Below are 119,779 nucleotides of genomic sequence, written 5' to 3'. Positions count from 1 at the left end.
ATAATTGCTCCTTAACTAAAATTTAGGCGCTATTTATAAAAATGAATCTTCATGCGTGAACAGCCACCCTTCGAGGTGGATGATTTTCTTCAAAATGAAATGGGACCACTATGGTGGCACCCTCTTTCCAACAAAAAAAGAATCATGAAAATCGGTTCACAAATACCGGAGTTATCGCGTAACATACATACAAAAAAAACATACATTCGAATTGAGAACCTCCTCCTTTATTTGAAGTCGGTTAAAAATATAATTGATTTTAGTAATCATTTCTAAATTTACTCACTTGGAATCTCGGCGTTTGGAGGCCAGTTTTCTGTAATGAGACATTGTGCACTAGCGAAAAATTGTAGAGCATTTGCAAAAATTTGAGAAGCCGTACCGGTTGTAGGTGATGGACATACTCCATCCATTTTATTAAAATGAAATTGCTTATATTTTGGTTGTAAGCGTGTCACTTAACGCGTTGGTTTCAGAGGAATGATGTAAAATTACTTATTAATTACCATAAGAATTGTTGTTCGTCAAGCAAAACGAAATTCCTTAAACATTTATATAAACAAACTCGTCTTTAGATCAACGTCATCTTTTATGCCGGCTGTACACACTCGCCGAGACACACCAAGACAGGCCGAGAACGAGTTTGCGGCCTTAGAATATGCGTTATTATTTTAAGTTTAAATAAAGATTTGCTACGCATTGCTGTGGCGGTACAAGAGTAATTATGTATTGTCACTAGTGGCGTCAAAAACAGGTACTCAGAACTCGGCGGAATTTAAACGTGAATAGAGTTACAAACGAACGAAAAAAGAGAGCAGACAAACATAAAATAGATACTAACATCACATTCCACAAGGAAGTAACGCGTTTCAACTTGTATTTTTATATAAATGTTCACTAAAACCGAAAATTAACCTACTACTAAAACTAACCTACATGAATTTGATTTTTGCCTCACTTGTGACAGTTCGTTTGATATGAAACTATCATTTATGCGTTATTATTCTAAGCGTAGAACTAGTAAAAGTGATATTGCAACGTTCAATAATGACTTCTATAAAAAAATTTTAAACAATATTTTTGCTGACTGTTATCCATATGGCTGACATGTATATACTTAAAACGATTTAGAGCTAATTTTAATTGAACCATTCGTTCGAAAGTCAACAAACATTGTTTCTCAATTAAGAAGACGCTTGAATAAATATTAGTAAATCTAAAGATACTGAAAAGTCTGAGTTTATGTCCCCGAGTCTACAGATTATAAATAAAACTCTTCAAAAATGGTTTTATACTTATATTTCATCGGTTTTAGAAAGTTCAAGGGTGGGTACAACGGAGATGGTTCCGCGTACGTATAAGATACTTGGCTTGAGCACTAGGTCACACGCGTAGGACGTCCCGTACGGTAGTCACGGACGCCTAGAGTTGTACGGAATCGCGGAGAACTCAAGAGCGCGGAGCAAGTAGCGCGGTATGCCCAGGTGGCAAACACCAGGTGCGCGAAGAACTCAAGGGCGGTGGACCCGCTCTAGCCCGGCGACAGGCCATCAAATCTGGCCCGGCTATAGGACCCCAAGTCTAGCCTATAGAACCTCATATATGTATATAGAACCTCATGTCTGGCCCGGCGATAGAAAAACGTAACTGATAAACTGAAATTATAGTTCATGTAGTTATTATATATCATTTATTTTTATTTGTCGTATTCCGTTACTATAACTTTTTATTTCATTTTCTTGAATGAAATTTAAGTGCGTACTGACTGAAAAGAAGTAAGTATTTACTACTTAATTTGAGTACTCTGTTCGTTTTAGCTGCATGTCATTCGAGCAAACAATACAGACAAACAGACTGCGGCGCACCGGTTCCCCGGAATATTAATGAGCTACCTTTAGAATTGAAAAAAGTATTACGACAATTAATATGAAACCGTTGTTAAGGACCATTGCGAAATAGTGTTGTTTGCTGATGACACATCCAAAACAGACAGACGTGACATTAACTATTACCGTATTAATGATACCCTCTCTAAGGTAGTTTATTGGTTTAATGCTAACAATTTATTGTTTAATGCCAAGAAGACAAAATGTGTTAAATTTGAATTACCTAACGTAAAATCGACTAGTCCAAGCATAGAAATAAACGGAGAAAAGTTAGACCTTGTTAATAAAGCAGTCTTCTTGGGAGTGACCTTAGATAGTAAACTTCAGTGGTTTCCACATATATCGTCTCTGGCCAGCAGATTAAGCTCCGCTGCATACGCAGTCCGCAGAATACGTGAGCTTACCGATGTTAGTACTGCTAGACTAGTTTACTTTAGTTACTTCCATAGTATAATGTCCTACGGGATTCTCATGTGGGGTAAAGCAGCAGATATTCAAACCATATTTGTATTGCAAAAACGAGCGATTCGTTCTGTGTACCGTCTAGGCTCTCGGGTATCTCTCAGAGAAAAGTTTAAGGAGACTGGTATCATGACTGTGGCATCACAGTACATTTACTCAAATATTTTATATGCCCGTAAAAATATACATAATTTCAATAAGAAAGAAGATATCCATAATATTAACCTTAGAGCTAAGTCCAAACTCATGGTACCACGATTTCGTTTAACCAAGGTAAACAACTCTTTTATGGGGAACTGTATACGTTTTTACAATAAGATTCCGGAGCATATATTAAGTTTATCATTTCCTAAGTTTAAAAACTACATTAAAAATATTTTGATCGAAAAATCATATTACAAAATTGAAGACTACGTGTTAGATAAAGATGTATAGAAAGACGACATGGCTCCAGAATCCACACAAATTTGATTCAAAGTGTATTCCATAGCATTTAAGTTTATTTGAAAAGAGCAATCCCTAGAGTTTCTTGCTCGTTCTTCTCAGGGAGGTCAGCGTAGTGAACGAGCAGTAGCTTAAATGTGACGTTTTAGCGGAGTTTGACGCTCTGTATACGATTTTAACGCCTTACTCGTACAAGTGCGGACACTTTTTAGCGCGGACCCGACGTCCATATAATTGTAAGTCAATGTTTTCAAGTGTAAATTTATTTTACCTATGCAATAAATAATCTTTGACTTTGACTTTGACTTTGACTTCGAAACTTATGGCTCACTTTTTAAACAATTTAAATATTGCTGAAACGTAACCCATTAGTTGCTTTTGTTTTTTTTTTGTATATTCATAAAAATACTTTATTACAATGTAGTTGAAAGTATAACTGCATGTTAATATATCTTTCCAATTTGTGATGTTAATGTATTTACTATACGATTTCTTAATTTTTTTTTTATTGGTTTTGGCAACAATGTAATCAACCTAATTACATAAATTAAAAGGCAAAAAATTATTTATGGACTATATAACTAAAAAGTGCTTCCAAACCAAAAAATATAAAATTAGTAATTGAACTTAAAAACTTAATATTTTTAAAACTATGAATTATACAATATTATTTTTAAATTATGTATTTATTTCAATAGCGCCATCTAGCTAAAGAAAAATATATTAGTTAACTAAGAGTAGTGCCCAGTGCCCAATTGGCGCTAGGTGGCAGAAGTTACTTTATGGTATTTCTATTCTACACTAGATGGCTATAGTTTATTAGATGAGCATTGCATAACTAAATAACAGAATTTAAGAAGCTCTAAATACTAAAAATTAAACTCCTAGAATTACGCACATCAACATATAAAATATATAAAAAGATATTTAAAAAGTACGAAAGAAACAAAGTTATGTCAATTTACTTCGTAGACGGATTATTGTTACTTCAACTTCTTTATTTGCAGCGCACAAACTGTTCAAGAAAATAGCGCATTATATAATTGCAAGTACGTTCTAATTGAGCATGTCGAAAAATGACATTTAAATGCTCGACACTGATTGGTGAACGACGTTTCTTAAATACGTTTATCCAATGAAAATTGTTACTTGTGTACATAGAAAACGAATTCATGCCATTACTAGATAAAACGAGAACATTCCACCGGGCGCGCCATTTCTCATCTGGCAAGAAAATATTACCGAAGTGTGCTAGAAAAAAAAGAAAAAATCGTTCTTTCATGAAGTTGCGTCACCCACATGTTCTGTTTGAAGTGAAATAAATCTGAAAATAAATTAAATAGTTGATATTATTGTGATAAAAATGTTGTGCGCTACGCGGGCGATCGGCCGAAAGGTTTTAGAGCACTCTGGGATAGGCTCAGATTATACACACAGAAATTTTACCACAATTCTGAGAAGTGTAAGTGATACTGCATTTTTGAAAACGAATGAAAATCGCATGTCATAACAATAATGTCACTAAATTCAATCGCTTCTTTATTATCACCATTGTATGGACCTTATTATCAAATTTCCTATATATTCTCGACCGGTATGAAGGCGGCCGATGTTCCACATGTGACTTATCTGAATTCAGTTTTCCGTTAAAGTTCATTACATTTCTCGGTATTGCAGGCTGCAGCGCCCACAGTTCCTATTTACCAGCGAAATGGAGTGCAGTTCAGAAATAAGTGAGTAGAATGAATTGCTTTTACAACATAATTTCGTCATAACCTCAAATCGTGTTGTTAGGCAACCTTTGGATATATTATAAACCTATATCTTCTGACGTATTCTTTTCTTAATTCAAACTAGTTGTATTATGTATATATATTATGTACCTTTGGCCGTATAAGCGTTTTCTTTTTACGCGTAAGTTGCGAAATTGTAACAAGATGGAGGTTAGACGAAAATGAGATGCAACTAGGAAACTGCTTATGAAAATAAGTACTAGGAGCAGCAGAGCTCCTTGTGAACGTTCAGGGAAGTACTGCCATCTTAAATATTTCTGCCGCCAAGCAGTAATGAGCACGGTACTGTGATCTGGTTTTGGAGGGTAAGGCTGCTGGTGAAATTACAAGCACACAGACTTGTCAATTTATGTCTCAGGATGACGGGCGCGGTGGCAGTGCCCCTCAGATCTTTGTGATATAAAGCTCTAAGTGGCTCTGCAACTGTTATGGACAGGTGTGTAGCTTACCATCAGGCGCACAACTTGTTCATCCTGTCACTTGATATTATACAAAAAAGACTAATTAGTACTAGTGGTACCATCAAAAAGGTACAAGTGGTACATATACCTGCGATTCAGAAGACCAGTCGAGAGACACGTTTCTCCCATAGGAGTACCCAGGTATGATCCGCTCTAAGTGCTGTGCCCCTGAATTGAAATTATGTGCATTTCAGATGTCGAAACTGCTAGATTGGTTTACTTCAGCTACTTTCACCGTAATGCCGCCAATATCAATAGAATCTTTATCCTGCAGAAACATGCAGTTAGGGCAATTATAATCTGGGCCCCAAAGTATCTTTGAGAGATAAGTTCAAGGAAATTAACATTCTTACACTAGCCTCACATTAGTACATTTATGAAAATGTAATTTATGTTAAAAGAAATAGTAATTTCTTTATGAAAAATAGTGACATTAATACGAGGAATAAAAATAAACTAGCTTTTCTTGATAGTCGTCTTTACAAAGTAAAAAAGTCATTTAAGGGGCAATGTATACGCTTCTATAACAAGATTCCGGTTGATATACAAAATTTGCCTTTCATGAGGTTTAAAGCTATAGTCAAACAAAAACTTTATACTAAAGGTTATTATACAACTTCTGCATACTTGGATGACAAAAATCCGTGGTAGTAACCCGTCTAGCTCATGGAGGTAGTCTCGATCTCTGATGTTTCAAATTAAAAAAAAAAAGTATTTAATAATATATATAAATGTTGAATGTTTACAAATGTTATTTACAAAGAGCAACCCCTAGAGTTTCTTGCTCATTCTTTGAGAATACTTAAAGTTAAAGTTAAACTCTACCGCTCATTCATAAGGCAGATTGAGATCTGCTTTATGAATGAGTGGTAGAGTTTAACCATTGTGACGATTTCAAGTGTAATAATGATTACCTATAAAATAAAGATTATTTTTAATTTGAATTTGAGTGAATTTATTAAAAATTACTTTTATTTTATTTTATACTACCACATGATGGGCCGAATATGTGGTAAGCGATCCTTCTGCCCATAACTGTTGCAGTGCCACTCAGAGCTTTCAAATGCAAAGACCGGAGGGGCCCTGCCACTGTGCCCGTCACTGAGACAAAAGTTGATACGAGGGTGAATCAAATATAAACGGTAATTTTACTGTTGACTGTACCAAATACGTTCGGACCTGATGTGGCGGTGTTGTTGTTGTTGTTTTGTTTAATAGGAGTGGGGGTAACAGCTTAATTCGCAGCAGTGTTGTGTTCTGCCGTCAGTACAGCCATGACCGAGCAAGAGGTACATCCATCTGTTGCGCAACGCATTGTCATAAAATTTTTAGCAAATGAAGGTGTTAAACCTTCGGAAATTTTTACTCGTTTGCGGGCACAGTTTGGGGACACTACTCTGTCTCAGAATCGAGTGTATACGTGGGCCAGAGAATTTAGGGATGGACGAGAACGTGTGGAAAACGAGATGTCATCCTTCTCCATGACAACGCAAGGCCTCACACCGCATTGTTGACAAGGGATAAATTGGAAGAAATGGGCTGGGAAACTCTCGAACACCCTCCTTACAGTCCAGACTTGTCCCCTTGCGACTACTTTTTGTTTGCGCCCTTGAAAGAATCACTTGGAGGAAAACGATTTGAAAGCAATGACGATGTCGAGAAGCACGTGCGCGATTGGTTGACAACTCGCCCTCAATCTTTTTATGAAGAAGGAATATTCAAGCTTCCAAATCGGTGGCAGAAGTGTGTAGATAATGCAGGAGACTATATTGAAAAATGTTGAAGGTATAGTTTTTGTATAATATTATTCAATAAATATAATTTTAAAAATTACCGTTTATATTTGATTCACCTAATATAATTTAACCAGTATCCCTGCCCTTCAAAACCGGAAAGCAGTAATGCTTGGCGGCAGAAACAGGTAAGAAGGCAGTACTTACTTTACTTGCTTTAGTGATTTATGAAAATATTGTGATGAAACTGCTATGAAAACACTTGGAAGAAGTATCAATTCTTCAACGTTCTAGGTGTTTTCAAATTAGAAGTTTGTAGAGGCGCTGCCTGCAGTGGCGCAACAGCCGCGCATCTGTAGCGCTACATTAGTTTTTTGTTCACAATTTTTTTAAATTATAACGCACACACTCAACATAGCCCCGCACTAGGGAAAGCCCTGTGTCGCGAGTGCCTTGGACACACACATTACACCCTAACTCACGAGGGAAATACATATAGGCCATACGTGATAGTGGCGCTGCAACTGGTTTTACAAATATTTTATAGAGAGAAAGAAAGAAAATAAATTTATTCAGCACAAACACATGTCACAAATACAATATGATTTTGTGCTTATCGTGTATTGCACTGAAAAGGGCCCAACTCAGCAAATACTGCGGCGGAGCTACAACGCTGGTTTTCAGTGGACCCTTTTTGAAATGGCCGATTTAAAAATAAAAATTACAAATAAAGTTAAAACAAATAAAAAATTGTGGACGCACCTTAAAAAAGGTACAACGTATAAATAACTCAATTAGATCAGAAAAATAAAATGGTCACTATTATGTCTTTCTGTATTTTATGTTTCTTTTTGCGTTATACAAATACAGTTTCTTCAGGCGTATTATGACAATTAGTAGTGGCGTGACGGCGGCGCTTCTATAAGCGTTTAGTTTGAAGGCTCAATAAAGATAGATTTATTTGTATATTTGACAATAAATTTGACTCATCCTAAGAACAGAGTCTGATGTGATTATACAGTGAAAAGAGGATAAATACATAATCTCGTTGTTCAAAATAAGGGCTATCTATATGTGTTTTCAGAATTTTTATATATAATTTCATTTCGGAACTCCAGTCAATCTGATATCCATATTAAGAACAGCGAACAAAATGTACAATGTCCTGAGAATAAGCAGTCTTGCACATAGGTCTTTGTTCAACAGTTGAATCAAATTAATTTCAGTTAGGTCTTAATTAATACAATACAGTGCTACTACAACCTGTTTTGTAAAAACATACAAATTTATGATTAGTGGTGGTCGCATAATGTTCAAGTATTATAATTAAAGACAGTCAAAATATAGTACTGAGTATGAGGGTGTAGAGGTACTACTACAACCTGTTTTGTAAAAACATTCAAATTTATGATTAGTGGTGGTCGCATAATGTTCAAGTATTATAATTAAAGACAGTCAAAAAATAGTACTGAGTATGAGGGTGTAGAGGCCATTGATACTTTGATACTTACGATTTTGTTATTTATTATATTTGTGTGTACTCAAGTTTGACTTCTGTAAGTAGCACCCATGAGCGGTCCCTGTGCCCGATGCACTTAAGACCTTTGCGGAGGTGCAAGATCAAAGAACTGACAGTTGAAATTATGAACTGGCATGATAACTTGCCTGTTGCTTCAATTGACAGCTCACAACAAAACTTGCTATAGTCAATCTGAACCTACAATATCATTACCGTATACGTGTATAATATTGGTAATATTATAGATGATAACAATACGGATCTGTTGCTGCAACCTGAACTCCTCAACTACTTAAACTTTTTAGCTCTTAAACCATAGTAGAATAAGAACAAGTAGGGTAACTCTATACAAAATAAGAGCGCGGCTTATATGTGTAAGGACACATACAACGCATAATAATGACGAGTAGTTGGATTACAGATGGTGCCTTTTTGCAGTATACTGATTTGTATAGTTTTTTTTTTAATTTTATTGTAAAGTCGTCTGTTTTCCCAGGTCAGATACAGTTCGCGGCGCCGTCATCGGCATTGACTTGGGCACCACCAACTCCTGCGTCGCAGTCATGGAGGGCAAAACGCCCAAGGTATTTTAATTTACACGTTATTTTACTAGCAGCAGAGTTTCTTGTGTGAGAGGTTAGTTGCCGCCAAGTATTAAGGTACTTTTCCACATGCGAGGCGAGACGAGGATTGAAATTTGTATGGAAAAATTTCAATTCCCTTCTAGCGCATCTTTGAATTGAAATATTTGTTGATGACGTATTGTTGCTTACATAAAGTATTATGCACGGAAACACTATTTCTCGCGCGAGATCGTGATGACTATTAATATCGTCGTGGGGTACGTACGATTAGAGATTTAATAATCTCAGTACAGAGTACTAAAAAAACCGACCTCAAAAGTCGTTTATCCTTTAGTTTGCCGCCCTTAAACGTGGAATATTTTCTTCAATTCAATTTAAATGGGACCACTTCTGAGGTACTCTTTGCAACAACAAAAAAGAATCTTCATAATCGGTTCACAAATTACAAAAGAGTATGTACGTAACATACATAAAAATAAATATCGGGCGAATTGAGAACCTCCTCCTTTTTTGAATTTTTGAAGTCGTTTTGTGAAGAAGTTGAAGGTTAAAAGCTTCAGCCAAACTAAACAGCACTATCCACAACCATTTTTGGGGGAAATAGGACAGCGAAATTTCAATTCTCGTCTCGCCGGTGGAAAACCACCTTTAATGTAGTATAAACACGGCTGTTACTGTCAAAAGTTTGACAGATAATAGAAACAGTGAAACCACTTAAGAAGGTAGTGTGACTCCAAAGAAACATAGCAGCGCATCTTATATTTTGTACGGCCGCATACAGATCAAATTCTGAATTGTTCAGCATTTCATTAGGCTCAATGTATTGCGGCGGAATGGAAGCGAATTTTTTTAACGATATTGTACATTGTATAACGAACTTGATAGTCAATTTTGTAACATACAATCTAGATACGTATGACCATAAACTTCATTATGCTATATACAATATCGTCACAAAAATTCGAATCTGTTCCGCCGCAATAAAGCAGTAGTTAGTAGCAGTAGAGCTCCTTGTGAAAGAGTTCGTCCATTACTGTGTTCCGGTTTTGAAGGATAAGGGTGTTGGTGAAATTACAGGCACATGGAACTTGTCAACTTATGTCTCACCCTGAGGTGACAGGCGCAGTGGCATTGCGCGTCATATCTTTGCGATTTAAAGAGCTGAATGGCACTGCAACTGTTATGGACAGGCGTGTAGCTTACCATCGGGCGCACACTTGTTCGTCCCGTCACTTAATATTATAATATTTGTGAACAGGTAGTTGAAAACAGCGAAGGATCCCGCACAACTCCCTCACACGTAGCATTCACCAAAGATGGCGAACGCCTCGTTGGTATGCCGGCGAAGAGGCAGGCGGTCACCAACAGTGGCAACACTTTCTATGCCACAAAACGTTTGATCGGGCGTCGCTTCGACGACCCTGAGGTCAAGCAGGACATGAAGAATCTGTCGTACAAGGTTGTGAGAGCTTCGAATGGAGATGCTTGGGTACAGGGTAAGTTTCTGAAAAGCCAAAGACAATTAATCTTTTTTTCGTACCCAAACGTCTTTCCCAAAAAGAATCCAGTATTTTTTCAAGTCGGATCAGTTATCTTCCTTTTACGTTTTAGGTCTAATTTAAAAAAATATTTGACTGGTAGTCTTTTCATTCAATTGTTTTAATTTTCTAATACTGTCCATTGGTTCGGTGTTGATTTTGCGTTCTTGTAAATTTTGTGTTCTTGTAAATTTTGTAACTGTTAATTGCAATAGATTATTTATTAAAGTTAGATGTAATCTTTTTTTTTTAACAACATGTGATGGGAATCGCAAATCGTGCGCCTGGTCGCGTTTTTCGCATTTTCGGATCAGCATAGTAGTAATTAGTCGCGGTTAAAACTTGTGCGGCTTTTCTAGAATCATGCTACATTCCTACAGCAGTTGTAATGTAGCATGGTACATTCCAACAGCAGTTGGAAAATGGAATGTAGTATGGTTCTAGGAAAGGGGTTGTATAATCATATAACTCTGATTTCATTTTTTAAATTTCTATTTGAAGTTTTTTAAAGGAACGAATGGCAGTTCTGTTTATTGTTGGGTGAATGAATGAATGAATGACATTGAATTTTTGTAATTACAAGCACATGAGATGTGTCAACTTACTTCTCGGGGTGTAAAATATCAATGTCCCCAGATCTTTGAGATTTAAAGCTTTGAGTGAGCAATTTTTAAAATAGTGCAGTGTTAATTGCTGGTGTTGTAATATACTTTGTCTCTTTCCACTAAAACATCAACCCTGCTTGACTTTCCAGGCAGTGATGGAAAAGTGTATTCTCCGTCACAAATCGGTGCTTTCGTGCTCATGAAGATGAAAGAGACCGCCGAAGCCTATTTGAACCAACCCGTTAAAAACGCCGTTATAACCGTACCAGCTTACTTCAACGATTCGCAGAGACAAGCCACTAAGGATGCCGGTAAGTACAGACACATCTTTCTACTTAAGGTTTGTTTTTACTGCCCTTCCAGATCAACCTCTTGGTTACACGGGCAGTATTACTTGTGCGAGAAAAACCCGCATAGGAACCTCATTCAGTCAGGCCCTGACTTCAAATCAGTCTGTTTACACTGACTTTATTCAGTGCTGCATACTGGATAAAGTCTGTATAAACAGAAACCATAAATTAGAAAGCTGGAATAGCACAGCGCCAACAACTGACCTGGGTGTACGTCTCCGTATATTCCAAACATATTATATATTATTATATATTGTAATAAAAATAATATCTCTATTGGGCCTTGTTCATCCAGGGCCCACAGTATAAACTGTTAGGCCACTTACTTTTTTAACTGGCTTCAACAAAAAGGAGGAGGTTCTTAATAGTCAATATTGTATGTATGTTACGCGATAACTCTCGGCATTTGTAAATCGATTTTGATGATTCTTTTTTTGTTGGAAAGATGTTGTATTGGTCCCATTTAAATTTGAATAAATATTCCACCTCTAAGGATCGCAAACTAGGTGATGAATCGGGTTTCGCGCACTTTTCCGGTAACCGATTTCAATGAAACTTGGCGAATAGATGTAATCCCATGAACTTTTGAAGTCGTTTTTTAAATAAAAAAGTTGCAATTATTGTTCGCCAGGTCAAATTGCGGGACTTAACGTACTACGTGTTATCAACGAGCCGACAGCCGCGGCACTCGCCTACGGTATGGACAAGACCGATGACAAGATGTAAGTGTCTTTGTGACTTTATTTTCTGCAATTTACAAATCTAACAAGATTTATTTTAACTATAATAATTCGACCGCGAGAGATTAGACAATGTTGTTCAAAACTACACAGCTGTCCCATAACAAAACCTAATAAGTTCTTTAGACAACATTTTACAGGAGAGGCTAAAACACAAATCATGGTCGCCCTAAAACAATTTCCCTTTTAACGTAAAAGAAGATGATTAGGAAGATGTATTAGGTAGGGTATTATATATAATTATATATTAGGAAGGGGTCGCTCAGAGTATCTTACTTGTATCACAGATTACAGTTACTACGTAATAGATACATCACTCATGCAAAATAAAAAACACCTACGCTGTAGTAGCCTACTAAATCTGAGTAATGACACCAGGCGCTCACTACAACGAAAAACGAACCTAAGGCCACGCTCAGAGAGGTGAAAATAACGTTGACTGCCGTGTGCAGTCGTGCGGAACCGAATGCTGGGGCTGTACTAGGATTGTAATGTAAATGAAAGATTTGTCTGAGCGCTTGCACCATCGGCGGTACTCTTATCGTAGGCACTTATCGCGTAACCGAGTGACGGGAGCCCTCGTTGTACTTACAGTCTGTTTTTTTATGATGGAGTAAAATGACAGTTCATTGCGCTAAAGTGTTGCCCGCTTGCAAGCAGTTAGTGTTTGCAATCGATAAATATACTATCGACTGAATGTTGGTTACGTTTATGCAAAAAATAGCCGAATATTTCATATAAATCGTCATCGGCACGTTATTCGTCCCTAGTACTGGGCACAGGTCCATTTGAATATTTAATTTTTATAAGTTCGAACTATGTCTATTAAAAATACAAAGACACATTTACATAAACAAATCCACCTGTTGTTATAAAATGAAGTATATGATCAAAAATTGATTTCGATACTAGTAGGTCGACTGTCAAAAACAGAATAAAGAAAATAACGCAGTTACGCAGTCTAATAATTAGAACGTCATAAAATTCACAATTTAAACATTTTTAGCAAAATTTTACCTTTCACAATCTATCGATAAAACTATCGACAACAACTATAACTATGTATTTAAAATTTACTAAAACAAAATAAAATTTTAATAATAGCAGCATAGATTTGTCGATTAAAATAAATATGTCACGGGGAGGTTTATCACGTATCGCATGCGATATACAGCCATGCTACGCATGCTGAATGATTATAATGTAAAAATTGTAAATTAATTTACAACGTTGACCACCCGTGCAATTATTTTATTAACAGTTTTACCGAACATTTGGTTGTAACAATTCTACGCCATCGTGAGTGCGTCCCGACTCGCACTTGGCGAGTTTCTTTTCTAATTTAGCACTAGCAAAGCCGCTTAACTTTATAGTAGTGTGGTGATAAATTAAGTGCCAGAAAAACTTGTGGATATATTCCCCGGGCATGTCGCTATGTGTTCGGGTTATAATCGCACAGACATTTATTGTATAACAACTGCCTCCGTGGCCGAAGGGTCATCATGCTGGACTGCCACACAGAGGTTCTGGGCCGGGAGAAATATTTGTATGGCCTACATTTATTTCTCTCGTAAATTTGGGTGTAATTCACAAAGATTTTAGGGTCATTGCCACTGCGTCCTTCACCCTGTGACATAAGTTGACAAGTCCCGTTTGCCTGTAATTTCACCAGCACCCTTACCCTTCGAAACCGGAATGCAGTAATGCGCACACTACTGCTTGGCGGCAGAAATAGGCATGGTGGCAGTATTTCCCTGGACAAACTCACAGGGAGCTCTACTGTCATTAACAGTGTTACAATCTCATATTTATTATTTACACTACATGCACAAAACAAATCTCTATTTCAGTATTGCGGTATACGACTTGGGCGGTGGTACCTTCGATATCTCAGTGCTGGAGATCCAGAAGGGTGTGTTCGAGGTGAAATCTACCAACGGCGACACCCTCCTGGGCGGAGAAGACTTCGATAACGTTATAGTCAACTTCTTGGTTGACGATTTTAAGAGAGATGTGAGTTTTTTTTTATCACGTTGGAAATTCTGGGCGAAGAAATTAATGATTAATTGGAGTTCAATATGGTTTTTAATCACTTTTACAATGTATATAAATAATTGTAAATGAATATGTGACACGCGCGGTCTGGGCCTTTGCGGGCCACTCGCGTGGCAAACCGGGGGTATAGTACACACGTGAATATTTGTTATGTGACCACCACACATAGGGTATGTAACCAGAAATAGAGATGAAATGTCTTTTTTTTTTAATTATGTAGGCAGCAAACAAGCATACGGCCCACCTGATGGAAAGCGGCTACCGTCGCCTATGAACGCCTGCAACACCAGGGGCGTCACAAGCCCGTTGCTGACCCTTTAGGACCCTTCTCAAACCCCTTTTGAAGGACTCCATGGTGTATTCCTGCGGGAAAACCCCGTCATGGAGTTCATTCTATAACCAAATTGTACGTCGGAGAAAGCTCCTCTGAAACCATACAGCATCGACTCGGTTCCAGAGTGTGAGGGTGGACTCCCTGTCGGTGATGAGCGATCATTTAATTTGTTTGAAAAACTATTCTGCCAAATCATTACGGTGACTACTGCGGTCCGATTAGTCAGCCCAAATTCGAAGTAATTGACGGGTGTCATCAATTGTTTTCAAATCGACCAGTTTAACTTGAGCTTTGCTATAATGGACGAAAATTGGAAAATTACATATATTATTTAATTACCGATGAATTCGTCTCCATTTCTGATTATATACTCGATGAGGTATGCATATGTCTACAGTACTCGTCTATTTTCAGCAAGGCGTTGATCTCCGAAAGGACGCGATGGCAATGCAGCGGTTGAAGGAAGCCGCTGAGAAAGCGAAAATCGAGCTGTCCGGCTCTGCGCAGACAGACATCAACCTTCCATATCTTACCATGGATTCTTCAGGACCCAAGCACATGAACCTCAAGGTATTTATTTCTTCACCTTTACGCCGCAAATTCGGAACAGTGGTGCGTTCAAGGTTTGCACATACATTGCGCGCAAACGTGTGTCTTGTGTTGGATGTATCCTATACACGGTGGAACGGAACGACCGACAAAGCCGAAAATGTCACGTTAAGAACCCTACATACATGAGTTTTATTTACTTTAAATGAAAATCAGAGCAGTTGGAATATGTTCGTCCAGATTTAAACTTTTCGCGGTGCAACAACCCTACGCGAATCAATCGTGTTAGTACATCTACTGCCCCACAGGCGGCGTTCGTGTCATTGGCACTCGCAAAAGAAATAAGTGTACTCACTTGAATAGGTAATTAAAAAACATTGAACTTACTTTAAATTAAAAGGATGTTCGATTAGTCCACGTCCCCTTTACTCTTGCAGACATTCAGACATTTCAGACACATTCCTGGGTGTGCCGGTCACACGCCGATGTGGTTTTCCACACAAACACACTAATACACTTTACTTGCTTAACACAAACACTACTTATAAACAGCACTATTCCAATAAGTTGCTGTCACAACCCAAAAATTAATAAGTAAACGTTGTTTTGTGTTGTAAACACGAGAAAAACATGAGACCACGAGTTACCAAACAACCAGTCATTTTGGACTAATTTATGAATGAAAAAGTGTTACCAATTAGACTAAAGCAAATATCACTAAACAGAATGGTCACAGTACAAGCAAAAGACTCCTGAATACTAAGATAAAAATAATATTAAATTTTAAACGATTAAACCTAATTAAATACGCACCAATAAATACCAAATTTTTTTTTGTCGCTAGAAATAAAAGACGCTTTTGATGTCAAATCGTCACATAAAGGGACAAAGTTGCTTACTTGGCAACTCTGCATAGTGATGCGCGCGGCGCACGGTGATTCACGCTCCATACTAAGGCGGTCATAAATACGTAACTCCGAAATTATTATTATTTTTTTATTTTATTACGTTAAAATATGATTAGGTAAACGTAAATTAATAAAATTATACATTTTAAAAAATATTTGACAATATTTAGGTGTAAAAATGTCTCGCAGTAATTTTGTTTTTAGACGATGTATCTAAAACATTTTATACTGCGACTTTTAATGGTAAAACTGTGTAAATAATGATTATTTGTATTAACAATAACCACAAATGAATAAATTAAAACAATAAAAATACATAAAAAAGTTCATTTTACAAAATACAAACAAAACACAAATTATACCAAAATACATTAAATCTCAACAATATTAACTTTAAATACATAACAAGTCTAATACAGCTTTTGACAGTACACCTTTTTTTTTAACAGGTAACTTTCGTAGACCTGTTATGAAGGGATCTGAATGAAGAAGCAGCCTATTTACTAAATCTGTGTTGGTCACAATGCGACTCATTTTACGCGTATGATTTTTTCTAAAAGACTTGATGTATTTGTTAGTCGCTTCAGCTGCTTCTTCAGACAACTCTCCGATTGACAACAAACCGTAATCTATAACATTAGCACCATGAATTAGAACTTTGTGAACGGAAGCAGGCATGTTATACCACGGATACTCGGCAACTAACTGCCGAGCCGTCTCTAAAGCGAACTCTTCGAAGTTCGTCTTATTAATATTATATCCCGAATTTAAACATTGAAGGATGATCCAGCAACGATCTAGGAGATCCTTCTTGATCCCAGTAATTTCAGCGGAAATTTCTGAATTCGAGAAAAACCGCCTGGCTGTATTACCATCGTTTGATGTTCCGCTTCCGCCACTTTTAGGCTTATCCACTATAAGCCCTAATCTTTCTCTAAATTGAGTCTGAACATAAGATTTTTTTGCAGCAACAAGCATTTTGTCATTAGCGGACCTAGCTTGCCATTTCCTAACATCTAACTTGTACGCGACATGAACAAAATATTCAAAAAAACGTATTAACGCGTGAAGAGGTGATAAACCAAATTCATATTTACTCTCATCGACTTCCTTATTTAAACATTCGTCAATTTTGTTCATTTCACTGGGCAAGGCGTTACAAATAAAACATTTTGATGAAGAAACACCACTAAGTGCATTACACACTTTACCATCTACCATAGTAAGTTGCAAACAATGAGTAATGCGATATTCGCGATCTTCTTCCTTGAAAACAGTAGGCTGCAAGTTCCTTATTTTATCTTTAAAATGAGCTTCTTCCTCAACTGACACTGCAGTCGATTCCTTCAAATATCGGAGGCGTATAGGACGACAGTATCGAGTTGATGAAGGACGAGGATTTTTCCACAAAACTACTGAATTTTCTTTGTTATCTGTTGTCAAAACAAGCTGAAGTGGCACATACGAAGTAACAAACAGGCTACTGTCTTCAAGAGTGGAGTCAGAAAAACACTGTTTATATTCTGAATGCCCTGTACTGCCATCGAAACCCCATTTCCCTATCAAAGATATCTTATCTAGAGACTCATTAGGTACACTATCCAAAACATCTTTTTGAGACTTGAGAATCCGATTGGCAGTATGATCTAATAAACTTTGAAGTTCGACTTCGGCGGATGATTCTGTAACAGTAATATCTGAAGGATAACAGTGTTTTTTAGATTCCACGACACTTTGGTAAGATGGGAAAATGGTTTTTTGAAAACTTATTGTCTATAAATTTCTTTACTAATATATATTGATGTCGAGTTAACTGAGCTTCAACAATGAGCGATAAAACTTCGCTAGAATCGATTTCAGGACAAGACAAGCTATCGGACGCATTGAGCAATGACTGTACAAGAGAAGGGTCTTGGTTAGACAAACTAGCCAATCTTCTCCTTTTTGTACGTTTACTGGTGTCGTCAAAGTTAATTCTCGGACGGCCATGCGATGAAGAAGTTGATGGTTTAACTTCGTCAAAGCTCTGAGATACACGTAACTCAGTTCGCTGTACATCAATATTTTCAACGACATGCAGCCAATCTGAATATTTTTCTAAGAATTTAGATCTAGTACGATTCGACTTTGCCCAGTAGTGGGAAATTCGTTTACAAATATTCTTAATTTTAAGGCTTAAAGTCTCTAAATCAATATTTTCGATGTCGTCAGAAAGGGATGATGTTTCGGTCAAAGTGCTCAGGACGTGTTGCATTTTTTCATTTGGATTACCCACTTTAGAGTGCCAAATATCAAAAATTGTCATCCTCGATACAGAACATTTGAAAAATGTACCTAAAACAATATGAAAGCTGAACTTAAAAAAAAATTAAAAATTCAATACTATGGACATGCATACTTTGACACCCCTTTAAGCCAAGAAGAGGCAGCAAGATGCAAATGAAACTTATAGCTCTTAATAAGGACATACTCCTTATTCAAAAACCATATACCTCAGGTGCAGCTCAGCGCAGCCAAAAGTTGTAGGTCTAAAGGAAATTAAGTTATGCCAAAAATTTTCACCAAAAAACTGCCTTCAATAAAAAAATTATATAAAAAAAAGTATGCATAAAAAAATTAAAAAAAATTGATAATAAAAGTACATACCATGCTCTTGGATCTCCATGCTTTCACAACACGTAAACACTTGATTTGGAATAGTGACACTCAAAAACAAAGTGATTAAGTTTCGATGACTCACACGTGGTGATAATTAGTCTCGCGATGCGCTCACTTCCGATGCACAAAAGTGAATGATAACGTGACCTAATTACATTGATATTTATAGTTTTTGGAAGCTTGTTAACTAGTTACTAACTTAGTGAGTTGATCTAACCGGGATAAGCCAATGATTTTTTTTGATTTATGGCCTATGTGGGAATCACAGTGCGGCGGCGGCGTACGCATCGGATATCATTGATAACTAATATCTAAATGTTAATTTAAAAAAAACAATTATGATAAAGAAATAGGTTTCGCAATAATCGTCTTGTCTGGTATAAGTACCATGAGCAATTCAAAAGTAAAAGTAAGGTAATTGCAGGTCGTTTAATGAATTGTAATAAATAATCAAATTTAACAATGTGATAATCGATACTCAAAAATAAGAAAACGAACCGTGGAGGTGGTCTGCAGACCTCCAAGCACCGATTTATTTATTTTCACATTACATTTATTAAAATTTCAACTACTCATCTCAAGTTAACAGAAATTTTCGTTTTAAATGTTGATCTCATTAAAATGAACTCTTCAATTTATTAAGGGTTACGAGACTATTGTAATTTGAGTATTTGACGCATGTTGTAGAACGTGTTTACTTAATTTAGTTATGTTTATTTAAGTTAGTCTTATCTTATGACGCAGAAAACATGGTTGAACTCCTGCCAGAATCATTTAGAAAACTTTACTTTTCTTAAGTTGTTGTAGGTAGTTTATAACAACGCATAGTTTAGAAACAACATGTCTCCCGAAGATTCTATGAGAGGTGCATTTTTTCGGTAAATGTAAATATTGGGTCGTCAAACACGGAATTTAGGGGTGTTAATTACTCTCAAAATAATACAATAAAATACCCGAATAATTAATCATGATTCACATGATGACCGATCAAACAAAGTGATTGATCAAAGAAAGCGACTGATGGGGTGCTGATCAACGACGGAGGTCAGCGACCTATTAAATTTCAAAGTTTTTTGCCCTGAGTACCTCCCGGTAGTTGCCTCCAAACAGCTGTGTTTTATGATGTAGGGTTGACAATACAGACTTTTCAAGCAAATCTTTATCATTGAATAACTTGGAAACTATTACACTTAGAGCAAAAAGACTTTCAGTACAGTTAAGTACATATTTAAGACTCTTCACGGTTTTCGGCTTTGTCGGTCGTTCTGTTCCACCCGGTATAAGTTGCAATGGGCCGTTCCTCATGCTCCTACTGGTAGGAGCACGAGGATTAATATGTCCTTTGCTCCTATCGTGACGTCGTATCTAATAAGTACAGTGAACTAGAAGAAACTAGAATAAAAATAAAACTTTTGTTTTTTTGCTTATAGAACTGATGAATGAGTGTAACAATTTTGTTCCACCTTCCCTTTTTATAAGTGTAGGCTTTTCCATACTTTCACATATTTTTAATTTAATTATCAAAAAACAAGAAATCTATTCCGTCTTCAGAAAAATCACTGACATGTAAAAATGACAAGTAAAATGACTTTTGTTATAACTATTAATACAAAGATCGAACACAGAAAAAATTCCTACGATCCGGCCGGATTCGAACCGACGTCTTCTAGCATACCGTGGCAGACGACATACCAACTAAGACACGGAACGAACCAGCGAACCTCACGAATTTTTCTATGTTTGTTGTCGTATCTTCGGCTTTTTCAATTACTTTTAGTCGTAGCGCCATCTATGAGAAATTTTAAGCATTTCGTCACCCAGTTAGATACCTTTACAGTTACCAGCCCTGGCTAGAGATGTCGTTATTCATTGTTTTTAAAGTTTTATTGAATTAATATTCAATTCTTTTTTACGTGAAATCCCGGATCGAACGAATTTTTTCTGAGTGTTCGTTTTAATAATTATAACAAACTAGTGGGGTAATTTCACATAAAAAATAATTGAATATCAATTCATCAAAAATTTTAAATGTCTTTTGTTTCATTGTTTATAAATTGTATGTAATTATAAATTATATGTAATATAAATTATATGTAAGTACGTTAATAGCTTTCACTGAAGAGGCTGATAAGCTTAGAGAATCGGTAACATACAATCGAGTACTACAATATTAATTACATATAAATATTACAGTGCATTAGTAGGAGCACGAGGACATTTATCCTTTTGGTCCTACCAGTAAGAGCATAAGGACATATTTAGTTCAGTAGAAGCACCCAGTAGGAGCATAGGGAAACGGCCATACAATGTGCGCGCCAACTTTGAACGCACCACTGTTGCGTATTATCAGAAATTTTTAGTTTTAATGAATGTAGGATAATTAAAAATATGAATTTGCTGGACATGCTAAGTGAGGTAAGGGCAATAATGGTCATCATCCTTTAATTGTAAATGATTAGAACAATTTTTTGTAAAAAAAAAGTTTTATTGAAATCGGATAACGGAAAGTGGATGAAATCCATTGAATCGGACCACTACTGAGGTACCCCCTTTCCATAAAAAAAAGTACCATCGATATCGGTTCACAAATTTCTGAGTAGACACGTAACATACGTACACATAAAAATACATCCTAATTGAAAACCTGTTAACCTGTTGAGAACCTGTTTCAAATCTGTATACACACTTCACTTTTTATTGGTTAAAATAATAATGGCCTTTTATGGCATAGGAGACTGCACGCTGTTATGCGTGGTAAGTACCTACGATGCAGGACGAAACCTGTTTGCTTATAACAAGACGGAGCTGCCGCACTTTATTGGCTCGTAAGCCGGGGCACGCGGCAAGATTTAAATTATGATTTAAATCCTGATTTAATTAAATATGTTTAATTTTATTTTCTTTCACAGAAATCAACATAAAATCAGAAAATTATATTTTAAAGATTAGGGTCTTTTACATCTGCGAAATCAACATCATTATTATAATACTTAAATAAAAATAACTGGCTTGCCGCGATTAATTAATCTTTTACAATTACTACGTCTTAAGCAAAAATGTAGTTAAACTGTATGATGAAATGAAAAAAACAAAAAATCGTGATTAATTATGATTTTTTCAACAATCGTGTCTTTTCGGTTTTTTCAATTTTTTCAAAAAAAATCATGAGTATTTCTAACCCTGACACGGTTCTCCTGCGTGACGTGACACAAATATCGCTATGGGTTTCTTTTTAAACTAAATAAGTTCTATTTTGTTTGTTGTAAATATTGGACACTACATTGTACACGCTTATCATTGTATGTATGTTTCAAATTAATTATTTAAGTATTCTATAAATATAAGAGAACATACCATAAGAACACGACATACTACGTTACAGAAATATATACGCAATTTATTTTAGTTTATACGCCACACACACGTCCGATACTTACTCAGTTTTAGGGTCCACTGAAAATCAGCTTCCTTTTACATACGCCACGTCGCACATGTGACATCTACTTAGTACACAATAATGTTGAGATTTGTGGTCATTTCATTACCTATTACTAAGATTTTAATGAATAAAATCTTAGTAAAAGATTTTAAAGAAATAAATTAATATTATTTAATTTTTTTTTGTTATTCTTATTTATTTTTGTTTTAATTTGTTGGTTTTAATTTTTTTTTTTTTCAATTTCTTACTGTGTGTTATTGTGTTGTGGCGTTATGCAATAAATGGTTTCTATTCTCATGACATGGAACCATCTTCCTAATATACTAGGTGCTTTTATGTTTGATGGCAGATGACCCGCTCGAAGCTGGAGGGGCTGGTGGGCGACCTGATCAAACGCACCGTGGCGCCGTGCCAGCGCGCGCTGCAGGACGCGGAGGTGCAGCGCAGCGACGTCGGCGAGGTGCTGCTTGTCGGCGGCATGACGCGAATGCCCAAGGTCAGTCTCGGCAAAACTACTTTTGATATCGCCAAATTCAGAAGAAGACCGAGTGAGAAACAAGCGTTTATTTAACTTGACAAATTGCATGCCTCCGAAATTCCGTAATTGTTGACATACAACCATAGACAAAAAAGTGTAAAATTAAAAAATAAAAGAGTCCAGGAAGTATCCTGGACTCTTTTATTATTTAATTTTAGTGAGGTGACGTGCTTTTTAGCTCCGATATTTATCGAGCCATCAGATTATGTAACAAAAATCAAGTTGATAAATTTTTTATCATTCAAGTTGATAAATTTTGGTACCTGTCTAATAAATTATAATGAAACGAAATAAATTATAATAAATTCTTGTTGTTTGTTATAACGAATCGTCGGATTCTTCTCCATATAAACGGGAATCATCGCCTGAATCCTTATTAACATTAATTATTAATTCTTGAGTAAACAAATTGTCAAACGCAACATCACGATCCCAATCAGAAAATATATTCTTTTTTTAACCCGCTCGCATCCACGATTAAAACTTCTTCATAAATAAAATATGAGTAAAATGTATTGTTATAAATAAATGGTTGGACGGAATATAAGAACTAAAAATGGAACACGCACTCTGCAGGCCTAAGAAATGTGGGGTTATGGAAAAATACCCTTGTCTATTATATCCAAATTTTGCCTTTTTCGTAACAAATATTTTGAAAAATTTGTTACTGCGGATTTGTCCCCTAATTTGCCACCCCTAGAAGTGAAATATTTTTTCCTCAAAGTTGAATGTAACCACTTCTGAGGTTATCTCCTTTCCATCAAAAAGAGAATCGTCGAAGTAGATACACAAAGGTCTGAATAATCGCGTAAAATACTCACCCCAAAAAAACCTCGAGTTGAGAATCTCATCCTTTTTTAAAGTCGGTTAAAATGCCATTCTCTTTTTTTTTTGCTAATGTATAGATTGAAATACGCTTTGAAATGGAATAAAGTTTAGTTTGTGTTTTAAGCGCCGTCGATCAGTGCCGCGCCCATACGCGTGCACTTTTGCAGCGGCGCCAGATCATAGCGTAGTACCAGCTAGTCGCAAGCTCAATGCCTGCGGCTTTCCTAGAAACCACGCTACATTTATAACTTATTTACCACATCTAGATACTAATATTGTAAATAACTAATTAGAATAGGCATAGCATTTTTACTCTTTATAAATTAATTTCATGGTATTTCTATAGTGTTTTGCCTGCGCTAGTCAGCGACCTGAAGTGGGTCTTGGCCTCCGCTACGAGTTGACGCCAGCAGGCCCTTAGAGCTAGCACGACGATTTTCTCAATTTGAAACTTTTCTGACAATTGCCCAACACAAGGCCATTTTTCTTTGTTATTCTCATGCTTTTAAAAATAGAAATAGCAACGGGATAGCAAGGCATGCGCGGTAACTGCAATTGACCAAAGAGATTTTTTGGCAGTATGTTCTATATGTGTCCAATAAAGTGCTCATTTCCTACTCTCTTCTCCTCCAGGTCCAATCTACAGTGCAAGAGATCTTCGGGCGCGCACCCTCGCGGTCCGTGAACCCTGACGAAGCCGTGGCCGTTGGCGCGGCGGTCCAAGGTGGAGTCCTAGCCGGTGACGTCACGGATATCCTTCTACTGGATGTGACCCCGCTCTCGTTGGGTATCGAGACCCTAGGAGGAGTGTTCACCAAACTCATTACAAGAAATACCACGATCCCCACTAAGAAAAGTCAGGTCTTCTCGACAGGTAAGATTTTTGGTGTTATTAGCGAGTAAACACGATTTCGTGTCGGAACTTAAGTTAAGCAACTTAAAATGAGTAAAAAAGACAACACAGCATGTCACTACATACCAATTTTGTTACATATTTATTATACTTTTGCGGTCTTTATTTGGCGGCTCAATAAATAATTATAACTATTTTATTTTAAAAAAACCGACCTCAAAAGATTATGGAGTTATATTTATTTGCCAAGTTTTATTGAAATCGATTATCAGAAAGTGGGTGAGATCCAATAAACCGCATTCGTCCCCTAATTTGCCACCCCTAGAAGTGAAATATTTTTTCCTCAAAGTTGAATGTAACCACTGCTGAGGTATCTCCTTTCCATCAAAAAGAGAATCGTCGAAGTAGATTCACAAATGTCTGAGTAATCGCGTAAAATACTCACCCCAAAAAAACCTCGAATTGAGTACCTCCTCCTTTTTTGAAGTCGGTTAAAATGCCTTTATCTTTTTTTTTGCTAATGAATAGATTGAAATACGCTTTGTAATTGAATAAAGTTTAGTTTTGTGTTTTAAGCGCCGTCGATCAGTGCCGCGCCCATGCGCGTGCACTTTTGCAGCGGCGCCAGATCATAGCGTAGTACCAGCTAGTCGCAAGCTCAATGCCTGCGGCTTTCCTAGAAACCACGCTACATTTATAAATTATTTGCCACATCTAGATACTTATATTGTAAATAACTAATTAGGCATAGTATTTTTACTCTTTATAAATTCATTTCATGGTATTTCTATTGTGTTCGTATTTACATTCACTGCATTTAGAACTATATCTATAAAAAATAAGTCGAGGAGATATTGCTTAAAGTTTTTCGCTTTAATTCAATATAGATAATCAAATTCGTCCTTATTAAAATGTTTTAAAAAAAATCGTTTTCGGTACTAGCAGGCCAACTGTCAAAATAAGAATAAAGAAGGCAATAATGCAATTAGTATTAGAACGCCGTCAAATTCATAATATAGACATTTTTGGCAAAATTGTATTTTATTTCACGATCTGTCGATAAAACTGTCGACGACAACTACGTGACTATTAAAAATTTTATGAAAACTGGCAACCTTGCAATGTCATTTTACGCCGTCTTCAAAAATGACAGACTACAATGATTATAGAAATGCTTTTGATAGAATTGACCATAATTTAATATTGTCCTGAATAAACTTGCTAAAATAAGTATCGGAGGTGACCTTTTTGTGTAGTTTTCTTCGTACATGAATAATAGATCTCAAGCAGTAGTCGTGAATAATTTATATATTCAGATGGCATGTCATACCTAGTGGAGTGCCCCAAAGTACATTATTAGGGCCTCTCCTTTTTTATATATTTTTTTCTTAGCATATTATGATTCCACTGTTTCCACCGGATATATACTTCTTGGTCCATTGATTTCAAGAAAGACGCTGATGGAGTAATTTCTCAAAAAAAAAAAAAAAATAATAATAATAATATGGTAGTAAAAACATAATATTCCAATTTAAGAAGAACTTCCGTAGCCTATTAAATAATACGTTGAAAATTGCTGCAGCGGCTGATGGACAAACACAGGTGGAAATCAAGGTGCACCAGGGCGAGCGTGAGATGGCGGCCGACAACAAACTGCTGGGACAGTTCTCGCTTGTTGGCATCCCACCCGCGCCAAGAGGAGTGCCTCAGGTCAGTCTGGAACGAGACAGAAGTCTCGGTATGATCCGGGAGTCTACTCCCGTTCTGCATTCGCATCCTTCCAAAACAGTTCCAATTAATGTCCTAATGGGACGTGAACTAAAACTGGACTGTATTACTATAGAGCTGGTATATTCGCCATCTCAATTACACAGCTTGGCTTGCAAATATCATATAATTGTATAAGGTCGAGTAATAGGGTCGACCGTCGCCTGTGGCTGTCGATAAGACAAGTTCGCCGCTGCGCTGCAGGCGCTCGTCGTGACGTCACGCTAGGCCGTGTCGTCTTCCCGCGCGTATCGTCCCGAGCGCATATAGAACCGGTTCGCCACAGTTACTGTGAAATAAGTAATACTCGACTAAATCAAAAGATAATGTCAAGAACACCCGTACACTCCATACAACGATCGAAAGTTATTAACCTACTACTACTACATACAGCAAGGCGTTACCTGCACACGCGCAAATGTGTTCGTGAAGTGGCAGGGTACTCAGAGCTTTCTCGTACTACGTTACGTGGTCAGAGCGGCAACATAGCGAAAATTTCTATCGCGAATTTGTTATCTATAATTCTGTTAATAGATTCCTAATAATTACACATGTTCATTACGTATTTATATCGATATAATATTATATTTTTCATTAATTCACTAATTAGGATTAAATTGAAGATTTATTTAAAAAATATATAAAAAGCCCTTATAATGTTATATTTTGGACAGGTACCTTTAATAAGGCAACCAAAGTAGTTGAAATTGCGTGTCCCAGTTTATCATTACCTAGTTAATAATTAGGTATATTCACTACGCAATATTTATCGGCAACACAAATTGAAAACTCGAGAACTTGTTTACTAGCTCACGAAGTTATGGCATCTTATTATATTGATATAATAAATCTGTATTATATATTACTCCGCACTAAAGAAAACAGTTATTGAATAAGTCTCAGACAATTTCTTTTTTTTTTGCTTTCTTTGTTTCATCTTTCAGAAAACGAAAGAAACCCCTCTCTTTGTCAAGTTTAGATGATTGTAAACAGCCGTACACAGCACAATTCACGACCATTATAATTAGTAGCGTAATGAATAAATGAAAACTATATTGAAATATCAAAGCCGTCTTAGCGCGAAAACCGCTCGCCGACAGCGTTGTTGTCGTTCAGTTAATGTGACCGTCGATGTGCGGGGCGTGTTGCGGTATCTAAAGCTAGGGAGGGGCGAAGAGTGTCCGTTTCTTTTTGTTCTCTGATGTCAAGTATGAAGCTTCATTCACATCATGCGTTTTTTTAATTGGTCGAGTATTATTTGACAGTAGTTGTTTCGGACAAATGTCGAGTGGAGAATGGGAGTAGATGTCTAGGCCCACGCTACTTAAATTTTGTTTATATGGCCCTTCCAACTTCTTGGTTGTACGGGAACGGCACTGTTACCTGAGCAAGCGAGCCCGTAGTCCGAACCCCGCCAAGCAGTAATGTGACCATTGCTGCGTTCCGGTTTTAAAGGTGCCGGTCATCGAGTATATAACTAGAAATAGAGACGAAATAAGGGCCGGCGATCCCTGGCAACTGATCAGGCAAATGGGCCTTGTATCACTTTTAAATATCAAATCGTTTGCACAGAAATTAGAAAGCTGTAATAGTACAGCGTCAACAACTGGCCTGTGAGTACATCTCCGTATATTCCAAAAATATTCTGTATTTATTGTAATAAAGATAGATAGATCTCTTAACTATGGGGCTGTTCCATTCGGTTGTATGGGAACAATAGCAAAACATCTATAATAATAGTATGCCACTTTGGCTTATTGCAGAGATTCCATAAAATTATTATTACCATCTATATCATGTACCTGTAATAACGAATGAATAAATGAATTGAATTGAATTGAATAATAATAGTAACGTACACACTCAACATAGCCCCGCACTAGGGAAACCCTGTGTCGCGGGTGCCATGGACACACACATAGACTACCACAAATTACACCCAAACTCACGAGAGAAATAAATGTAGGCCATATAAATATTTCTCCCGACTCGGGAATCGAACCTGGGACCTCTGCGTGGCAGTCCGGCATGGTAACCGTTCGGACACGGAGGCAGTTCTAATTACAAAACAAACGGCATCACATTTCATCGGTAATTACATATGTAATTTTTCAATTTTCGTACATTATGACTAAGGTCAAGTTCAACTGGTCATTTTGAAGTGAAATTATTGATGACACCCTTCCATTCGGGCTGGCCAATCGGAGCGCAGTTGTCACCGTAATGGTTTGTCAGAATAGTTTCAATAAAATTTAATGACATTTCGTCACTATTTCTAGTTGTATACTCGATGGCATATGGGACATTTCAACTTATGTCTCAGGACGACGCGGCGACGGGCGCTCTAGCAGTTAAAGCTTCAAGTCCCTCTTCGCTTATGTATCTATGTTTTAATAGCGACGAAAGGTTGATTAGTTATGAAATTTGTTAACAGATCGAAGTGACATTTGACATCGACGCGAATGGCATCGTACACGTGTCAGCTCGCGACAAAGGAACGGGCAAAGAACAACAGAGTAAGTTATTTATTAATATTAAACAAATTCTAGTATGTCAGTTTTCTAATAAAAAGCACAGACCGAGTCGATTACTTATCCTTACCAGCTTACTTTAGATCACCTGAATATATTATATTAGTAGCACTGGAGCTCCTTGTGAAAGAGTTCGTCCAATGAAGTACCTTACATATTTCTGCTGCCAAGCAGTAATGTCACCATTGCTGTGTTTCGGAGCTTTTGGAGGGGTTTTGAAGGGTAAGGGTGCTGGTGAAATTACAGGCACATGGGACTTGTCAACTTATGTCTCAGGGTGACGGACGCAGTGGCACTGCCCTTTGAGCGACACTGCGACTGTTGTGGACAGGCGTGACGCTTACCACCAGACACACGACTTGTTCGACCCGTCACTTACTATTATAGATACTTGAGTCTATGAATTTGTGGCTTGAATTTGTTCTGTGGTACTCGTGTTGACCGCTCTAAAAGACTAAAAGCCATATTTCGATCCTCCTTTGGTCGACTCATCGAGTATAAATAACCAGAAACAGACGAAATGTCATTTAATTTGTTTGAAAACTGTTCTGCCATATGGTAACAACTGCGCTCCGATTGGCCAATTCTAATTTACGGGTGTCGTCAATTGTTTCACTTCAAATTGACCAGTTTAACTTGAGTTGAACTTGCTATAATGTACGAAAATTGAAAAATTGCATATTTAATTACCGAAGAAATGTGATTCCGTTTGTTTTGTAATTAGATAGTTTGCTGTTTTCCCCACACAATCGAAGAGTTAGAGATATTGTCTTTATTACAATAAATACAGAATATTTTTGGAATATACGGAGACGTACACACAGGTCAGTTGTTGGCGCTGTACTATTTCACCTTTCTAATTTGTGATTTCAATGCAAACGAGAGTTGATATTAAAAGTGATTAAGTTGAAGGCCGATTTACCTGATGGGTCGACTAGAAGGTCCGGAACAATCCATCCTTATGTCGTTAACATTCCACCCATTCGCACTTAGCGCTTTGCTTCCTCCTTTCTGACGCGTACGGCAAAGGAATGAAATACTAGTATACTTTACCGGCTTCTGTGTTTCCCGAAAGGCACAATTTTGGGTCACATCGGCCACATCACATCAGGTGAGATTGTGGCCAAGCGTGTGTCTATTATATATTAAAAAATGTGTGGCTTTTCTACGGGCCACTACTTCTGTGGCCCAGGACCTTTCCTTGCAGAATGAGTCGCAGTGGACAGTATTTTTCACTCCGCATTATCAGCTATATTCTAGAAAATTTTTGGTGAAATTACAAGCACATGAGACTTGTCACCTGTCTCAGTGTGATAGGCGTAATGGCAGTGTCCCTCGCATCTTTGCCATTTAAAGCTCTGAGTGGCACTGCAATTGTTATGGACAGGCACGTTGTTTAACACCAGGAGCCCGACTTGTTCGTCCCATCGCTTGTATAAAAAAAAAAATTAAATAAAAAAAAAAGTTTTATTTAAACTATCTTTGTTCTTCTCCTGCAGTTATAATCCAGTCCTCGGGCGGTCTTTCAAAGGACGAAATCGAGAATATGGTAAAGGCGGCCCAACAGTTCGCGAGCGCGGACAAACAGAGACGTGAACGTGTTGAAGTATGCAACCAAGCTGAATCCGTGCTGCATGATACCGAAACCAAAATGGACGAGTACAAGAGCCAACTGCCACAGGACGAGGTAAGTTTTGGACATTTTGCCATTTGGACAAGTTACAACTTGGACTTATTGATATATATACTTGACCCGAAAAATAAAGGCTAAATTAATAAATAAATAATACCACCTTAATTAACTGTGACACTCTAGTACACTTCAGTTGTATAATAATATAGTTAAGTGTACTATATTATACTTACCTTTCTGTAAAGACAAACGTCTAAAATAAAATATCCTAACCCTAACTTAATCTACTATTGAATAAAATAATGTCAGTACACTAAAAAAACCGACCTCAAAAGTTCGTGGAATTACATCTATTTGCCAAGTTTTATTGAAATCGGTTTCCGGAAAGTACGCGAAACCAGATTTATCCCCTAGTTTGTCACCCTTAGAGATGGAATATTTTCTTCAAATTTAGATGAGATCGCTACTGAGGTATCCTCTTTCCAACAAAAAAGAATTTAAATGAAGAATTCTGACATTGGAACCTCCTTCTTTTTTGAAGTCGGTTAAAAATTAAAAACAGACAATAGTGAAGTCACTTTTAAAGATTGAAACATTAGATTTTCAATGAACTATGCCGCTATAAGGATTTTTGCACAGTGATATTTAGACATCTGTTGAAGTCTGAATATACAATGTCATTAAAAAAACCTAGAGGAAAAAACTACTAAAACCACATTCTCATTCGCATACACGTTATATGCAAACTTAAAAAAACACAGAAGTTGCAATTTTTTAAAGATACCTGAGCTGCTGTCCACTAACTAAAACGTGACTAAGGGTCGTATTCTAGAACTGTACTCAATGCTCAAGTCAGGACTCGAGTATGATTCAAAGCACTAGAAATCATACTCAAGTCCTTGCCATTAGGGTTGTATTTCCAGTGCTTGAAATCATACTCAAGTCTGCTCAAATCCTGACTTGAGCATTGAGTACAGTTCTGGAATACGACACTAAGTGACTAATGCTCAAATATCCGTTTTAAATAGAAAAAGACACAAAATTCTGTTTTTGGAACTTACCCTAACGATGCATAGCTCAAATATCATTAAACAACAAATTTCGATGTTCTAAAACTGTTGTATATTATTCAGCGCCCCATTTAAGCCAGTCGCGATTGATCGTTCGCTGCGGGCAAAGCCGGGTGCGAGAGCATTGATGTCTAGTTATCACCCGTCGCGTTGTTGTACGCGGGGGGATGATTCCAGATTATCTACATTGTCATTCCTTCATTCACGCCTTTTAGTACCACAATGTAGTCATATTAATGAGTGGCGTCTTTTCCATGAGTTAACACTGACAGGTCTTACTAGGAACATACTCTTCGAAAGTAAAAATGTCACAATTGAAGCATTGGGAACAACAACGGGCACCCGAAACCCGTTCGACACCCAAATTCCGTTTTGACGTTATTGCATCCTATACTTTCGTTTCAAAACAGGTCACTGACCCGACCATAGACGGTTTATTGTAATGCCAACTACAAATCGATTAATGAATTGAATGAATCGATTTGTTTAATTGAGTGGTACTAGCGGTTTTCCCTACATAACCTGTATAAGCATATTTGAAATTTCCGAAATCTTAATTTTAAGCCCACCTTCAAATCCTTACACTTATGTTCTCGTTCGATTGCAATTGAAATATTCGATTTACTAATCGATTACAAAAACTTAAATTGAATGAACCGGATGTTTTTTTTCGTACATCACTATGCAACCATAGACAAGAAATCGATTCAAAATTTTAATAGTTTGTGATTGTTTAGATTATTTTTCGGTTCATTGTTGTTCAGGGGGCCAAAAGGGCGAAATCGTGCAATTCAGTAGCAATTCCTCTTGTTTTCGTAAAATTGTCCCACGTTCCGATGAATTGTATACATTTCTTTTAATTTTGATTTTATACAAGAATTTAGTGTAAATAAGTATGTTCATCGATAAAACAACTTCATAAAAAGTTTACATTACCAAGAAACCTAGGATTTCATTAATTTTCAATTCAAAATGAAAAGGAAATACAAATCTGGCTATGAGTACGGGGCTCTTTTAAATTTGATAAATTATAAATTTAATAAGAGGTGTGGTCAGAGATGTAATATACATAGTTATTTAAAATACTTACACCTATTTTTATACATTATTGTTTTAATATTTAATAAGTCAATATTTTTTTCCGACAAATCGAAGTGACTTGGTGAAATTCGGCGACTAATTGCTTACAACACTATTATTAAAAAAAAAAAAAATATTGAGGACGTAACTGTTTTCGGGACGTTTCGGAGTAACTCAAAATTGCATTTTTTGTTAGAATTCGTGCGAAAATAGTACTTCAAATATGTTTTGTCATATTATATAATGTTTCAATAATATTTATGTATTTGTTTTAAACTTAATTATGCTAATGATTGTTTGTTTATTGTTTCGTTGATCGTATTCAAAGTTACATACTATCGCCTTCGTTAGCTGCCAAATTTGGCCTCTTATTTGGTGACGACTATAGTGATAGTCATTTAGGTATTCCAGAACTCGACTCAATGCTCAAGTCAGGACTAGAGCAGACTTGAGTATGATTTCAAGCACTGGAAATACGACCCTCATGGCAAGGACTTGAGTATGATTTCTAGTGCGTTAACTCATACTCAAGTCCTGACTGGAGCATTGAGTAGAGTTCTGGAATACGGCCCTAAGTGAATAACCACGAAAGCATCTAAATCTCAAGAACTATATTGTGTACTAAAAAAATTTAAAAAAGAAAAAGTTGTGATAGCCTATTAAGACAAGGGTTACTTCTCAAGGTACATTTGTAAACGTTTAATAACAATACGTCGTCATGCATCCAACCCGAGTTGTGCCAATTGAAAATGTTTCAAAAATAAATGTTTTTTTTGTATAGTGTGATAAATTGCGTGGCGAGATAACGAAGCTGCGCGACCTTCTCGCGAAGAAAGATGCCGTCGACGCGGAGGAGATCCGCACTGCCACCTCCACGCTGCAGCAGGCCAGCCTCAAGCTCTTCGAACAAGCCTACAAGAAGGTGAGTAGCCTACAGAGTCACTAGCAATTACATATTGACGGTTTCATATATACTATAACCAGAAATAGAGGCGAAATGTCATTTGATTTGTGTTAAAACTATTCTGCCAAATTACTACAGTGTCAACTGCGCTCGGATTGGCTAGCTCGAATTCGAAACAACTGACGAGTCGATTTGAAGTGAAACAATTAACGACATTGTTTCACTTCAAATCGATCAGTTTAACTTGAGCTTTGCTATATTGGAGGAAAATTGAAAAATTACATATTTAATATTTAGTTACCGATGAAATTTGATACAGTTTGTTTGGTAATTAGATGTTTTGCTGTTTTTCCCCACACCGCCGAATGGAACAGCCTCCAATTGTTTTATTACAATAAATACAGAATATTTTTGGAATATATATTGGAGACGTACACACAGGTCAGTTGTTGGAGCTGTACTATTTCAATTGTAATTAGTGATTTCAGCGCAAACGAGAGTTGATATTTAAAAGTGATATAAGGCCCATTTGCCTGATGAGTTGCCAGGGTTAGATGGCCCTTGTTTCGTCTCTATTTCTGGTTATATACTCGATGGTTTCGTGACTGCATCAAAAGGCAATCCCTTTTTTACGGGCAGTCAAAGCATTAACCTATTTTCAATCCATTTACAGCCAATTTTGAGTAAATTCCGTATCAACGTTAATCAATATAGCTTTCCTCTCGGTAAATATTATCGTTACTGAATATGAAGAAGGTGTTGAGGCCCGATTCTTGCAACAGATAATATATCACATTGTTTATTTATTTATTCACTAGTATTTAGATATTTCTTCAATTTTAATGTCATTAACAAATATCTACGCGATAAGATACAGAATGAAGCAATAGGTTTACGCACCAATGTCTTCGACGTGCGTGTACGTGTTGCCAAACAGAAGTGGCAATGGGCTGGACACGTCTGTCGTAGAGACGACGACCGCTGGCGCCGAAGAATGTTTCTAGACACCCCGTTTAGGAAGACGAAATATGGGCAGACCACCAGCGAGATGGTCGGGCTGAATTAAAACTGACCCGACCTGGAACAGAATCGCCGCATACTGAGGACAAACCCCGCATCTTTTCTACATAAGTTTTGATTATAGTGACCCTCCTTATTAACCACATGGTTATGCGGGAAGTCACTATAACCTGTGGGCGCACAGGAACCTTATGAGTTCAGATTCTGACTCCAGATCAGCCAGTGTCGTCACAGACCGTTGTCACTGACTTAATCTGGTTCTCAAGAGACTAGTGCCTCGGGTGAGCTGCCCCGGGTGCACGTACAGTATCCTCCATATTTTCCAGATATGTACCGGAGCTGTAGGTACGCTCATTTCCCGTTGCGCATTGCACAACTATAGTGCGCGCGGAACTAGCTGGCCGCGCCTTAGGTATGTGAGCGGTGGGACGGGGAGGCGGGGGCACTTGATGTCATTACTCAGAATACTCAGTTCGGTTGACAGTTCTGGCTAGTTTAGACAAAACGCACAAGAGATTGCAATGTCAAGATGAGTCCGCCGATAAAAAGACAATCTAAGGAAATAATATTTAAAGTGCATACGTTTTTTAAAAAACGGAAAGCCGATGTCAATAGTTTAGAATATAAAACTGATGCGAATATTCATAAATTAGTGGCAGAAGCAACCGGGATATCAGAACGAAGTGTAAGGAGAGTGATTGCTCAAAGTAAAACATCCTTGCAAAATACAGGGGAAGCAAAATTTAGTTCTCCACGAAGGCCAAAAGAGATAAAAAAGAAAATACAAGTTGCTGATTTTGATTTAGGAGTGATAAGAAGAAAAATAAATCAGTTTTATACGGTACAGAAAACAAATCCAAGTCTACGAAAACTAAATGCTGTGTTAAAAGAGGATAATATTTTAGATTGCGGATTAACTTATTTAAGAGAACTTTTGCACAAACTGGGATATTCATTTAAAAAATGTAAATCGAAGAGATCCCTTTTATTAGAGAGACCAAACATTGTTGAATGGCGAGTGAAATATTTGAGGGCCATAAGAAAATTCAGAGAAGACAAACGAAATATATTCTTTTTGGACGAAACTTACGTTAACCAAAGTCATAATGTCCAAAAATGTTGGCAATCTTCGTCGGAGCCTGGTGTTTATGCAGATATAGGCAAAGGAAGGCGTTTAATAATAGTTCACGCTGGTAGTCGGAACGGGTTAGTTGACGATGCTCTGCTAATTTTTAAATCAGATTCAAAAACAGGAGACTATCATGGAGACATGAACTCTACAAATTTTTACAACTGGGTTGATCGAAAGTTAATACCTAAACTTCCACCTAACTCAGTCATAGTTATGGACAATGCAGCTTACCACTGTGTGCAAGTTGAGAAGAAACCGACTATGTCCTGTATGAAAATTAATATGCAGAATTGGTTGCAAAATCATAACGTGCCCTTTTCTCCCACGATGGTCAAAGCTGAACTCTTGGGCTTGATTAATACGACCCAATCAGAAAAAATATACACGATTGATGAACTTCTGAAAGGTGCAGGTCATACTGTTCTAAGACTACCTCCATATCATCCAGATCTCAACCCAATCGAGCTTGTGTGGGCAAATATAAAAAATTGCCTGGCCAGAGATCACATTAATGCTACATTGGACGAGAAAATTACAATACTAACAAGACTATTTTCTGAATTTTCTGCCGAACAATGGCAAAAATGCGACGACCACGTACAAAAAAACGAACAAGAATACTGGAATCATGATATGAGATATGATACTGTGATGGACGAATTCATTATAAACTTACAAGATGATTCTGACTCAAGTTCAGACAATTCAGAATCAAGTGATTCAGAGGATAATATGTCAGAGTAATTTCATATCTATAAATACAAAGTCGTGTTAGTTACACTAATTAATTAATAATAATTTCATAAATGATTCAAATATGTCGGAAGAATTTCATTTAATTTGTTTTTGGTTTATTTTACTTTTAATTGCAATGTACGGACAACAGCAAGTCCATCAATACATAAATGTCAAATTTATCCAATCAATTTTATACTCTATTCCCTGGACTTTAAGTTGAAAATCAATTGAGGAAATCTAACAGTTTGTGGCGGCCTGATGTGCTGCCGACTGTACATTGCAATTAATTAGATAGGTATAATATAAACTTGTAAAAGTTCAATTGGCTTTAATTTTTTCTTTTCAATAACTGAACAATTATTGTTCACGATATCTCGAGATTGGTCGTCACTGTCTAATCTCATGTGCGTTGCGAGCAGCAAGCAACCCGCCCCCTCACCCCTGTCCCTACCTAAGGCGCGGCCAGCTAGTTCCGCGCGCACTATAGCGGTTGCCATCCATGTATAATATATAACCCGTCGACTCTAAAGTCCACTAGCAAATCTCCTCATTGGTGTCGGAGTTGTGAGTCACGCTCACTTCCCAACACCGAATGAACGGCGTCTCTCGAGTTTCTTAATTTCTACGCGACTGGAGGGACCGAAAGCTGTATGTGAAAGCTCATCCTCTACTAGCTCTCCAGGCTAGTTGCGGAGATGCCAAGTAGCAGTGTCCTGCGACAATGTCCGGCCATAGCTACCGGATTAAAGGGCAACTCACTTCAGGCCCTCAACTAAACACCACCGGGGCAGATGAACGTGTTCGTTCCTGCAGCTAACCCCGGCGAGTCCATACCCAAGTCCGGTTCTGCCAGAGACGCCTGTGAAGGCGTATAACTGGCGGAGGGTTTGGCCCGGACGCCCGCCCTAATCTGGTCTTGCCGTTGAGCCCGTAGTCTCTCCGGACAACCCTATCTCTCGGGTCGATAGATAGGGAATAAACTGCGGACAATGGAAATCATATCAAGAGGCATATATCCAACAGTGGAATCAATGATATGCTGAGAAGAAAAAATATATTAATAAAGAGACGCCCTAATAATGAACCTTGGGGCACTCCACTAGGTGAGACAACTTATCTGGATATATAAATTATTCACGCCTACTGCTTGAGATCTATTATTCATGTACGAAGAAAACTACATAAAAAGGTCACCTCTGACACCAATTCTAGCAAGTTTATTCAAGAGAATATTATGGTCAATTTTATCAAAAGCACTTCTATAATCAGTATAGATAACATCTACTTTATGACCACGGTATCGAAAATATCTAAATAAACATGATGGACATCGATTACAAACATGTTTATGGTACGCTCAGAATTGCAAAAATAAGTCTACCTTCAGCGTTCGACTTGCAACGAGTGATCGGATGCAATAGAAATCGGATCGCACGCAATTTCGGATGAAAACGATATGACAACGCATTAGCTACATATTCTCAAATTATTGGTATAAATTTGTCATTTAACAATATGACAATATAACGAAATAAAACAACGATGTGTTCCGTTACATTTAGTTAATTTAAATAAAACCGTCTTACATTCCAACTAATAAATTCTTTCATGTGATGGGTTTTAAACCATCCCCATTGTGCAGTACTTGCAATAAAATAGAGGATCTGTTTGTATTGGTGGAATGTAAACGTAACGTAACCCTGACGGGTACAATGTTGGGAATGTAAGTTTACGCAATGGTCAAATTAATTGTTGGCTTAGAGAGCCTGTATGTATGTATTGGCGCTCTAAACTTGTACAAGTTTTTGAACATGTCGCTTGAGTAGGGAACCCAGTATTCTTCCCATGAGACTGACATAGTCACTCAAGGTGACTAAAGCTTCAATAAAAATCGATAAAAAATAATAACAAAACCGTCTTGATGGCTCTCTATTTAACTTAATAATTTCCTACTGGGCGTTTATATACTGCAAAAATAATTTTCTTGCCTATATTGGATAATAACTAGTTGATTACTGGAGCGGCTTTCACCGGGCCTGACTTTTTGCGAGACCGCGGCTTTCACCGGGCCTGACTTTTTGCGAGACCGTGGCTTTATTTTATTTTTTATTTTATTTTATTTTATTTCGGGCATCCAACAGCTTACAATATATTAACAATTTGAAAGATAAACAATCCCAAACAACTACGCCAATTACAGGATACCACAAACATTTTTCAAACTTACAAACTTCGCTACGTCATATCAAGAAGCGGGCGGTCGTATTAAGATGTAAAAAAATTGTATTGTCGATGTGTATGTTAAGAATGTCGCACTTATTTGCAAAGCCATTAAGCTAGATAGATACACCATACTGTAATAGCGGCTACCCGTTCCCTATGGCGATGACCGCACGTTGAACAGGGTCACCCGTTTTATACGTGCACACATTTGAGCCATTCCGTCTTTGACATAGATAGAGTGGTCAAGCAAGTGTGCCACAGCAATGGAGTAACATTATCATCCGATAATACTGAGACATAGGTTATTGGACGATTTAGTACTACTACATGAAATCCTATTGGTGATCATCACATCTCCCGTCTGCCTATTGGACGATTTAAAATTTACACCAAATTCTATTGGTACTTATGTATTGTTGTGTTTTTTTTAACAACTCCACTAGTTTTTATTATGATTATTATTACAAGGACATATTTGTCTTGGACACTGTTTATCTTTTGGCCGATCTTCCCAAGACAAGGAGATCGCAAGAAGGATTCAGTTGGGATAGGCCGCCTTTGGAAAACTGGAGGACGTATTTAAATCTAAAATCCCTCAAAGCCTGAAAACTAAAGTTTATAACCAATGTGTCCTGCCCATACTTACTTACGGTGCCGAGACATGGCCGCTCACAAAGGAATACATGCACAAAATCAGAATAGCACAACGGGCAATGGAGCGCACCATGCTCGGCATTTCCCTCATCGACCTCATACACAACGTGGAGATACGACAGCGACCAAGGGCCGTAGACGTGGGTATGCGGATCGCGAGCCTAAAATGGTGATGAGCAGGACACGTTGCTAGGCGAGACGACGACCGATGGACCAAGGCGATTACTGACGGTAGGAGCGAAACGTCCTCGAGGCAGACCACCTGCTAGATGGTCGGACGATATTGTCGGGGTGCAAAAGAGGAGGCCTATACCCAGCAGTAATGATGATGATTTTACAAGGATCTAACACATGGAAAAACATTTTCAACCCGATGGGACTTGAACCCACGATCATACTGCACCGTAGTGTTGCCTTACCAACTGAGCTACGGTTCCTACGTGGGATCTTCTAGCCTTGTACTCTCGTTCTTCGTCCTATATCCGTCCGAAACAATTAGGTACTGTCAAATAAGTAATACTCAATCAAATTAAAAGACGAATGATGCGAATGAAGCTTCATCCTTGAAATTGTCTATGGTTGAGTATTACTTATTTGACGTTTATTGTTTCGGGCGAATGTCGGACGAAGAACGAGAGACCCTCTGTTTCGTTGTTGAACGAATCAAGACTTACCACACGAGATTCCGTAGGTTGATTTGTCATGAATGTCGTGAATGTGCCGTGGACGATTGTTTTATCGTTGAACGACTGTCGTGCCTAGCTGTTCCCACTAGATCGTGACGACAATTTATCGTTTCACGGCAGCCGCCTAGTCGTTTGCACGACAGAGTCGTTTGATGCACTGCAGTTGCATCTATGTTCTTTTGGAAGGCAGTAGTGTGTTTTCGCTTATATTTACGATTCATTTATATATAAATCAAATACTATACACCCGTACAAAATAATACTTTTAAATTATAACTATGACAACACAATATATTTGTTTAGTAAAAATATGATACAAAATCCTGTTTTTACACTTCAATGCAGTAATTTTTACAAGTTATTATATATAGTTCTGCACGATTGACAACCTCGCTGTCAGTCGAACAAAACGAAGATTGTTGCGATATTAACGCTCTGTAAGCGAATTTAACGCCCTATTTAACGCACACTTTTTAGCGACGCCCATTTGTTGGTAGGTCAATGGGTCGCTTTATGAATCCCATTCATTTTTAATACGTCGTCATTTTCCTCAATCGAAGTCTAGTTAAGATATAAGGTAATCTTTTTTGTATCAACTAACATGAATCCTACCCCGGTAGCGGTTACGAGAATAAGAAGACAATCCTTTACAACAACCTAATATCATCTTTTTTTTCTCTTCAGATGGCAGCGGAGCGCGAAGGCGGACAAGGAGGCCAGCAACAGCCACCTCCCGGTGATGATGTCAAGAAAGAAGAGAAGAACTAAAGCTCGCGCTCGCTAATCGGACACCGAACGTAACCTGCCAAATTATACATAACCACGCTGCTCTACATATGAGATGTATGTGTATCTTGCGCATACGCAAACAGTACCAGAAGTCAATTTGGTCTCCAGATTCAATAACCTATCGAAAGTCTCAAAGATAAGGGTATATGGTCAAACCACCTAAAAGTTTACTGGTAACTATAGCTACTAGACGCGATACACGCTCAACATTTGCTGATAACAATAGTTAGCAGTAAATAACGGATGGGGAATGGGGAACTGTTTTACCGATAACTCTAGTGTGGTGACACGTATTGACACTAAATTTTTACTAGTATTTCGCAGTAATACTTAATAACCTAGTATAACAGAACATCTCTACTATGCGTAACTAACACAGGGTTAAGTGTCAAAATTACAACTTGTGGCGCGATATTTGAGTTTGAGTGTTTCCTAAAGACTTCTGCTGTGAGTGTATACCATTACTATTTATGTCACCTATCAAAATGATCGTCATTTTGTATTTTTTCTGATGGCGTTAAAACGTTAACATTTAATATCATATTTATGTCACAATCTAAAAACAAAATTGTTTTCAAAGCGGAGGTCATTGTACTTTGTAATTGTTCAAAAAAACAATATCGCTCAAACACAAAATTTTATTCAATATAGGTTGAATTAAAACCATCTTTAGATGATTACATTGCGAAATTTGATACGATTCGTCAATTTCCATTGTCCACGAACTTTTCGCTATTTCCCGTTGCTGCCCGTGACTGTTTTTAATTTATTTTAAAAATAATAAAACAATGTTTTCATTATGATTCTAGTGTTAATCGTTCTTAATAAAGTGAATATACAAAGTGGTTAGGAGTTAAAGCGTAAAATACTATGAAAATTTTGCAGAAGCGTTTCAATACACTCGTGAATTCGAAAATAAGTCGTCGATTTACAATCGTAACTGTAGTCTAAACAAAAGCTAGTTACATGCTCTTATCGTCCATGTTATTCTTTTTGCCGTAGTTTAAGCGCCCGTGCACACAACACAATCAAACAATCTAAAATTACGTCATCTGTCAAGGTGACATTGTGTTCACTCCCAACTGTCGTGTTCATGGGGCTCTGTCCAAACATTTTTCAGACAGGACATTGGCGAAATCGCCATTTTTTTTGTATAATTTTTATAATAATACTAAACTACCTTACATAGTTATTTTTACTTGACATTGGCAAAATCATTGATTATTTCGATGGGGCCATAACATTTAAAAAAAGAAGAAACATTTTTCAATATTTTTCAGACTATTCTGTATCATACAAACTATCAAACACGGCCGAGTGATTTCTTGTACTGTTTTATGATCTCAAAGAGCTACCTAAATATATCTCGGGAACCGGTTTCTCCAGAAAGCCGTCCACACATCACGGCAAAACAATAAATTGCTTTTTTTTAGTTTGTTTTTGTATAAGTTGTTTATCACTGATTGGAGAGACCTTTTTGTTACATCTTGTATAAACTACAATCGGGAGCATGCGTGTCACTTGTAAGGTGCGAGTAAATAAGCTATGTAAATAATATAACTAGGTATGTGCTTGCTTAAGCACATTTTGAAAACGAATAAATTTGGTATAAATAAGACTTCACTTGAAAGAAGTCCTAATTATACCATAGATAAATATTGGACGCAGTAGAAAAATAAAAATAGTTTTTGAACCGATTTTTTTTTGTTCAAAAAACGCACAGTTTTACATTTCTGCGTGTGCGATTTGTGTAGTTGTGCGTTTTATTTTCTATAGTTGTTATTTTTAATTTTATTCCTCATAGATTTACTTCCTGGGAGGTACTACATGAAGACATTTTAATTTATATAGTGTCTATGCACGTTTGTCAGTTTATTCATTCATTATGTATACAATGGTAAAGCTAGAGCAAGAACTAAATTAGTCCAAAGATCACGATAGTCTATCAATGCGAAGTGTCTTAAGTGCTCTTAGATTTTGCTTTAATATATATTTTTAATATTTAAAATGGTTCCACTTTGCATTTCGTCTAGTATTTCTACAGAGAATAATATTCCGAATAGTTCATTTGGTGGAACTGCCAGTAGTTTAAAATAGTTCCACTTTGCATTTCCTCTAGTAGTTCTACATGGAATAATATTTCAAATTAGTGGAATTGGTCATTGACGCCAATGGTAAGCTATACAAATTCGCGATAAAAGTTACAAAATATTTAAAAAAAATCATGCAGTGTCTCCTAGATACGTAATCTATATATTTTATAGAACACAAGAAGCTCGAAATGTTAGCGCCGGAAGTTAATTGTTATTTAGTGAAAGAACTGGTTATTCCCTAGGCTGTTATTTGTATTGGAATATTTGTATTTTGAAACAACAGGGTGTAAACAAGAGAGAGTTAAATTTAAACTCGAATAATCAAGATCGATAAAAAAAGCGATGCTATTACAGTACTTCGTTAGAATCTGTTTAAATGTTTTTACAAAATACAAATTACACCAAAATAATGATGTAATAATTGTAATATATATGTTTAACAATATGAAATTCTACTCAACAGTTTGTGGACTACATCTTGTATGACGATATAGCCTGCATTTTCCACACATTAGACAAGCTTTACTGCATTTAAAAATATAATTTTTTATATAAAAAACATGTGCTCCCCAGACTGTTGTCGTTTTGGTGATTTTCGCTGGATAAAAAAGCATTTCTATGCATATATTTTTTTAAATCGCGAGTTTTGATCCCCATACGAGTGATTTAGGTATGTTACCACTTGTACTACTGAGGTGTACTCAGGGAAATATTTTTAATAATCTAGTGGTGCTGATCAGTAGTACCAGAGGGAATTTAATAAAATTTTCCGCCTTGAACGTTATTTTAACCGTGTTCGAAACAAGTGAAGTAGCTTTAATATTGCAATATGTGCATAGAAATTGCCTGTATTTGTAGTAATATTTGACTTTTCTCACGGCGCGTGTCCTTTTCTAACTAATACAGAAAAAACTGGCACATTATTACTTATTTATCCTGTGTTAGACAGCATTTGTCGATTCTCCTTATAAAAACACGCATTTAGTACAAAGCGTGCTCACAAGTTCGCCTGTGCCTTTAAAGTGCGTAAACCTCGCACGCATCATATAGCTTTCATATACAAACATCACATAAATTACTTGTTATCGATGATATGGGCCAATATATATCCATAAATATACTCCCGGACACATATTTCGAGCCACTTTGCATTGTCAAGTATTAAATGTCCTTGGCTTAAATAATGTTTGATTGGTCAATAACTAATATTTTTGAAACTGGTGTTTTAAACGTCATTTTCAAAAGGTTTTGGTGAAAATTTGAATTTTCGAAATCGGGAAAAACTCTCTTCAATGATAATAAAACAAATTTTATTCTAGCACTTGAAAAATAAAAATGCAAGATGGCTCGATTTATGTGTCCGGGAGTGTAGATTGAAAAGTCATTATTACAACAAATTGAAGAATCAAGGAATGCAATGTTCCACATTTAAGTTAATTTCTCACCGCGCCCGCCGCCCGTGCGTTTATTCCTAGATTTGTGCGTTTATTCACAGGCCTGTGTGTGGTGTCGTGCGTGCGGCCGGCGCGGCGCGTATTCTAAATTAGAATAGTGAAATATATTATTTCGAATTAAATTATGTTTTTTATTTATTACTTACCAATAATGCAGTGTTGCCTCACTTTTTTATAGGACGGACGAAATACGTTGGATTAAAGCGGCAAGTTTATTGTTCGGTCTCCAGAATATTACAATTTAAAATAAAAAAAATCCAAGCAATGCGCATCACATGTTACGATTATAAATGTAGTTGTTACCTATACTAGTCATGATACGGACTCCGTTAGTCAATAAGTTCTATGACGGTTGGTGGAAAGTGATCTACGAGAAAAAAATCACTAGTACACCTATGTGAACGCAGGTGAGCCACGGGAAAAAAATTCTATCCAGTGATTTTCAAATAATCAGTTGAATGGCGTGCCTTCCAGCGTGATCATGGTCGTGTTTTAGAAATTTGACTAGCCAGATAAGTCTCTATTTAGTGGCGTGTGTTTCTGGCTAATAAAATTTCAAAAACTCGACCATGGTCACGCTGGAATAAGGCACACAATTTAATTCATGTGAAAACTATTTACAATAACACGCCATTTAAAAAAATGCATTATTTTGAGGTTTCTACTTTATTGGGTTGTAAAATAAATGAAAAACCAATTGCATTATTAATTTTATTTATCACAAACACGTACAAAAGGAAATAATTTAACACAGCAACGTATTTACAAATTTTTATTACCTAATTATAATGTACATACATACATCGAAATTATTATCACTTTTATAAATATTACCTGGGTATGTCAGTTTATGAAGGGAAAATACACTTACGGACAATAATAATAAATAACAATGTGAACCACAAAGAACGAGAACCACTTAGGGCTGAGTTTCCGTTACTGCGCTGTGGAACGGAAGGGAAGCTTCTATTTTGTAACGAAATAGTACATAGCATAATGAACTCTTAAGTTAGAATGCGATACGTGAGAATTTTTCGAAAGGTATGATCATTTGGCTCGTAGTATATAGGTTTAGGCAATTAACATAAGAACTTGCTGTCACATGGTTAACCGGTCAAATACAATAGTGATGAGTTTCATATGTCGTATTACTACTGTACTCTTTAATTTGGTCGCCTGTCATTAGCCGTCATTTTTTTAAAGGCTGGATTTTGGATTGTTTATCGTGCGAAAGTTGTGATACGTGTTATTAAACACGCTTATTTAAATATTATATATTTAGTACTATTTTAAATTTGGTAGTTCGAAATTATATATTTGGGACCATTTTCAAAAAGTCCTTTATAATTTTACAATAAGTAACCACTCATAAAATACCTCATTAGGGTTTGTTTACATTTAGTTATTTACTTGGAAACCTTTGTAATATAGTTTGTACGTTATACAAAAAAATTGCTTCTTGCTTGTTTGTAATTTGGCAGACTTTAGGCAAAAAGTAAATATAGGAGTAATATCAATGCATTAGAATCCGGTTGAAATTACTAAATGTTCACGTTATTAAAAATTTCTAACCAGAGCATATTATTGTCGGTTTGCTTCGGCAGAAATTCCCAATCTCTCACTATTTCAAAGTGAAAAAGAAACTAATTTTTTTAAGTGTCCGACTTTACAGCCGGTGAGTGTAGATTGTCTATAGCCATGTGATAGTGAGCGTGCCTATAGCTCCGGTACCTATCTGGAAAATAGGAATGGTGCTATACGTGCAACCGGGGCGGCTCACCTAAGGCACTAGCCTTTGAGAACCGGGTGAAGTCCGTGCAAACGTGCTGATCCGGGGTTACGACCTGACTTAGATAGTCCCTGTGCGGGTTCGCTCGCAAAGGTCAGTGCCCTTCCCGCATAACCAAGAGGTTGAAAAGGCGGGGCACTATAAACAAAAGTTATGTAGAAAGATATGGGATGGGATTGTCTATGGTCCTATAGGCTAGTGCGGCTGATGTATCCGCTAGTATATATTGCACCATTGACAATAAAGCATTTTAAATCTGACAAAAATAACCTGCTCACCCTAGGTCAATCATTTTAAATCTGCCCCGCATGGGCCTGGTTGCCCGGATCGGGCGAGATCTCTCTCCGCCAGGCATAGTAGCGGCTATGTTGGCGGATCAAGAGTCCCATGAGGCAGTGGTCTCCTTCTGTGAAGCGGTGATGCTTCAGAAGGAGGTCGCCGAGCGTGATCGGGAGAGGGCCGATCCCGCTCGGCGGCGGCGTACCTTCGCGGCTGCGGGCGATCGGAGCGGGGGCGACGAGGACGACGGGGCGGTGTGGCCCGCTTCGTCGTGAGGAGAGGAGGGGGAGGATGTAGCTCCTCCTAGGTGCTGGGGGGGTTCCGGTGCGCAAAGTCGATCCCGGATCCTTCCCACTAGAGCACCCGAGAAGGCCACCGTGGGGTTTTAGCCGGTAGAAGTCCGGCATAACCTCCCGCTGCCCCCGCGGCGGAGAGGTATCCTCGGAGGATTTCCCCACGCAAAAAAAAAGTTCAATGTGCTCACCTATACAATATAATACAAATTGACGACCCATCTGGTTTTCATGGTGTCGTCATCTTCGAGGTCCGAGTCCCCGGCCGGGTTAATGTAGAAAAACTCACTTTTCTATATAGTCTCGATGCTTTGGTTATTTTGGAATCAGTGCAACGTATGTGATGTACATATTAAATATATATATACATTTTAATGCACACAACAACAAAAACAAAAAAACAGGTACCACAGGCGGTATTGGTTTTATAGCAATCTCTTCCAAGCAACCTCTGGGTTACATGATAAACTTTTTAACTTTCTTTTTTGATAATGATCTTTGTCATTGTTAAAAATTAACTGAAGACGCGACAAACGCTCATTAAATACGAATTTTAATAAATGTATTGCACTTGCACAATTAAATAAATAAATTTATTGGTCGTGAGCTTTCTTAAAGAAAGTCAGAACAAACAAACGAGGAACTAACAAAATCACGACCATTTTTAGTGTAATCAGATCTAAGCTAGGTGCTGTTGTTTTCGAGGTTGAGAAATGGTGCTGCTGGAATAAGCTTATTCCAGTGTGGACAGTAAAGCACCCTTATAACTTGTGAAAAATCTATTTCTTTACTGAGCCAGGTACCTTTACAGCTACCAGCAGCTGACTACAGGTGTCGCTTTAATAAATTGTAATTAAATTTTATTGAATGATATTCAATTATTTTTTATGAAATTATTCCACTAGTTTGTTATAATTATTAATACAAAGATCTGGCTGGAGAGGCTGGATACAAACGGATGTTTTTACCATTTTTTATTATTTAGAGGTTTCAAATCACTAAGTTTTTGTTTGTAAAATGTAGGCGAGACGTCTAGCTACAGCGTGACGTTAATATTTCAATTTTCGAGTTTATGGAGCCCCCCACACTAGCGTCTTTCGATCGTCAGCGTTTTGCAAACGCACGCACGGTGTCGACATGACATCCGCGCGGCGGCGCGATGCCAACGCGGTGTCAGTGTGCGACTGCTGGTGATCTAATTCCGTTCTCTGTCCGACATCCGCCCGAAATCTGGGCCCCAGAGTATCTTCGAGAAATAAGTTCGTCACAGTACATTTATGAAACTGTAATTTATGTTAACACGTTCGTCGCCGACTACAATTTTCAAAAATGTTCAAAATATGACATTGTATCTATTTGTATTTGTATCTATTGGTCTCGTTTGTATAAGCTTATAATTTTTTTCGCGATATTTCATTATTTGGCTGTAGTTTGGGATTATATTTAGTGCCGGGCATTTAAACGTACTAATTATCGCCAGTCGCAATGCCGGGCAGAATATTTGCACGTAATGTTCGATCGATGTTTACCTAAAATTGATGTACGTCTTTCATTTGAGATTGACATTTCACATTAACCACTTTTTTTCCTTAGTTTGTACCTTTTAAATCCAACTTGAAATAATTTTTTTTTTATTCGAAATATATACACTTTTTCTCTTAGTCTAGATAAGTATGTATGCCATCAAAAGTCCTAAATACCAAGTGGCAACAGCAGTTCATCAGGGCCACGCCGATCATGTTATATGGCTAATTACGTAGTGTCGCAAAGTTCATTTTAACCCCCCTCGGCCCCAATAGGTGATGAGATGCCATCATTTTGACCCACCACGGCGATGAACGTGTTAAGAGGAATAGTAATTTCTTTATGAAAAATAGTGACAGACAACATTAATACAAGGAATAAAGATAAACTTGCTGTTCTTGATAGTCGTCTTCACAGACACAAATTATATACGCTTCCATAACAAGATAACGGTTGATATAGGTTTAAAACTAGTGAAACAAAAACTTTATAGTAAAGGTTATTATACAACTTCTGCGTACTTGGATGAAAAAAATCTCGTAGTAGTACTTACTGTCAAATAAGTACTTATTTGTCAAGAAGAAGCTTCATTCGCATCATGCGTCGAGTCGACGCTGTGCTTGCGTTGGAAAAGCGCTAACGCTCAAAAAACGCCAGTGTAGGGGGTCTTTTAAGTAACATGTTACTGCTTATCTGCCGTCCACTAACGAAAACGCGGCTAAGATAAAATATTTTTTTGAGCTATCGCACTGTTAATACAATAGTGTACTAACTCAAAATGTGTATTTTTCAGAATCGATGAAAAACTAATTACTCGCTTTCCGTGAAAGATTATTAAATTTAAATTTATATAATAATATTATAAATTTATATAAATTATATTTAAACCTACATGCTTAAAGTTTATTACAGACATCTAAAGAATTATCTACTCGCCAAATATTACTGATATTTTTGTAAAGACTTACAAAAAGTTTTGTCTTATTTTGAGTTAAGTAGATATCTTTTAATTGTTTCTTACAATATTCTAATGACGCTGTTATTGACGTGTAGATAATCAAATTTTACATCCGGCATTAGTATAATCTCGAATTTCACATATTTTGAGTTATAACACTATTGGAATAACAGTGCGATATCATAAAAAACCATAACCCAATTTTAGAATATTGAAATTGTGTAATGATATTTCAGCTATGCGTAATTTTAGTTGTTTTTAAAAGAAAATGTTGTGCCGTAGTTTTTACTATTTATAACGGATATTTCACTGTTTGTCACTTACCGCGTTTTAGTTGTGCACGGCAGTAATCAGCACCCAACTGTTGTAAAAAAAGATGGCACTAAAAATATTATCTAATCTAAAAAGAGTTAACAAAATCGAATGTATAATTGATTTTTTTTACGTTATTTTGTCTTTAATTGACTAGGTAGAATTTATCAGCTAAGAAATTTAAAATTCCACACACATAACGCGCAGCGGCGCGGTTCCCGTACAATATGTTAAAAGTGCTAAATAATCGCAGGTCACAAAGAGGTGTTGAACTCGCTGTACCTATTTATTAAAAATAGTTTCAATGGCATAAACTCTGCCTGTCCCGCTTATACCATTAAAAGTATAAGCGGCGCAGGTAAGTACCATTTATACCATTATTTATTATACAATATGGGATAAACTAGTCCCACCTATACCATAACAGGTATAAATGAGACAGGTATGTACCATTTATACCATATTTATTATCCAATGGTATAACTGGGATAACTAGTGCCACCTATACCATAACAGGTATAAATGGGACAGGTAAGTACCATTTACACCATTATTTTTTATCCAATGGTATAACTGGGATAAACTAGGACCACCTATACCATAACAGGTATAAATGGGACAGGTAAGTACTATTTATACCATTATTTATTATCCAATGGTATAACTGGGAAAACTAGTGACATTTCACCTAAGATCTTTATAAGACCTTGTTCATTAGAAAGATCTCGTTTTTTTTTAATAGGACTGCATTTTAATGTAAAATGTTTCAATTTTTTAGTTCATCCAAGGCGACGAATTGTAAACGCAATGTAGGGGTTTAAGTACTTATCCTTGGAGTATCAATCCCGGGTTATACGGTTGTTGATAACTCTAGTGCAATACCCAGAGCGCCGAAACCAAGTCAGAAATGTTTATTTCCTAACACGGTACAACCGGGAACTGAATCTAGAAACTGCTGAACCACAGACACCATCAATAGTGTCAATCAATACTCTTGGTTTGTACGAGGGGAACCCGCGTCACGTGAAATGTTATAGATACAAATATTTACAATTTAATTTAAAGGAAATTTATTTATTAATTTATATTTATACTAACTACTTTCAATGTAAAAGTTGAAACGAAAAGGTTAAAAATTTCAACTAATTTTTTTTTATACCAAGTGATTGAACGAACACTGTCATAACAGTTGCCACTGCCACTGCGCCCGTCACCCTGAGCCATAAGTTGACAAGACTCATGTGCCTCTAATTTCACCAGCGCCCTTACCCTTACCGAAACGCAGTAATGCTCACATTACAGCTTGACGGTAGAAATAGGTAAGGTCGCAGTACTTCCCAGGACGAACTCTTTCACAAGGAGCTCTACTTAGCAGTAGACTAAGAATCTGCTATTTTGAGGCATCCGGGCTTTTTTAATAATATCAAGTGACAGGACGGACAAGTCGTGCGCCTGATGGTAAGCTACACGCCTGTCCATAACAGTTGCAGTGCCACTCAGAGCTTTAAATCGCACAGATCTGAGGGGCACTGCCACAGTGCCCGTCACCCTGAGACATAAGTTGACAAGTCCCATGTGCCTGTAATTTCACCAGCACCCTTCCCCTTCAATACCGGAACACAGTAATGCTCACACTACTGCTAGACGGCAGAAATAGGTAAGGTGGTAGTACTTCTCTCGACGAACTCTTTCACAGAAAGCTCTATAGCTACTAAATTGCTAAACAGCTATATTTTGAGGCATCCGCCATCTTATGGCTTCCGCCATCTTGAGGCACCCGCCATTTTTTATATGATCTTTTTCTCCATCTTGGTTTAACATTTAAAAGTAATCCAGGCATGTTTCGAATCGTAATGATAATTAAGTTTTCATTATTCAACTTTAAAATTATTTAGTTATGACATGAATACGATCCACCAGCTTAAGTTTAAACTTGGTCAGGGATATACTTTTACTTATAAATTGTACTGTGACAAAAATATTTTTATTTTTTTTAATGAAATGTCGGAAATAGTTTTCTGTTCAAGTTCATTTCCGAGAGATATGGCGGCCTTCATAAAGTGACAAAATTATAAAGAGCAATTTTTGGGAAACAGTCAAAATAGATTTTTTCTCAACTTAAACTTGAAAAAAACCTTATACAAAAGTTAGTTCACTTCACATAGTGACGTTTGAGATTCGAAGTTTCTAGAAGTGTAGTGTTGTAAAATGGGTTAATAAAATCGATTTAAATATCTTATCGAGATAATTTGTAACGAAGAGTGAATCGATTTAGAGACAATACTTTAAGAACAAATATTAAACAAAATGAATTGAATAAGGTGTCGAATGACTTGTCTATTCATTTCCATTATCAATGAAATAGTTTTTTTTAAAATATCGTTTCACATAACAACAATTGACTAATTTGGTAGGCACTTTTTACAAACAATTTGTTACGGAATATCGTTAGAAAAATCTAGTTGAAGTTATCCCGTATACACCGCGACATAACTGTCATGTACGTTTTTTTTTATTTATTTTGTTTGATTTAAAGCTTTTATTCGCACTGCAACTGTTATGAACAGGCGTGTCACTTACCAGACCCACGACTTGTTCTTCCCATCACTTCGTATCATAAAAAAAACTCTAAATTGAAGTCGTAACCGACGCGACGGAAGCCAAAAAGGCGTTTAATATTTTTTTTATAAAAATTAATTTTGAAATGAATTTTATGAGGCTGATTCAAGAGGATTTTATGATCCGATCAATGGATCGATTCAAGGGCATATGATCCACTACATCTAGTATATAACCAGAAATAGAGACGCAATAAGGGCCATCCATCCCTGGCAACTTATCAGGCAAATGAGCCTTATATCACTTTTAAATATCAACTCTCGTTTGCACTGAAATCACAAATTAGAAAGCTGAAATAGTACAGCGCCAACTGACCTGTGTGTTTATCTCCGTATATTCCAAAATATTCTGTATTTATTGTAATAAAGATAATAGCCCTAACTATGGCATCTGTTCCATTCCAAACGGAATCACATTTCGTCGGTAATTAAATATTAAATATGTAATTTTGCAATTGTCGTCCATTATTGCAAAGCTCAAGTTAAACTGGTCGGTTTGAAGTGAAACAATTGACGACACCCGTCAATTGTTTCGAATTCGGGCTGGCCAATCAGAGCGCATTTGTCACAGTAATGATTTGGCAGAATAGTTTTCAAAAATCGATTCAAAGCAAAAAATCGTGCACCACTACCATGGAGTTAATGAAATGAATATATTTAATTGCCTAACTTAACACTAAACCTTTCAAAAAGCTTTCTTGTTGCGTTGCGGTAATATAGACTCTTTGGCGAAGCTGAAGAAAGAAAGAAGGCTGTATCGCTTTGATTTTCGGGAAAGGTAGTCCGTTAGTACGTTGTTGTCACCTGGAACGTAAAGAATAATAATAATTGTAACTTTAGGAAATGAAACTATTTTTCCGGACTTAAATCGCGTATATTTGTTTTTTCAAAGAAACCGATGTTTCGGGCTCTTTACAGGTCTCATGGTCACGGTTGACCGTGAACGTTTCAAACAAACCGACGTTTCGGGCCCTTTACAGGTCCCATGGTTCACGGAAAAAATAGTTTCATTTCCTATGTGTAATAATCGCGAAAACCTAAGAACTTGAATTGTAACTTTTTTAACAAAAAAAGGCGACCTCGAAAAAAGAAAAAAGAAAGTTCGAGAAATTACATATCGTCGCACTGTTAATACAATAATGCATTAACTCAAAAAGAGGACTTTCTCAGAATCGATGAATTACTCACTTCCCGCAAAAAAATAATTAAAATTGATATGCTATAGTATATTATAGATACTTAAACAATTTCTCAAATATATATTTAAAAATAAAATGGATAAAACAATTTCGTGTTTTTGAATAAGGATTATTTTGGCCAGAATAAACATAGAAATTTTAAACTGTCTCCGTGGCCGAACGGTTACCATGCTGGACTGCCACGCAGAGGTCCCAGGTTCGATTCCCGGGCCGGGAGAAATATTTGTATAGCCTTATACCTCTCGTGAGTTTGGGTGTAATTTGTGGTTGTCTATGTGTGTGTCCATGGCACTCGCGACTCAGGGTTTCCCTAGTGCGGGGCTATGTTGAGTGTGTGCGTTATTATTATTATTAAAAGTAGCTCACATAGTGTGTCTCATTTTGAGTTAAGTAGATATCTTTTGATTGTTTCTTACAATATTCTAACGACGGTTTTTTTGACGCATAGAGAAATCAAATTTTACGTTCAGTAATGATATCGCACTGCCATTGCAATAGTGCTGTAACTCAAAATATGTGAAATTTAATATTATATCATTACTGAACGTAAAACTTGATTCTCTACACTTCAAAAGAACCGTCTTTGGAATATTGTGAGAAACAATCAAAAGACAGAACGATACCTTCTATTATGAAGTAGCATATCAAATAAGTATACTAATTTATATTATGAAATATTATTAGTAGTTTTGGTCAGCCATAAGCGACCACATTTTCCGTAAAAATTAAAAAACAATATGGCTGAAAAATGAATGAACACCGTATTAGAAAGAGACGCATTACTACTTTGAAGCCTCGCACTCGGCTCGTTTTGTTAACTTAGTGCGCGGTCCAGTTTAATATACAAGTCCGTGGTTGTGATAGTTAAACGCATTACGTAACATCCAGTGCTGGTAACGACATCTGGTGTACCAATAGGTACTAAAACCCGGCTGCGCTGTCTCAGTGTAACAGTCGTCTCAAGGTGTTGATCCATGATACTTATTTATCTATGATGATTTAAAAAAAATCTAAATAAATAACTTACCTATTAATGGTTGCCGTTCACCGGTGGTGGGCAGTACGTAGTCATTTGCTGACAGTGAAACGAATAATGCAAATGGTACCACCCATAGGCAGATTGTGAAGTACGCTAGAACCTGAAATATTTACGTTCAATTTACGATTTTGCGGAACGAAATGGAAAGCGGTATTTTGATAGGACACACCCGTCTATAACAATTTCAGTGAGACTCTGTGCTTTAAATCACAAATATTATCTGCACTGCCACCGCGCCAGTCACCCTGAGGCATAAGTTGACAAGACCCATGTGCCTGTAATTTCACCAGCACTCTTAGGGCTCTTACACATGCGACGTCACGACGCGTCGTATCGTAGAAATCTACGACGTGCAACGTAAAAATTCACGACACGACATCGCAACGTGCCACGACGTCGCATATCGTAGAAAGTCACGGTGCGCTCCCCAGTGCCGCATTCATTTGTTATTCAATATTCAAAGATATGCACTCACACACACTAACAATTAGATTAATCTATTTTTAGTCTAAAAAGTAAAAAAAATACGTTTTTTTATTAACAATTTTGGCTTGGATACAAGTCCTGTGAGCCATGTTTTCGTTTAATTATGTTTCTGTAAATTTGGCCGCCACAAAGAGGATAGGCAATTTGAGGCGGCGTGCTTGGATTGGCTCGGGATTCCTTAGAACGGGCCGATACGGGTATTTTAGTTTGAGATTCGTATAATTTCGCGTTTTAATCTTCGATTAAGGCACAATAGCACTATCCTATTCCACTTTAAACTAGATTTCACAAAATAATTGAAAGTCAAAATAAAAACGACATTTTTCCCTCCAAAAGGCCCAGAGCGAATCCTCAAAAATGACTGTAATTAGTGAAATTTGTATTAGTTGTAACACCAGTTATAGTACATATTAAGGTAGTCTGTTTCATCATCTTAAAATATTATAAGAGTAATATTACTATTAATACTATAGAAGAGCGATGTTTCCTAACACAGGCCCTAACTAGCCTAAATGTAAACATCCGCCCCTGTAATATGCCCTTTAAAATGAACGAATAAAACATTTTTTTTAAATTATTATTATTTATGTTTCTAAGGTGACCGGGGCAGTGGCAGCGTCTCTCAAATCCTTGCGAACGGACGTGTCACTTGCCACCAGGCGCACGACTTGTTCGTCCCGTCCCTTGAAATTACATTTAATACAAAAACTTTCATAGATTTCTCACAGATGGGAAAAAAGCGGCAAAAAAGTCGTTAAAAAACAAAACAAAAATCTGCAACAAGCACATGGAAAAAATTCGTGAGGTTCGTTAACTCCGTGGCATAGAGTCTGGCACGGTTCGTTATGAGGATTGCTTGATGCTTGCTATGTACTCCACTGGACGAATTTTTTCACAGGGAGCTGTACTGCAGCTAAGAATCCGCCATTTTGAGGCATCCGCCATCTTATATGACCTTTTTGTCCATTTTGACTTAACTTTTAAAAGAAATCCAGATATGTTTCGTATCGTTAGGAGAATTAGGTTTTAATTAATTTTTGAGCTCCTTGCTCTACTGCTGCTGAATAATGATAAAGTTACCATTTTATTTTCCATGTGTAGGTAGAAACTGTGGCTATGGGTACGTACCTCGCTAAAACTATAATATACTTGTCCAAAATATTTGAATGCGCAATAATGATGCAATATCAAGTTGAGGCATGCCGTTACGAATGTCATGCTTGCGACCCGTACTACGGGAAATTCTCTTAGCATGACGCCGTGGAGGCATTGCTGGACGAGTCCCAGGACGTTGAGATGGAGGGGCAGATCGTCAAAGATTATAAGACCTACGTGGATTAAAGATGTTGCCTGTGAATAAAACATAACAATATAGTGTCTCGATGCATGTGTCGTCCGATCGGCTGATATGATGATGAATATAGTATCAATATTTTTTATTCAATATAGTTCAGGAGCGTCACAACAAAAATCCGTAAGTCACAAATGCTGATTTGTTTTTCTTTTTGAATGCCAAAAGGTTGTTTTTGTTTGTATTCATGAATAATTTACCTAATCTTATAACTAAAGAGAAAAAACATAACAAAAGTATGAATTTTAATAATAGGCAATGAATTAACATGTTAGAATTATTACTTTTTTTGAAATCCATAAATTGATGATATGATAAATGTTTTTAGAAAATCTACTAAAATATCAATTGAAATTGCATTTGAAACCTACCGCCGGTAGTTGAAAGGGCGCTTGTGACAAAAACTCAGACCCGAGAAAACGTTTAAAGCAGGTAATGAAATTAAAAAATATCTACTTATCTCTTGCACTAATTTCATACCTTATCCACCTAGGTATCGACCTAATAATATTGACAGTTCGGCCTTTTTTACTGATCATGGCATTATAAGTAACAAATTTAAAAAGTCACATGCGCCCTCTCAAATAAAGGCGGCAGAATTAAAGTTGTGTGTTATGCCTTCAATACAATACAAAACAGTTCACATATCTTTACATTGTTCCGAATACATCAGAAAAATAAAATTATAAGAGAGAACCTTTGCTTCAAAAATCTAGTACACTAAAAATCTATGGACTTTGCCTCATCCCTGTGACAAACGTCAAATGAAGTGTCACAGGGATCGTCCTAGTTTGCGTTAAGTATAATATCAATCGATGAATTTTATGTAACTATCAATTGTCTTACAATTATATGGACGTCGGGTCCGCGCTAAAAAGTGTCCGAACTTGTAAGGCGTTAAAATCGTATACAGAGCGTCAAACTCCGCTTTAGTCTTCATTCGTTCGACTGACAGCGCGATACTGCGATGACATTACAATTTAAATTCAACGTTTTAGCTTTTTCATATTCCTTTACGTTTAAATAGGTTGACTTGGGACATTTTTTTCGTGGTTTTTGTATTAGACCCGTCGTCCATTTATTTGTAAGTCAATGGTAACTATAGTCTGATTATGACCGAGTAAAATGACATTTTTAGGGATGCCAGTTTTCATAAAATATTGAATAGTTATGTAGTTATTGTCGGTAGATATATCGATAGATTGTGAAAGATAAAATTTTGCTAATAATGACTGAATTGTGAAGGTTACGACGTTCTAATGATTGTTAATTGCGTTATTGCCTTCTTTGTTCTTATTTTGACAGTTGGCCTACTCGTATCGAGATAAATTTTTATTCTACTTTAACAAGAAACGCTGGATTTGATAATCTGTATAGAATTAAAAAGAAAACCTTTAAAATGTTTCCTCTTTGTATTCTTCTTAAAGATAGTTCTAAATACTGATGAATTTACAAAAATTGACAATTCAAATGAACTTGTGCTCAGTAACTGAATGAATAATGGGTCAAGGATGATTAAAATGAAACAAGTACGGCTATTTATTCCCTGAGCGTGGCCAATATTCCGTCGATAGTCGATAGAATATTTATCGACTGCAATCACTATACTTCGTTTCAATCCATTTTAAAGAAAAAGTAAACAATCAAGTCACTGACCTGACCATAGACAGTTCAGTGATGGCCAATTGTAATGCAAAATTAAAAATCGATTAATTAATTGAATTAATCGATTTGTTTAATTGAGTCATACTAACGGATTTTCTTACATGAACAGTAAAAATACATAACCTATAAAAGCATATATTTATAATTTCCGAAATCTTTATTTTAAATCGTCCTTAAAATATTTACACTTAGATACTCGTTCGATTGCGATTGAAATTTTTGATTTACCAATCGATTACAAAAACTTTAATTGAATGACCGAATATCGAGTTCTTAGGTTTTCGCGATTGTTACACATATTGTACGTTATGACTAACATAATTATGTAATATATAGAATTATTTTACCCTATAGTGTTTAAGTTGTTGACATTTGAATAATTGTACTTTAATTTTAATTTATTTTTATTTTATTGACTAATTGTAACCATATCATATATAAATATAACATTGTACACCCGACAGGGGTATGAACTGTTGTACTCAAATTAAATGTAACATCATCTTTACCAGTTCAAACAATAAACGATTCTGATTCTGATTCTGAAATGAAACTATTTTTCCGGATTTAAATCGCGTATATTTGTTTTTTCAAACAAACCGACATTTCGGGCCCTTTATAGGTCCCATGGTCACGGTTGACTGAGGTGGTACAGTCTTCAACCAGTTATGTCTAATATTGATGCAAACCACCCTATTTTTTCACTATAGTTACAATAGTTATTAATTAAATACCTTATTACGCTATATTTACGCTATATTAAGTTTTACAAATTATTTTATTGAATGAATTTTTATTAAGTTCAATTTATTATTAATAGAAATTAGAAAAAACTAAAACAGATTAATTAGTACTGCAGTCTTATGTCTGTTTGGGATTTTTCATTAGACTGACCGAATGTTTTTTTTCGTACAGCGCTATGCAACCATAGACAAGTCATAGAAGTATAGATGAAAAATAACCTCACTTTTGATCTACCATTTTTCAAAAACGATTTTACGGTGCTATTCAAATGAATATTGTTGGAAAAAGTGATGAGATATCAAGTCGAAATCTTCGAAATATACGTGAAAGTGCTATTTATTCGATTTATTGAGTGATTGGTATAGAATTTTAACCAAACAGGTTGGTTTACTTTTTGTTGAAAATGGATTTGAACTGACAATAGCTGTTCGCAAGCGGGCAACACTTTTACGCAAAGAACTGTCATTTTACTCCGTCTTCAAAAAAGACAAAGTACGAAACGATAATAGTAACTACAATAATTGTAACATGGTAACACTGATTTAGTTTAGAGAAAGGGTTGGTTTGATTGCCTATATAAGAGGCGTAACAATTATAACAAACTAGTGGACTAATTTAACAAAAATACCATACCTAGCATTGTGATATTGAATAAACTTGAAATTAAAAGTTTATTTCTCAAATTGACTCTACCGGGAATCGAACCCGCGTCTTGCTCATCCAGTAGTGTAAATCATCGGACCATCAAGGTTGTCAAAATAATATATATTTTTAAAATTTACTTACTATAACTGTCCAAGAAATGATAGACTTCGCTATAACAGTATATTCTTCTACTAATTCTGCTAAATAATATAACCCGGCCGCTGTAAAGGCATTTACAAATTAATAAAAGCAATAGATTATATCATATCAATTCAGATACAAAGCGACATTCTATACGTAAAGAACAATGGCGAAATCATTGTTAAGAGAATTATTTAGCAAGTTTGAATAAAATCAGATTTAAAAGAAACTCAAATGACTGCAGGACCCTTAGACTATGGAAACCAAAGAACATGTTATATATTGACATATATAACTTAAACGTTATATATGTATATGCATTTAGACGTTGAAAACAAACATTTTATTGTCTTCGTTTAAGTACTACGTGCCGTCGTAAGCCAAAAGAGATGCACTACATTGATTTACGTCAAACACGGGAATCGAGAATGGTAACGTCATCTTAAATGCCAACTGTCCTCATTTTACCATTTTTGGAGTACCCTTTGATAACTGTTTCCGGTTTTCAATGAGAAGTACATCAAATGTCAAAACCAATGTCTGGCCAAATGTTTTAGTGAAGTATTCGCATGAATTGTTATGAAATGGACAAAAATATTGACAATGAGAACAATTAAGTATTGATTAAAATGCGTCGCTGTGGCATTAAGGGGTGCGGCAGTAGAAAAAGCGGAAATCGAAGGAATGTTACATTACACCGACACGTGTTTTTTTTGTCTATAAATCATACAATAACCCAAATATCTCATGTAATTAGATTCATTTAAGTAGGTAGTTTATTCATTAATCTTGCGGAATTTTGCTTTGGGTACTTTAGATTGCCTGTTAGTTACTTGATGATTGTTAGTGATAGTGTTGTTCTTGTAAGCAGTATATACAGTATATTATCGATATTCTGTTATTAAAACAATTCACTACGAAGTTTTTATTATTTCATTAATATTATTTTTATTTTTTTAAATTTACCTACAAAAAAAAAGAAATAATAGTTGGAAATTATAGGATTGCCGTACATGAACATTGGATCAAACTATCACCTTCGTTTGTTCGCTCCATTTTGAAGAGTCAAATGTTAATAGAACTTTGAATGTAACTGGATTACATGTTATTGCAATTCCATCGTCGCATTTATTGGTAATTTTATATTTAATTTTGAGTAAACAAGACACATTGCTAGGCATTCTCAGTTCCTTAAAACCATACACTCGTTTCCGATTTTTCCCCACTGACAACTCTAACATTATATAAAATGTATTAGACGCACTGACGTAATAATAAACAATAATAAATAGCAGCAGCTGCAATAACTTGTACGTAATCCATATAGTTTCAATGTAAATGATAACTGACAGTAACCAACGTGTGGGCAGCTCCACAAAACTCATATACAATGCCTGTTTGTAATGTTCTTTTTCAAACTTATCGAGCGTGTAGACAGCAGCACTAGCTGTATATCAATTTGCTGTACGTCTTGCAGCAAACCGTGTCAGAAGCTATGCCAACTAAGCCCCGGAACGAACTAGCGGAACTTACTAATTTTCCTCACTTTATGAGTGAAGAAATAGATTTCTGAGAGATGGCGCTACGGTAAAAAAGTGTGAAAAACTAAAAACAAAGATCTGCAACAAGCACTTAGAAAAATTCGTAAGGCCCGCTTGTTCGTTCCGTGGCTTAGTTGGCATAGTCTGTCACGGTTGACTGGAAGACGTTGGTTCGAATCCAGCCGGATCGTAGCAATTTTTTTTCAACTGTCCGGTCTTTAAAGAACTAGTGGAGTAATTTTACAAAAACAATAGAATATCATGGTGGTCAAACATCGTTACATTCAATCGTAACTTAAAAATTACAGAGAAAGTAATTTAAAAATGTGTGTTAATATGTATAATAAAATACCACTGAAGATTAAATTATTAGACTCATGTTTGTTTATAACGAAGTTATGTAAGTGATTGAATAATAATATTTTTTATGACAGGAAATAAGATGTAAAATTTTATCTTGATTTTAATAATTGTTGGCAAATCTAATTTGTAACTTGTGACCATTTGTTGTGACATTTTTATTGTTGTGGTAGTTTATGTGCTGACACTGTCTCTTGCTACATCTTCTGTTATACCTTGTTTTAGGCAAATAAACTTATCTATTATTAATATTATATCTGATTTTATGATTATCGATAATGTTATTACAATTATATAAGTAATTTTATTTATTTCAAAAATTAAATGGAAGTGTTAGATTCACCTAAATCAAAATCACTGATATTAATTCTATATGAATACATAAATACAAAATAGCTTAAACTATATGGAAACCTTTTAAAAAAAAACTAATATCAGTCTTGAGATTGGAAATGCATAGAGATCTCCTGATTTATATTATTTTTCGTAATATGTGTGCATTTATAAATGCAAAATAATAAATTCAAAATCTCATATCTGTCATCCCGGATATTCCCATATGACAATGAATATTGATCTACTTTAATTACGCACTTTAATCATACTACATAACATTACATAACATTCGAGCATGAAGATATTGACTTATCGATGATTATGGTGCAACACTAAAGAAATCTGCCATTTGTGGTGGACATTTTTGGTTTAGGTATGGACGTTTATTCCGTAGATAGGGCAGCTCCTTTCCTTTATTTTTTCCATCCTCTAAGGCAGGACCACAGGAACCGGACAGATATCTCTGTTAGTTTCTTAACATTGAGCAACATCTAAAGTATCTTAGTGTTATGATGGCTGTATTGACGTTTGTCCGCTTATCAAGTTTCGTATTAATTCGTAGCTACGTTGAAGGAGCTGATTGCTGTACATTGTTGGCAAGAGTGACGTGCAGTAAAATTTATGGAGTGTATAATGCTAGGACACAACGCGGCATTTGTTTTACAAAATTCGAAATTTTTTAAAATAAATCTATTATGATCATCACTTATGGGATTGCTGTCCAGCACAGCTTCTACCTCCGGCAAACTCGCGTCAAAGCTCAATGCAAAACACAGCAGTTTCGAATTGTATACGACATATTTATTTTCGTTTTATTAAAACTTTTTAATGAGCTACCCCTTGCTATACTAGTTATAAATCTAAAAATTTAAAGATGTGACTCGCATTTGTTTATAATTTCTCCAATAATTAATTGAGATTTGGCCTCACTTTTGTAATCTGTCAAAATGGTCATCATAGTATGCATACTGTAGCTGTTAAAAAAAAGCTTTTCTGTACCTGCGTATATATAGGTCCACATTAAGTTAGTTCACGTAATATGAAATGTACTGATTCAACCAGTTTGCAATAAATTTATTAAAAAAAATAAAGTAGATAATTCTTTCTCAAAATCTGTCATGTGAAAAAGTGGTAAAACTGACTGGAAAAAGTTCCCGACGTCAGGGATAGATGGCACGTTTCACAAAAAAAAAAAAAAATTTGTATCCGAGTATATGAACTCAGTTTTTGTTTTTTCATGGCTTCATGCTTCATGCTTTTTGACCATACCATGATATAAAATAATTTCCTCTGAACTTTCGTTGTGTCATAAACCCATGCCACCATTCGGCTTCTATTTACTCAGTTTAAGGCTTCTATAATTTATTTTGAAATAAAATTACACGCAATGAGTGGATGAGCAAGGCATAAGACAGAAAACTGTGGAGTAAAATGGAGGAGGCCTTTACTCAAAGAGAGGTCCCTAATAATGTGTTATAATTATTATTAAACATAAAATTCTATTCAATCAATTAATTTTTCATTATTAATGCTATTATTATTTTATGTAGAATTATTCAATTAGGCAATTTATATATAATATGCATCTATGTAGTAAGGGAGTAAATGAGGCTTTATTATTATTATTACATAGAGTGCATAACCAGAATTAGATATGAAATGTCATTGAAATTGTTTGAAAAATACCAAATCAGTTTGGTGACAACTGTGCTCCGATTGGCCAGCCCGAATTCGAAATTGACAGGTGTCATCAATTGTTGACTAGTTTAACTTGAGCTTTGCTATAATGGACGGAAATTGAAAAATTACATATTTGATATTTAATTACCAATGAAATGTGATTCCATTTGTTTTGTAATTAGATGTTTTGCTGTTTTTCCCGAATGGAACTGCCTCCCCATAGTTAGAAATACTATCTTTGTAACAATAAAATACAGAATATTTTTGGAATATACAGAGGCAGATACACAGGTCAGTTGCTAGCGCTGTAGTAGTACTTCATTAATCTAATTTGTGATTTCAGCGCAAATGAGAGCTGATATTTAAAATTGATACAAGGCCCATTTGCCTGATGAGTTGTCCGGGATGGATGGCCCTTATTTCGTCTCTATTTCTGGTTGTATACTTGATGTATTATTAATACACTGAATATATCGTCGTTATACTACGAAAACCAATTATCTGGAATTTACACAGAAAATTACTTAATTTAGGATAACGCGACAAAATTGCTGTAAAATGCAAACATTTTAAAATTTCAGTAAAACATAAAATGTAGAATCATCCGTTACAAATTAACGTGGGATGACATTTGTGAAAATAAAACAATTTTTGACACAGTGAAATTTTAATTGCATTTATTTCAAAGTCGATATTTTGTGAAATAATTGTTTTTCCCAGTATAACAGCGATATTTTATATTCAATTTATGTAAAATATATCCTCCAAAACTTTCTCCTCGTTTTATTCTCCAACTTTTAACTCCAAATGTTTATTTCGACTTCTCAGAATAGTAAACCCAAAACGAAATTTGTTCAGGAATTTAAAATCTATATTTTCACGTATTTTCCATAAACGCATATAAATTATGTCAACAAAATTTTATATGGGAGTTCGCCATTATTCTTTTCTTTTTTTAAATGAATTATCTGTTATGTAACAGTACAAGAATTTAATAAGTAATTTACTTGCTATAATACAAGGGCCAATTAACAGTTTTTTTACGCAACTGAAATTATGTTATTTGTAAAAAGCGCATAAAATAGATTTCTCACTAGTTTTACTTACCTATAGCTAGTGTAATGAAAATGGCCTGTACGACCATGGATAAAAAGCTTAACAAATATAAAAATAACATTGTTTTCTATGTTTTTCCAACTTTGTTTTGATTTTTTCACGTAATTTTAGGTTATACGCGTTGTCAAATGTCAAGATCACGAACAATTTTCGTTCAGTTTTTTTATTAGGAGCGGCAAAAAACCATAGTCTATACAGTCTACTTTGTTGTTGATATATTGCAATGATGACTTACAGATTCGTAGAACAATTTATTTAAAATGTAAATGATATTGTATAAATCGTGTCTGTCTGTTTGCAATTTCTAAATAATAACATGGGCCTTCTAGAAACTTATTAATTATTGGTGAAATTAAAAATTGTATTCAGAAATATACAGGGTGTCCAGCAAAATAAAGTACTTTCTCTCCGTTTCGAAATACCCGTGGGGTTATCATATATTAAAAAAGAGTTGTTGTATGCGGTTTTGTGGTCTGAGAATTACATTATTTTGAATTTTGCATTCAGGGTTAAGAACATGTCAAGAACGGTCCAAAGCCTTGGTGTATTTTTGACTGTACAAAAGAACCACAATATCATATCTGCCTCTGTGGCCGAACGGGTGCCATGTTGAACTGCCGCTCAGAGGTTTCGGGCTCGATTGTCGGGCCAGGAGAAATATTTGTATGAGCCACATTTACTTCTATCGTGGGTTTGGGTTTAATTTTTGTGGTTGTCTATATGTGTGTCTATGGTGCCTACTACATAATGTTTCTCTAGTGCGGGGCTATGAATGTGTGCATTGTTGTTATTGTTGTATTTACCTACGGTATGTTGATATCAAAGAGTGTAATACGATATTGTGCATGAATTGCCTTCATGACATATTATTAGGGAAGTAATTGCGATAAAACGAAATGGTACGAATTAAATTTCACATAACATTTTTATTTCAAAGATTCAGAAATAAAACCATTAAAAATAAACTTATACTTTACGTGTACACAAGATATAATTTGATCATTTTGTAAATAATGTACTTAAGGTACAAATTTCATTGTACTTTTTTATGGTGGCTTTAAGAAATAACTATTAGGCTCTCAGCGTATGATACACCATGTTCATTTTCAGTTCTACAGCCGTAGTAACCAATGTTGCTTTTTTGAGCTTTCTTGATTGTTAACTTCGCGGCGGTTCTGGTCTCTTCTGAGGGACCATTGCTGATGGATATTATGTCACTCTCCTTTAGAGGCTGTGCATTGTAGGTCCATGAGATCTGTGGTGCTGGTCGACCTTCTACCTCGCAGTTAACAATGATATCCTGGCCAGCTGGAGCAGAGATGACAGATTCTGGCTTCTTCAGGTACATTGGTGCAGCTGTAAATACAAAAGCATAAATTAATGAAGTAAATAATGGGACCGTAAAGACAACAAGCTTATACTGCCTCTGTGGCCACCATGCTTGAGTTTGGGTGTAATTTGTGGGTGACTAGGTGTGTATCAATGGAATGTGTGCGTGTGTTTTTATAGAAAAATTTGTACGGTCTGCCGGTTCGTTTCGTATCTTAGTTGGGAGAGCGTCAGGTACGGTATGCTGAAGGCGCTGGTTCGAGTCTAGCCGGATCGAAGGAGTTTTTCTTAGTCTTCGATCTTTGTATTAATAATTATAACAAACTAGTAGATTAAAAAGTAGACCAAATGGACCATATCGACTGTGAACTGGCAACCGGTACTATCTCAAATTTGACAACTTTACAGGTGAAGAAAAAATCATTTTCACTTCTATGCTCTTAAAGTTCGTATTTATGCTGGGTGTAGGCTGCATAAAATAGGGTTTTATGCTCTAGTGCATAAAATAGGATTTTATACTCTAGTTCATAAAATAAAATCCTAAACCATCACAATGAATATATCTAAACGTTGTAATTTTACATTCAATTTTAATTAAATAATCGTTTATTTGTAATATTGCTGTTGAATTTTCTCGCAATGGAAATGAAAAGCAGAGTGTATAACTCGTTCATAAGACCCATTTCAAAATGACGCGTTTTATGCACTTGTTGTACAATCTACTATTACCTATGTAGCATCTGGTTTATTAAATAGAAATACGTAGTGTACATACATACATGTGTAATAAAAATATCTAAACACTACGTATTTTTATTTAATAAACCTGATGTAATATAAATGATGCCAACAATTTTATTTCTTCATCCTGTTAAGTTGTCATAATTGAGATAGTACCGATTGCCAGTTCACAGTCGATATATCGAATAGTAACTGAATATTCGTTGCAACTCTAGTTCGAACCAAGTTTAAAAACAGTGTTCATTGCCTGAGTGTTTGTATTGTATAGTACCGTTCGTTGTTTCCGATTTACATAACACAAGTGCTCTAATTGCTTACTTTAAGACTAGAGAAACGAATGTGATGTTGTTGTTCATGTTGTATAGTTGTTTTTTTATGTTGTATTCGTTATTTTAAAAAAAACCTACCGACAACATTCAGCTTAATTGTATGCCTCTGAGGTCTGTCGATCTCGTTGTTGGCTTCGCAGGTATAGGTGCCTTGGTCACTAAGTAAGGCGTTCTTGATCAGCAGTCTTTTGCCTCCAGTGCGATTGTGGCGGGTGACACGGTCACCGGGCTTGCCGTTTACATTTTTGCCTTCGAAAAACCAGTCGGGATACGCAAGAGGTCTGTAGTATAAACGTTAAAATTGAAATTATCAATTACAGAGAAGACTAATTTGATTAGAGCTGTGACACGCAATTAAAAAAACATATTTAACATTTAAAAAGTATAAAACAATTCCCAGTACTGTACAGGAGCTTTTAAAACATACAAGTTTATATAATAATTTAATAAAATAGTGTAAGGTTGTGGAACCGATGATGAACAGACCAATCATGAACATTTTTGAACTATACCCCCAAACAACGGAAACGCTAATTATTTTTTTCACTTTCAACATTTTTTATCATTTTTGATGAAAATGGAAGACATCAGTTAAATTTTAACAGCTGGCGGCCATCTTTATTCGCCATTGTCACGGTGCGAAATAAGACGGTGATAACAAATTTAAAATAAAACGGATTTCTTAAAAGGACCGCGCCTCACGCGCCATATTTGAATGTGGTATTTAAGAGTGGTGACTTCTGTGGTTATTTTGTGTTTTGGTATTGTTTTAATTGCATCTAAACAAAACATAAAAGAATAACATAACGTCTATTGGAAAATTTGAAGTGTTTATTGCTGGATCTCATTTATCTATTTAACCAATCGTGGAAATTATTGTCCATAATCGGATTTTATCATTAAAGAGCTTTAGGTACTTGTGTTTACCGTCTTTATAAAGCCAGACTTGGAAACAGTGTCCGTCACTGGTCGTCCATTACTGGATTTGATTTTTTTAGACATGGCACTGAAGCGAATGACCACCCATTGTTACCAATCACAAATGGGTTATATGAAACGTCACACCATTCGTTTAAATACCAAGGATGATCTCGTTTTTTAAGATTAAATTTGTTAATTTGGCTAAATAGTTGATCTTTCATGTCTAGGTGTCCATGAGTGGAAACCGTCCATGATGGGGTGTCCATGACTGGAAATTGGCCTGTCCATATAAGGATATTCAAACAGGGTCTACTTTTTCTCGAGTAACAATGTTTTTGATATGATTAAATCACTTTCAATCGTTATTTGAAGACTTTTTAATCAATTAAACCTTTCCTCGAGTTCCACAGGATAACTCATCCAAAATTAAAAGACTAAAACTAAATATAAACCCTTAAACCGTCCATGATTGGTTCCACTACCTTAAGTTGTTTATATTTAATTTCTTTTTTTTTTAACTTTCAGACTTTAATTAGTCTTTTAATAAAATTACATTTAAAACTGTGTAATGATTATATTAATTCATGTTTATGCTGACGACACGACTTAGCCAAAGCCTCAATAAATTAAAAAAAAAATCGCTTTCCGGTGTCGTCCATTTTCTTTTTTCTTTTCTTTTTATATTACGCGATATCTCCGGCATTTGTGAATCGATTTTGATGATTCTTGTATTGTTGAAAAGAGAAAATGCTCCATCTCTAAGGGTGGAGAATTTTCTCCACCTCCAACTAGGGGATAAATTTACTTTAATAAACTTTTGAGGTCGGTTTTGCTTGATTTTGATTGCTTCTCCCGATCGTAAACTAATAATATTGCGGATGGGTTACCTGATCGATTCCGATTCCAATTAAAATTAGGGCCCTAAGATTATACACTTCCGGACATATAATTTGAGCCATCATGCATTTTCAGAATGAAGTGCCCTAAACTTAAACAATGTTTGATTGATCAAAAACTATTATGCAATTTTGAAACTAGTATACTAAACGTCTTTTCCATAAGTCCTTGAATTGAAAATTGAACAAATTTGAAATTGAATTTGTATTTCCAAAACCGGGGGAAAACTTCGATGATAATATCATTTTTATATTCTAACCCTTTACGACACAAATGCGAGGTGTAATTATGTGACCGGGAGTATATAACATACTGACAATCTCGCGGAACTTTATTACTAACATCGGATTATTTTCTTCATATTTTAATGTGATCATTCCTAATCAAAATCGATTCATCGATTCCGGATTTATCGCGGAACATACAAAAAATGCAGTCGAATTAAGAACCTCCTCCTTTTTGAAGTCGGTTAATAAAACAGAAAGTACTTACGTGCCACCGTAAATGCAGTAGAGCATAGCAGGAAGTCCAGCTTCTACAGTCATTTCCTGACTTAAAAACTGGGGTACCAGCCCACCACTCTTTTCCTTGTTCTCTTTGATACCTTCAAGCTCGTATTCGTACAAGTTAATTCGGTGATCATAAGCCGGAGATACCGTATCGCAAACATATTTCGTATTGTTCGCATCTTCTTTAGTCACGTTAGAGAAATACAAAGCACCATCTGGACCTGTTGTGATTCTTGGAGTAGTAACTTCGTAAGTCCACAAGATTGCAGGTTTCGGATGTGCTTCTGGGATTGGGCAGTCCAGCTTAAAGGGTTTGCCTTCTTCAGGTGTATATTTGGCTTTGATAACTTTAGAAGGAATGTTAAGATAAGTTCTACGAAGACTGATAATGCCGGAGGTAGCAGTGCCTAGACTGGTTTTGGCAAAACATTGGTATTGTCCCTCGTCTTCTGCGCTGGGTTTGGGGATCACAAGACCTTCTGCAGTTGGTTGGTATTTCAAAGGCTTGCCGTCCTTTTGCCAGGTGAATCTGAAAATAAATCATACGTAACATCACGCCTGTCTTCCACCCCGGTGGGTAGAGACTACGGATATAGTATAATAAGAAGTATGGTAACTCCATAGAAACGTAGCAGTGCGACTTTTATGTGTGCACGCACGCCGCGTACCGTCGGGAGAAATGTTTGTACTTATAACCTGCATTTGTTTCTCTCGTGAGTTTGGATGAAATTTGTGGTAGTCTATGCGCGTTTACATAGCACCCGCGACACAGGGTTTCTCTAGTGCGAGGCTATGAGTGTGTGCGATATCTATTTATTTATTCATATAATTTCATTGGAAGAATCATTAAACCTCTTTCGAAACGTTGTCATTTTGCAGATGTAGCTTTATTACACGAAGTGCGTGATATTGTGTGCATTATAAAAATTCAACTCAATATAATATAACCAAAGCACGACTTACTCAACTTTTGAAGAGCTGGAAGCAATACGACATTCGGGCTGGAGCTGTAGTGGTTTTGACTCCCTGAATAATATCAGAGGCGTAACTTCTTCTATTGTCAATTGCTCTTTTACTGGTTGAGCATTGCCTGAAAAAAGAAATATTTTTTATTATTATATTAAAAGTACAAACGCATTGATTTTGCAACTATGTACTGATTGCTAGCCTTGCTATGAAATGTGATCGCGTTTGTTTTTAGGCATACTCCTTTTAATAAAATTTTGTTAAACTTACTTTGATTTTCTACATAAAATAAAAAACGAAAAACTTACTTGAAATTAGGAACACAGCCAAACAAAGGAAGCTCTTCGTTGCGGCGCCCATTTTGTTTCAAATCTGTTAAGTTATAGAAATTAAATTGGTGTTATGAAAATTAATATTTTCAGTATACGTGGAATCACATATAATTACCAAGTTTTATTGAAATCGGTTACTGGAAAGTGCGCAAACCCGAATTCATCCCCTAGTTCGCCACTATACGGGACTTGATACAGGAGATAATAAAAATCGGTCCTCACTAAAAGTATATTGAGAGAATAACGCCTTGAATTGGAGAATAGCAAAATAAACCATTAAAATAATTGCTCCATATAATAAAATTTAGGCGCTATTTATAAAAATGAAAGTTCATGAGTGAACAGCCACCCTTGGAGGTGGATGATTTTCTTCAAAATAAAATGGGAAAACCAAAATAGAATGGAAGTTACCCCCTTTCCAATAAAAAAGAATCACGAAAATCGGTTCACAAATACTGGAGTTATCGCGTAACGTAAATACAAAAAAAACATACAGTCGAATTGAGAACCTCCGCTTTTTTTGAAGTAGGTTAAAAATAAATATGTAATACTTATGCCTTTTTGAATAATAAAAAAAAGCGAAACGCCAGTTGAACTTTTGCCGTTGGAATGAAGGAATTATAATAAATGATGCAAATATCCATGTATTTGTCTCTTTTGATAATTTTTATTTCCTTTTGATTTTTCTACCGTCTTTGTTTCCTTTTAAGAAAGTATAAAAACTGAAATGGTTTAAAGTACTCATATCTAGTGCTATAAAAATGCAACTTGCACCCTTTTTAACAGAAAAACTCTTTTTTTTCATCCTCTAAAGAAAAACTGTAATGGCTTACAGCACTTATGTAGTGCCATAATAAATTTGCATCTTGGATCCTATTGAGAGTGGAAAAACTGAAATGGCCTAAAGTAGTAAAAATACCGACCTCAAAAGTTCGTGGAATGACATCTATTTGCAAAGTTTTGTTGAAATCAGCTACCGGAAAGTACCCTTAGTGGAATATCTTCTTTAAATTTAAATGGGACATTGGGTCCGTGAGTATTGACTCGGGTAACCTCTTTCCAACAAAAAAGAATAATTAAAATACGGTTCACAAATCGGAGGTATCGCGCATACATAAAAAAACGGTAGAATTGAGAACCTCCCTCTTTTTTCGAAGTCGGTTAATAAAGTATATTCCTCTTGTCCCACCAGAATATAAATTATTTTTTAACTGAATGCAGCCAAAACCAACTTACCTCGTTAGCAGGAAATCAGAGAATGCAAAAATGGCGATGAAACGTAGAATTTATAGTCAGCTTGATGGATGTACGTATATACATACAAAACAATATTGACTCATATTAACAGTCATCTAGTTACTTGTTACAGTAAATTTTATGTATCATGTTTAGACATACAGCGTGTATTTACATGAAATACATACCAAAGAAAATGATTCCTTATTTCAAATCAAAGAGGTTTCGTAGATTCTTTTTTTTTATTTTTAATAATGAATTTGAATCTATGTAAAGTATTTTGAAATGTGGAAACGGCGGGAATTGGAAGAGAAAGACCCTTAGACTATTCCTTTATTTTTTTCCATCCTCTAAGGAAAGGACCACGGAAGAAACTGTGGAAAGGGCGCTAAAAGTTTTTTAATATTGTGTTGTACCGGTAGGTACCAATTACCGATTGTTATACGGATTTATGCAATGATATGGCAACATTGTCAAGAAGTTTCTGGAAGAAGGATCAAAATATATAAGGTAAAATGGTATGGAAGCATACAAGAAGAAATGTCTGCTAAGCCGTGTTCAAAATTCAAAGCCTTTTATTAGCAAGTGAACTAAATGATTTAAGTAAAAGTGAAAACATGAATAATGAAATGACTCCCGCCGCTTAAAAGACTATTTAAACAACCCGAAGTTTTTTTTGCACAAGTACGGACAACTGCACATCAGACTACACAGTTTTGTTCGAAAATCGCCTCCATTACAACGGAACAAGATACATCAATGTGTAGCTGGATGTGCTGGCGTGTGTACATTAAAAATATAATGGAAAATATTTAATTATGTTCTCGAAAACTAATTGAAGACGTGGCTCAAAAGACTTATATCCAAGCCAAAAATACTAATTAAAAATTTTTATGTTTATCGTAGATTCGTTCGATAAGTGGGTGAAATCCAATAAACGGAATTCATCCCCCAATTTGCCCCTTCAAATTTGAGTGGGACCACTATTAAGGTACCCTCTATTTAACAAAGAATCATCGAAATCCTTTTCCAAATTTTGTTTTTTTTCATCAAAAACAAAAGAAAGAAAAAGCGGTTCTTCATTAAATTGAGTCAATAAACACACTTAAATCTAATTCTTAAGACTAAAACGACAGGGGACTTAAGTTTTAACACCAACTTCATTTCCTTATTACTTAATTAAAAAGTTAAATAATGTTTTCTGCTGAAATCATCGAATATATAACCAGAAATAGAGACGAAATGTCATTTAATTTGTTTGAAAACTATTCTACCAAATTATTACAGTGACAACTGCGCTCCGATTGGCCAGCCCGAATTTGAAACAATTGACGGGAGTCGTCCATTGTTTCACTTCAAACCAACCACTTTAACTTGAGCTTTGCTCTAATGGACTATACGATAATGCCAGTTCTCACACGGCCAGACAGACAAATGAATTTTTGAACAACGTTGACCTTATGAGCCATCCCGCGTACAGTCCCGACCTGGCACCTTGTGATTTTTATTTATTTCCAAAAATTAAGAACCAGTTACGCGGTCAACGATTTTCATCACCTGAAGAGGCTGTCGAAGATTGAAACGGTTCTGAGATTGTAACGGAGGAGTGGCATAAATGTTTTCAATATTGGTTCATTCGCATGAAAAAGCGCATTAACGCTAACAGAGAATATTTTGAGAAACAATAAATACATTTCTGACCATTTATACCTAGTATTTTTTTTTTTATTCATTCCGGAAACTTATAGTGCGTACACACAGGTCAGTTGTTGGCGCTGTACTTTCAGTTTTCTAATTTGTGATTGCAGTGCAAACGAGAGATGATATTTAAAAGTGATATAAGGGACAATTGCCTGATGACTTACCATGGATGGATGGCCCTTATTTCTTCTCTATTTCTGGTTATATACTGGATGGTTGAATTGACGAAAACAAATAAACGACTTAATTTACAATTACAGAAATTTACAGAAAACAATCGTCTTTAGAGGTACTCAGCTTAGAATAATAACGCATAGAATGATAGTTTCATATCAAACGAACTGTCACAAGTGAGGCAAAAATCAAATTCATGTAGGCTAGTTTTAGTAGTAGGTTAATTTTCGGTTTTGGTGAATATTTATATAAAAATACAAGTTGAAACGCGTTACTTCCTTGTGGAATGTGACGTTAGTATCTATTTTATGTTTGTCTGACGTATTTTTACACTCATTTACTGCACATTTCGTAATTTTTGGCTAAAATTCTTGATCTGTTCGCGGTGCAAGTTGACCTTGAGCACTGAAGGCCCGCCCGCTCGTGTAGGCTCTTTTGGCGCGCTTCAATTTGCCTCACTTAGCTTGTGCGGACTAGGTTTCTATGCGTTATTATTCTAAGGTACTCAGCACATTTCAGAGCTCTTAAATTATTGTTTTAGGGCAGTAAAGCTACTTGTGAAGGAGCGCCTACTTCTGCAGCCAACCAGTAATGTGAGTGTAGGTAACAGAATTTCAATTCACTTGAACTCGATTGGGGCCTTTGTGGGGATTGGCGCTATGTGGGTTTGGTTCGATTGGCTCTATTGACGCTATGCTAGAATGCCCGCATTGGCCCCAAATACCCCAATCCCCACAAAAACACCAATCAAGCTCAAACGATTTGAAATTCCTCACATATTGGCAATGCTGGTAAGGGTGCTGGTGAAATAACAAGCACATGGGGCTTGTCACAGGCATGTTGCTTTCAATCAGGCGCACAATTTGGTCATCACTTGAGATCAAGAAAAGAAAAACTAAGTACTTCAAGCCAACGTAAAAGGCTACGAAAGAAAAATGAAATGGGAATAAAAATGATCAGCAGCTTGATATTGATTGCCTCTCCCGATCGGAAACTGCGTCTTTTCCGAGTCGAGGCGCATAATTGCGATTCACAACTGGCCGATTCTAATGCCGCCGATATCAATAGAATCTTTGTCCTGCAGAAACGTGCAGTTAGGGCAATTTATAATCTGGGCCCCAAAGTATCTTTGAGAGATAAGTTTAAGGAAATTAATATTCTTACACTAGCCTCACAGTACATTTATGAAAATGTAATTTATGTTAAAAGGAATAGTAATTTATTTATGAAAAATAGTGACAGACATAACATTAATACGAGGAATAGAAATAAACTAGCTTTTCTTGATAGTCGTCTTCACAAAGTCAAAAAATCATTTAAGGGGCAATGTATACGCTTCTATAACAAGATTCCGGTTGATATACAAAATTTGCCTTTCACGAGGTTTAAAACTATAGTGAAACAAAAACTTTATACTAAAGGTTATTATACAACTTCTGCGTACTTGGATGACAAAAATCCGTGGTAGTAACCCGTTTAGCTCATGGAGGTAGTCTCGATCTCTGATGTTCCAAATAAAAAAAATATTGTAAATGTTATTTACAAAGAGCAACCCCTAGAGTTTCTTGCTCATTCTTCTCAGGGGAATCTGCCTTACGAATGAGCGGTAGAGTTTAACCATTGTGACGATTTCAAGTGTAATAATGCTTACCTATGAAATAAAGATTATTTTGAATTTGAATTTTGAATTTGAATTTGAATTTGATCGGAAACTTTTGACATTTCTAATCGGAACAATGGTTGATTTAACTCATGTAGGAATCAGGTTCATCGTCTCGCTCAGAAACCCATTTGATTTCGAGACTACCCGATCGGGTCGATTCCGGTTTGAATCAAAATCAGGACGCAGAAGAGACAAAATGGATTGAAAACTTTTGCATAATGTATTAAAATTCCCATAGGACTATTTCTGTTGTTGGTTCGCAACTAAATGGCAAACGTTCGACTCGCATTTGGGCATTTTTTTATTGGATACTATATTTAAAAAGTCATATAACGTATTTCTTTTACATTTCGACAAAAGCAATTTAATTTCTTTAACTATTTACCAAGCGCACTAATTGTTGTTGATCCCGTGATTGATGATAAAAAAAAAAACGTTTTCACTAGCTCGGCAAGGCTTTCTTTCTCTGCGCGTAAATGCGTTTTTTTTGAAATTCGAACTTGGCGATGGATGCACCTAACTTTATGTCGATGAAAAAAATACATAATGACACGTTCAACTACGCGATTTGTCGTACATTATTTAAGTAATAAATATAAATCCGATGGTATATTTAATTCTTATTATTGTTGACATTAAATTAACATCGGTAACTAATTTCGTTTATTAAAACTGATTTGTTATAATGCAACTGTTTTTCTTTCATCTACCGTTTTTCTTGCCATAGTGAGGTGAAAAATTGTGATTCTCTCGGCAGCAAAGTTGTTTCGCGTCTCGTGTCTTGAAACTCTCGCTACGCTCTAGGATCTATTTTAGTCTTATTGTACGGTTTACAACCGCACATTTTTCTTCCGCTTACCTTGCGCTCTACTTTGTGCCCTACTGTCCGTGGCCTACTGTCCGTGGCTTACATACATTACATGGGCACATAAATAGGCAAGTAATTTTAGTGGTAAACGAGCATTCACTTCATCTAGACATCTTGAGTGTTTAACGAACATTCATCTTAACGTAACAACAACGTAAGAGATACACATCCTCAACGAGCCTTGTATCTTCTTACTTTATTAATAAACTTTATACTTTTATCATCTATCAATTTAAACAATTAGGCGTCAATACTATAGCGTAGTATTGGCCCCTACATCGTTTTGGTCCTTCGAGCCGGATGGTGAGTGTTGTGTTGGTCCCTGTGGTAACGAATCGGTGTAGTTGGCCTCCCACAAGCGGGTCTCACCAATTACATTGAGAAAGCGTATATATCACAGTGAACTAGTGCACACTTGCTCTCTATCAACTAGTGAAGCTTACCAACTGACGCCAAGATGGCTTCGCTTGCTCAGGTTTCAATACAACAAGTTTGCAGTCTTGCATAAAAAATAACTATTATTCATCGATAGATGCACCCACCGAATAAATGTAACATCCTTTAAAGTACTTATCATTCCAGCTCGCATTTTATGTAAATATGTATTGTACACGAAATGTCAACTATAAAAATATTGTTTCGCCTGGGAATCACCACAGACGCAGCTGGAGGAAAATGAAGATTTTATCCTTAATCAATTGTTACCTTTGTCATTTTTTTAAGACTCTATCCAATTACATTAATTTTCCTGTAGGGACAGTCAGTATCAATACCGGCAAAGCCAGTGTTTGAATACAATAATACAAAAAACTTAGTTAGCAGTAAAGGTCCTTGTGAAAGAGTTCGTCCAAGGAAGCACTGCCACCTTACCTATAGTCAGTCTTTTTTGAAAACGGAGTAAAATGACATTTGTAGGGTTGCCAGTTTTCATTTCATTGTGAAAGAAGATAAATTTTGCCAAAAATGACTGAATTGTGTTACGACGTTCTAATGATAACTAATTGCGTTATCGCCTTTACGTTTTTTGAACATTAGGGATATCTGCGTATTTGTCAACTCTCATCCTCAATATTTTAAAACACGCGATGAAGTCATTCAAAGGCAAACTAGAGCAAAAATTATGAATCTCTTATACCAACCTCGTTGCCATAAAGTAATTTATAAGAATAACTGCTTCAACATGTGTATAATTATTTACAATAAATTACCAAACGAAATTAAATTGTTACAAGGACATACTTTTAAATTAAAATTGACAAAATGGCTTTTGACACATTGCTTCTATAGTAATAAAGAATACTTAGAATTTACAAATTCATTACATTAACAAGAAACTATAGAGACTAAAGTAACATTGAGTCCCATTAATATTTGCACATCTGCTTGCAGGTTGAATACAATGTACCTAATTTTACTTAAGACCTTTGTAATTACTGTATTCTGGCAAATAAACGTATTCTATTCTATTCTATTCTATTTATTCTCATTTTAACAATTGGCCTACTAGTATCGAGATCAATTTTTTTTCATATACATTTTAACAATAATAGCCGGATTTCATTATCTATACCTACTGATGATCTACCAATCACGCGCCTATACGATACTCCCCCCGTCTCTACTCGTACCCTGCCACCAAACAGATCTAAAATGCATATTTTCTGCGCATACTGCTCATAGGTCATTATATAAAGGTAAATGGTTGCCGGTACCTGTGATACGTGTAGTACAAGTCAATAACCTTTGGATCAAACTTGGTTACCGCAATGAAATAAAAAATAAAATAATTCTTTTTTTTTAGTGATTTGGGTTCAGTTTCGGAAATAGAATGACCTCTGTAAATATGGCGAGAATGCAAATCAACACATTGTGTATTTATTAATGAATTTGACATTCACCGTATTATTATACTGTAATCATTAACTTACAAATAAATGGACGACGGGTCTAATACAAAAACCACGAAAAAAATGTCCCAAGTCAACCTATTTAAACGTAGTGACATGTAAAGGAATATGAAAAAGCTAAAGCGTTGAATTTAAATTGTAATGTCATCGCAGTACTGTCTAATTTTGCTTGCTTCGCTGTCAGTCGAACAAACGAAGACTAAAGCGTGAATGACGCTCTGTATACGATTTTAACGCCCTATAAGTTCGGACACTTTTTAGCGCGGACCCGACGTCCATGTAGTTGTAAGTCAATGACTGTAATATACATTTATTGGTTATTAAGTATCCTTGTATACACTTGACATTGTCAGTTTAATTCAATTATTTATTAGTTTAATTAATTATGTTAATTTTGTACATGTACACTATTGTATAATTATTCCTTCAATAATTTGTAAACTGACGCTCACTTTTCGAAGAGTAGTATAAAATGACATTTAATTGTATTTGTATGACATTTGTAATGTTGAGAAAAATAAACTAAACTATATTGAATTAAAATGAAAAATAATTAGTGAAGTGAAAAGTAATTTCACATAAAAATAATTGAATATCAATTCAATAAAAATAAAATACAGTGAATAGCGACATCTCTAGCCGGGGCTCGTAGCTATAAAGGTAACTGGGTGACGAAATACTTTCATAGATGGCGCTACGGCTAAAAAGTCGTTGAAAAACCAAATTACAAAGACACGACAGCAGGCACACAGAAAAATTCGTGAGGTCCGCTGGTTCGTTCCGTGGCTTAGTTGGTATAGCGTCTGGCACGGTATGCTAGAAGACGTCGGTTCGAATCCATACATTTATATCTCTCGTGAGTTTGGGCGTAATTTGTGGGTGACTAGGTGTATATCCATGAAATGTGTGCGTGTATTTTTATAGAAAAATTTGTACGGTCTGCCGGTTCGTTTCGTATCTCAGTTGGGAGAGCGTCAGGTACGGTATGCTGAAGGCGCTGGTTCGAATCTAGACGGATCGAAGGAATTTTGTCTGAGTGTTCGATCTTTGTATTAATAATTATAAGAAACTAGTAGAGTCATTGACTTACAATTATATGGACATCGGGTCCGCGCTAAAAAGTGTCCGAACTTATAGGGCGTTAAAATCGTATACAGAGCGTCATTCACGCTTTAGTCTTCGTTTGTTCGACTGACAGCGAAGCAAGCAAAATTGCACAGTACTGCGATGACATTACAATTTAAATTCAACGTTTTAGCTTTTTCATATTCCTTTACATGTCAACGTTTAAATAGGTTGACTTGGGACATTTTTTTCGTGGTTTTTGTATTAGACCCGTCGTCCATTTATTTGTAAGTCAATGAGTAGAATAATTTCACGTAAAAAATAATTGAATATCAATTCAATAAAATGAAAAAATTTCAAATATGTCTCCTCTTTGTATTTTTTTATAAACATAGTTCTAAATACTCTATGTGTATATGAACTTACGGAAATTGATAATTCAAATGAACTTGTGCTCAGTAATTGGATGAATAATGTGTCGAGTATGATTCAAATGAAACAAGGCCAACCCTTTTGCGCATGTAACTGTAATTTTACTCCGTCTTCAAAAAAGACTATATTTCTACCACCAAGCAGTAATATGAGCATTCATTAAGGCAAAGGATGCTGGTTGAATTACAGGCACATGGGCCTTGTCGACCTATGTCTCGGCGCAACGGCAGTGCCTCTCAAATCTTTGCGACTTAAAGCTCTAAGTGTCACTACGACTGCTATGAACAGACATGTCGCTTATAACTTGTTTGCCATGTCATCTGATATCATAGAAAAAAAACAAAATAGAAAGCAAACATAATAACAACTTCATTGCATCAATAAACTAAACGTTGTAACAAATTCAAACTAAATAAACGTGTTAGGCATCCCTCCGCTACGAAGATCGTTTACCTTGCACTCACCCCATTTTGACAAATGGCGAGTTTTGACGTAAAATTATACCTTCCATAAATTTTACTGCACGTCACTATTGACAACAATGTCCATCAATTAGCTCCTTCAACTTAATACGAAACTTGATGAGCGGACAAACGTCAAAACGGCCATCATAGTGTGCCGGTATTTTAGCATTGGATTATGAGTTTCCATTTCGGTAACTTAGTGGCCACATCAAATCCGCGAGAATGTCGTGGCCAACAAATTAGCGTGATTTACGGGAATCTATTGTTGCGAGTCCTAATGCGCTTTCGATTCGATTTTTTATAACAACAGATTTTATGAAAAAGTGAACCCTGAATGTGATCGGCTTAAAAAAAGAAGACTTTGTCTGATTGGGATCGTGATGTTGCGTTTGACAATTTGTGTAATCAAGAATAAAATGTTAAAACAATAATGTTAACTTAGAATAATAACGCATAGAAACCTAGTCCGCACATGCTAAGTGAGGCAAATTGAAGCGCGCCCAAAGGGCCTACACGAGCGGGCGGTGCTAAAGGTCAACTTGCACCGTGAACAGATCAAGAATTTTAGCTAAAAATGACGAAATGTGCGGTAAATGAGTGTAAAAATACGCCAGACAAACATAAAATAGATACTAACATCACATTCCACAAGGAAGTAACGCGTTTCAACTTGTATTTTTATATAAATATTCACTAAAACCGAAAATTAACCTACTACTAAAACTAGCCTACATGAATTTGATTTTTGCCTCACTTGTGACAGTTCGTTTGATATGAAACTATCATTCTATGCGTTATTATTCTAAGAATGTTAATGATAATACAGATGAGGATTCCCGTTCATATGGAGAAGAATTCGACGACTCATTATAATAAATAATAAGAATTAATATAATTATTTATAATTTATTTCATTTCATTATAATTTATTAGACACGTACCAAAATTTATCAATTTGAATAATCTTCGTAACATAATCTGTGGCTCGATAATTATCGGAGCTAAAGAGGACCTCGTTTCCGTTTACTGCCCGTGGCCCAACTGTGTACTCCAACTAGTTGGACTACGGGAAATATTGTATGGGCATTGGACCTATTGCCCGGTTAGTACAGTCACCGTCAACATTAATAATGTTACTGGTTCTGAACTAACTACGATTGTTCTCTAGAATGATCCCTGTGACAGTTCATAAAAAATCGCAAGATGTAATCTTGTAATAACATTTAATGTATCTTATGAATTATTTTTGTAAGCATCGCTTTTAAGTGAAAATATTATATGGTACGTGCAGTCACTGAAGAGCGCTGCAGCTGGCTTTAAAACCCAACGTCATATCTAGGTACTTTGGAATGACGACTGATCAGGCCAGCTAACTCGGTCTAGGGTGAAATAAGACTATAAATTCTAAATATTCCAGTTACCGGGGCCACACACCAACCTCGCCTGCGCGCGGTGTACCCTGCATATAGCGAAAGGGGCTCTGGTCACACTTTAAACAGAGTATTCCCAAGGAGGGTTGATGTCAGGCAGGTGACCGGTCATAAAACACCATGCCAAATCCGTTTACAACGCGTATTGACATAAAATACCTGTTGTGCCGACCTCACCTAGCGTGGGATAAGGACAGAAAGAAGAAGAAGAATAGTTGCGCCTACATTAGTAATAAGTTGGCATGGTAGTCTACAATTTTTTTATTTTGCCTATATATGCCTAAATGGTTTTTGTTAACAATTTGGAGAAAAAATTAAAACACAATTATTTTTTTATGCTAAAGCTATAGTTTTTTTATGGCTTTTTACGATGTATTGTGATCATTAGCTAGACTATTTGGGTTACCGTCACAAAATATAGAACAGTAAAATTTGCGAATTTATCAAAAGAATGCTCGTTACTGAAAAAAAAATGGCGTCCGATTGGTTTAACGCAGCTTGTCCAAAGCATGGGCTACAGAAATTTCGGAATTTATTAGTTCCATCTGAACTCCCATTATAAATTCGTCGTTCTTAATCAACACTTGCGATCTTTTTTGGTTTTTAATTTTGTGCTTCAATTTGGCTTCTAAATCAAAATTTTGTAAAGTGCTTAGAAAACAATAGATACATACACTACATTACAAAAATAAAATCTTAAAATCGATTCTCGTTTGCTAATTAAATCGTTAACGTCGATTCGCTTCATCGGTACAGGATTTTTAGTCTGTGCTGACATGACAGTGACAGCTATCGAATTATTGATGTCTCGTCACACCCCGGACACTCCATACAACAGTCGAAAATGATTTACTTACTACTACTACATACACGCGGAAATGTGTGCGTGAAGTGGCAGGGTTACCCATCACTCTTTTCCGTGGTCAGAACGGCAACATAGCGAAAATTCTAACGCGAATCTGTTATCTATGATTCTATTAATAGAATCCGAATAATTAAACATGTCTATTAGGTATTTATATCGATGTATTATTATATTTTTCATTAATTCACTAACTAGAATAATATTGAAGATTTATTTCAAAAATATATTAAATGCACTGAAAATGTTATATTTCGGACATGTACTTTTAATAAGGTAACCAAGATATTTGAAATTGCGTGTCCAAGTCTAGTTAATAATTAGATATATTCACTACCTACTTTATATTTATCGCCAATACGAATAGAAAATTCGCAAACCCGTGCTTACTAGCTCACTAAGTTACGGGGCGTCTCATTATATTGATATAATAAATCTGTATCTTGTATACATATATATACTACTCTGCAGTAAATAAATGAAGAAAACAATAACTGAATGAGTCTCAGATATAAGTTTTTTTACTTACTTCGTTTCATCTTTCGGAAAATTATCAATGTCGTCTTCGCGCGAAAACAGCTCGCCGGCAGCCTTGTTGTCGTTATTCAATGTGTATCAAAAACTAGGGTGGGGCGGAGAGTGTCTCTTCTCTTATTCTTTATTCTCTGGTCTCGTTTCATACCACTACGTCCGTACGTAGTAGTGTACGTAGTACTACGTACGTACGTACGTACGTCTATCTAGATATATGTCTGTGTTTCGTATCTATTTCGTATCATTTGGTTGGTATGTGGCCCTGGTAACTGTAATACTTAGAATTTATAGTCTTATTTTAGCCTAGACCGAGTTTACTGGCCTGATCAGTCCCCATTCCAAAGTAGATATGACGTTGGATTTTAAAGCCAGCTGCGGCACTCTTCAGTGACTGCACGCACCATATAATATTTTCACTTAAAAGCGATACATACAAAAATAATACATAAAATACATTAACGCGTAACATAAACGCGTTATTACAAGATTATATCTTGCGATTTTTTTGTGAACTGTCACAGGGATCATCCTAGAGAACAATTGTAGTTAGCTCAGAACCAGTAACATTATTAATATTGACGGTGACTGTACTAACCGATCAGTAGGTCCAATGCCCATACAATATTGCCCGTAGTCCAACTAGTTGGACCACGGGCAATGAACGGTCGTTTAACTAAAATAAAAAATAAAAGGAATTGCATTTTTTTGTCTATTGTTGTATGCCAATAATTACGGTACTTCTGAGGCATGCATATAGCAAAAGTTACATAAATTGTTAGACGGAGTACACATCGAGTATGTGTGTGTACTCCGTCCAACGATTTGCACTATATTCGATGATAAGCTGTGTTTCACGTGGTTTTCACAAATAAATAAATCTAGAATTATTAATTATAAATTTGTCCTTTAATACCTAAAATGAATACCGTTCTGCATAGTTCGAAGCAAGTTTCGCAACCATAAACTGGCGTCCATCGGAATATCCTTCTTTTTAACTGCTTTTCTTAAATCAGGGTATACGACAATCTGGTCAATTTTCGAAGCATATTTGGCACATAAATTTGTGTAGTATGATTGGTTAACAGCGTAGCAAGCACCTGCTTTCGAAGGAGCCAGTAGTCTTTCTAAATTAAAGTTTATAGGTGCTTTATTCTGGTTGACAACAGGAGCGCAGGATTTGGAAGAGTTTGTTTGAGATTCAATCAAGTTCATTAGCCTTTGTGCGTATTGTTTTGTTGCTTGACGTTTTTTATAAATTTTTCTCTTTTTCCGACTTAATTTTTTCGGCTTATCTAATTGAACATAATTACATTTTGGTAAATCTGTCTTTATACCTTTAGTTCGTGCGTTTGTTTTGCCCGTATATGGTGCATCTTCGAATTTTGATTTAGTCCAGTCAGTTTTGTAAAAGCTTCGTGATAATATAGGCGACTCTTCGTTTGTTACTGGAAATAAAACGTAATTTCGTATTATTAAAGACTGATAACATCTACTGCACTCATCGAATATATAATCACAAAAAGAGACGAAATAAGGGCCATCCATCCCTGGCTACTCATCAGGCAAATGGGCCTTATGTCACTTTTAAATATCAACTTGCGTTTGCGCTGAAATCACAAATTAGAAAGCTGAAATAGTACAGCGCCAAATAATGTATCATCAACTGACCTGTGTGTACGTTTCTAATCATGGGCGGCTGTCCCATTCGGTGGTGTGGGAAAAGCAAAACATCTAATTACAAAACAAACGGAATCACATTTCATCGGGTACTCAATATTAAACATGTGATTTTTCAATTTTCGTCCATTATAGCAAAGCTGAAGTTAAACTGGTTGATTGAAGTGAAACAATTGACGATACCCGTCAATTGCTTCGAATTCGGGCTGGCCAATCGGAGCGCAGTTGTCACCATAATGATTTGGCAGAATAGTTTTCAAACAAATTAAATGACATTTCGTGGCCGAACTCCCGTCAATTGTTTCGAATTCGAGTTGGCCAATCGGAGCGCAGTTGTCACCGTAATTATTTGGCAGAATAGTTTTCAAACAAATTAAATGACATTTGCCGGACTGCCACGCTGAGGTCCCAGGTTCGATTCCCGGGCCGGGAGAAATACTTGTTTGGCCTACATTTATTTCCCTCGTGAGTTTGAGTGTAATTTGTGGTTGCCTATGTGTGTGTCCATGGCATCCGCGACACAGGGTTTCCCTAGTGCGGGGCTATGTTAAGTGTGTGCGTTATTATTTATTTATAAGTAATTGTTACAAACTTTGATCAAATCTAATCAGAACATGTCACCCGAATACCACTGACCAATTTTCAAAATTTCATTATTATCATTGACTCTATCTCTGGTTATAAACTCGATGACTGCACTACACTACTATTAAACACACACGGACCGGGTGCAGATCGGGCGCGTGTCGCGTCGGGTGTACCCGCGCTTTATTATACAGGGGACAGGTTGAATGAGATAAATATTCAAAGAGGCAAATTAGTAGCTTATACCCATATCGAATATGAAAAAAAAACTACCTTATTTTTAAATATTTTTCCATAACGAAAATACTGCCTCTAACATTTTGTAATACTTTGCCCAAGATCAAACATGCAACGAGTGCCCGCTACCGTCACCGGCCTCAGTGCACGCTTATGAAGAGAAAATTGAATGATGTTTAAGAGGAAGCAGAGGAAAAATTCCTAATCTTCGATTTGATTTTAGAGGGGTATATCCACCTTAAAGTTAAAAATAAAATATTGTATGAGTAACTACACGATATATTCAAGCAAAGACATTAATCAGAAACATAAAACAATGAAGTTTCCTCGATAGATAAAAACCACGAAATGACCTCTAATTTTCACATTTTTTCGATTTATCCTCGAAATGCTGCAGGTTATTAGGACAAAAATTAGATAATTCATTATATTTATGCATGATCGACAACTGTCACTACGGATTTTTTTTTAATCCCTTTAGTTTAAGAGTTATTCCGTTAAAACGAATTTTATACTTTTAACGCGCAAAATTCAACATCTCCTCTCGCATGTCACGCGAATTTCAGGCATATATTTGTTTCACAAATTTGGGAGGAGCCAACGTCAAAACTTTTTTGGCATGAGAGCTCTTAATACTACTTTTTGAGTAGGAAAACTTGACACGCGGGAGTTCAATTTCCTACCGCTCAGCTATTCTGTTCCATAGAGAAGACCAAATGAGGCCATGAGAACCATAGTGGCCTAACTCAGTTTTTTACAATATTGAGTTTATGATTTTTTCCAGTTCAAATTGATCATTTTGATAGAACCAGAAAGGCCTAAAAGTGATACAACGAATTTTCACTAGATGGCAGCATAATCATTGTTATGGTTTTTAGTCTGTGGTCTAAATTTGAGGTGCCATACTGGCCTAAGTAAGATAGGCCACTACGGCTTGTCCATTGAATTAGGCCACTATGGTTCTCATGGCCTCAAATGAAGAGTGTGTTAGTATTTGTAAAATGGCACATTTTTCTTATGTTTAGGCAGAGAACAAAAACGTAACGAGAATGGACACTCTCCGCTCCTCCCTGGCTTTAGATGCCGTACCACGCCCCACACATTGACGGTCACATTAACTGAACGATAACAAGGTTGTTGGCGAGCCGTTTTCGCGCGAAGACGGCTTTGATAATTGAATATAGTTTTCATTTATTCTTTACGCGACGTCTACGTTAATATACAACATTACTATTTATAATGTTACGTTACTATTTATAATGGTCGTGAATTGTGTTGTATACAGTTGCTTATCATCGTATAAACGGGTTAAGGAAGTTTCTTTCGTTTCCCAGAAGATGTAACGAAGTAAGTAAACAGAAATTATGTCTGAGACTCATTTAGTTATTGTTTTCTTCATTTATTTAGTGCAGAGTATAATATATAGAACAGATTAATTATATCAATATAATGAGACGTCATAAGTTCGTGACTTAGTCCTTAGACAGGGGCTCTCGAATTTTCTATTTGTATTGCCGATAAATATGTAGTGAAGATACCTAATTATTAAGTAAGTAATGATAAACTTGGACACGCAATTTCAAATACCTTGGTTACCTTATTTAAATATACCTGTCCAAAATACGACATTTTAAGTGCTTTTAATATATTTTTAAATAAATCTTCAATATTATTCTAGTTTGAATTCATGAGAAATATAATCTTATATCGATATAAATACCTAATGCACATGTGTAATTATTAGAATTCTATTAATAGAATTATAGATAACAAATTCGCGTTAGAATTGTCGCTAACTACGCAACGTTCAACTTCACGGACACATTTGCGCGTGTGCAGATAGCGCCTTGCTGTATATAGTAGTAGGTGTATAATTTCCGACAGTTGTATGGAGTGTCCGGGGTGTGGTTTAGGGGCTATTCTTTTTACTTATTCGGATTAGATAGGATAGATAGATTAGATATCAGCCACTCGTTTGCCTCTATAAATATTTATCTAGTTCAACCTGTCACCCTGTATATTATATATGTGTATTTATGAAATTTTATGTAAGAAGAATAAATAGTACATACTTAATATGTTCATGAAAAATAATGAATTAGGCGTAATATTCACATGTAGGAATAAAATTAAACCGGCATTTATTGACGGTCGTCATTCAAACGCATCTTTATTAAGATAACGGTTGATATATACATAGTTTGATAATGGTATCTTAGATATTTTTTTTAATAACATCAAGTGACGGGACGAACAAGTCGTGCGCCTGACGTTAAGCTAGACGCCTGTCCATAACAGTTACAGTGCCACTCAGAGCTTTAAATTGCAAAGATCTGAGGGGCACTACCACTGCGCCCGTCATCCTGAGACATAAGTTCACATGTCCTATTTGCCTGCAATTTCACCAGCACCCTTACCCTTCTAAACCGGAACAGATTGCTAGAGGTCAGGCGAAAACTGGTGTATCTGTTATAACTAACCCTCCTTTATTGGCTTAAATTCCCTTTCTTAGCTCGCCAATATCACGTTACGTCCTTCGTCAGCACAAGTACCCTTTGTTCAATTTCCATTTATCCCGCACAATGACACTAATACACATTTCTTCGAAGCCCTAGCCGTGATCGACTCCCCTAGGACAAATATTGATGTGTACAGTAGCAGAATCAAAGTTTCTAAACCCACTGGTTAATATTTAGAGACGTTCATCGACCAAAGCTCTGCATCCTTGCCATACAATAATTGTAATTTTTGATGTTGTTAATTGTAACATTGTTGTAATATTCATGTCATTGAATATGTTTAATGTTTTGTGTGGTGAATAAATGATTTAAATGGCATTCAAATGCATATTTACAATTTACAAAGAGCAAGTGCTCATTCTTCTGTTCATGAATCTGCATTTACATACGAGCAGTAGAGTTTAATCAATAAGACGATTTCAAGTATAATTTGCTTACCCATGAAATAAACCTTCATTGTCATTGTTCGTGGTCCTACTACGTAGTCCTACTAGTAGTACCAAGAGCAATGTTTTTAATCCATGGTTCTACCAGTAGGACAAATGAATTGAATGGACAAGAAATGATTATATTGTATGGGCATTGGACTTACTGATCGATTAGTGCAGTCACCGTCAATATTCATAATGTTTGTTACTGGTTTTGAGCTAAAAAAATAGCTAGATATAATCTTGTTATAATATCCTAGAGAACAATTATTGTAGCAACATTGTTAATATTGATGGTGAGCGTACTACCCGATCAGTAGGTTTTTTTAAATATATTAATATCAAGTGACGGGACGAACAAGGCGTGCACCTGATGGTAAGCTACACGCCTGTCCATAACAATTGCAGTGCCACTCAAGAGCTTTCGCAAGCAAGACGCAAAGATCTGAGGGGCACTGCCACTGCGCCTGTCACCCTGCGACAAAAGTTGACAAGTCCCATGTGCCTATAATTTCACCAGCATCTTTACCCTTCAAAACCGGAACACAGTAATGCTGACATTATTGCTTGGCGGCAGAAATAGGTATATAAATAGGCAATACTACCCTGGACGACTCCTGAACTCTCACGAGGAGCTCTACTACTACTAAATGCGCAATGTTTAATGCACGTACAATATAATTTCTTACCGGTAGTCCTACTTGTAGAACCACGGTCAAATAAACATTGCCCTTGGTACTACTAGTAGGACTACGCAGTTGGACCACGGGCATTGCAGGAAGGGATATTCGATTGAGTTTCGAGTATCAACTTAAATGATTGCAATCTCTCTCCAAAACCTTTCATTTCAAATCAAAAGATCATTAGAGATGACACAGTTTTATAAATAATTAATTACTGGTAATTTTTATGTTGGTTTCAAACAGTATAGTTTAGTTAGTATAGGTTTTAATCACTCACTAGCGATTTGAAATTTCTTTTTTGTCTGTTAACTTTAATTTAATTCATACTGAATTAAGCTAGAGTATACTTATTTGATACAAATGTTGAAACTAAAAATACCAAAGTACGACAGATTAACTTTTAATTTATATCTTCAAGTTTTCCTAAAGATTCACAAGGAGAGATTATAAATATTGTAATTTCGCTGTTTAACATCAAGTATCTCTTTCGTTAATGCTCATTGTTTCTGCTCCTTGATCAATCCTTATTCCAGAGCACAATAAAATTCTTCGATGTTCGACTCGAAAAACAAAGTCTTTTAGGAAAGCCAGTGCATGGCTTTTCTTTTGGCTTCACATATATTGGAATTTTTTTTGGTTTGCAACGAGGATCGCATCCTACAGATATTACGACTTTTTTTTTGGGGTACGGATAGTTAGGAATGGGTACCCAGGAATCAAAAGTATTTGCAAATAAACTTCCTGTGTCTATCCAAACATCTTCTTGTACTTGTTGTACGAAGGGTTTAGATACCGCTGCTGAAGTATCAATGTTGTAGCGTTCAGAAATTCTGCGAGGTAAAACGTCAGAGATATCTTTGACGGCGACATATTTACATTTGCAATCGCATTTAGGAGGGGGTTTTGGCTTTTTTGGAGTAGGTGTACATGGAGGCGGGGGAGGAGGCGGTGTCGGCGGCGATTCTTGTACTGGCGGGCAAGCAGGAGGTGGCTGAGAACATATAGGGGCTTTTGGTGGACAGTCTGGTTTTTTATCACCACATTTGGACATTTCTACGGACTCCAGAAACTCTTTTATTATAAGAAATTGATTTCGTAATCTTATAACTCTCATAAGTTCTGAAAGTGGCATGTCGCTTGTTATTTTAAACTCTGGTATAGGGCAACTGGTTGATGAACATATTTCAATGGGTTGGTTTAGTTGTTGCTCATTAGTTTCATATTCCTTTTCCTGTTGAATTTGGTTTTCCGTTTTTTCAGGCGTATTGCATTGTGAAAGTTGTTTCTTTAATGGTGTAGTTGCATCTTCTTCATATTCAGGATTAATATAATCAAGTTTGTATTTCTCTTCTTGTTGACTTTGCAATTCTAATGGCATATTTCCTGTTGATATCGATTTCTGTAGTTCCGGTTCTAGTTCGCAGTCAGAGCCAGGCTGTATTAGGGTAATAGGTTTTGAAGTTTCTTCCGATTTATTTCTCGGATTGTACTCATGAGTTTGCACAGTATTCTGTAGTGCTGATGCATCATCCGGCCCTAATATTGGACTTGCACTATGTTCACTACAGTCAACAACAGTCGAGGGCTCCTCTTTTGACGGTGCTGGATTCCGTTGCTGTTGCAAGCACTGAGCGTGATTTAGTTCAAGTGATTTCCACGGTTTATCTCCTTCATTTGTCTGTTTGTGAATTTTTGGTGGATTTGTGTATTTCCACACACAGTCATTAGAAGTAGGTATTGCAGGTCTGTTTTGTATAAAAAAATTATTTGGTGAAAACATCTGAACAGGCTGTCTATGTAACGTACACCTTGTGCTTTGTTGTGGAATTTGTTGTGTATATTGTTGGGATGTATATAATTCTGATAACGTCGCGTGTGGTATTGGAAAATTGTCTACTTTATTGTTCTGCAACAATTGATCACTAGGTGGAAGAGGTTCATGGCCAGTTACTAACTTTTTCTCCGATTCTTCTGATAAGTTTTGATTTTTGATTTTTGAGTTTTGATTGTTTATATCTACAGCTTTAACGGCAACTCGATTTTGTAGCTGTTCAGAAAAGTAGTCAAAGTGATAAGTATTGGGATCGTAGACAACATTTTCTAAAGGGTTACCATTATTTTTAGTTTCCTGATCCATTTTATGTTCTTTATATTTCTGTTGTCTTTCATCGTTCATTGTCTCAACCGTGTCTTTAGTTCCTATTCTTAGAGTTTCCATAGTCTTGGGCTCTGTTGACATAGTTTTATTACAATGCAAAAGCACTTCCTCCTTGGCATCTGTGGAAGGTTCCTTCTTGGGCGTTATTTTATCTGAATCATTTTGTCCATGACTAATTAAGGGAAGGAGCAAGTTACGTGCATTTTTGTCTTCTTTGTCACTAACATTTAATGTTGCATTTATTCTATTATTTACCGTATTACTTTGAAGTTTATATAAATTCCACGATCCTTGTAATCGATTTGTCGGCAAAAAAAGTTCTATTTCGATGGCTCCGCGGTCTCCAATGGAATTATGATTATTTTGTAACTTCCTAGCTTCAGTTTTACTCATGAAATCTTTGTCTGAATTCAGTTTGGTTTTGGAAGAAGTTTTAACGTTTTTCATTGCTGATGTTTTATTTGATAGAACTTTATGCTGCACATGAGGCATGTTAAAAAGCTGCATTTCAGCTAGGTTTTTCATTATCGGTTTTAAATTATTACTTTGTTTCTCATTCGTTTCCTGTCCCTTTTTATGTTCTTTATATTTCAGTTGTCTTTTATCATTCATTGTCTCTACCGTATCTTTATTTCCTATTCCTATAGCCTCCATACTCATGGGTTCTCCAGACGTTGTTTTATTACGATGCAAAAGCATTTCCTCCCTGGCGTCTGTGGAAGGTTCGTTTCTAGGCGTTATTTTATCTGGATCATTTTGTCCATGACTAATTAAGGGAAGGAGCAAGTTACGTACATTCTTGTTTTCTTTGTTACTAGTATTTAATTTTGCATTTATTCTATCATTTACCTTATTACTTTGAGGTTCATATAAATTCCATGATCCTTGTGATCGATTTGTCAGCAAAAAAAATTCATTTTCGATGGTTCCGCCATGTCCGATCGAATTATGATTATTTTGAAACTTCGTTGCTTTAGGTTTACTCACGAAAACTTGGTCTGAATTCGGTTTGGTTTTGGAAGAAGATTTAACGTTTGTCATTGCTGTTGTCTTACTTGATAGAACTTTATGCTGCACATGAGGCGTGTTAATATGCTGCATCTCAGCTGAGTTTTCCGTCATCGGTTTTAAATTATTATTTTGTTTCTCATTAGTTATATGTATCAATCTATGACCTGGATTTTCTGTGTTCATCATTTGTTGTGTATCATCTGTGAACTCATTAATTGTTATTCTATGAGAATTTTTTTTCACTTCGTTTCTTTTAACGTCAGCAATAGCTTTTACTTCATTTTCAGCACCACTATTATCTTGTGTGTTTTTTCGATATCCAGCGACGTTAGAGGTAATTTCTCTTTTTGCCATTTTATTGGTTCTTTTAGTTAATTCTTTGCGAATTTCTTCACCACAACTATTTTCATACAAAAACTCATCATCAGACGTATTTATTTTATCATGACATTTAGTATCTGTCATTTTGTGATGACATGTTACAAGTGGCTTTATTAGTTTTAATTCAAATGGCTTCGGTGTAATAGTTGTACTTGATTTCTTCCATTGATGGTCCCAGTCTAACTCTTGAATTTTATTTACCTTAGGGCTCTGACCTTCAGAGTGAGGTAAAGACGTTATAACGTCATTTGTACTTGATTTTGCATGTTTGTAGTCAACTACAGCTAAGTGGACCTCTTCATCGCAATCTAGGGATTTCGTTGAACTATCTGATGAAGGTACTTCTTTGTCTTTACGTATAGTTATAATTTCTGGCTGATCTTCTGAGGTAACAACTGTCTCTATCTTGACGGTTTCCTCCTCTTTGTTTTGGGTTTGCTTTTCACCGTCAGTGTTTTGTTTCTGTTGTGCTATTATTTGGGCTATATCTTCTTCATAAAATTCATTGGTTCCCTTGATATCAGAATAAGGAAACGGTCCATTTCCAAACACATAATCAATGATTCTTTGGCATTTCTCTCTATGTTCTCTCCTTTGATCGGAGTCGGAAGTCTTCTGTAGCGTTGTTGTCACGGTGGGTACTGAAATAGCGAGAAAAGATATGATTTTATTCGACAGTTACGCGGGGCGTTTACTATAGGTATGTAAAGTATTAGGTGACCAAAATTTTATGGAAAGCACACCCTTCTCATTATTCGCTTAAGAGGGAGAGGTGACTACAAAGTCGTTTTCCATGAGACTCTGATTTACCTTTACAAGTCATAAGACAAAGGTAGACTTTAACCCAGCCAACACGGAATTCTATTCTGACTCGGCTCCTACTTTTACTAGAACCCGGTCCCAAAAGCTACTATTTAGGTGTTCGAACATTCACTTGACCCACAGTGAGATAGCGTTCAAAAAGGTCCATACTACAGAGGAATACAAATTTATAATAAAATACCCCATCATATAAAAAATAGCCAAAAACAGTTTATTCACCTTCAATCTGAAGGCACTTTTAATAAAAAAGCATACTGTTCTGTCGCAGAGTTCATGCAAGATAATGCGCTATAACAAAAGGTCTCATTGTAGTGTAGTAGTTTTTTAACATACATTATCTTTTAATCATTGGAAATAGATTTTTAAGACTAAATAATATTATATAAGGCTAACTAGATTTAAGTATATTTTGCTATGCCATGTTAGGGTCCATGTGATTCTAAAATTTCATGTACCAACTATTTTTGTACCATGGTTGCAATAAACGTCATTTGATTTCAAAAATATTTCCTTATTTTTAGCCACATTATTTGAATACATCATTTCAATCCGGTTCAAGCTTCGGCTGAAACTTAAATCGTTTCCTACCCTTTCGGGGGTTACAACAAGTACTTCGTCCAACTCATCTATTGTAGTTAAAACGCATACTACATCCTATCGATCCAAGCCTAATCTTAAATCTAAAATCTTATTTAGACACTTTCTTATCAGACAAAAACAAAGGAAAAGCAGCCCACTAGGCCTTCGTCATCATCATTATTTCAGCCGAAAGACGTCCACTGCGAAACTTAGACCTCCCTCAAAGAACGCCTCAACGACCGGTCTTGTGCTACTTGCATCCAACGGATTTGTCAACTTTCACCAGGTTAAGGGTCCACCTTGTTATGGTCTGCCACCGCTGCGTCTTCTGGTACGCGTTCGCCATTCGAGAACCATGTCTTAGGCAACGATTATTATTTGCTCGGTTAGGTATTTATCTGAACACATGAATCAAGCAGAATTCGAAGTTTTTTTTTATTCTTTATTTATTTAGGAGCCTTGACCGTTATTAAAAATGGTAGCCCCATTAGAAAAACAATACCTCAAGAAAACACTTAATAACCTCCAGACGGATACATCAAAATACTACTTAACCAAACATGTATACAAAATTATCGCGGCACTACATGTTGGCTCCGACAAAACAGATTGAAACCATCCAACATTAAATGTACGAAAAGCAGCCTGTGCGCGTCCGCGTTACCGCGTCCTGTTAGGTCCCGTCCGAACACACTCCATGAACAAGTGATGCTCATCCTCAGGAATCCCACACACTTTGGAATTCGGTGAGTTCACCCTCCGCATCAAATATAAAAATTTGTTTAAAGAAACGTGCCCGGGTAGAAGCCTATACCTACGCGCTGACAATTTGACCCCTGCTTAAATTAACATGGCCAAACCAAGGAATACGATGAGGCTCACTCTGTATAGTGTACAGATTCCTTTTTCTTGGGACTTCATATCGAAAGAGAATGGAACTTGCTCTTATAGTTTGCAACCACTTCAGAGAAGTTAGGCACAATGTCGACCTGAGGCCCCTCTGAAGCAGCCGCAATGGCTAACCGCGTAGTCCGCTTCCTCATTCCCTAGCAAGCCAACATGTGACGGCACCCACCGCAACCTCAAGCATCTCCTAGTAGTCGTAACATGTTGTATAAGTTGAAGTTCTTCAAATAATGAACCATACGATTTAAGATGTTGGATGGTCAAATGGTTCCCTTTATTTGTTTTCTATAATACACTTTCTTTATGTTTGGTAAGGCGTTATCTCTGTACGGTTCGGTTGTCGGGGATGCACGTAAGGAGCCTCCTCGCAATGGCATACTATTCAAGGCCTCTGTGTGTCTCACTCGGCGAGTACATTACGACTATTAGCAAATCCTTCATCACGATGGCAGAGTCCGAGATCAAGGTCAAAGGTCATATGGAGTCGTTGATTTTCAGGTGCCAGTGCCGGCTAAACCAATGTTTCACGAACTGCTTATTGTAGCACATTATCCCTTTGGCAATATCGCCCAATATGCATTTTTAATCAATTCGTATCTTCTTAACGGAATCGTTCGAGGTCAAGGTCATAATATGACATATTACGGACTGGTTTCACAAATTGATTATTGAGGCACAATACCCCCTTTGAAAATATCGCGAAATTCGCATTTTTAATTACCTCATTCATATCTTCTGAACGAGACCGTTCGCGGTCAACGTCAAAGGTCACATGGCTTTGTCACAGACCCTGTAAAAAAGTTTTAGCCTTACCGTGCAAGATCAAAAAGTTGTGAGGAAAATAATTGTAACTTGTTTAGAATTACATTTATTTGCTAAGTTTTATTGAAATCGGTTACCGGAAAGTGCGTAAAACTGGGTTCATGTCCTAGTTTGCCACTCTTAGAGGTCGAATATTTTCTTCAAATTTAAATGTGACCAATACTGAGGTACCCTCTTTGCCAACAAAAAAAGAATCACAAATCGCAGGAGTTATACAGCGTAACGTACATATAAAAAAATTGCCATCGAATTGAGAATCTTTTATGTTTTGAAGTCGGTTAACAAATTCCATTTTCATGTTAATACCAAAATAATCTCGTGACCAATAGATTATTCGACGTTTTGATGTCTTGACAGCATTGTATACTTAAAACTGCCGAAAATAACATTTCATTTTTTGAATAATCCTACGAAAGTCAAGCTTGTTTTTTACCTGGATGTAGCTCCTTAACCTAACGTTGAGGGGTTCAGCGATAATATTATATTACACTACAATTTTACAGTTATAAGGCTGCCTTTCCACCAGAGGTGTGTCACGTAGCGAGGCTATGTGCGAGGAAAAATCCACTTACAGAATGACTTAATTTTCTTAGCCCCCCTTAGCGCAGCTCCGGTGGCAAAGGGTTAGCAGAGCTAAGTATTTCTACATACAAAATAGCGAGAGATGTGTACGAGGAATGTGTACTAGGGATGCAGGCGTGGAATGTGTGCAAAACGGTATAAGAAACTAGAACTACTGAAAGTATAACACTAGCCGACCCCGCTCGCGCATAGCTGAAAAGAGTCTGTAACGTATCCGCGTACTTCGCACAGCTTTGGTGGAAAGACAGCCTAAAGGTGGATTCACAATACAAAAGTGAGGCACAATAGAATTGCGGCAATTTAACGGTAGCAATCGCGGAAAGCGATTTAGTATTTTATTAATACGTTTATTATTAGTAATACGAAGTATTTGTTTTTCTTTAGTGAATTTATCTAATTTCTGGCATTGTATTTATTGAAAAGAAGAAAGACGTTAGTTATAAACATATCCCATCGTTTACAGACAGACAAATAACTATCTTAAAATAATAAAAATACAAATTTTTACAATACAAAGCACTCACCGTCAATTTATTTTTACTACTAAGCAGCTAGAGTGCAGAATGTGTTAAACTCACTTAAGAAACTTTAAATTCCATACACAAAAAACACTTCAAATTATAACAAAAAAAGTATCCCGCCATACAGACGACCGTGACAGACCGTCATAGCGATTATTGTTGCGTTTTGCGATAAAAAGCTTACCCGAAACAGGCTTTTAAATTGCATTGCGCGTTAATATGTCACAGCTCTTGATTGGTCAACTCAAGACCATATCGCGCAACGTGATGTATTGCCAGAATTTGTGCATTCTGAATCCACCTTAAGATGTACATTATACAGACTACAAGATGTGTTACTAACTATTAGGTCTACCGCTTAACTGAGTCGGTGAAGTCGGTCCTGAGGTAGCTGCGCAATGCGGGGGAGAGGCAGTTTACGTAACAATTATGTCGCGCTGCACACGGCGTAATATCGACAAGATTTTACTGACGATATTCAATTTATTTATTTACTTACAAAGAAAACATCCTTTTGACCCCAAAGAGGTTCGCATCTTCACTGACGGGTCCAAAATAAATGCAGGAACAGGTACTGGGGTATTTTCTGAAGACCCCAATATCAGGATTTCAACACCGCTTGGCAACCATAACACAGTATTCCAGGCTGAATGTATGGGTATCAAGTTGGCAGCAGAAGCAATCATAGCTAGAAGAGTACAGAGCCACTAAATTCGTATGCAGCATGACAGCATGGCAGTACTTCAAGCACTGGGCGGCTATGACATAAACTCAGGACTTATCCATGAATGCCACCAAGCACTCATGGAGGTATGTACGTACAACCATGTAATACTACAGTGGATCAAAGGACACAGCGGCTCACGTGTCACGTGGACGCTATAGGACCAGAACCTACAGTGCCCCTCCCTTACCAAATGGTCAAGAGCAACTATACAAAGGTACAAAAACTATTCATAATAACACCTGGACAACCCATACGGTTTGTAGACAGGCCAGGGAAGCACTCCCCACGCTTAATGCCAGTCTATCTCGCACATTTCTTAACCTCAAAAGAAAAGAGCTGCGCGTTCTAACTGCCGCTCTGACGGGTCATGGTCCATATAATAAACATCTTTTGAATCTAGGTATCACGGACAGCCCTCTATGCAGAGCATGCGTGGAAGGGGAGGAAACCGCCGCGGACATCCTACTGCAATGCCCATTGCGTGGCCAACTACAGTGGAGTGCCGAGGTCGCTCCAAGAAGTATTTGAAACATCCAGAAGGGCGCCAAGATTTTTGGGCTTGGGTGACACGAGTAGGACCCACTACTCGCAAAATAGGCGCTTGGACGTCTAGTTGCGGACAACGGCCCGTTATACCATAACATTCTTTTGGACTTATAGCTTAAACCAAAGCGTCACAAGACTTAAACTTAAAAGATTTAAATATAGCATAATATAATTTAAATGTAACATACAACATACAAAATAAAAAATAATGCTTAAAAACTAAACAAGGAAAGAAAAAAGATAAATACACACCACTTTACACAAATTACTACAATCTAAAACTTATCTCAAATTTACCAAGCGACTTAAGGCCGCTGAGAGGACACGGCACTTGTCAGTAAACACATCGGGCTCCTGGATCAAAACCAGAAACTTGTATGAATAGCAACTTGGTTGAAAAAAGTGTATATCAAATTACTCAATTGTTGTTATGTGAAAAGATAATAAAAAAAAGCACAATTTCATTGATAATTGTAATGAATCTCGCAGTTTTTCGCTTGTGCACTAAGTCCAATTCGAATGCTAGAAAATACGAATATCGCTTGTATACCTAGAGATAAAATAGCTCCTGTGACATTTAGGGCGTCTACTTCCGTTCTCTGACCGAAACAATTACTCTCAAATAAGTAATAGGGAAACGTGGGGTGTTGGGAGCCCGCGGGTGATGAGAGCGGTGTTAAACTGGACTTTCCCAATGCTCGTATTTGTGCAAAAGGCACTCCTATGTCTTCGTTAACGTTCGACAAGTTTCGAGTCCCGTGGGCGTCCCCGTAGATCCCCGCGTTTAGTCGTATGAGATGGTATGAGATGAGTCGTATGAGATATTTTATATGCCCGTAAAAATATACATAATTTCAATAAGAAAGAAGATATCCATAATATTAACCTTAGAGCTAAGTCCAAACTCATGGTACCACGATTTCGTTTAACCAAGGTAAACAACTCTTTTATGGGGAACTGTATACGTTTTTACAATAAGATTCCGGAGCATATATTAAGTTTATCATTTCCTAAGTTTAAAAACTACATTAAAAATATTTTGATCGAAAAATCATATTACAAAATTGAAGACTACGTGTTAGATAAAGATGTATGGAAAGACGACATGGCTCCAGAATCCACACAAATTTGATTCAAAGTGTATTCCATAGCATTTAAGTTTATTTGAAAAGAGCAATCCCTAGAGTTTCTTGCTCGTTCTTCTCAGGGAGGTCAGCGTAGTGAACGAGCAGTAGCTTAAGCTTAAATGTGACGTTTTCAAGTGTAAATTTATTTTACCTATGGAATAAATAATCTTTGACTTTGACTTTGACTTTGACTTTGACTTTGTTGTGTTTTTCGCTCCGCGCTTATAAAATTTGCTAAATTTCATAATCCCAGGTAAGCATTAAAATGCATAGACACTACATTGTATTTACACTAGCTATGTCACAATACCTATCAAATTTTAGAAGCTATGCTTGAAATCACAATAAAAATAGAAATGTTTTTACTGTTTTATTCCTTTTTCAATTCGATGTTACGCAGATAATGAGAGCTATTTGGCTCTCCTTATCCCATTGCAATATTCACTGGATATTGCGTTAACACTTTCTTCTTTATTTTCATTACTTTTTAACTTATATATTTTATTACATTAATTTTTATTTTTTTTTCAGTCTGTTTGTATATAGTGGCTCCCATTTGACATACGGGATTCTAATCGGCTCCCATTACCCGAACTGTGGGGTAATGAGAGCGAATGACATGTTTTAGTTTTTTCTTTTTTAACCAAATATTTTATTTTAGTTTCATATTTGTTCTGTGATCATCTAGTACCCGGATATGTGAAGCGTATGTTCATAACTAATAAAAATTTAAATTGCATAAACTATGACTTTTATTCATTGACTTACAAATAAATGGACGACGGGTCTAATACAAATACCACGAAAAAAATGTCCCAAGTCAACCTATTCGAAATTTAAATTATAATGTCATCGCAGTATCGCGCTGTCAGTCGAACAAATGAAGACTAAAGCGGAGTTTGACGCTCTGTATACGATTTTAACGCCTTACAAGTGCGGACACTTTTTAGCGCGGACCCGACGTCCATATAATTGTAAGTCAATGCTATCTATATAAATATATATATATAAATCTTATTGTCAATTTTCCTTAATAGGTTCGCATTCCCCCACGCTCCCCTACTCGACACAAAAATCAAAAAGCAATGTCAAGTATGAAGCTTCATTCACAACATGGCTTTTTTGAATTTAGTCGACTATTACTTATTTGACAGTAATTGTATCGAACAGATGTCAAACGGACAACGGGAGTGAACCCCCCCATACCAATGGGACGTAGCGTGCGCAATAGCACTAAACGGTAAGTCAGCAGCTTGATTGCCTCTCCCGATCGGAAACTGCGTCTCTTCCGAGGTGAGGCGCATAATTGCGATTCACAACTGGCCGATCGAAAGCTTTGACATTTCAAATTGGAACAATAGTTGATTTAACTTACAAATTAGAAAGATATAGTAAGAATCAGGTTCATCTTCTCGCTCAGAAACCCGTCTGATTTCGAGACTACCCGATCGGGTCGATTCCGGTTTGAATCAAAATCAGGAAGTTGAAGTTAGAGATTGCAAACATTTCTAGTTGAAGTAGTAATTTAAGTTCAAAATCGCAAATTGATGGTCGATGAGACATGTAGTAAATTAATATAAAATAAAATCTTACAATTTTGTTTCTTTTCACCTACCATTACCTACTCTCTGGTAGGAAATATTAATAGTATTAGCTAAGAACGAAAACGTGTTCGCGCCCATGTGTTTTGTTTTAAGTTTTATTATTGTTATTAACTGTTGTATATATAATTCGTAAGTCTTATTAAAATAAGTTCTTATTGTGTTGTGTGCAATTTTTAGTAAATCAATGCGAGGAAGATGGGTCTTTGACGGGACGTTGCCAATAGGACAGCATTCCAAATCTAACTGCGATACAAGCAAAACTAAGAAGCTCAAGAAGAATCCATAACCAGGTATTTTTCACTACAGTCACAAATAGTTCTCATCCAGTGTGACTCGTCGAAGGGGCCCTCATTTTCTGGTCCTTCAGCAGCCGGATTACATAAAAAAAGAAACTACGTCTTCAAGAAAAAACAATGCCAGTTACAAGAAGCGCAAAATACGTAAGAATCCTCATCCGCCGCACTAATCTGTTTGACGGGCACCGAAACGACCACGGGAACCGAAACGACTGCTACCACTTCAAAACACACGCGCTCCACGTACGACCCGACCGGTGCAACTGTGGAAACCGACGCAACATTCAGACAAATCAACGTCGCGCTGACTGCCGCTTCGCCAGTCTCCCAACTAGCAGAGACACCTGAAGCCGGGCCATTACAAGCGATACACCGCGAAGAATTCACTCGCCTAAATCTATTCGATCCGTCTCTTCGAACAGTCGTCGTAGGCAGCTAGCGGAAGCGCAACAAGAATTATTGAAGCTGAAAATCAAGTTAATGTCTGTAAAGATCGCGGTAATAATAGAGGAATCGGATGAAGACGAACCAGAGGAAGCGAAGAAGGCACGTACTCATCGGAAAGCGTGTAAAGTCTAACCTAACCTAACCTGTATTGCGCCAGCGAGCGCGGACTATGGCCTAAGCTCTCGACTAAGCGAAACTAGAGTCAATTATATTATAGTCAAATTTGAAGAGCTTTGTATGAAAAGAAGTAATGGAGTAGAAATTTTTATCTCTCAGTCATTACAATACTACACGTATATATGTACATGTATGTGTTAATAAATATATATAAGTCATTGACCTACCATATAGGTAAATATCTCAAGGAGCACACTTCAAATGCCTTAAAACGATTATATCTATAAATAGTCTTAATATAGTATAGATTTAGATAATAGTTCTCTATAAATGGTTTTAGAAAAAATATATTGTTCTTACAGACTTATTTCACTCAAGTCAAAATTTTGACACCTTAATACCAAACAACTTAATTAAGTGTAATCTTGCTTAAGTTTTACTCTTATAGTCCTTATTTTATGTTCATCTGTAGAACAACTGATTATTTTTAGTAAAATTGTTCTATACACATCCAGTAAAGTCTATTAATACTCAAAAAACTAGTGTTCTTAAGTTTATTCTAAATATATTTAATTTATAGACATTCTGTAGTGTTTGTACTTATTGACAAACACGTTATAGCGCGTCTTCAGTAGATTTTATTGAAAAAAATGCTACAATTAGGGTTTTTACTCTATTGGACGTTGCAAGAGTTCATGCAAAATGCATTTTCCTCCCCCCCCACAAAATCCCCAATCTAGTTGAAACTCCCCATAATTTGGGGAATTTCCCCACAAATTGGCAACCCTGGATACAATACTCGTAATTCGCGTTCGGGTCGGTCGTGGCCGGCATTTGTTTGTTGACAAATAAATAAACATTGTGAAGTAATTCCGTGTTGTGAAATGATAAAAACAATTGAAATGAGCGCGTAAACTACGTAAGTAAGTACTTCAATGTTGTGTATGTATATTGTGCCGTCTATCAATAGAATACAGTGAAATCATTGAGTGAAATGTGGTTGGCGTGAAGAAATAGCTTCCATTTTGTAATGAAAATTTTATTTCTTCCAACATAAGTTAGATACCTAACTTCATTAAAATATCTATAAAATTATCTATTAAATATCATTATAATATCTATTAAATATCACAAGTCATTAAAATATTCTTTATATTTATATGGTAGGGAATTTATCTACCTTTCTAGTCATATATAACACATTCCATACGTTTTCTTGCGACAAATTGGATTTTTCAATTGTTTTTTTTGACCTAGTATTTTGAAAAGTTTTTTATTGCATAATACGCTCACTATTCTATAACTTTATAAAGGTTTTGTAATACTGTCAAAAGAAAAAATCGCTTACAAAAATCGAGTTTTGTAGACAATAATAAAAACTTCATAGGAGTGAAAGTTCTTCTACAAATCAACTACACTAAAGCAAGTAAAAATAATCTTTTCGTATTCTAAAGTTTTTCTATAGATATAGCTATAGACAAAATGCTCCCAACTGTGTTTTGAAGAACGCTTTAAATTCTTATCGCCATTTATATTTTTAAAGAATGACTGAAAAGAAAAGAATTTCTTTTCTTTACACAAACCATTAATTCCCGAAGTTGCAAAACCACAGAGGCAGACGGGTCAATGCGACGAGGACGGCTTCACAAAGGTGGTGAAGAGGAAGAGGAAGCCCACCAGCCGTAACCTGTGTGTCACAGGACCGACAGGATCGAACTTTTTGCTCCGTTCGACAACACCGATGACGCTGCTGTACCTGTCACGACTACATTACTCCACGAAGTCTGAGGAGATAGTGGAGTACATCAGGCTTAAAGTCAAATTCACCTTGAGGGTCGAGCGGTTGGAGTCCCACCACAACGTAAATTTTAATTCATTTGTGGTGAGAGTACCGACCGAACATCTGTCGACCTTCATGAAGGAGGTGTTTTGGCCGAAGGGTGTCATATATCGGCGATTCCGCGGCCGGTTACCTGACACCAGATTGCACCACACGTCGCCAAGAAGTGCAATACGTGTACATTAGTTGTTTATTTTATTTATATTGTATGTATGTTAGTCCTTAAGGTATATATTATATGGGTCATGTAGCTTGAAATAAATAAAATTAAACTGGATCTCGCAAGAAAACCGGAGAATAAAGTCCTCACCTCAGTCGAATTCAGACCACTGCGCACGATGGACGACGAAATTGTGGTGTTGTGGTGGTGTCATAGAAGACTTAATAAAGTAAAAAAATATAGGGGTACGTCCTATTTTACAGGAAAGTTTGCAAATTTGAAACATTAATGGGCCAACTGAGAAATGACGAGTCACAGTTCTTTAATTATCTTCGAATGACAGCATCCTCTTTGGATGAACACCAAAAAGACACTCGTGTGGCGAGCAGGAGTCAGGGATACCGGAGCAAGACTGAGCAAGTTCGTTTACATTACTCCGGTCCGGGCGTTCTGCCGGCGGTTCGCAGTGACAAACGCCCTGGCAACAATGCCGGACTCGGGTCCGGCGTATGTGAATAGCTTCATATAAATTATACAGCTGCTAGTCATTTGGCATTTTTACCGACCGAATAGTGGGAACGAGGCCTTACACTTTCATTTATGCAATGTTTATTTAAAAATATATTTCTTCACTCAGCCCAGTACCATTACAATGTTAATTAAAAGTGTAATATTACTTACGCTTTTGAAACTTGCCAGGTAAACTTTTCACATGACCTCTCCACAACAAACGTGGTATAACCATGTATGTCAACAAGATCTTCCAACTTTTATTCGTTGTCATTTTAGATAGAAGTAAACCTATCTAATAACGACGAATACATTTGTGCTACCCCGTTTTATATTTTTACGAGAATTTTACTTTTTAAGAGAAATCATGTCTTCTGTGTCAAATAGATATTGTGATTAGTGTCAGAGAATATTTGTTTTTTCTGTTTGCATTGTCATTTTGATTTTCTTGTGCCAGTCTTAACTACATTTTCGTTCCACCTTTTTTTATGCTGCAAAGTGACGGCTCCATCAGTATAATATCATTGGGTCCATCGACTATATAACCAGAAATAGAGACTAAATAAGGGAAAATTAAATGCGCCTTAGATCACTTTTAAATATCAACTCTCGTTTGCACTGTAAACCGTGTAAGTCTTTACTTTAAAATATTAATTATTCAGGATACGAAAAAGTCTCAATAATATTGAAGATTTAAACTGAAGGAGCTTTAATCGAAACATTTTATACTGAAGAAAAAGAGAAAGTAATGATAAGGCAGCATGGTCTTTGACCTTCCCTGTTTCATGAGGAACGAAGGAAAATAAAAATAAAAACATCTCCGTATCAAAATTTTGCCGCTCTATTAGAGAATGGAAAAAGAAGGTTTCCATAGGCTGATTTCCCTATACGTTCGCTCGCTCATAAGCACGAATCAAGAGTCTCGCTTGTGATCTACGCGCGAATTTTAAACTCACGCGATGCTTGTGGACGCGATGTTTAACCGTCCAGTACCTCGCCGACGCGTTGGCTCCTTCTACAGCTTGATTTTGATTGCCTCTCGAAACTGCGTCTTTTCCGTGTCGAGGCGCATAATTACGGTTCACAACTAGCCGATCGGAAACTTTTCACATTTCTAATAGGAACAATGGTTGATTTAAATCACAAATTAGAAAGATTTAGTAGGAATCAGGTTCATCTTCTAGCTCAGAAACCCGTCTGATATCGAGACTACCCGATCGGGTCCATTCCGATTTAAATCAAAAGCAGGACGCTGAACAATGTCTACTATTATTATATGTTAATATTTCCAGTTGGTCAGATTGATCGTCAGAGTGGTTTGGTACATAGGCGTCAGTCGATCTGGTATAAACACGCCAAAATTGCCTACGGACCAGTTATACCATTGAATTATACCATTAATGGTATAAGTGGTATTTACCTGTCCCATTTATACCTGTACCTAATGGTAGCATTACTTTATACCATTGGATTATAAATAATAACGGTATATGTAGGGTTTATTCTACATTCACTGTTAGAATGATAATTGATAAGAATGATGATAATCTTTGATATTTGATCGTGATATTGATAATATGATAAGGTGTTGGACGGAGGTAATTAAAACGACTAACTCCACTGAATGCGTGATGTACACTAAAATTTATTGTAAAGGAAACGTAATGTTTACGACCTAAATTAAGAACAGACACGTACGATTTATTCGTAAATCTTGGCGGTCTAAGAAAAGAACAAATCAAATGTAAAATTATGATAAAGATGAATATAAATGTAAAATAAGATAAAGTTAAACAATGTAAAGGTGTAAACTGGGATAAACTAGTGTTACTTATACCATTACAGGTATAAATGGGACGGGTCAGTATCACTTATACCATTCTTAACTTAAATGTACTTAATTAAAAATAAAACATCACGAGCAATATACAATTTTATTAAAAATATATTTAAATATTTTTTTCATAGAAACGATAATTGAAGTGATGTAACAATGTTAGGAATACTACACGCCTACTACATTGAGACTAGTTTATTAAATTAACCTGCAACACGCTTAGTTAGATAAGCGCCAGCATTAGCCACAGACCAATCTAATAGTTTTATTTTGTGGGTATAGCGTGTCAATTGTCAAGCTATGCCTATGGTCACGCCACCCTAATATTAAATAAAGGAGTGAATGCGGTTTACTTTTATGTTTATCTAAAATTTACTTTAATACACCTAGGTAAAGTGTACTTAATGCACTTAGGTGAACTTATTCAGGTGAATCAAGTTAACGCACACAATATATGGCTAACGTACATGATGTATTTGTGTGAGTTGCTTTTGTATTGTTGAGAGTTTTTTGTGAGTCACTACTATTAGTTTAAAAGAAAAAAAACAATTACTGTGGAAGAAGATTCTTTGTATCCACGCCACTTATTATTAATGCTTGTAAGTTCAATTTTACATACACTGTGTATTATGTACATATCAAAAAATAGGCGTAATGCTAGTTAATTTTGCCACATTTCAATTGTCAATTTTTAAAATAATGAAACGCCTTCATATTCACTATTACAAAATATTGTCTAACAATTTTACTCGTACATTATTGAATGGCGCTTGACAAACGATATTATCAAGAATGACATGGAAAACCACCACATGTTGCTACAATTTTTTTATAGTACGTAATACACACAACGTTTGTACATTGGCAAAATTCAGATAAATAGCTAAAATTGCATTTACGACTATTAATAATAGGTGGCATGACTACAAAGAATCCTCCGTACCACCACCATCGTAATGTACAGGGGGTAATTTCATAATTTAAAAAAATTGGGTGGCGTGGCTATATAGCAAGACACGGTATTGCTAATAAAATATTTAAATTAACAGTGACCATCGAGAATATAACAAGAAATAGAGACGAAATGTCATTTAATTTATTTGAAAACTATTCTGCCATATCACATTACGGTGACAACCGCGCTCCGATTGGCCAGCCCGAATGCCAAACAATTGACGGGTGTCGTCAATTGTCTCACTTCAAATAGACCAGTTTAACTTGAGCTAAATTACATCTTCAATATTTAATTACCGAAGAAATGTGATTCAAATTGTTTTGTAATTAGATATTTTGTTGTTTTTCTCATACCACCGAATGGAACAGCTCCCACATAGCTAGAGATATTATCTTTATTACAATAAAAACAGAATATTTTTGGAATATACGGAAACGTACCTACACACAGGTTAGTTGTTGGCGCTGTACTATTTCAGTTTTCTAATTTGTGATTTCAGCGCCCATTATAAGGCCCATTTACCTGATGAGTTGCCAGGGATGGATGGCCCTTATTTCGTCTCTATTTCTGGTTTTAGACTCGATGACGGCGATATATATCTCCAAGAAGTCAAAAGCCAGTTAACCATGGATTGGCGGTCGTCCAGAGTTAAGCTAGCGGCCGGATTTTTAATTGCGTTAAAACCCATAAACGCCCGAATCGAAGACAAAAACTATTTACAACTAAATATGTAAATCGAGTTTTGTTCAAATGTAATTATATTATTACAAAAGTTTATTGCATGTTTACATATTTCGTCTTTTTATTGACACGATTCGCTTGGAAATGGCATTGAAATGAATCTATACAAAAACTCGTTATCGTATGCACTATAATCGATTTTCATAAGAAATAGAGACGAATAAGGACCATCCATCACTGGGAACTCATCAAGCAAATGACCCATATGTCACTTTTAAATATCAACTCTCGTTTGCGCTGAAATCGCAAATTAGAAAGTTGAAATAGTACAGCGCCAACAACTGACCTGTGTGTACGTCTCTGTATATTCCAAAAATATTCTGTTTTTACTGTAATAAAGATAATATCTCTAACTATAGGGGCTGTTCCATTCGGTGGCGTGGGTAAAACAACAAAACATTTAATTACGAAACAAATGAAATCAAATTTCATCGGTAATTAAATATGTAATTTTTCAATTTCCGTCCATTATAGCAAAGCGTAAGATAAACTGGTCGATTTGAAGTGAAACTATTGTCGACATCCGTCAATTGTCTCGAATTCGGGCTTGCCAGTCGGAGCGCAATTGTCACCGTAATGATTTGGCAGAACAGTTATTTCTGGTTATATAGTCGATGGTCCCTAGCAATAAGTAAGACGCCACAGGATTGTTTAGTTCGATATTGCATGGAGTTACCACTTTTTCGTCTAAAAGCGCTATTTTACATGGAAATTTCTAACTGGAATTATACCAAAATCCGTATTATTTTACGCAAATGATGTTTCGACAGCAACGATTTTGGACAGAAATGGGTTATAAACCGGCTGGGTTGATTGGGTTTTAACCCAATGCCCATCTCTGTTCGTGTCCACTCAACTCCTGCGTAACAATACAGTGTACTCACATGCATAGAAAGGTCAAACTTTAAAATATTTTTTAGGGCTTGTTTATTGTTACTTTATATTTAACCTTACTATGGCATGTTTGATAGACTTAAATAAGACAAATTATGTAGTTTTCGTTATACAGTAAGTTCTTTTTAGGTGAACACTAGGTGTTAAGTTCCTCCTTATCTCTTGGGAACTTGACTCCCAATTGTACAAATCTGATTAGTTCTAGGGCAAAATACTTTTATCGTCCATCTAAATAATAAAACTAATAACCTCGCAGGTCTATATTACTACAAGTCTACGGCTTAAGTGAATGGGTTTCTACGGTAGCTGCGCGGTGCGGGAGGAATGAGTATACACGGGAAAATTTCAAGAAGATTTTTCTGACGAAATTTTATAGCACGTTGATTGAGAAACGAGTCGTGTGCGATCGTGCAAAAATAAAAAATATTTAAGAAGGCACCAAGCTTCTTCCTTTCAGCTTCCAGTCATGACAAATATGTCTGACAGCAAAACTTAAAGGCGAGGCATTCCTTTGGCTTTCCGTATAATCTATTCTAAAAGTACACTATGGACAGACATTTCGGAAACAACAACTTTACGTCCAACGAAAAATGAGGGATGGGTATTCCGAAATATATTTCCATAGAAAACGCATCGGAGGCGGCTAAACTACTATCTGGTTTATTCAGGGTTTGAATCTCTGTGGATAGAGCAGAATGTCGCAGTATCTGTTGGTGACCACTTCAGGTGGGATCAAAAAAGAGTTTGATCGAAAATTCCGAGATAGAATGTCAAGGACGTGTTTGGTTTAGACTGATTTGTTATTATCACAAGTCCTGGGACAAGTGTTGTTCGGACAGGGGTCGCATAATTTTTTTAAAGGGCCAGATTCGCTCGGCGCAACTGCACAAGGAGGTGGTTTTGGACATTTTGAACATATCCTTGCAGAGGGACAGCGTCCCGGTCGACATTGATCTTTTGGTGCCGTTTGTGGTAATCCATCCGTGCATGTTTTGGTCATATCTACGCACTCCAGATATTTTTTTGAGTCAGGATATCGATGTCGCATCCTGACAAGTTGCAACATTTCGGATAGTGACATGTCTTGAGTTATTTTAAAATCAGTCAAAGAACTGTTGGTTGGTAAATTGGTTTGTCGAACGCCTGAAGTATTAGATAGTTGTACTGGTCCACATTCATTATATTGATTTTTTGGGTCTGCTTGCTTCTGTTCAGTTTCACTTTCTGTTTTCATTTTAGTATCTGATCTCAAGAGTTCTGAAGGTTCGTTATTTACTTCTACTGATTGTTTGTTGAATAAAGAATCAGTTTCTTGCCGTGTCGGTACAGATAGCGGTTGTGTTGCTAACTTCCTTAGAGATTCGTCTTGTGTTTCACATCCCTGCTTCCACATTTGTAGTAGCCATTTAAAGTGATTTGACGGTCTTTGTTGCCTTGGATATACGTTGTATGACGAACTGCTTCTGACCAAATTTACGGGCTCCGTCCACCTTTTTAACATGGAACATTGATTTCGGGTCATAACAACTTTAACGATGTCTGTAAATCGCATGTCTTTAGTTATTTTGGTGCTTCGCACAAGTTCATCAGTTTGTGGTTCTGCGTACTTCATTTTATTCAGATTTTCTGGAGTTGTGTAATCTTCTCTTTTGGTAGGATTAAGATTTTCGGCTTCAAATTTACCTACACAATAAGCACGTTTGTCTGAACAGTCAATTTTTGAGTCAACTATTTTCAAGAGAGTTTGTGAAGGCTTGTTGCTTCCATTAACAATTATTTTCAGTCCAGGAATCACCAGTCTCAGATACGCCGGTGCAAACTTCTGTTCTTGATATTTGTGTGAGTTCAAACAGTCTGTTTTTGTCTCAGCTTTTGCCGTCAGGTGTAGTGAAAGTTTGCTGCTTTTTTCAGCAGCTATTTTGTGTATCTCACATCCAAAATTCAAATGGCTGGGTGCACATTTCTGTTTATGATGATTTTCTAAGTTTATGGATATAGCTGTTTCTTCCGATAATGACGGTTTAATTTCATTCGATATGCGTACACTCTCTTTCTCCATATTATTTGGATTTAATTTAGTTGTTACTTTACTATGCAGGTCTCTAAATTGGTTCATCGGCAATGAAGGTATTCCCTGTAAAATTCCATTATCATTGATAAATTTTTTTTCCGGCAAATCCGTAGATGGCCATTTCACACTTTCTTTTTTTTGTACGTCAGACGTATTTGGTATTTTTTCGATTTCAGTTAATAGTCCAAGTTTCTGTGTTGCATCATCTTTGTTTTGTTTTTCAGTCCTTTTTGCAATTGCTTCAATATTGCAATTTACTTTTTGAATATTATTTTCTTTCGAATGATTTGATTTTGTATCCTCAGTTCGTGGCTTTGTACTTGATTTTTTGGGATTACGAGCTTTACTTAATGATTCATTGTAATTTGAACGTAATTCTTTGTTTGACAAATTGGAAATTAGCCCTTCAGCATCAGTCGGTTTTTTGAAATTTGATTTCCCAAAATGATTTACACATATAAAACATGTTAATAGTTTCTCTTTGTCTAACCGTAAGTATATATGATTTTCTGATGTAGCTACTGTCACTTCTTTAAGTGATTGGTCCTTTTGATCTGTTTTCTGAACGGCATAGGTAGCATGTTCTTGATTTTTCTGTTTCTGCAGTAAGATCTTGTGAACCGTCTGTCCTTTATTAATCACAGAGTGTCCATTGACGTTAGATAAACACTTGACAAATACGTAATCGATTGTTCTTTGACATTTCTCTTGAGGTTTCCTTCTCTGATCAGTATTAGTTTGAATTGACTTTTGTCTCGTTTTTATTATAATGGGCGCTGAAAAATAGCGAGAAAAAATTAGTTAATACGATGACTTCGGTGGGACAGCAGTCAGCAATGTGGGCGCTAGATGAGGACTTTGGTTATCGAACCTTTGTAATTAACTACTTCTGGTTTGTCATTCACTAATAGGTTTAAAAAAATGTATGCATAATCCTAATTAGACTTCTTTGATGATCGGTATGTAAAAATGGTAGAACAATGTCATTTAGAGTCGTTACACACAGCGACTTTAGCAGCAATGCAAACTCGAGGCAGTAGCGATGCAGTCGCTAATCGTGTATCTTTACACACACGCGCGATTTTAAGTAGCGATGCAAAAATAAGTGATTGCATCGATGCAAACGCAATTGCAATTAGTAGTAGTAGCTGGTCGTCGTGTGTACCCACTCTTATAATTAAAAATGTAAGTATCAAATATCAAAATATAGCTCTAAAATTGTCAGTGATGAAATGGAACTATGTTTGCCTCCCGATTCAAAAAGAGAGGAGTTATAATTTTGAGGATTCTGTTTATGTATCTGTGCGGCTGTCAGACGGATATCTCTCATACGAATGGATTGATCTCAAAACGATTTTTTTTATTTGAAGGCTAATTAGATCTGGATGGTTTAAGAACCATATTTGATTAACAACCGCTAAGTTAATAAAAATTAAAATAAATTGCCACCCGCGAATCCAGAGAAGGTTAAATCGCAAGTAGTTTAAGAGTCGATACTGCCACAGCCCGAATTCAAAATTTTCCCATGGTAATACGATCATTTTGCTTGGGTCGGACGGCAAGGACAGTAGCTATAGTTCAGAAATTATTTTTTTACAAACGAAATTAAAGCGATTTGAAAAATGGATTATTTTTTATAACATCAAATAACGGAATGGTCGAGTCGTGTGCTTGATGGTAAGCTACACGCCTGTCCATAACAGTTGCGGTGCCACTCAGTGCTTAAAGTCGCAAAGACCTGGGGCACTGCCACTGCGCCCATCACCCTGAGACATCAATTGACAAATGATTATCACTAGTATCAGGTTTCTTACCACGGTGTGACTTCTTTTTATTTTCCCGATATTTCGGAACGGTTGCACGCTCCATGGTACAAAACATTTAACCGTGATGATGGTTTTAAACTGTCCAGTGCATGGAATCCGGTCCTTAGTGCGTGCAGTAATAAAAACAAAAACACCTCGAGTTCAGTTTCGCGCGTGGATACAGGGAGTGTGGTTTGTGTGAAAAAAGTGAGTGACAATGGTAACGCCACAACAAATCGCGATGAAGGTAGTCGTCGACAGCGCAAGAGGGTAGACAGATATGTCTGCTCTTAAAGCTGTCATCTGCCGCCGTCCAGTCAACCCGTGACCTTGGCGCGTACAATCGTTCCGAAATATCGGGAACATAAAAAGAAGTCATACCGTCGTAAGAAACCTGATACTAGTGATAATCATTTAGTGAATAACCACGAAAGTCTTAAAATCTATATATCAATTGACAAGTCCCATGTGCCTGTAATTATATCGTATAGTATACGTGTTCTATGTAGTTCAGTTGATATAAAAAAAATATATTGGTATATATAAAATACCGGTTGAATACAGTGGTTTTCTTGTAAAATTTCAAGGTAAGTTTATGTTGTTTTGTATCGTGAAAAGTGTTAGAATCAACACTTTCACAGTTATGCAGAGTGAACCAAAGTCGTTTTAGGTTGTGTAGACTCTTTGAAGAACAGATTACCCAGTTAGTGTAAGGATCTTAGCCATAAAATGGAAGTTATTTTACTTCGCAACCGTGATCTTAAGTTTCAACTTAAGACAGTCTGCAGGCTACCCATAACTATTTACAGTAAAACTATTGAATATTAACGAGCACTTGGCTTACAGACAGTGACTAGCGCCTATCGTTGGAGCAGGGTCATAGGAACTGAAGGTAGACATGCTGAGACATAATGTATCCATAATGTATTCATAATTCTTGGTACTTGGTACTTCGTGTAACGGGCTGGTGTCCGCAACTCGACGTCAAGGCGCCTATTTTTTAAATTCATAATAATATCCATAATAATCAAAAGTAGTGGACATTTTGAGCGAAACTGATATCGGAGATGAGCGAATACAGATCTACTAAGTATCCCTTCTATAGTCCATTTGTTAAGGTACTTCATGTAAACAATCTTGATACATCTTTTTATTGAAACATTATAGTTTACAAATTAATAGGAATTAAAAATAGGCATGCAATTCCATATGAAACGAAGTATTTGTATTTTGTATTTTAAGGTAAGAAAAAATCATTTTATAAATGCATAATTCATTAAATAGACATCTCAATATTGGACTAACTACCTATATAACTAGTTTTTTTATATCGGGTTCCTGACTTGAGATCGAATGCAGTTTGACCAAGCATTAATGGTTCGAAAACGTTCACTCGATTGTCCATTACACCTATAAATCGTGAGCTCTCAGGGTCGTATTCCAGAACTCTACTCAATGCTCAAGTCAGGACTTGAGTATGATTTAAAGCACTAGAAATCATACTCAAGTCCTGACTTGAGTAGAATTCTGGAATACGACCCTAAGAGTGGTTTCATACGATGACTTTATTGCATCGCTACACCTGCGATTTATAGGCAATTTTATCGATGCAAACTCGCGACTGCATCGATACAAACACGTGATTGCATCGCTGCTCAAAATTGCGCGTGTGCGTAAAGGTAGACGATTAGCTACTTAAAGCTACTTAAGTCGCCGTTTGTAATCGCTGTAAGGTTTGCCATATCGATGCATTAAAATCCCTAAAGAACATTAACGTTGAACACCCAAAATTTTTCTTTACATTTCAAGGTGTGCAAACTCCTCTGAATTCGTGAATAAAAAGTTTGATGTCAGTTATTTATCGAGTACGCATTAGCAACTACCAGTTTTTTTTGCGATTTAAATACATACATAATAAAATTTGTTTATACAGTTGTTTTTAAATGGAATATACAAGGAAACTGTCTTATGAACCATTAGGTCTTTTTTTTGTGAAAACAATTTTGGCATAGTCAATTTTTTTTATTGATCATGTCCATAATGTCTATGTCTGTTGTTTGTCTTCTTTATAAAATTTAAATTACCCCCAGCTTCCTGATTATATGTGTTCCCGTTTTTCCCCCCTTATCCCCCAATTCCCGCCCAAAACGTACCTGTGACACTAGAACACTTTTATACATAATAACAAAATACTAAAAAATTCAAGCACATCCTACTTTCACCGCTTACATTCATTTTGCAAATATCTCTAACAAAAGGAATATTTCCTATATGCTTAAAAAATGGTGTTGTTGTCCCGGTATATAAATCTGGTAACAAAGATCAAATAACGAATTATAGACCTATTTCGTTACTGCCAGCAATATCTAAAATATTAGAAAAACTTATAAATAATAGGCTTGTATTGTATTTGGAGAAACAATCCATATTATCTAGAACACAGTTCGGTTTTAGATCCAAATTATCGACATCTGACGCTGTGCATCACCTTACGGATTTTTAGCAAGAGAACTTGACAAGGGTAACAAAACAGTGGGGATATTTTTGGACCTAGCGAAAGCTTTTAATAAAGTTTATATACCCATCCTATTACAGAAGCTTGAATCCCTAGGTATAAGAGGTATACAGCTAAAATTATTTGCAGATTATTTGGAAAACCGCTCCCAATGATGAAAAAATAGATGATGTTTTCAGTTCTGATCTCAATAGCACTGCATTTGGAATTCCCCTAGGAAGTATTTTAGGCCCTACTCTGTTTCTGACATCTACTCTACATCTACATTAATGACCTTTGTAATCTAGAATTAAATGGTAGGAAGGTCATATCCTATGCCGATCTGCTTTTTTCTGCTAACTCTGATAAGCAAGTCTACGAGTATGCTCAGCGAGGATTCAATGTCGTAAATAACTGCCTCCAGCAGCATTTATTAACACTAAACACGGATAAAACTAGTTTCATGCAGTTCTATATGCGGAAACCAAAGTCTGTTATAACTAACACACAACTTTATGCTCACCATTGTAAGGAGACTACTAACAACCTGTGCAAGTGTCCAGACATTGCTATTACTAACAAGATAAAATATTTAGGTGTTATAATAGATGATGACATCTCTTTTAAGCTCCATAACGAAGCACTAAGCGGTCGAATCCGTAAGCTAATGTGTGTTTAAAAAACAACGCGCTTTTGCTGATTTTAAAATAATCAGGCAAGTTTATTATGCCATATGTCAATCAATTATTACATTATTGCATTACATCTTTGGGTGGTATTGCTAAAACTTCATTACTAGCCATTGAGAGAGTCCAGCGAGCGGTTCTAAAAGTTTCTACCTTCCGCCCTTTCCTTTACCCCACTAACCTTCTGTATAAGACGTGTAAGGCAATTATTTATTAAGTCCACAATTCTCAAACAGCACATTGCACTCCCATATAGTACTGAAAATACTAACAAAAGACGGGAAGATATTGTCTGCCCCAAAATTGTATCATCAAAACATGTGTTTATTTCCAGATTTTTTGTATTTCTTTTGTAAGTCATGCCAAACAGAATTTATTAATTATCCCAAAATAAATGTTGTCTAATGTAAGCGTAATAGGTTATGATTTGCATTTCATTGTTTAATTATTATTATTATTTTGTTTACATTTCAATAATTTTTTTGTTTATAATTTAATCATCATATATTCACCTGTATAATTAGTATTTTTTACCTGAAATACAGGATTCTCCTAGTTCAGGTATATGTGTTATATTTTACATTTATTCGCATAATTAGTTTTTAGTTATTCATTTGTGCAATACGTTATTCAATAAACAATTTTCACTCCAAAAAAAAATTTAAAACTCCAAATTTTTTCACAATTCTTGTACTGTAAGTGCAGCTCGTATGTCGAATAAACTACCAGCTGACATTCATGACAGACCATCGGTCGCATCTTTCAAACACAAATTAAAACAGCACTTCCTGTCCAACGCGTTAGATAGTTAATCGGTAACATATTTGTAAACATGTAATTTGTTCTAATATATATTCTGCTTATGTATATATTTATAGTTCTTGTATGTGAGTATATTTTATTCACATTTAAATTTTCATTTTGTTGTACAATAATTAGTCCCGCAGACTTCATTTTTGCACCACGGCTAGGGTTGGCTGGAAGAGATCTCTTATAGAGATAAGCTCACCTTTGTATATGTATATGTCCATTGTAACGTGTTTTAATGTGTCTTTTCTTTGACAATAAAGAATATATAAATATATGAATAAAATTGATCTAACATTTTTTTAGTGCTGATCGACTCAGTTGCATGAAGGAATCATTGTAAGGGACGAAAAAAATCGTTTCTTTTAGTTCCAGTTTTATTATTAAGCAAAATCAGCGTAATTGAAATTTTTATTAGCAAAAAAGAGAACTTTAGCTGCCAATATCTCGAAAGTCGAAATGAAAATGCGTTAGTTATGTGATATTGACTTGTTTTCTTATGTGACGTTGTTTATTTTGTACTTTTACCATTGTCATCATTTCCATCTAGTGTATAACCAGAAATACAGACGAAATGTCATTTAATTTGTCTGAAAACTATTATGCCAAATCATTACGGTGACAACTACACTCCGATTGGCCAGCCCGAATTCGAAACAATTAATGGGTGTTGTCAATTGCTTCACTTCAAATCGACCAATTTAACTTGAGTTTTTTTTACCGATGAAATATGATTCCGTTTGTTTTGTAATTAGATGATTTGCTGTTTTTACCACACTACCGAATGGAACAGCCCCCCCATAGTTACAGATATAATCTTTATCACAACAAATGTCAGTTGTTGGCGCTGTTCTATTTCAACTTTCTAACTTGTGATTTCAGTGCAAACGAGAACTGATATTTAAAAATGATATAAGGCCCATTTGCCTGATGAGTTGCCAGAGATGGATGGCCCTTATTTCGTTTCTATTTCTGGTTATATAGGGTGTAAATTTGAAACAAAGCAGCAAGGCCGAATACCTTAATTGTTATAGTTACAGGAAAACGGTTCTAGACTACCCATGAATTTTAAAGATATTTTGATTGGCATTCACACATTTTCAAAAAATGGTACAGTTAGCAAGATGAAAGGCAATTTTTTCAAAACATTTTTTAAGCCTTTCGATCCGGTCTCTAGTAAAGATCAATAGTCTTTGTAGGACCAACTGAGGTAAAATAGAAATCGCAAGATACCTTTTACCACACATTTTAAATGAACATTTTTTGTTCGAAAAGATACTGGCCGCTACTCTACAAATAAGAATTAGTTAAGTAAAACTAAATTATAATCATATCATTTCGAGTTCTTAGGTTTTCGCGATTGTTACACATAGGAAATGAAACTATTTTTCCGGATTTAAATCGCGTATATTTGTTTTTTCAAACAAACCGACGTTTCGGGCCCTTTACATGTCTCATGGTCACGGTTGACTGTCACGGTACCTGTAAAGGGCCCGAAATTATCGTCGAGGTCCAATAGTACATGTCAGAGATAATGTTCGTAGAATTAATTTTTGCAGATGGCTTAGCGGAAAAATAAGACGATATAATTTTTTAAATTACATTCTATGGTCCGACGAAACAAATATTTCAAAAAATGGTGTGTACAATAGGCGAAGGTCAAGAAGGAAAAGAAGAAGGTTTACCAAAAGCTATAATCAGATTCGTTTCTCTTTTAATTGCTGGTGCGGTCTTATGTCAAATAGAATCGTAATGGTGGAATTTTATGAAGGTACCCTGCAGAGACAATGATACAATTTTAGAGAACTTTCAAAATCGTTTGGATCGCCGTTTTCGCTTTTGAGAAAAGTGTATTTTCAACAAGATGGTGCTCCACCACACAATAGCCGCCGACCGCGCTTAATTTTAAGATTTGGAAACAAGTGGATTGGTACATATGATCTCATCATAGATCCCACAATATCCAACTCACAGTCCTGATCTGAAGGTCCTGGATTTTTCTTTTGAAGCTATGTAAAAAAAAGGAATTTATAAAAAAAATACAGCAGTGTTCAAGAATTTCAGCCGCTACTTGCTCCTTGCGGAAAAAAGCAAACCGATGCATCCGCCAAGGCGGCAATCAATTCGAGCACTTACTGCATTGACTTACTTACTGTCATAGATTTTTTTATGTTATTTTGCTTTTTGCTATTATTTTTATTTTGAAATACGTAATAACGTTGTCAATTTGTTAGTTTCCTTAACTACCTAGAATAACTGATTACTAAATATGTCTCTACAAAATGTATGGTAAAAAGTTTTTTGCGATGTCTGACATTTCTGACATTTACCTCAGTTGGTCCCATAGAGACTATTGATCCTTACCAGAGATTGGATCGAATGGCATAATAAAAGGTTTTGTAAAAAATCCCTTTTGTCTTGCTGATTGTACCATTTTTCAAAATCTGTGAATGCCAATCAAAATATCTTCAAAATTCACGGATAGTCTTCTAGAACCGTTTTCCTGTAAGTACAACGATTAAGGTAGCTGGCCTTGCTGTCCCGTCTCAAAATTACACCCTGTATACGTACTCGATGATCATTTCTAAAGTGGTACGGAATGGGTTTTTTGGGGTCAGATAGAAATGAAATTTTCTTCGTATTGGTACTGTAACTATATACGTATTTTATTTTTGTTTATCGGTAATGCTTCAGTGTCCTACATTGTTAGTCCATGGTTGGTTATCAAGCTTGTGAACTGAGTTCCGTGTTAATCTTCGCCTACTTGTCGTCGTGTTTTGATTTCGTCGCATAAATTCGCTTGCGCAGGCTGCTCGTCGGATATATAATTAATGAAGTGTTTGTTTGATTTGGCATTTGTGCTGATGAATGCTCTAATTGCTGTGGATAGTGACGAAAGTGGTAGTTCAAGGACAAGAAAGTTCGCGATTCTGCCTGACAGGCACTCATTTGTACATCATTCTGTTCTACTGCCGGTATTGTCCGTACAGAATCTGAACGTTGTGATTTTGATCGATTTTGAACCGCGTCGTTTAGGGGGTAGGCAACCTTTGTCCGATCCAAGTTCTGTGCTGTTGGAAGTAATGTCTCCATGTACTGAAATTGTTCTGGGTGATGATGCTGGTACATGTTATATGTAGGTTGAGAATGGTAACTATCTGGCCAACCCCATGAAAGTTGTTGTGGATAACGTTTAGACATATCAAAAATATGAAAACGATGTGTTTGTTTAGGTTTTTTCATTGTTTCTGCTGTAAAATGTTTATGAAGTTCTTGAGACATTTTTGCATCTTCTGCTGTGAAATCTTTATGCATTTGCTGGTGTATTGTCACTGGTTCTACTATATAATCTTTACGCAATTGTTGGGATATTTTTACAGTTTCTGCTGTAGAATCTTTGTGAAATTGTTGGGGCTTATTTACAGCTTCTGCTGTGGAATCTTTATGCACTTCATGGGTAATTTTCCCTGTTTCAGCTGTAGAATCTTTATGCACTTGTTGGGACATTTTTACTATTTCTGGTGTAGAATCTTCATGGAATTGTTGAGGCCATTTTACAATTTCTGGTATAGAATCTTTATAAAATTGTTGGGATATTTTCTTAAAGGCTGGTTTGGTATATTTTGTTACAGAATCTGTGAAAGTATTCGACTGTACAAAATCTTTCTGTAAATGTTGGTGAGTTTTAAGGTCGTTTGGTATTGCTTTATTATCTTT

General features: G+C 36.2%; 4 protein-coding genes across 4 annotated transcripts; 1 reads left to right on the top strand and 3 right to left on the bottom strand.

The window, feature by feature from the left end:
* Positions 1 to 4,067: 4,067 nt before the first annotated feature.
* On the top strand, positions 4,068 to 43,907 carry LOC113226049 (heat shock 70 kDa protein cognate 5). The gene is made up of 15 exons (XM_026458555.1): positions 4,068 to 4,254; positions 4,470 to 4,525; positions 8,795 to 8,882; positions 10,141 to 10,378; positions 11,175 to 11,336; positions 12,007 to 12,097; positions 13,966 to 14,128; positions 14,919 to 15,074; positions 22,408 to 22,554; positions 24,058 to 24,298; positions 25,860 to 25,987; positions 28,479 to 28,560; positions 30,075 to 30,262; positions 33,140 to 33,280; positions 40,400 to 43,907. The coding sequence occupies exons 1-15, from the start codon at positions 4,156 to 4,158 to the stop codon at positions 40,481 to 40,483; spliced, it is 2,064 nt and encodes a 687-aa protein (XP_026314340.1). The 5' UTR covers positions 4,068 to 4,155; the 3' UTR covers positions 40,484 to 43,907.
* An 8,461-nt stretch (positions 43,908 to 52,368) lies between these two features.
* LOC113226101 (protein TEX261) lies at positions 52,369 to 64,272 on the bottom strand. The gene is made up of 5 exons (XM_026458620.1): positions 64,119 to 64,272; positions 59,095 to 59,174; positions 55,677 to 55,898; positions 54,051 to 54,162; positions 52,369 to 52,628 (listed from the first exon to the last, which is right to left on the bottom strand). Exons 1-5 carry the CDS (start codon positions 64,186 to 64,188, stop codon positions 52,510 to 52,512), a joined length of 603 nt encoding a protein of 200 aa, XP_026314405.1. The 5' UTR covers positions 64,189 to 64,272; the 3' UTR covers positions 52,369 to 52,509.
* Positions 64,273 to 65,126: 854 nt separating this feature from the next.
* On the bottom strand, positions 65,127 to 70,197 carry LOC113226099 (hemolin-like). The gene is made up of 5 exons (XM_026458618.1): positions 70,128 to 70,197; positions 69,817 to 69,943; positions 68,837 to 69,382; positions 66,605 to 66,807; positions 65,127 to 65,483 (listed from the first exon to the last, which is right to left on the bottom strand). The coding sequence occupies exons 1-5, from the start codon at positions 70,177 to 70,179 to the stop codon at positions 65,185 to 65,187; spliced, it is 1,227 nt and encodes a 408-aa protein (XP_026314403.1). The 5' UTR covers positions 70,180 to 70,197; the 3' UTR covers positions 65,127 to 65,184.
* A 20,980-nt stretch (positions 70,198 to 91,177) lies between these two features.
* LOC113226100 lies at positions 91,178 to 97,078 on the bottom strand. Its single transcript, XM_026458619.1, has 3 exons — positions 96,898 to 97,078; positions 91,750 to 92,807; positions 91,178 to 91,217 (listed from the first exon to the last, which is right to left on the bottom strand). The coding sequence occupies exons 1-3, from the start codon at positions 96,932 to 96,934 to the stop codon at positions 91,185 to 91,187; spliced, it is 1,128 nt and encodes a 375-aa protein (XP_026314404.1). The 5' UTR covers positions 96,935 to 97,078; the 3' UTR covers positions 91,178 to 91,184.
* Positions 97,079 to 119,779: the final 22,701 nt, after the last annotated feature.

This window comes from Hyposmocoma kahamanoa, unplaced genomic scaffold (assembly GCF_003589595.1).
Source record: "Hyposmocoma kahamanoa isolate Upper Pololo Valley unplaced genomic scaffold, ASM358959v1 181, whole genome shotgun sequence".
Taxonomy (NCBI): Eukaryota; Metazoa; Arthropoda; class Insecta; order Lepidoptera; family Cosmopterigidae; genus Hyposmocoma; species Hyposmocoma kahamanoa.
This window is presented reverse-complemented; position numbering and strand designations above follow the sequence as displayed.

Excerpts from the sequence above, each read along its gene's own strand:
- LOC113226099 (XM_026458618.1), bottom strand. The coding sequence starts at position 70,179 with ATGGGCGCCGCAACGAAGAGCTTCCTTTGTTTGGCTGTGTTCCTAATT. Across the intron at positions 69,383-69,816 it reads TCCAGCTCTTCAAAAGTTGA|ATTCACCTGGCAAAAGGACG; the intron begins GTAAGTCGTGCT and ends ATTTATTTTCAG. Across the intron at positions 65,484-66,604 it reads AATTAAGCTGAATGTTGTCG|CTGCACCAATGTACCTGAAG; the intron begins GTAGGTTTTTTT and ends TTGTATTTACAG.
- LOC113226101 (XM_026458620.1), bottom strand. The coding sequence starts at position 64,188 with ATGTTATTTTTATATTTGTTAAGCTTTTTATCCATGGTCGTACAGGCC. Across the intron at positions 55,899-59,094 it reads TCATTTCTTGGACAGTTATA|GCAACATCTTTAATCCACGT; the intron begins GTAAGTAAATTT and ends TTTTATTCACAG. Across the intron at positions 54,163-55,676 it reads TATATTATAGTTTTAGCGAG|GTTCTAGCGTACTTCACAAT; the intron begins GTACGTACCCAT and ends TAAATATTTCAG.
- LOC113226100 (XM_026458619.1), bottom strand. The coding sequence starts at position 96,934 with ATGCGAACCTCTTTGGGGTCAAAAGGATGTTTTCTTT. Across the intron at positions 92,808-96,897 it reads GTCAAAAGGATGTTTTCTTT|TACCCACCGTGACAACAACG; the intron begins GTAAGTAAATAA and ends TCGCTATTTCAG. Across the intron at positions 91,218-91,749 it reads AAGTTTTCGTGAGTAAACCT|AAAACGTTAAAACTTCTTCC; the intron begins AAAGCAACGAAG and ends CATCAGCAATGA.
- LOC113226049 (XM_026458555.1), top strand. The coding sequence starts at position 4,156 with ATGTTGTGCGCTACGCGGGCGATCGGCCGAAAGGTTTTAGAGCACTCT. Across the intron at positions 12,098-13,965 it reads GACAAGACCGATGACAAGAT|TATTGCGGTATACGACTTGG; the intron begins GTAAGTGTCTTT and ends TCTCTATTTCAG. Across the intron at positions 33,281-40,399 it reads TCGAACAAGCCTACAAGAAG|ATGGCAGCGGAGCGCGAAGG; the intron begins GTGAGTAGCCTA and ends TTTTCTCTTCAG.